This window comes from Melopsittacus undulatus, chromosome 2 (assembly GCF_012275295.1).
Source record: "Melopsittacus undulatus isolate bMelUnd1 chromosome 2, bMelUnd1.mat.Z, whole genome shotgun sequence".
NCBI classification, from domain to species: domain Eukaryota; kingdom Metazoa; phylum Chordata; class Aves; order Psittaciformes; family Psittaculidae; genus Melopsittacus; species Melopsittacus undulatus.
In genome coordinates, this window is record NC_047528.1 from 76659746 (window position 1) to 76803924 (window position 144179).

General features: G+C 39.0%; 3 protein-coding genes across 8 annotated transcripts; 2 read left to right on the top strand and 1 right to left on the bottom strand.

The window, feature by feature from the left end:
• Positions 1 to 16367: 16367 nt before the first annotated feature.
• On the bottom strand, positions 16368 to 83910 carry CTPS2 (CTP synthase 2). Of its 6 annotated transcripts, none has more exons than XM_031051026.2 (19): positions 83709 to 83910; positions 80875 to 81080; positions 78017 to 78187; positions 77636 to 77736; positions 76149 to 76265; positions 74692 to 74775; positions 70198 to 70278; positions 68867 to 69018; positions 68476 to 68608; positions 67664 to 67752; positions 66258 to 66352; positions 65388 to 65450; positions 64726 to 64769; positions 35099 to 35195; positions 33709 to 33764; positions 31943 to 32039; positions 28356 to 28500; positions 19449 to 19558; positions 16368 to 17834 (listed from the first exon to the last, which is right to left on the bottom strand). In XM_031051026.2, the coding sequence occupies exons 2-18, from the start codon at positions 81038 to 81040 to the stop codon at positions 19477 to 19479; spliced, it is 1773 nt and encodes a 590-aa protein (XP_030906886.1). In that variant the 5' UTR covers positions 81041 to 81080; positions 83709 to 83910; the 3' UTR covers positions 16368 to 17834; positions 19449 to 19476. The 6 variants fall into 6 exon arrangements, with proteins under 6 accessions (XP_030906886.1, XP_033930208.1, XP_030906889.1 ...); XM_034074317.1 differs by having other exon boundaries at positions 83503 to 83910; XM_031051029.2 differs by having other exon boundaries at positions 68590 to 68608; positions 83471 to 83910.
• Positions 83911 to 84015: 105 nt separating this feature from the next.
• On the top strand, positions 84016 to 107363 carry SYAP1 (synapse associated protein 1). The gene is made up of 9 exons (XM_005151467.3): positions 84016 to 84326; positions 93470 to 93588; positions 94494 to 94560; positions 96217 to 96290; positions 96681 to 96820; positions 98535 to 98680; positions 103368 to 103426; positions 104393 to 104540; positions 106115 to 107363. The coding sequence occupies exons 1-9, from the start codon at positions 84116 to 84118 to the stop codon at positions 106240 to 106242; spliced, it is 1092 nt and encodes a 363-aa protein (XP_005151524.1). The 5' UTR covers positions 84016 to 84115; the 3' UTR covers positions 106243 to 107363.
• An 8364-nt stretch (positions 107364 to 115727) lies between these two features.
• On the top strand, positions 115728 to 139879 carry TXLNG (taxilin gamma). The gene is made up of 10 exons (XM_034073441.1): positions 115728 to 115955; positions 124298 to 124610; positions 125331 to 125422; positions 128641 to 128811; positions 129521 to 129715; positions 131057 to 131176; positions 132255 to 132329; positions 134843 to 134935; positions 135458 to 135553; positions 136570 to 139879. Exons 1-10 carry the CDS (start codon positions 115791 to 115793, stop codon positions 136888 to 136890), a joined length of 1641 nt encoding a protein of 546 aa, XP_033929332.1. The 5' UTR covers positions 115728 to 115790; the 3' UTR covers positions 136891 to 139879.
• Positions 139880 to 144179: the final 4300 nt, after the last annotated feature.

The following is a 144179-nucleotide window of genomic DNA, read 5'->3' on the forward strand; positions in this document are numbered from 1 at the left end:
ATCTGTGCTGTTGCTTCCTTAAAATGCCCTTTGACAGTTCTTAAACCCAGCATCAGAACAGAGGGATGTCCACGATGTGAATGGCTTGTAATGCAGTGTGATAAGGTCTCAAAACCTAGACTCATCCATCCCATTTGTTTGCAAGATCATCTCCATAGCTTTTAACTCACTTAAGTAACTGTAAATGGCCCACTGCAGCTAGCTTGTTTTCTTAAAGAAAGGGCCTACTACTGTGTGACCCTCAGCCCTAGCAGCACCATGGCTAAAATACCCTAGTTGGATAGGGGTAGTATATGCCTGCAGGACAATAAATATATTTTTGCTAGCAGTTCCCATTGGGAGTCTTGGAAATCATGCAACATGGTTACTTAAACATTTGGCTTAGCTACCACAGAGAGATAACATTCAGATATAAAAAGACAGTATCAGTTTGTGGGAACTTTATTTCAAGGTTTAATGGTCCTTAGGGCAGCATAAGAGAAGCTGTCCATAAAACAAGAAAACAGGCAAGTAGCAGTGTTCCTGGCAAATGGCATAGTCATTTATTCTAATTAACTGAATTAAATTACAGGAGTCAGACAAACTGTCTTTCTACAACCAGCCGAAAAAACAATACTGAGGATTAGTCATGGCAAATTTAGTAGTGCTGGCTGTTATGAAGATGGCTAAATATTTCCTATTATAAGACCTGCTTTTGAGCTAATTATTCCCCACAAAACTTCATCTATCTGAACTGAAATTTTCCATATGCAATATCTAATTTGGCTAATTCTAGAAAATTTTAGCAAGAAGATTCGAACCGTTTCCAAGAATTAAAATAGTGAAGAGGATACTGCTTGGCCCTGTTACTTTCTGGGACACTTCTTTCCACCTTCTTAACTTTTGTGTTGGAGGAGGGGTTTGAAATGCAGTAGAAAGTGGAAGTGAAGGCATCAGTAACTGCAATTGTGCCACCCTATGGGGCCTAGACCCCATAAGGTCTAGCCAAACTCAGCTAAGCTTCACAGTCCTCAGACACTCCACAGATGCTCTGAAGAGTTTGTCAGCCATGATGCCCAGAGGTCCAGCCCTTCTTGGGGGCACTGTGCCCAGTTCCCTCACCTGGACACAACACAGACATGCTGAAGAAGTAGGAAACTCCCTTTAGCAGCATTGCTTAGCCATTCTGGACCCACCTGAGACAATCTTAAAATTTCTACCTAATTGTATCTTTGGTGGCACTCAAGCAACCCATGGGAGGGACCAGCCCTACTTTGAATAAGGAAGGGATACAAATCAAATGAAATGTGGACAGCAGGTCACAGAATCACAGAATCACAGAATCCTAAGGCTTGGAAGGGACCTCAAAAGATCATCTAGTCCAACACCCCTGCAAGAGAAGGGAAACCTAGAGTACATCACACAGGAACTTGTCCAGGTGAGCCTTGAATATCTCCAATGTAGGAGACTCCACAACCCCCCTGGGCAACCTGTTCCAGTGCTCTGTCACTCTTACAGTAAAGAAGTTCTTCCTGATGTTAACATGGAACCTCCTATGCTCCAGTTTAGACCCATTGCCCCTTGTCCTATCACTGGATATCACTGAAAAAAGCCTATCTCCATCATCCTGACACCCACCCTTTACATATTTGTAAACACTGATGAGGTCACCCCTCAGTCTCCTCCAAGCTAAAGAGACCCAGCTCCCTCAGCCTCTCCTCATAAGGGAGGTGTTCCACTCCCTTAATCATCTTTGTGGCTCTGCGCTGGACTCTTGTCCTGGGTTCAGCAGTAGCAGTCATTTTTTCTCTTTCTTGGTAGCTGGTGCAGTGTTGTGTTTCAGGCTGGGATTGGTTGCTGATAGCAAGCATGTTTTGAGTTACTGCTCGGGTGTTTGGTTTGTTCAAGGCCTTTTTCTGAGCTCATGCTCTGCCAGGGAGGAGGGGGGCCAGGAGGAAGGAAAGACAGGACACCTGACCCAGGCTAGCCAAAGAGGTATTCCATACCATAGCATGTGATACCCAGGATGTAACTGGGAGAGACCCGGAAGGGCTGGAGCTCTGGTGGGATGGAGGAGGTATCGGTCGGTGCTCGGTCGGGCAGGGTGGGGTAAGTTATGGGTCAGTGGCTGGTGAGATGTTGTATTCTCTTCACTTGTTATTTGCTTTATCATTATTATTTGTAGTAGTAATGGCAGTAGTGACTTGCGTTGTGCCTTAGCTATTAAACTGTGCTTATCTCAACCCGTGGGGACTACATTGTTTGGATTCTCCTTCCTAACTCTCCGGGAGTCAGGGGAGCAAGGGGGGGGGGGAGTTAGTGAACGAGCTGTGTGTGGACTTGGTTTAAACCACGACAACTCTTTCAAGCAATTCCCTGTCCTTCTTGAACAGAGGGGCCCAGAACTGGACACAATATTCCAGATACGGCCTCAGCAAGGCAGAGTAGAGGGGGAGGAGAACCTCTCTTGCCCTACTAACCACACCCTTTCTAATGCATCCTAGGATGCCATTTGCCTTCTTGGCCACAAGGGCACATTGCTGGCTCATGGTCATCCTCCTATCCACCAAGACCCCCAGGTCCCTCTCCCCTTCACTCCTTTCCAGCAAGTCAACCCCCAACCTGTACTGGTACATGGGGTTGTTCTTCCCCAGATGCAAGACTCCACACTTGTCCTTGTTGAATTTCATCAAGTTTCTCCCCGCCCAACTCTCCAGCCTGTCCAGGTCTCGCTGAATGGCAACACAGCCTTCTGGTGTGTCAGCCACTCCTCCCAGTTTAGTGTCATCAGCGAACTTGCTGAGGGTACACTCAGTTCTCTCATCCAGGTCGTTGATGAAAATATTAAACAGTGCTGGTCCCAGCACCGACCCCTGAGAGACTCAACTAGTCACAGATCTCCAGCTAGATTCTGCCCCATTGACCACAACTCTCTGCCTTCTTCCTTTCAACCAGTTCTTGATCCACCTCACTACCTGATCATGAAGCCCACACTTCCTTAGCTTATCTTTGAGGATGCTGTGGGAGATAGTATCAAATGCCTTACCGATATGAAGAAAACCACATCTACCACTCTACCATCATCCCTCCACCTAGTTACTTCCTCATAGAAGGCTGTAAGTTGGGTCAAACATTACTTCCCCTTGGTAAAACCATGTTGGCTGTTCTTAATGACCTTGATCTGACATCCTTGATATGTCTAGAGATGGCGAGGGATGTGATTCTCTTCCTCTACTCTGCTCTTGTGAGACCCCACCTGAAGTACTGTGTTCAGCTCTGGGGCCACCAAAACAATAAGGACCTGTTGGAGTGAGTCCAGAGAAGGCCACAAAAATCATTAGAGGGCTGGGGCACCCCTCCTACGGAGACAGGATGAGAGGGTTGGGCTTGTTCAGACTGAAGAAGAGAAGGTTTTGGTGAGATCTTATTGCATCCTTTTAGTGTTTAAAGAGCACTTATAAGAAAGACGAGGTCAGACTTTTTAGCAGGGCCTGTTGAGACAGGACAAAGGGTAACGGTTTTAAACTAAAAGGGGGAGATTTAGACTAGATACTAGGAAGAAATTTTTTAGAATAAGGGTGGTTAAACACTGGAACAAATTGCTCAGAGAGGTGGTGGATGGCTCATTCCTGGAAACATACAAGGCCAGGCTGGATGGGGCTCTGAGCATCCTGGTCTAGTGGAAGGTGTTCCTGCTCACTGCATGGAGGATGGACCAGATGACCTTTAAAGGTCCCTTCCAACCCATTCTATATGTTTAGACAAGCGCCCAGGCAGTGGCTCAAACGCCTCCACACTGCGGAGGCCCTCACACATATCGTGTCCTCTCCAAGGTGGTTTTCATGGGAAGAAAGCTCCCTGCATGCAGACAGAAACTTCATTACAGTCCAAAAGGTATCAACTCAGTGTGATGAAAAAAGCCAGGATGAGGGGAGAAAGGAGAAATGGAAGGAAGTAGAGGGTATGGCTCATCAGCAGGCAGGAGAGAATACTACTCTGATAGAAAACTGACAAATATTTCTTATAAAAGCAAAGTTTATTGATCATTTATTGATTATTCTAATCAATAAATATTTAAAAGACAGTAAAACAAAATTAACACATTCATTGTTATTAATCCTCTTGCCCTGCTTGCAGGTGTACTGACTACTTCTGGCCCACGACACAAGAGGTAACCAAGTGTTATGCAACCACTCAACAGAGCCATCAGTAACTCTGTCACCAGGATACCTAAGGGAATTCTCTCCTAACCTGTTTGAGTCCCAGTGCACTTGGGGGTAGCTGTCAAACCAGACTCTGGTATTCTGTTCTAATCACCTTTCCGGGACACCATGGAAAAAATCAAACTGAATATTTTATTATCTGATTTTATGTGGGTTTGGGCTTATGTTTTTTCATTTCTTATCTGAGAAATTCAATCTTCCAACGACTGCCTCCAAAAACTTTCTACTCACCTCCTTAGGTTTGGGCTTCTGAGGCTGATCTAACCGTGGCCAGATGTGCACTGCAGAAATTACTGTCAATCCATATGTTATCACTTCCCTGATGGAGGTGAACACTTCTCCATGCGAATCAGGAGAACAGATTGTTGGAGTTCTTAATCAGTCCTGTGTCAGCTGCTAGGATGATTTAATATTCACTAGAAGACAGTTTAACCTACCTTGCCTTGCTTTGCCCTGAGGCAAAGAGACCTCACATTTCCTCCACCTGAGGGAGCAATCACATCTGAAATCATCACAGATCTTCCAGCAGGAATCGTGTGTCTCCAACCTAAATTCATGCTGTGCAAATGCTCAGCACAAAGTTTATGTCCCATAGCATCTGTTTGCTGCCAGAATTTAGCCCACATAATGCTGGAAAAAGAGAGAAAAGTGAGGACAACCCAGATGCTGCTGTATTTCAGCAGTTGACAAACATTTGGATTAGAGGTGTTGGCAGGGTGGTATACCTACAGATGAGCAAAGTAATTTCTACTGTTTAATCATATGAGGGTTTCCTACAGTGTTTATCTGTCATGGGAGAAGGCTGGTCTATTCCTTGTATCTCATCTCCTCTCCTGTGAATTCTGAAAAGGCATGAAGAAAAACAAAGGCAATTCAAACATGTATTAGGCTACACTTCATAAAAAAAACTACATCAATTTTCATGGCTTCGACAAAAAAGGCCAGACACAGCTAAAGCATTTTAACCTGGCATGCAGATGGGCAAATCTCTCTCTGACTTTCATCTCAAAATAACTTGGCTTCAGTATTCTTAAAAAGCATATGTCATTGTATAGTACTGAATCAGACTTGTAGAGCTGTGACTGATGAAATCACCCAGCAGCCCAACCTGACATTTCTGCTATTTTGCTTCATCAGACAGAGCCACCGATATGACTGCTACTTGTCTATAGCAGTCATGGAGACAGGCAGGGTAGCCTTGTAAGTATTAAGTAATCTTTCTTCAGCTTCTCCATCCACACTAGTGGGAAAGGAGCTATGAGACAACTGAAAACACTCTTAATGCCTAGGATTCCAATTCTTTCTTTAAAAAATAGACTGAAAACCTGAAATCTTGTTTCAATCTATGCTAGCTATCAGATACCCTGATATTTTCAGGGCGATTTTTGAACTGACTCATGTTTTGTGAGAAAACAATGGCGCAAGGACCATTCCCCAGCTACTTTTAGAAAGCTGTCACTGTGGTTCCAGCCACAGCAAAAGACTAATCCCATTTCAGACAAGTATAAGGAGAAGGAGAGAAGGACAGAAACTCACTTTCCTCTCTTAATCTCAAGTCGCAGTATTTCATATTGCCAGTAGTGCAGTCATCAATTCTACCCAGGAACCCCACACATAGGTTTTTCCATGGAGAAGAAAAAAACTTGGAAGGTAAAAACCCAGGTAGGCATCTTACCTGTGATCCTCTTCTTTTGGCAGGCACATCTGGCTTTAGAGACTGCATGTGCCTCCCTTAAGAACACTGCAGCAAGAAGTTTTAAGTATTAATAACCTTTTTTTCTACTGCACTAACTTATTAGAGAGTTGCTGCCAGTTTTTTATTTGGGACATTTTTATAAACTGTGATACAAGAAAATAATCATTGATAAGAGCTGGCAATTATCCATTGCAGATGTAACAAGAAGAAAGGAAAGAAATGCTAGAACTCTGGCTACAGCACAGCCTTCATCTCTTTTTTTAATTTAGTTGCTGCAACTTATCTCTTTGTGGCCTTCTCTTTCTCTTGCTCCCTTTCATCCAAAAGGCATATACTAGACCTCAGAACTGTATTAGGCTTTTCCCCCATGAACAATTGTTAAAAAAAGAGAATAAAAATTTCTTATTCATGTAAGGATCAAACAGACAATATTCACGTTTTCATACAAAGTATCTTCCCGGTTTTATTGCAGCATGCATTATTTGTAGTCATCATTGTAGGGATAAAATGTGCAGCTGTTCCTAATAGGAACAGGATGTTTTAACAGAAAAAAACCTCATGGGGCTCATACATCTCAGCTCCCTCCAGTCCTTACAGCCTTATAATTTTGTGCCCCAGGTTGTTAAATTGCCTCCCAGTTGACAGCTTAAGAAGTCTTTCGTTGCAGCTGTCTTGAAGCTGACTCCATAAGACTGCTTTGCTGGTGACAAGATAGCCCTGTGATCTTCACCACCCCCTGGGAGGCAGCAAATGAAACCAGTATAAGTATTTGGATATTTAAGCAGCACACATTCTCTAATCCTGAACCCTGTGAATAATGAGGAAGTTTAAATGTCAAAGCTCTCACAGCCTCATACCTACAAGCACCGTGATCTATTTCACTTTGATAAGCTGCATTAGTGCTTCTCTGTCTCTCATGGCCAAAGCTAGCCTTGATCTAAAGACTCAGGAGCTCTTTTGATAACATCCCTGCCCCGATTTTCACAGTGTGCTAAACTCCAAAATGTCTGGTTCCATTTACATCAAAGAGGAGATCTGACCTCTTAATGGGTGTATCATAGTACGACTAGAGAAAGTCTAATGAAATCCATGCTGGGATGCTTCATTATCTTGCAGGCAATAAAGCCATCAAAACAAAGCCATTCATTATCTTTCCTACTAGAGAAGAAAACAAGTGATCTATATAATTTAGATTATCTCATTGTCCTCCCTGGTCAAAAATGACTGTGGCATAAAGAACACTAAAGAAAGTAATGTCTATTACTCACTTGTTTGTTTCCACAGTAAGGAAGCAGTGTCTTAGAAGTAAGAATAAGCTTGAGGGCTCAGCTGCATAAAAATTGTCTATTTTACAGCTCATTGCGCTGTTAAGTAACATTACATGGTAATTTGGGCTTTAGGATACAGTTTTACACAGGGTAGACTAGCACTTGCAGATATATTTTTAATGTCCTATTCCCCCAAATATGTTGTACATAACCAAATTCAATATTTGGATTTTTAAATCTGCACTAAATGGAAATGACTATGAGCATACTTGACAGCAGGCAGCTTTCTGGACTCCAATCCTGAAAACATAACTGTTTCTAAAGTGATTTATTAAACACTTCAGAATTGCTTGTCTCTGTTTTCTGTCTTGTCAAAAGAGATTATAAGGTCTTTATGGTAAGAACTTTGTCACATCAACATGCCATAAGGCTGTGATCATAATAAGAGATTTGGGATATTAAAAAAAATCGAGTGATAAGAATAATTTCTGTCCTGTTTCATAAGAAGAAGAGACTTCTGTGACTGCACAATTTTCTCCCAGCTCCCTTCCCTAGTCTGACAGTGAACTTCTCATGAATTTTGGGAAACTGTCAATCAAGTGCAAGAAAGAAACAGGGGTGTCAGAAGTGTTCCTCCAAACTTCGTGGAAACAGGCTAGAAATAACTAGGTAAATAGCAGTTATTACTGACAAAAAAGCACCATGGAGCCAAGCAAGTGCATCAGCTCAGTGCAGGCTGGGCTGACCTGCAGTGCTACCAAAGCAAGCTTCAGCAGGAGCTCTTCTGCCCTGGAGTTACAGGCAACTGTGCTGGGGCTTATCCCCTCATCTCTGATGGCAGCAAGGATGCTCAAACAGGGCACAACATGCCCAGAATACATATCTCTCCGTGGCTGTTGAGAACTTTTGGGAAAAATAAAAATAACACCTCAGCTGTTACAATGTTTATTAGACCCATTCTCCTTAAGCAGCAGAAGAAAATATACTAGTGAGGTATTCTCCCAGGTTATACCTTTCTATTCCTCCTTTGCTTTCCCTGTTACTTACTGCAAGACAGAACACATACATGCAACTTTCATTCTTGCTTCATTCTTGCATATAAATACCTGATTAGATAACACTGTGTTGTACTAATAAGCCATTCTATCTTTTAAAGACTTTGTTTTCAGGTCAACCTCTAAAAATGCCTAGCTATGTCCAAAGAAGTACTGTAGCCAGTCATTAGATCCTAACATCTGAAATGTGCCTGGTCTGAGATGGCTAGCTCTCAGCTTTCTAAGTTTAAAACAGACAGAATGGGGGATCTTTATGATCTTTATGGGGTAGAATCCTCACTGGTTCCACGTGGAACCACTGTATGTGTAATGATGATTACACCAGAAGTAGATCAAGGGAACTGTGGAGCAGTTTTATCCAGTATTTGGATTCAACAAGGTTAGGATTTCATATATAGGAAATGCTTTTTCAGTTTCCATGGCACTTTTATTTCAATTAAGCAAGAATGAGATTCTAGTCTCCTTGGCTGTGGGAAGTAATCTGATGTCAAAATATGGCTTAGAGGCAGCAACTGACATTACAGGGAAATTCAGAACAATGTGTCATTATGATATTGCCCATCTCTAGATAACTAAACAAAACAGCATCTAAAAGAACAGCAGAATATATTTTACTTTCAGACTGAAGCCTCCTAAATTAAACGGAAAAAAAAAACAAACCAAACCTGTTGGTAGTAAACACAATCAGACTGTGTGAAAGCAATGTTCCAGGTTACTCCTAGTAAGAAATTCCCCTACAAAGAACATGACTAGCACACATAAATTTTTAAAAGCTCACTTGCAATAAGATTTTTTTTTTATTTAGCAGAAGAAATTAAAACTAGGAAGAAAATACTGGTATTTCATTTCATGAGGGGAGGGGAAATTCTGGATCGTGTTCTGGTGGTGGATTCTTAACAAACAAATTCATTATTAAATATTTGTTCAGGCGACTGAAATGGTTATTCTATGGTAGCTCCTCCATTCTGCATTACTAAATAGACAGAATAAATAGATAGAATATCACTCTCCAAAGCTGGACTTCCATTTCCAGATTTACCATAATGCACCAATCTTTAATTGTAGGTAGGCAGTAGAAGATCCTTTACAGTAATTTAGCTTCAAAGCAATTAAGTTATTAATGCTACTCTAACATAAAATTTCTCAACCATTTTCAGCTTAGCTGAAAGGAGAGGGTCAAATGTTGTCTTTGGGCACATTAATGGGAGTTACATAGACAGATGAGTGAACTTCATTTGGTATTTGAAGTTACACATTCTAATTGAAATCCAGAAGAGCTATATGTGACTCCAAAGCTGTCACCTAAAAGGTATCTCAGCTGAGGTCATAATGTATGAAACTATAATCCTCCTTAATTTTTCACCTCACCAAATTCTTACATAATACTTTTCATCCACAATGCTTCCCAAAAGACATCCATCTGGGTAGATGCTAGATCCATTTCTGAGTTTTATCCTTAAGTTACTGAAAACCTAAAAATCTAATTAGTTTTTTAAAGGATAAAAACCAGGTAACAGAGCATCATAGACCACCCTGGAGAGAGAAATACAGCAGAAAAATACTGCTAAATTGTTATAGGATTGTTGCCACAGCAACGATAGATCACAGACCAAGGGTAAAGTGACACATGGTTTGTGGGGAGAAGCAGTATTTTTACTAGATCAAGTTATATCACTGGTAAAAACTAACTAAATTGCAGGTACACGAGTTCTCCTTCAGACGACCCAAAAGCTTGTCAAAACTCTTCTAGATAACTCTTTTTATTCCATGAAGACTATTACATTTGCCTTCAAATTTGCTTTTCCTCTAATTCACAGTCAAAGTGTTAACCGATCTGTCAAAGAGTCAGCAAAGCACAGGATATTAGTTCAGAAGAAGCAGACACCTGTTCTTTCCACCAGGTTCGTGCTGTCAATACACTGCAGTAAATATTACCAGCATATTTATAAGTCTGGACAGTAGAAACAAAAATTACATAAATTTGCACTCATGTAAATTAAGGGTCCTTGCTGTCAAAGAGCAAAGCAAGCAGACTGGGTAACCCTTTCACACGAGATGACCAACAGGTGTTGAAGGTATACCTTGGAAAAGGCAGTTTCAGAGAATTGACAGTGACACATTTGCTTTTGTATCTAGATGTTTTATTTTACACAGTCATATTTTAAGCTACGGATAGGCTCTTGGTTGAACTTACAGTTGCCTCACTGCAACATTAAATATAAAAGCACATAAATTCTGTGTGATTACTTTAACCTGCCCTAGTAAACTCTGTCAAAAGTCTCAACTAAAACAATCCCAGGACTACTTCTACACACTTCTCAATTTAACAAGCAATCATGTCTTTGTTCCCCAGTGAACACAGAGCTGCATTACCCTGAGTAAAAAGCAGATCATTTCATGTATAATCTCGTCCCTAATTCACTTAGTTATGCAAGTAGCAAATCTCCTAAATCATGCCCCTCAGGAGGTCTGACTCTCTTCTGCTCATAATACTGTGCTACCTAAATTCACATAGCCAGGAGAGATTTGTATCTTCAATCGGTTGGAGAGAAATGTTTGTTGGTCCAAAACCCCCTTTCTTAAAGCTTCTGTAAAACTGAAAGATGCTCTCAAGAGTGATACCCTTGTAAGTCTGTGTACATGAGTCTGGTAATAATGATGTTATCAGTAAGACAGTGTACACAAAAATAACTCTAAATTGGGAACCTGTTTTATACTCAAGTATAAACTAACACTGACCAAACTTTGTGCCACATTATGCTCCCAAGATTAAACACAGGGAAAGTACATTAAACAGACACAGGTCTTAGAAGTTGATGTTTTGATTGTTCGAAATTTTGGATGCCTATTCAATTTCTCAAACCTTGAGACTCAACCAAGGCATATTATTAGGCACGTATGTGAACAGGAGTTCAAGCTCTTCCAGGTTGTGTTTGCATTGGAACTGTGCTAAGAACAGTTTTCTTTCATGTTTACGAGCTTCCTTCTATCCCTTTTGTAATAAATTCAATTAAAATCCTGGGTAGGACAGATGAATGAGTAGCACATCCAGCAGAAGAAAAGAAAATAAGCATTCCTCAGCCTGAGGTTGGCACTAGTAGAAACAGAATCTGACAGTCTCTTATGAACCAACAGGGATAATAACTGGATGGACAAAGTGGTGATGCAGCAAGTTCCAGCCATTAGAGAAAAACAAGAGGTGCTGTCACTTCTTCCTGCCAAATCTGTGCTGGACAGAAATGGGGGTTGAGACTTATTTGGCCAAAAAGGGAAAGCAAGAGGAGTTTTTTAACCTATTTATTATACCACTGGTTTAGCAAATAGGAGCCCTGTGATCTAGCTCCTTTGACAGTGACTGTTTCTCTCTTTTGCTCAATAACTACTTAAAATACAAACACAGTCTAAAGACCTGGCTCAGGTGCTCTCCCTGTCTCCTTCCTTTCCCAAGCAAACTCCTGTTGCTTCAACTACAGAATCATACACTCCCAGTTTTCCAGTGCAGGACCAGTGATATTTTTTTTACAGATTGCCCTAAGTTGTGACAGCAATGAACATCAGCACCAAGAAATAACTTTATTGAGTGGGCAGCCCCCAAACAAGAGGGTGCTTGACTGCCTCTGAAACTCAGAAGGAAACTGGCCATGTCTTTTACATTCCAGGGAAGTGCTCTTGGAAACGGATTATTGTTCATCAAGGGAAGAAGGCACACTGCATGGTAACACATAACGGCAGATTCTGCTGTTGCATCTTGAGTGGAAATGGAACCAGTGAGGACATTCTGAGAGCAATTACCTGAGCACCCACACTGGGGAGACACTGGTACAGGGTTCTGACTGGGCTGAGGCAAGGAAGAATTGCTAAATTTGAGGCCTTAACTAACACACAGAGATAGTTTGAGGCTCACTGGAACGTTGTACTCTGGGGAAGCTTAGGCTAACGAGGAGCGAGTCTGCTTATTTCAGCCCTCAAAAACAAAGGAGCCAGTTAAATATAGTTGATTAGAAACAATGAGGTGATGGTAGTGACTAATTCCCCCTTCACCACCTACACATCAGGAATGTATATCTCAGCCATTTGGGCCAGGCTCTTCTTTAAGGTTGATGACAAGAAAGAAGCAATACCCATGAATGATTCATCTGATCTGCTAAGGATGACTGAAAAGCACCTGTTTTTTTTTTTCTGCTGATTATAAAAGGAGCCTGTGGTGAGTTGCTCACATACAGGCATCGACATTTTGCTATATTAACACTATGCAAGTGCTTAGAATAGCACAGACCACCTATTTTAAAACAAGAAGGGTAGTGCTGCATCTTGCATAATATCCTACCACCCAGGTAAGATACTTACCAAGCCCATAGAGGATCCAGACTAGGCCATCCATGGTGACTCAAGCACTGTGCTGTCTCATGTGGGAACACAGCCCCAGCAACTAAGAGCAAGGTGCCTGAGTGGAAGTTTGAGGAAGCTTTCAGATAAAAAAAAAAGGTAGATAGGAAGGGGAACACCACATCCACATAGGATATAAACCATTTTTGTACGTCATGGGAACACTTGATGGTTTGAGAGCCTTCTGTTGGCACACACTCATTAGATAAACATTGCAGGAAACCAGGGCAGCATGTTTCCCCAGTGGGTTCAGAACTGAATCACACCAGTATTCAGAATGGATATTCAGTCTTATTTCGTCCAAAAGGAACTGAGGTCTCAAGCACAACTGCAGTGGGAAGCAATCACAGGCAGTAAATGGAAAGTGTTTGCTTCAAAACTGCACTTTTTCTCCAAATTGCTGATTTAGACTTAGACAATGAGTAGCATGCTATGATTCTATGATTCTATGTTCCAAAGGTATTAAAAGTGATATTCAAACTAAAAGACACCTGAAGTATTTTAGTTTGTTATTTCTCAAACGGAACCTGTGAAATCATGAGTTTATTGAAGCTGCTCTTGGGTGAGGTTATGTTGCACAGAAACTCAGAGCAGGCTAACTATTCCTTTAAATATATAGAGTTCTGGATTTTGCTTTAATCTAAGACTTGAGTCAGTTCTTAGGTTATCCAAACTGCTACTGTTACTTCACAAGCAACTTCCAACTGTTAAATTATTGTTTCTTAAATTATTAACAGAGAGCCCATAGAGGTGGAAAAGATAGACTTACTTTTCCAGGAGCACTCCTAAAGCATAGAACGTTATCTACGCTTCAGGCAAATGCTGGTTATCTAGGCTCTGATCCAAATCTGTGCAAGTATGTTGCCAGGAGTCCTGTAAGGCAACCATTTTCCTCAACCTAAGATGTTACAAGTAGAGAAAGTATTTCATATACAAACAAACCATTAAAGTGCAAAGATTAAAGTACACAGTTTTTACAAGATGAAAGGCAGTTTAACAGACATTATTCTAACAAGAGGTCAGCTAGGTCAGACCAGGATGTTAGATCCTGCAATCCATGAGGAATTTTAAAGAGCAAGGAACCAGACAGTACTGAAGATTACTCACTTGTATACAAATAAAGAACAACACAACTGGTTTACTTCTGTGCTGCATGGAAAGTTAATTCACATTAAAATATATATATTGTTTGGTTTGGGTTTTTTGTTTGGTTTATTTTGCATTTGGTGGTGGGTTTTTTTAAATCAGCTTACAGATAAAATTGAGAGAATCAACCAGAGACTGGAAAATCAACATTGCTGGAATTGCTATTCCAAATGAACTTCCAGATGAGGCAACATAAACATGTTCTTTAGATATCTAATAGATGCTTATGTAAATACTCTGGATCATTTTAGGGGAATTACATAAATATGAACATTCTAAATAGCAGAAAATGTGTAGATTCTTTTCGTATCCTTATTTTAGATGAGACCTTAACTCATTTCACCCTGTCAGCACATGGTAGTTAATAGCTGAGATACAGCTGAACACCTGAAAAATCTAGACAGAGCTGAGAACCTGACACAAGGAGAAATATCTAGAAACTAAGTTTATTGACATTAAAATTATAAAGGATGCTAACTGGGAAAATGAGTGATATCCTGGAACTAAGCACTGACTATGCCAAGAGTGGGGATGGGGTGCACTGGGAAGAGGAAGAATTTGTCTGTAAATTACTACAGGAATAACAGCTACTATGCTAGCAGGGAAAAACTGAGCGGTATGTGGGATGTAATCCTGAGGCACAGAAATGTACCACAACTCTCATTCAGATGCCCAAGTGAAAGAGCCTCCTTCAGCCTGTGTGCAAGGATAAGGTGTTATTCAGTCCTAGGTACATAAAGGATTATATTGCTTGCATCCCCTGTCACGTTGCAGTGAGTTTTCCCAGGATACTGCAGGAGGCCACATGCTCTCCCAAGAATGATTCTGATCCCCTCCTTGATCCACCTTACTCCCTTTCTCAGCAAGTTTTAGTTACCTCACATATGCAAACAGTGCAGTTGGGGGAAATGAGCTTCAGCCAGTCCCTCATAGGTTTCCATAGTTCCTGTTCACTTCCATGCTGATGCAGTCTCACTGTCAGCTGCAGTCAAGATGACTCAGAAGTCCTGTATGCTGTAATTACACTCCTTGTCATCACGACACACACCCTGAGTTTGGGAAGAACCTTTCATTTGCATTGCTATAGTAACTGCAACATAGCTCCCACGAGGAGGTCAGCTCAGGTTGGCAAGTCACTTGTTGCTCTTACACTTGTTCTTTCCTTAACCTCCTCCACACCCTTTTGAGCAGCAAGCCCCTTGCTATCACTGCCTACCTGCTTTTTCTTTCCTGAAAACTTCCTCTGGCTTGGTGCTGTACTTCCTGCTCACATAGATTCTTGCTGAGAAGTCAGCCTTACTCCCAACCTGCTGCTCAAAACCTCCAGTGTATTCCTGGCAAGCAAGGCCTTAGACATCTGCAGAGGAATTTAGAACCGTGCTTGAGTCCCATGAATCCCAGGTGACAGTAAGCACTATTCAGTACCACCCTGTAACCAACAAAGTCACACTTTGTTTGATATGAATTGGCATCACTTCAGTGGCTTCAGAAAAACAGCAAGCTACTGCAGGATCTGGCTCACCTTTCCATAAGTATTCTCTGATGAGGAATAGTCTGGGTAGCCAGGCAAATCCTCCTCAGTGTCTCAGAAAAACTTAGATATAAGACTTCCTATTAGATTTAACCTAAGCAGGAATTACATTAGCACATGAAGGTTATCCCCCAAGCTGCTAAATAAACAAGGAAAGAAACCTCAGCTTCAAGGTAGGACATGTTACATATGTTGAGCAGATGCTAAAAGACTTACAGATGCTAAAAATCTTACAGTGAAACAGAAGCTTGTGCTGATGAGATGCAACACTTGACTAGAGATACACAGTAAGATACAGCTCTGTCTACAGTATCAGTTAAGTGCAGTATCTACCCCACAGTCACATCAAAGCTTGGATGCCACTCTTTTCACAAACAAGCGCAGACTGTGGTCCAACTCAACCAAGCTACCAAACTTCCTGTGAGGGAACACCTGAACATAGCTGGCATCAGCACAGGACCACTTTCTGGACAAGATAGGCATAGATTTTAAATGTCATCCTCCAATACACCCAACAGATCTTCTCAACACCCAACAGAGCTTCAGTGCCCAATACCCACACCCAATATTTCTTCAGTCACGTCTTCCCAGGCACAGTGGTTCAGCTATGCCCAGGCTAGTAAACTGTACAGGCTTACAGGACATACCCAGGAACAGGTAGATACATGATTACCCACTCTGACATAGGATCACCTCCCTGGATCTGCCGGCAACCCTCCTAATGCAGTCCAAGATTTGGCTGGAAAAAGCTCATTTGCCTTTTTCCATTTTGGAAATGGCATGCTGCTGCTTCTGTCAGCTAAGAGAGATGGATCCCTTGTGACAGTAATGGGTTTGTCTCCAAGGATACTCCTTTATATAGCAGAATTAGCAAGAGGATCAGTAAGGGCACTGGGAGATGAGAAGATGAAGGTGATGCTTCCAGCTTCACCTGACTAAATGAAAAATTCCCTCCTTGACACCACAGTTCACAGTGGGCATCATGATTCTTTAACACAGTTATCTAAACAGTTTTAAATAACACAATTTAATATATTTGAAAACACATTTGCATATTTCAGACAATCTTAGGAAATGCTTCATCTTTCACAAAAGTGTCTCTCATTGGGGAAAACATACAATGACACCAATTCTGGCAATACCTGCTATTTCTAAGGCACGCATTTGCAAACCACTTTAGAAAAACCCTTCCATAGGAATACATTTTATATTTTATTACCATTGAAGCTTCTTTTACTGAAGGGATAAACTGTGTAACCTGAGATTTTCTAAAGCAATGCAAAGTTTTTAAGCTTACTATTTTACAAAGCTGTAATAACAGCTTTTTTATTTTTGTACAGATAGTTACCTTTTGGTGAAGTAAAAATCATTTTGCCCAAAACCAACGAAACACAAAGCTCAAAATTCCAAAGTTTTCTTTGTAGGAAAAGCTGGCCCAGGTATTTGGATCCTGTCAGTTACATAGCTTGGGTCCAGCTTCTTGACAAGTCTGATGATGCTACAGGGCTAATAGGATTCAGCCTTAAACATGGTACAGCAGCTCTCGCATTCCCTTTCTGTGCCAGTGATTCAGGCTGCAGTCCTGGTATTGCAAGGGTGCCTGTAACTGTCATACAGTGCAACAACTTGTGATTTCTATATTAAAATAAATTGTTTTATTCTACTGGGGAAAGAATGCCATGACCATGGAGTGGTCACTGGATGAGAGAAAACAAGAGTGAACCGTAATTTACCTTCATACTCAGTTATTGAAATTAACTGAGTGTTACATGGCTGGAGTCCAGATAATGCTCCAGGTTTATGATTGGTTCTTCTACAATTTCCACACAAGTGTTCAAATTACATTTTAACATATAAGTGTATTTAATTTCTCTCTTACAAAATACAAATAAAAATACGTTCTACTTCTGTAATTTTGTAGATCACAATTATGTTCAGTATTGTCAGACTTCCAGGAGAAAGAGAAAATCAAACTTGAACTTTTCAAAAGTGAAATCACTTATAAAAGCAAAGTGAAAAGAGGTATAACCGACATCAGGTTTTATAATCAGAAAGAGCTGAAATACAGCAACAAATTTTTATTTGTACATACTAAAGAGCAAAAAAGTAAAAAAAAACATATAAAACAAGCTTAATAGCAAAACAATCTCGAAACAGTTCTCTATTGCTCATGGATAAAACAATTTTTCCTCAAATTTTTTTAGTGCATTCCCTCTCCTTCATAAGAACCAATGCATCTTACTGTTCTAAGGCGAATTGAAAACAATCAAATCTTCCTTCAAATCAAGAACAGTTGTGAACTAGTGAATTAATACGTATTTACCTGAGGCCACTCTGAAACATAGGACATGATCAGTAATGATTAACAGCTAAGGTGCACAACCATTTTGTCATTTTTAAAGAGAAAGAGCATTTATACAGAACAGTTTTTGCTACAAGAGAGTGAAACTGTCATCAATAAAGCAACATGACAGGTGGAAACACTATGAGGATCACAAGCAGCTTACTCTTCTACTTTCTCCTCTTCAGTATTGAACAGTTCCCAACTTTCTGTAACATAAAAGAGGGAGGGTAAGGAAGAATAAATGGAAAAAATAATGATTAAAAATATTTCTTCTGTAACAGCCTATTTCATGCCAGTTTCTCTCAAATCTGTTGACTTACTTTGAAGTAGTCCTATGGTAAATACTGCAGGTGGATGCATTTCATCTAGGTCAAACAGCTTAAGCAAAACCACAAAGGTAAATATAGACTATGTATGTATCCAGTTCTGATTAACCCTGAGATAAAAATAAATGAGCCAACTCTTGCATCCTTCTTTTATATTTAGTATTAGTTATTTAGTCCTTTCTAGAGTAATTCTGTTGAATTCAATTGGTATCCACTAGTGACATGTTCAAATAAAATCAGCTTTACTGATACCTACTTGAAAGCATTGCTCAAGTACATTCATCCAAGCACTGAAAAAGTCACATCTGCAATGGTAAACAGAATCACCATTCATAAATTCCATGGAGGAAAGCAAGGTCAAAGCTAAAGGGGCTGTCCTTTACTATGTGCTGGCCTCAAGAAACAAAGCCATGGTATGTCTGGAGGTGGGAAGAATCTGGGCAAGAGCAAATAGGAACATTGTGACTACTTATTTTTTGGTCACTCTGTGACATGCATCATTACTATATCTGCATGCACTAGGTCAGGAAAACATTTAACATTCTGCTCTTCACTCTTATGATTTCGAGATGTATTATTATCTTTAACGTGGTACATGAGAAAAAGAAATAAATTAAAAATACAGAAGAAAACCATACTGCAGCTGAAGACTCCAATTTCTCACATCTCATGCCAGTATTTTGATCAGGAGACAATCAGGCAGAAATGCATCATTCATATGCAGACTTAAACATCTGTTTGGCACAGCTGCTTAGTGACTACACCATGTGAGAGGAATGAAATCAGAGGGAAAAGTTGTGTCCTGCTTACAGAAGTGCTCAGAAACACAGAAAAGCATGAATGCACACATGTAACAGAGTACCACAGCAGGTACAATGGAGTACCACACACAGGTACAGTGAACCTGTGTAGGGAAAATAAAGACTAAGATCTGAAAGGAAATCTATAGTCACCATGTCTACAGGTGAAAAAAACCAGCCAATCCAATATTGCTTTCACAAAGCCTATGGCAAACAAAGCTATGATTTGATAAAACTGGTTTGTATCTGTCCCTCTGCAGATTAAATCCAAGTATTAACCTTGGATGTCTTCAATGTATCAATGCATCAGATGAAATTACAAGCAAATATTAATGCAGAAAGTTATGCCAACATAGTGTACTCAAAGTGATCCAAACCTGAAAACTGAAATGACAAAAAAAAACAACCCTCACATTATTTTAAAGTGTATTTTCATTGTATTGTCAAACACTAACACAGCTTAACTTTGTACAGCATCCTACATACAAGCTGTACCCAAAACACTTAGCAGACTTTAATATCACAATTGCAGAGTTAAGCAGCAGAAGAAGAAAAATGTGCTGCAGGCAAGGAAGAAAACATAAGCTCTCAGATGGGACTTGAAACAAAAGGGAGGATCAAGATAACTGTGTCTCGTGTTTTAAGTCTAGAAGAAATACATGTCACAGAACAATATGACAACGATTCAGCTTACCTCAACAGCATCATCCATTTCTGTGCTGTCATACAATCATTTCAGCTTTTTCTGAATTAGGAAACTCTTTTTCTAGAGAGCTGTCATCACTGAGGTCACTGTAGCTGTCACTGTTAAAAGCAATACACAGGTCAGAAGGATCTAAACCGAATATTTCATTTCAAACCCTCCAACCCAAACGATGCATATAACCAACACTTTCCTCAAATGCAGTCCATTTCCACAAACCTACTTTAAGTTCATGCTCAATTTTGGTATTTAGAATGCCTTCCTCTACAGCAATGGGCTTAAGTTTGGAGTCTAAGACCTGATGAGAAAAAGTATTTTATCTGAGAAACAGTATGTGCAATTTCTTTTCGCTTGGCCCCTGTGCATTCATTCTACAGTTTGCTGGTGTTTTGTGTCTATGAGCATGATTAACAACATGGAGAATATTCAGAGCAAGACTAAAAGGAATTTCTCCTTTGTGATACAGAAAATCATTGTTTGACCAAAGAAAAAGTTAAGACAACTTTATTTATTCAGAATGCTTCCATTTATACTTGAATTACCATTCTTGCTCTTCCAATCAGAATATAAATAAATTTTATTGCTCCAAGCAATGCCCTGACAGCTTTTTATCCTGAAGTTTTATCCCCTTTTGCTGTTTCATGAGAGAAATAGACTGGTTTTCACAGAACAAACTGCCATGCAATTAATTGCTTTGTAAGTGGCCAGAACAAGGAAACAGTGCAGAACAGGAATCACAGCAGTGACTGAAAGAAAGAAGTGCCAACAATCCAGTCAGCTGTGATGTCTACTGGATCTCCAGGTTTATCTTAACTCTAAGTGCACCTCTTCAGAAAAGCCTCGAGCCTCAGCCTCTCCCTACTACACTTTCTTTCTACAATCTTTTTTCCAGATACTTGAATTTCCCAAGATCAGAAGCCAGCAAAGGAAGCCTGGGGAACTGACAAGTACCTTTGAGCAGCAGTAATTCTGGTCAGTATTGCAGTACTGCAGAGCACAGGGTATTGTTAAAACAGTACAGGTGGGGATCTCAGGCCTCATTTGTGTGGGTATACCCATGTCAGCCTCAGTACTAACTCTACTCCAGACATTGCACAGACACCTTCACTCTTCAGCTAACAGGATGTCAGTTATGTCATTCTCCCCACCTCTGGGAATGATCTACTGAGACATCAAGCCCATTAATCAGCCCATGACAAACCTCAACACAGCACCATCAGTTGATCTACAGTGACTGCCTGCTGTGTAATGTTTCAAGGGGAACTATGTAACCCCACAGCTGGAAATCTTTGATCTAAACAGCAAAGTGGAACAGTGAACACACTGCACTTAGCTATATTAATGCTTGTTACTGGGCACTGATGAAGCCTGAAGTTTGTAGCGTGAATTTCGTGTTCTCTTCTTTAAAAAAAATAAATATATAAAAATAAAATAAAATCAAAGATTAGGTAAAACCTAAAAACCATTTTAATAGAGTGGGACAGCAGGTATGGCACCAACAGTCATCTCATTTAATTTCTACCTCTGACTGTTAGGGAAGCTTCCCACAGTTACATCACATCACTGTACCCTATTCCATACAAGACAACATAGAAATTCCAACTGTTCTAACAGTAAGACTTTTCCTACAGCACTCTGCCCTTTCTTGTCATGACACACATGTTGTTGATGCAGTTCTTACAAAGAGTGTGTTTTATCAGGCTAGAGAGAAATGCTCAACCTGATAATTTCACCAGCAGGCAGGCAATTACACAGTTCAAGTGAGGAAAGTGTTAACAGTATGATTAAGCATGCCAGATGCACACAGACAAACACAACAGCACCAACATTGTACTTACTTCTTTCTGAAAGTACCCATGGAAACATGGAATAAAAATTCATTATTATTAAAACAGTTTTGCATTTTCACATCACAGCAAAAGAGAAAAATTGTCCACAGAACAGAGGGTAGAACAGTGACTGCAGAGAGCTGCATAATCTTATTATACCTCTGGTTTAAGCCCAAAATCTTCACACAATTTGGGGTTTTTTAGTTGGTTTTGCTGCCCTGTGGCAGTCACAGCCTAAACACATATGCCAGAGCTCCGTACAGAACATAGTATGAGAGACAGATGCTTAAGGAAAATTGCTCAAGGACCAATGAGGTAAGTGGAGAACTTCCCAGCTTCACCTCCTAAAGACAGGCACTGATCCTCACCCAGCACTCTCATCACAGGTCCTGTCCCACCAAATGCCATAGGTTTTAGAGGCATTTGCAAATAGAAGCAGTCACACAATGCTGGATGCTTCCATCATTTCATTGACTTAACCACCTCAGCTTCTCAGGCCTGTTTCCAGTTTGGCAAAGCTGAGGGTCACTTGGGTTAGCCACTAGTACAGAGGCTAAAACATTTACTTGGCCAAGGACAATTTTGTTACTGTTACCACACTGCCCAATTCACTACAAGATTTGACTCCATATGACAGAGAAAGAATCCTGTCATCATGCTTTTGACTTTTGCAGTAGCACCTCACAGTCTCCGCGACTTTACAGCTGTCCTGTAGGGTGTAAGCCAGCTTCCTCTCTAACAGGTAGGCCACAGTGGCAAGAAAGGTAGGGGAAATACCCAGGTAAGGATCAGCTCTTGAGCTTCAAACTCAGGTAACTGTCAGTCTCACAGTTTCAGCTGCTTGAATAGTATCTCTAAGTATCCCCAGAAACTGTGGTTATCATATTAAGAGCAATTTTAGATCTGAGACAACCTGAGCTCCTTCAAAAATCATGCTGCCAGTGGACTTCAAAGCAAACAGGTACTCATGAATCTCAGCATAGCTGCACTTGTATGTTACAGCTGCAAACCAGTGCTGATGTCCAGTTTATAAGATTTACTGTATGAGCTGTATTCAGATGATGAGTCATCTGAAGAAAAACTCTGTGTGGCACTAACCACAAATGAGTCATCATCTCTCTTTGGAATAAATAAAAAGTGAATAAAAAGTACCTCCATCTAAATTACAGTTTAATATCCAAATGGATATTAAACTCAAAAACTAAATGGATATTTTGTGCTTACAGCTGGTATTATGTAACCTTACTTAAATGTGCTGATTATGAATGTGGTGGTGGGAAACCAAATAAGCCCAGCTTTTCCTTCATGACAGTCTTTTCCATGCACAGCCCTGAACTGACAAAAAAAAAAAAATCAAAAGGCTTACATTTCCTTCAGCAAGGTTTTACTCACTTTGTGTACAAATTATCTAGTCATTATCTTGGGCAGGAACCTGACACCCACTTCTTGTTAGTAACAATTCTTGTAATACTCGAATCCCAGCAAAAAGGAGCTAGTAAGCATATCTAAGGTGTCCACAGCAGGTTTGTTTTTTTTTTTTCTTTTTTTTCATGGGCTCTGGGGTATAAAGATATGGCCAAGAGAAAAACAAAACTCAGATGCAGTGTCACTGCATCTAGTCAGTCACTTCAGTCTTCAAGATGAAGAATTCTGGTCACTTTGTTCCTTACACTTAATCTACCTGTAATTAATGGAAATACATCCACTGCAAAGTGAAGAATCACCAAAACCTATACGGCATTTCACTTTGCAGTTAACTACAACATGAAATATATATCAGTACTTGGTTGGCATTTCACTTTGCAGTGAACTGCAATATCCTCTGTTCAGAAATTACATTATGGGGTTTTGTTTTGAAGTTCACTCATCCTCAGATCCATGTGTTCTCAACATGTAAGCAATAAAAAGAGCTTGCCCCTGCACAGGCTCCATTATTACCAAATTTATGCCCATTTCAGATCTCTGTGTTCTATTGACAGTATAATTAGACATCTGCTATGCATCAGTCCAAACTATGGAAGGAGGCAAGGTATTTCCATATGGTATGGCAATATGGTATTTCCATACCATCCTATTGGCATTGTATGGAAAGCAGCCGATAGCTGGAGCTACATAGAATGAAGCTGGAATGCATCACATCAGCAACTAATCTCAGCTGCAGAATCATGAGAATTAAGTCTCAAGATCAATTTTAAATCTGTTTCTCAAACAGCTGCTCAAAAGTCCCTGCTTTCAATATCCTTATTAAGAAATAGGCAACTGTAAAATTGGTACTCCTTGAATATTTTGTTTGTTTTAGCTGGAAATCCAGATCAATGTCCTTTAGAAATGAAGTATTTGACACAGTTTCAGAGGAGCTATTTTCATTCTGTTTCAACATATAATTGATAAAAAAGTCCTTTTCTAAAAATGCAAGCAATTTAAATAATTGTTATAGTAATACTATTCTGTGCAAAGGCAAGAGCCAAGCTAAGTGCATTTCTTCCTCAATGCAAATTAAAGATAAACATAATTACATTTAGTATAGGCTGTGGCTGTTTAAAATAAATGCTGCACTCACGTGACTAGACCTGGGATAATGGTTTTATTAGGATCTGGATCTACAAAAATCACAACCAAGATGACAGAATGGATCTGGGTTTTATAAAACCCCTCAGCTGAGTCTCTCACACGGGGTTCAATTCATTCACCTTTAGACATCTTCATCTTCAGCTGCTTACAATCAATAGAGAGAAACAGGCGCTTATACAATAGGTATAATGCTTCTGACCCATTTAAACATTATTTTGAGCTATCTGACTCCTTTAATGTGCATATTCACTTAGCAAGTACAGAAAGAGACTTAGGTGACTAGCTCTGAAGTGTCTTCACTGTAAACACCTAACATTAATATGACAATGTAACTGCCTTAACCTCTAAGTACTGCTGTTGCTGAAAGGAATTCCTTTAAATCTTTTTCTGTAGTTTTCTGCAAGAGCATAAAGGCCCCAGGTCTTAGCTGCCTTGACCATCCCCACTTAGGCCTCCACAGATGGGCCCAAGAGCCTTGGCTCCTAATCCTTGCCTGAGCCATGTTGCAGGCATGCCTGTACCCAGCTCTGGAGTTCTGTATTCACTTGTTGACAAGCCTTCCTGGATTGACCTCAGACCTATCTCATCGCTTTGCACTTCTGCACTGGACAGTCTGTAAGATATGGTGACTGCCACTGGTGCCAGTTCACCTTCCTTCTTTGGGGACTGTGGTTCTGACTCCTGATGGTGAGGACACTACCCCTGCCAGCACACCTTCCACCCCAGTTCCTGGTTTGCCTTATCTTGTAGAGCAGCCCCTCTCTTGCAGCTCTCTTAACAGTCTTCAAATCACAAGATATCCTTTATTTTCTCTGAAACATCTGGATTTGGACAACAATAAAAATATGATGCTGTGCCGGATGTGTTCTTGATTGGGGACAATGTACAGGTGACATAAGAGACAGCCCTGCCCATACCTTCTTTGTCCCTCATACACCAGAGAACATGTCTCACAGGCTGCTTCCTTTTCTGTTTATAGGTGCTTGCCCAAACCCCTCTACACAGTTGATTTAGGAGGCACTTCGACCATTTTAGTGCAGTAAGTACTATATGGGCAAATCTTCCCAAGTGTCTTTGTGCACCACACCTCTGGGCACTTTTGTTCCTTGCCTCTGAATGCAACTCAAAATCTTTTATTAATCATTTATTTAATTTAATCTTTCATTAATAACCTTCCCAGAACTTAACAGACTACTCTGTGATTAGATGGCATGGATTGGTGCCTATTGGCACATTAGCACGTTCACTAATGACATGCAAAAATTTCTTTTGGCAGTAGACAGCTGCCCACACTTTCTCACCTAGAAACATCTCACACTTCCTGCATTTCCTCCCATCTACTGGACATTTGTGTTTAAATTAATTATCTTTAGCTTGTTATCCTCCAAATAAACATCTGATTTCATTATTTTCAGCACAAGTGTCCGAATTCCCTATATATTTTTATGTTATTTCTTTGTTCTGAATAGTGCTTTCAGATCTTACCGAAATGATATTTGTAAATATCATTAATGCACTGTGGCCTACTCTTGTAGGCCATTAATAAAGATGTGTGTTAAGGTGAGAGAAGAAATAAAGCCTGCTGATGCTTAATTTGTGTGTGTGGGGGGGAAATGGCAATATGGTTTTATTGTACAACAGAGGTTTTGCAATCCATACAACATTGTTCCCAAGGATAAGCCAGTTTTTATTACTTTTTTAAAATCAAACCGTAAGATATTACGTGCAGAGTTCTCCTCTTTGTTCACTAGTTTTCTATTAAAACCTTTTGTCTTATCTTAAAAAGCAGTGTATTTGTGGGTACTGTACATTTTCTGAGAGTCTCTTGTGGTTCTCCTCTGTTCTTTAAAATGAAACATGTAAACTGGCAGCCTCTCATCCTCCTCAGCTCCACTTTAAATGGCGATTTCAGTATTTCCATGGAAATATTTGGAAAGGTCATGACTTAAAACCATTCACAAGGAAATGAAGTGTATGGCTTTGTCTGATGGTTAGACACTCATGCCAGAAAGCACAAGAAGCTGAAACAACGAAGGCAACTCAGATGCCTAACCACCAATTCAGGTAACTAAGTAGTAACTCATCACTGAGTTACTTTGACCTTTTGCTCAGTTCTTGACTGTCTCTGTATACACCAAAGCTTCTGGGAACTAAGTTTAAGCGAGAGGATGCATTTCAATCTCAAAGTAGGTATGCTTGTTCCTATGTGTAAGCATTGTCTCCTTAGACTGTTTACCAGACTAAGCCTCACAATTATTCATTTATTATTGTTCACGTTATTAATTTAGGGTATTCTCCTGGGAGGTGTGATGCATCTTTAAATTTACAGTTTACTTTGCTTAGAAGCTAGGCCTTCTGTCCAGGTGTCAGATGTTCTAAAACTGCATTCTAATTATGGGGCTGTTAAATGTTCTGGGGTAATGCTTTCCTGTTAAGGAACCTCATTATAAAACATGTACTTCCTTTTGTCTCAGAACTCTACCATTAACTCTCTTTTTAGTATTTTTAATAGCTTAGTTTATCTAATCTGCTCAACTTGCTGGTCTCCACAAATTCTTTCAGGTAACATCTTGGATCTAGTTAACAGCATGACTACAACTCATGTAGGCAGTGCTGGATGAGGTGTGCAGAAAATCCCCTCTTAAGGGATTTTTGCTATGACATGCCTTAGCTTTACTGCTCAATGAAATCACTAGCATTCTGGGATTTAAAGGTTTAAATTGGAAATTCTTTCCACTTAGCAGGTGGATATGTTAATATGAGTGGATGTGCTATAATTACCACTGAGATTCCCTCCTGAACAGTCCTCCCTGAAAAATACTCCTTTGTTACACTCAAAATATTTTTCTATTCCAATGCTCTTTCTGAAAACAGAGTGGTTTGCTTGGATGCTGTGTAACTAGGTAAATGGCAAAAATTGTATTTTATATATCAAGTCTGGGAGTACTACATTTTGTCTTTCCTAAATGTTTAAGTACTAGTTGGAGTTTATTGTATGAATGTGAAGAAAAAGATTGGTATATACTTTTTACTGATTAACTGAAATAAGCCTAACTGCAGCCCATTCAGTAAGTGCTGAAACTTAAAGTCAGGGTTAGAAAATATATCTGCTATAATGCTAAGGGATTTAAACTTAAATTAAAACACATACAGATTACCCATTTTAAAAAAGTAATTTTTCTTTATATCAGAGAGAAAAATAGGTATACTTATGGGAGGAAGCAATAAGAGGAAGGATATTGGGACCTGGGAAACAAGATGAACTGTGAGGCAGAGAGTGCTCACATCAGGAAGACTGAAAATCACTGAGCTTGAAGACTCACTCATGCCAAGCACCACAAAAATTTTAACTGTGTAATGCACTGGCATAAATTTTAAAAGGTAGATAATGAGCACTAATACCAACGACAGGATAAGTTAATAGGAGTATATCAATCAAGCTGCAGTTTCCAGATTGTTAAGAACTTCTGTATGTATGTACACCACTGCACAATTGGCCAGAAGTGCATTTATGAAAGGCAACTCACAGCCATAAGGATCAGAGTACCAAAATAGATTGATCTGGTCTGGCTTGGCCAGAACAAAATTTCTATTTCTCACTTAAGAAAATAACCTAATTTTAATAAAAAGGAAGCTCAAAAACCACCAAAAATACAAAAACCCAGAAAGACACTCCTACAAAACTACTAAGTTTGGTGCCTTGTGTGGAGGAAAAGGCAGCAAGTCAGCACTGGATCTGTTCTGTCTTATTAAGTCCTTGTGATTTTCTTCTTTAATTTTTGTTTTCCATTTTTGTAACTGTACCCTAGACTTCCCTCTGACCTCTTTATTATTCTTGTTGTAATGAAATTATAACTGTTATTGATATCACTGAAATAAACAAGAATGAGTTAACACTTGCTGAAAACTATTGCTACATTCAATAAACCAAAAACTTTGTGTCCAAGGGAACTGGGCCAAATAATTTTAGTCTGGCTGCACCATTCAGTTTTGATCTAGATCCAAACCCTTCTGTAAGTCTAACAGTATTCCAACCACTTTGTTTCAGGCCTGTCTCTGCTAGATAGTATTAATTATTTAGCTACTGAAAAATAAAATCAGTGTTTTCTTTTTCTGGTACTATCATCATTCAAATACAACTAGATAAGAATTTCATTTCATTACTTGATCCTCCGACAAATACCTTTCCCTGTGAAACTGCTGTTACTGAAAGTTAACACAGGAGGCCACTAATTTCACATGACTTTGTTAAAAGTTTTTTTTTTTTCTTTCTGGTTATAATGTATGGATCCGTCTTTATCCCTAATAGTCTCTGAAAATGAGTAAGTCAGGAACTGTGCTTACTGCTTAGAGTCTCTTTTTTAGCAGGGTTTACAGCAGACATGCACAGAAAAAAGTAAATCAATACATTAAAAACTCCTTTTCCTTTCACAGACTCTTAAATCGAAGGACAGGGTAGTAATGTGACTTCGAACTTCAGGCAAGTAAGAAAGATTACCTTGGAGACAATTTGCATCCACGTTGCAGGTAGGCACTGAGTGTCCCAGTTGCTGCTAGCAACAGTCCAAGGTATGGAGGTGAAGGTTTCATAGGTCTTGAGGAAAATTCTGGGTGGAACTGAACTCCTACAAAATATGGGTGATCTACAAGACAGATGTCAAAAACAATCTAAGATGTAGGAAGAAAATAGTAAAACAACTGTTATTGAAGATTTCACAGAATTCAAGAAGTCAAATCAACGTGTGAATTTAAGGGTGAGGCAGCAGGATACCTTTACTTTTTCCACAAAAAGCAACTGACAACAGACAGAAGTTTAGTAAGACAAATTAAGGAAAAAACATGCTGTGATTCGACCCTAACATGCACAATGATGTAATTAAAAGCTGAATAATAAACCTGTACTGACATGGGGGGGGGGGAGGGGGGAAGGAGAAGCAACCATGAAGTCTCCATTTATCATGTTATTTTCCTAGTAGTTTGGTTTCCAATATATATTTATGCATATATATTCAAAACATACATCCATATATATCTGAGGGAAAAAATAAAACAGTTCCTAAAGGACCAAGCACCACCATATAGCCACTATTTACACACTAAGAGATGGATATGAAAGCAACATACAGAGAAAACTGTGGGAAACAAGCTTCAAGTAATTAGGCCTGGAATCCATCTCCTGGGACATTAAGTCCAGTCTCCTGTTATTGAATGCAGTTATATCATGTAGTCTCAAACACACAGGGTCAAGGTTCTGCCATAACACCCCCTAGTTTTTGTTTTGCTCCTACTAGAAAACTCTGACAATACTCTTTCCTTTTGCTTTGAAACCTTTTCCTAATTCACAGGGCATCTTTGTTACTGCCAGTTTATATATACTGCTATTAATTCTTATGGCACTGCTCTTTCCTGCTGCTTGGCCTGTGTGATTAAGGATGACTATCACTATCATTCAACTCTGCCTGCTAAGATAAACAAGCCATGCTGCTTCATCTCTCTTAAACCTTCAGCGCTGTTTCCAAATCAAATCAATTCTTTTAACTACTGCTTCTGCTTCCCTTTTGTCTTCTTCAAAAGGGAAGGAAGGAAAAATGTTTTCACTGTCTTCCTTGATGTGCACTTGCTCCTTCTCTGAATATTGTTTTAGTGGAAATAACATTAACCACTTCTACTGCCAGGACACTGAATGAAATCAACCACAGATCTCTTCTGGTTCAACAATTCCCAAAATAATCCCATTCAAGGAATTCTTGTGCAGTACGTAATAAGTCATAAGAAAAAAGCTTTTTCTTCTATGAAGATAATATGATCTAGTATACTGCTCTTCTCTCTGCTGCTATGCCTTACAGAGAACCTGGATCCTAAATTTATTTCATAACTTCTTTCTATCTACCATGCAATTTAGCTCTTTAAAGGTGCAAAAGAAGACAATGACAAAGTACCAAATATTTCCTGTGGGAATATTTTGCTTAAAAGCTTTGCCTAAGCTATCTGGTGTACTGTTATTTCTGTTTCTGCTTCAAATCACCCTCCTCCACATGATCATTGTCATTTTTTAGTAATCAGAGTCTCCTTGCAGCCCTTTGTGAAATAATTCCAGGTTTTGGTGGTGCCTTTATTCTTTTCACAATAACATGCAATTTAAAAATCCTGCCTGGTTTATTTCACAGTGCTTTCTATGGACATTCTTTCAGACACAGCAGGCAAAATAGCTCCCCAACACCAGCATGTGTAACAAACATAATATATAGAATCATAGAATAGATAGGATTAGAAAGGACCTCAAGATCATCTAGTTCCAACCCCCCTGCCATGGGCAGGGACACCTCACACTAGCAAAACCCACCATGACAATTAGTATCTTATGAAATTGCATGTATCCTTTGCTCTCAGATTACTCCCTGTGGGGCAGTTGTTTGACATTATTTGTAGGTGTCTGTATTCAAACCCTGGTTCAAAATTACAGTGCTGTTCTTCAACATACCATGGAGTTCATAAAATGAATCTTCAGGAGCATCGTATCACAAATAGCACTCCACGGGTTCATAATGTATTCTAATGATAAATTCATGCTTTCATGCATGGAGTTTATCTTAATCAACGGCAATTAGAGAACATGTAAGAAAAATTGTACCTTCATCTTCAACTGGCTGATAGTCATTTAGCCAACAGTGACTTAAAAGCAAGGAGTTGACCAAAGAATCAAGCAAAATTAAAGGGATTGTTTCTAAGAGCTATGCTGTGTTGCATACACCAAACATATGCAGTGTAGTTCCATTTTATTTCAGAACTTTTTAGAAAAGACATCAGCTCTTCATTGGTAAAGCAGCCTGAATCTATGAGATTTCCACAGTATCAAACCCTCATCTGAATCACCTCTGTGAAAGAAAGGAACTTGCTTTTTATTTGATTTTCATACTTTTTTTTCTATAATTCTAAACAGAAAGTAACTGAGAGAGACACAAATTAATTGGAAGGCATCTTGAGAGGTCTCTAGCCTCACCTTCTGCTCAAAGCAGGTTCAAGTTTGAAGTTAAATCAGGTTGCTGATGGCTTTTTCTAGTCAAGTTTTGAAGGATACTACCAGAAAGGATGGAGATTTCACATCCTCTCTAAGTAATTTATTCCAGCAATGGTTTATACTTTGGCTGTACTGCAGGTATGTATATTTCATATACTGAAGTAAACTGAACATATATTAGTTATTGGGACCTAAGTAAGAATATTAGAGGGTGTTTAGGGAGCAGGTCAATGTCATAGTGAAGATGGCTTTTATCTTTGAAATGCCAAGGTGATCATGAAAGATCTCTGATAACTGGAAAAAGGCAGTCACCATATTCTTCTTCAAGACAAAAAGAAAGATGGAGGGAACTACAGGACAGTCAACCTTACCTCTGTTTATGGCAAGATTATGAAACAAACCCTCCTCCAGGGCATTTCCAGACACATGAAGGACAGGAAGACAACCGGGCACAACAACCTTAGGAACAATCAGTGTTTGGATTAAGGGAGAGCAGTAGCCTTCCTTTATCCGAACTTCACAATGCAATGATTTTGATATGGTTTCCTGGCATCCAATTTGGGAGCTGTGGACTATGGGTAGACTGCAAAGTGTGGTAAAAAATGGCTGGACTACTGGGTTCAAAGACTAGTGGTGAGTGGTTTGAAATCCAACAAACAGCATACTTGGAGATACTCAAAACTTGACTGATACAGCTCTCAACCTGATCCCTATTTAAAGGTAGTCCTGTGCTGAAGCAGAGGGCTACACTAGCTGACCTACATCACTCTATGATTCTACTAAGCCAAATCCCACTGAGCTAGAATTAGGATCTTTTGGAAAAGGAGCATGTCTCTCCCTGATAATGAAATACATGCACAATCCTTGACAAGAGTAAGATGCCTCCTAACAACCTCTGAATCTTCACCCACTGCAACACACAGGTGGAGTCAGCAGTACTTCCCAACATGATCTTGGCTGTTATGACAGATAAATATGATTCCTATATGCATTTAAGAACTGAAAAATTGATAGTTTACATGGTTTTAATAGATTTAGACAGTACTACAGACAAGTAAGACACTCACTCTCCAGTTCAATAATTTCCATCCTGTTCCCCTCTGTATCATGGCCAACACATTTCAAACCTTTCTCTTCAAAGCAGTGAGTCAGCTCTGGGTTCACCTGAAATATTCAAAGTAGTCGTAATTGTAATTCTATTTATTTCTAGATTTAACAAACAGTAGAGGTTATTTGTAATGTTTTCAGTATGCATACAAGAATAAAAATGATTGAGAAAAGAGCTGAGAACTTTTGCTTTCTTGTTTTAACAACTCTCAGGTATAAATTTGTAAAAGTGGGCATGCTTATTTAATAAGAGGTGAATTAGTAATTTTAAAACACACTACATAATACTAAAAAAAAATTAAAGCCAGGGTCTCTTCTGCCTGCTGTCCCCTTGATTCTGAGCAGCTTGCATCTCTCATTTTTTAAATGGCCCACTGGCATAAAGGCTGACCTCCTTTCTGAACACTGCATTTCAGTGGTTATGACACAAGCTGTGGTTCAGCTCCTCCTTCAAACTGAAGAGTTCTGCAGTGAGCTGTTTCATTTCCTTGGTGATGTTCTAACCACTCAGTTACTATTCAAACTCTGAGCACCTTTACCACAGTCACATTCTCCTCCAAGCTTTTTAAGGAAACTGAACATGGTCTGAATCAGTTCTTAGCATGCATACATCTCATAGCTCAGGCCCCTCTGTAGATACTGGTGGAGTCAGGTCCCTTCTGAACTATCTCAGAAATAACTCCAGGAGTCCAGCTCTCACCTATTTCCTTGAATGACAGTACCTTGAATATACAGAGATGTTCTCAAACAGAGCAGTGGACCTATACAAAAGGCATACAGAGTTGGATGGTAGGAAGCAAGTGATCTGTATTAGCCTCCAAGTTGTAGATGCCTTAAGTCCACCTACAATTGATGCCTGAAGTCTACCCATATATGAAAGAATGTGCACTACTTGAACATAACCTAAGCTGCTAAGTGAGCCAAGTCAGCCAAGGATCAATGCATTTAAGGATTATAAGTCTTTAGCTTTCAAATACTTCACAGAAAGTCAAGTAATCTCTGACATCACTCTCCACTACCATTTTGTTAAAACACTACAACTTCTCTACCACAGAAACAGTACACTAATTATGCCTCTCTATACATCACTTGCAAGAACACCTCTGCAATACCATACCTAGTTTCAGGTCCCTCAGTACAAGAAAGACTGACAAAATGTTGCAAGTCCTTAGAAGACCCAACCAGGATGATTAGAGGGCTGGACCACATGCAGCATAGGAAGAGAGACTGGATGAGCTGGATTTGTTCACACTGGAGAAGAGAAGGCAGAGATTGGATCTTGTTGCTGACTTCAACTATTTAACGGAATAGTATAAAGAAGACTGAACCAGACTATTCTGAGAGATGCACAGCACAAGACCAAGAAATAAAAGGCAAACTGCCAAAGGAAATGTCCTATTAGATATAAAGGAAAAAGGGGATCATAATGAAGTGGTTAAACATTGGTACAGATTGCCAAAAGATCAACATCTTCATCTTCAGAGACATTCAAACTAGATGTCACAAAATCCTAAGCAGCCTGATCTAATTTTGAAGCTGGCTCAGCTCAAAACAGGAAGCTGGACCACAAGACTGAAGAGGTTCCTTTTGATCTAAATAATACTATTTATTACTACATTTTGGGTTATGTTTCTACATTGGCTTTAAGGAGAATCATGCTTACCAAGAGAAATGTAATTTGCTTGAGCTTTAACTTCTGAGTACAACCTACACTAGCAGTGCTTACCTCATATCGATGCCTGTGCCGCTCCTCCACAAACATTTCATCACCATAAAGTTTCCCTGAATATACAACAAAGGAGAAATTAATGCTAATGTGTTGCTTTAATAGTTATTAGAACACTTTAATGTAATTTTAAAATGTCAAATTTAGAACAAAACAGGACACTCCAGTCCATGCTTTTCTGAGTAACAACTAGTTTCTTTTCATTTATGTTACCCAAGTTTTTTCAGTATTCATGTTCAACATTCCTTAACCAGAAATAGCCTGGGCAGACTAGAGTCTAAAGGTCACACTTAAACTAATTTAAATTGTAAAGCCTAAAATAAAGTAATTTGGAATGAACAAGCAACATAAAATCCCTTCAGGGTTTTACAACAGTTGTACACAATAGGTGTAGCAAAGGAAGCCTTTTAGTAGCATCTGTTCCATTTTAATAGATTATGCATGCCAACTGGCATAATACCTCCAATGACAGAGAATATTGTTTTTCTCTCTTTTCCTGATCTCATTACCCAAAGGACTCTTGCAGTTCATTGAGCCTAATCTGGAACACTCTACATTCCAGAGAAACAAGGAGTAAGTTAGAAGCATGCAGTAAACCAGAATGTAATCGTATCTCTCACTTACAGCCATGGCTCAAACTTTGCTCTCAATTTATTTTAGTGTCATTAGGACTACTGTCTCACTTAATGGTTTGTACAGGATCTAGACTGCCAAGATCTCAAAAATTGTGGAGTGATACTACTGCAATTTTACAAAAATGCAAATATGCATAAATTTTAAGGAACTGCCTTTTCAAATTGAACTATTTCCATTCAAGTTGTAAAGCATCAAAAACAGGAATAATATTTCCTGAGTAAATTACCAGAGCTTTCTATGAGTCTTTCATAAAGTGAGGACTACGGCAGTGAGGCCAGGTGACATTTAAAGCTGAGGTACACTGGCAATTCTAGAGAATGACAAGCAATATTTAGGTCTGTCAAGAGCATAATGCATAGGAGACAGGGGTACCAAAAAAGCTTCAGGAGTAGAACAAGCAGTCTTTGTTCACACATCCTATCAACTCATAAAGAAAACAAAATGTTCTGATCTTCTCTAAAAAATAATGACTTAAACTATCTGCTTTTCAGTTAACTCAACAGATTCCTCACTGTTTATCTAACTGATCTTTTCACTGAGACTTCTAGATGTCTCTCATTTTTTTCTTTACATTCCAATCCTGGGTAAATGTATATGGGAACAGGATCAGAAAGAATGAGCTCAGGAAAGCTGTCACCCAAATGCTTGCTTGAGGTTGTAGTAGTGTAACAAAATGGGCTTTGGCATTTTTGCTTTGCTATGTTACAGAGTTCCTATTCAAAAGGCAAGTTGTAAGAGCAGAAATGTAACTTACTTAAAATGGAATTCTGTGTTTTGAAAACAGTCTTCCTCTTCCCCAGTCTCATCGTTCCACCTATATCTCCAGGATTGTGTTCTGGCATGTCAATAACCTGTAGAGAAAAACTGTATAAACACTGTTTCGTCCAACACAACACAGAAAAAAAAACAATAACTGCATAACAGGTTGCACAGATATATAAATGGCAACATTATTAATTTTTCCTCCAAGCATTCCCAATTATGACTACTCTTTGGTTTCCCTAAAGCCTTGTTCTAAGTATTGGGAGTGTAATAGACTGAGAGTATTAGCTAACTGGTATGAAACTTTTTAATCATAGAATCATAGAATCAATTAGGTTGGAAAAGACCTTTAAGATCATCAAGTCCAACCATTCCCCCAGCACGGCCAAGGCCACCACTAAGCCATGTCACTGAGGGCCTTGTCTACACAGTCTATGAACACTTCCAGGGACGGACACTGCAGCCCTGCCTTGGGCAGCCTGTTCCAACACCTGAGCACCCTCTGGGGAAGGAATTGTTCCTAATCTCCAGTCCAAACCTCCTCTGGTACAGCTTGAAGCCGTTACCTCTTGTCCTATCACTTGCTACTTGGGATGTAATGTTATGATCAACAAAAGCAATTTATTATTAATTCCTTAATTTAACTTTTGGGCTAGAAAAAAATATTTTTTTTTTTACAAAAATCCAAACCCAGATACCAAAACATTAGCAATAGGATAATTCTACCAAAAGCTATTCTTTGTTTCTATAACTACATACATTTTTTTAGAACTGATAATTTCATAGATGAAAAAATCCTCCAAGTAATAAAGACAGCATCTCTGAAAAAGCAAGTCCCTGAACCACACAGTGATAGAGGCTGAAAGATTATCCTGGGTAAACATTTCTGTACACCAGTCCCTTTTCTATACTGTTCTTTATACAGAATGTTCCTTCTTACGCTAAGAAGCAGAAACAGCTGTTGTATGAAGACAGAAGAAGTCCTCTTTTTTGGGAAGTGTGGAGGAGTGAAAAGGCATGGAAAAGGAGTGGAAAGAAGGCACTCGTAACAACACTATAATCTAATGTTGTAAAAGCAGAGTACTAAAAGAGGTAACTCCAACATTTCACGTTATATAAGTCACTGCTTTATCACTGGGAGAAATGGAAAAACATTCCCCCTTAGTTTCACCTTTACTAAAGGGTTTCTCAGATTGCCTCAGAATACATAAAATACTTTGCCTTGTATGTAGAATATGCTATTTCACATAAAATATGAAGAATATACAAATACTGGGTTTGAGGACTGAAATGGATGAGTCAAATGGATGCTATGTGGGTCAAGTGGAATCCAGGATGGTGGGATTCAGAGAATAAGAGAAACTAACGTTTAATGAAAGAAGCATGTTTAGTTTCGCTTAGTTTGAAAAATCCTGATGCGTCTCACAATCATGCGAGAAGGCAGGCTTAAAGGAAGTTTGCCTCAGAGAAGTAAAACGGTTTAAAAGTGCAGAAACACATAGGCAGAAACAATGACCAATGTATTCACACACAGTCACTGAGGAATGTAATTGACAAAGATGCTAAAAATATAAATATTCATACATATGGGTAATATGGAATTGGATTTTTATCAACCTTAGTTTGTCCTCTGGGAGTAATGAAAACAATTTCTGATGATACACCTCATAAAGTGAAGTTACTCAATTTAGAAGGGATGGAGGAAAGTGCTTGGCCTTTGGCCTTGTGCCAATGCATTTCAGCTGTGCAATTATCTCTGTATAACCTTATACCTTCAAACTGTTACTTATAAGCTATATACTCATTACAAAATGTCACAAACAGGTGTTGTGATCAAACTAGTGGGATATTACAAATACCTTAATTACCTTTCAAATCATGAAGGTGAGGACTGTACAGAAAAAAAAAATAAATCACTGAAACCTTATTACTTCAAAAATACCCAGGTGTTTGAGGTGTCATCCTCCACCCCCCCCCCCCCCCAAAAAAAAAAAAGATTTTGCTATTTTAATCTTTCAGAATTTTCTGTACTAAGATATTCTATCAAAACTTTGAGCACAATGCCACAAATAAAAGGAAGCATGGGGATACAATAGGTGGGATGGCAACTTCCTGAAAGACATTGCTCAGCTCTTAAAACACCTGGCTCCAAATGAAGTGGACCAGTCTATGCAGTGTATAACAGATTTCACTAATTTATTGTGCTTAAATGTGTCCTCTAGGAAGACTCAAAATCATCAGTTAACAAATATATGGTCTCCAGATCAATTAAAGAATGTATCAGTTCAAACAGGTTACGGACACACGCTCAGCTCTTCCTTCTTTCAGCAGGCAAAGAACAAACACTGATACTCACGACTCCCACTAAAGCTCTAGATTGGAATCCTGGAATCTAGACTGGAACCTGGAATGAAGCCACACTATGAAAGTACAGCTTCATCCACTCTCCTGAGGACTTCTGCCACCCTCTCTCAGAACCCAACATGGGGCTGTAAGTCCAACAAAAATTTCACTGGAGAAATGGACTCTCAGGGAAGAGTCAGGCAATTTTCCCCAACTAATCTTTGTCTTCAAAGAGGCCCGTTTCTGTGACTCAACAGTTACATTAGCGTGGTCAGGAGCACATATTTGAAAGACAATCCAGTCCTTAAAACCTTCCCTAACATCTGCTAAGTCATAACTGAGATGTCTTTTAAGAAACATCACATGACACAACTATATTTCTACCAGTGGTAGATATTCTGCCAATATGACAGCAATATTGAGTTTTGATATCAAGCAGCTTACTGCATGTGTTCATATTTTGTTATTAATATGTTCATTATAAACCAGCTCTCCATCTTCCCCAAGATTTTTATGTTTATGATAGTAAGAACGCTTCAAATATTTTTTCATAGTCAGGTGAGGAAAGGAGCTACTTATGAGGTAATACCTCCAAGTTATTCTGACTCTGGATCTTCCTTTTTGATATGCTCTGTGACTCTGATCAACTTTAGCAACTATCACAGCACATCCCTCATTGTTTATATATTACACGACTTTCTCTGTAACAAAGTTTGTCCAAGAAGCCTTTGAAAGTGAAGTGACACCAGTGCCCTATACCCCAAGGATAGTAATAAGCATCAGAAAAGCAACTCAGTATGGAAAATAATGGAAAATTTTGCCATATTTATCAGAATTCATTTGATCAGATAAAAGATGAACCTTCAAGTGGTGGTTATTTCAAAAAACTGTGCAACTGAATAGATTCGTCAAAGAGCTTATGCCTCCTGCCACAGAATAAATCAGCTCTCACTATGCAATAGTTCTTTGAAATACTGGAAACAGCATAGAACAAGAGGTACCACAAGCAACAAAAAGGCATCAGCAGTGAGGATGCAAAAAGAGATAAGGCGTTTCTTACGCAAATCTCTGAGAACTGCCAGCACTGCAGGGATTTTACAGAGACCACATATTACACTTAGCAGACAGTCAACATGAAATAAATAAGCACTCTGACATAACACAAAACACATCCTAGATATAAACCAGCCTGATTAGTATTAAATCATTCTACTGATGAATAGTGACTTTAACTACTGATTTTCTTTCAGAAATCTATTTCTTGAGTTGCTTCATTGCTGTCAGGACACCTATAAAAATTAATGACAAAACCTCTCAAGCCCAGACACTCAATGTTGAGCAACCAAGCCCCTGAAAATACACTACCTATCATTTTAGCAATCACTGCCGGACCATTAAATTTTGTCTTTGCTTTGCCTTACAGCCTGCAATTCATTTTGAAAAATACTTCTACTATGGATACTGGGGCTGGAAGGGGGATGTTGGGGGTGTCTGTCTGGGTTTTGTCTGGGAATGATGGGTGAGGAAAGGTGGGGAGGGAGAGGAACATTATGCAATTTGAACAAGTCACTGGGAAGTCAGCTTTGGAAGCAGATTTTTAGGGGTTTTGCTTTTTCACTCTGCCCTCATCTGCCAAGGAAATGATTTGTCACTGCTGAAATAAATTGCTACACATGTTAAGTGCTGATCAAAGCATCAGAAGAAGCACTGACCCTAAAGATTAATTGAACACTGGTAATTGAACACTGGAAAGAGGCTCTAAGACACTCAGCACACAAGAGGTGTGCAGAGGGAAAGCAAACGGGAGCAGGGAATACAGTGACAGGTACTGATGAATATTAATGCATGCAGAACACAGCCATAAAAAAAAACAAAACAAAACACAAACTGACAAAGACTCAAACCAGACTAGAGGAACCCATTCTTTTATTGCCTCTTCCGTTCAGGATTTGTCAGTACTGGCTAGATACAACCTCATCTGTTTCATTCACAAGTTCATCAACAGACACACCTAGCGACCTACAAATGGAATGTTTATACTAACATTTTAGAAACAATAGTACAATCATTTTAATGAAAAGAATTGACAGATGCAATACTAAGTACGGTACTGACAGCTTCCGACTTGGCAAGTAAAGCAAAAATACATTCTTTCCCTGTTCATTCAAAACCAAGGTTTAAATCTTTTCAGTTACTGAAAGAAGGTGAAAGGATCACGTATCTGCCAGAATCCCCTATTTCCTTATTTCCCAAAGATATCCTAGTTCCAAGCAAATCCCATCATTGCCTACCTATCTAAAGCACTCAGCCCCCGAGGATGGAACCAATTGCCATAAAGCCACTTGCAGATTTCAGACTACTCAGCGCTCTATTACTCTGACTGAAGTAATGTTTGTTTTCAAAAACATTACCACCACCATATATAAGATCAAACCAGAAATCCTCTATAGCTGACTCGTGCAGCTATACAGTGATGTGAGCAATCAGCTTGAAAAATCCTGTTCTCTACTCTCTTCACTAAATGACATCACAGTATCCAAATATTCCAACAAATATCAGCTTAAATTTCTTAAACTCTTAAAATCCCATAGCCTGTTACTGTCAAACATTTTCCAGTATGGAAATCATCTTTTCCAAAGATTTGTTATTTCCTGTTTTAGAATTAAGTAACTGTCCTTCAGCATTTATTTAATTAAAGCCTAAAAAATCTCTAAGAAGGATTGTGCCTGAATAAGCAGAAATTCTGGTGCAGAATGTTTTGTCACATTTTCTTGACAAAATGTCACAAAGGGTGTAACTTCTTTTTCAAACAATGCTTGCTTACTCATAAGCAAAGTGCAGTGAACAGAAAAAGTTAATGGAGATGTTGATATGCAAAGCCTATATAGATCTTGCTTAACAAATTTTAGAATTCATTCTAGTTATTCCAACCATATGTCCCAGAGTCAGCTTAAACAATCAAAAATGTTCAAACTGTCAGTGTTAGCAAAAGGAACCAGGTCAAGCAGTGCTGGCTATAGAAATACACTGGAGAGTGCCATTCACGCAACTCCATCCAAGGAGTGCAGGATTTGTCAGACTTGAATAACTAAAGAAAAGTGGAAAGCTGTTCTCAGGCTTTGGACCAGTCCAGCTCATACTACAATTAATCACCAAATACTCAGTAATTTAATTTCAGAAAGATAAGCACATCTATAGCCAGCAGAAATCCTTCCCTTCCTACCACATACACCTACTAAAAAATCAGAACTCTGTCAATGCCTTTGAGACTTCCCCAACTGAAATTAACAGTATGTGAAATTTAGCCTTTCTAATTCACTTAAATCCACATGTGTACATCAGAAGGAGGAAAGCATGAAGGAAGTCTGTATCTCTGAGCATTCCAAAGCAGAGGGAAGAACCTAGAGAGGGAGGCAGAGCCTTGTGCTCTCTTCATCAAACACCCCAGAAATAAAGCCAAGACACAGATAACAGATAATCAAACACGGCCTGAGATTGTTTAAACAGTAGATGTTTGATGTTTTCTGACTCAGGTAATTATATCCTACAGGTAACTGCCATGGAAGGGATGCAGAAACTAAGTGGTTTAGTTTAGAAAGGGCATGGGCAGCAAGTAGAAAATCACAGATTTCCCTATTTTCATTTATATACTAGCTGGAGGTACTTTTTAATTGGAATGTCCTTTTGTGGTGGTGTAAAACTTCCCAGATAACTTTAGAGCTAAGAAAAAAATCCCTGGAAAGGTCCTGGATCAGTTTAAAGATTTCTTTTGAGTAATCTCTTTCAAATCAGAACAGCAAGCCACAGCCATTTATTTGTAATTATTTTTGTAAGCCCTCCTCCTTTTCAGGCCTGCCAAATCAGGTGCAGAGGCACATTTGCCACGAATCTATTAAATTGTGTGTGCACATCCTAAAGAATAACAGTTGTTGCAATGGAAATAAAATACATCTGTAGACTATTTCTTTTATATACTGGAGATGGAAAAGCATCCTATCAAAAGGATAGCTATTTGAATAGAGAAAAAAAAAAAGGTAATGGTACAATACTATACTTCGAAAAAGAATCTGGAAGTTTTCAAGTAAGTACTCACAAAGTAGTTTAACTTCTGTTTTAAGAAAAATTGTTTTATTGTCGGTGATTCAGTCAAATAAATCATTTTTACATTGCCTGACAACGCATGCTTGACTGAGATGAACAACTTCATGCAGTTTAATTATTTCACCAACTAGCTTTAGCTACTGTACATTTGACTAACAGATCATTAAATAGAAGTTTTAAACTGAAGGAAAAAATATACCATCACGTTTCTTGATACGGCCACAAGAAAATGCCTTATTTAGAATCTAGACTAGTTGAATGAAACCAGAATAAAGGACACTAGATCCATGAGGATTTCTGTGCTACAGATACGTCGAAAGCAGCCCAGTTTCACAATTAGGCATTATACTTCACATCATACCCAAAGATCAGTGGCAGACCATAAGCTTTAATGATTGGTTGACCATATATCTAAAGGGACACCAGAATTTAAACCCTGATTCTCTACTAGTTGAGCTAAAATAGTATCTCTGATAGGTGAGCATTTTATTAAAATCAGCTGAATAGGAGGAAAAAGAAAGTATCTTGAAATGTTCTGAAGGCACTGCAGTGCAAACACGTTAAACTTCTACAAGGTATTTTGCAGGTTGTATATCTTTGCAAAAAAAAAATCCCACTAAAGCTGTAGAGAATTGCAGAGAGCTGTGAAAGTAAATGTTACTCTACTCCCAGTGCCAGAATTTTGGGCCAATCTAATTCCTTTAACAAGCAGCTTAGCTGAGTCCATTCTACAAAACCATACAAAAAGACCAGCTTATGCCAACCACGGTAGCCTTTAATTGAAGCAATCCGTTCTGATGAGGGAGTATATTTTCTTTTCAACTCTACTTCTACGTTTCAGCTGTCACTTTGTAGAAATGAAGATAGATGAATGAAGAAATGCTGATAATGAAGGGTATCATACTAACACAATACTAATTCACAGTATAGTCATGTTTCTTCCTCCCTTATACCCCCTTGTTTTCTTTGTTTTCATTTTTACATTTTGAAACAGCATTTCATAAGAGATCACACCCAGGAACAACACTGCACAACCTAAAGTAATTGTTTCTGGAAGGTAAGCAGGATCACTTTTACTGTTTAAACAGAGATATATATCTACTACGTAGGTATCTTGGAAAACTTTATATGCAGTTTTGTATTTCCTCCTTCTTGCTTCCTCTTTGTTTAACTCCTGTTTAAATGCCACACCAGTTCCCTCACCTCTACTACCTGGTAACGTTCTGCTCCCCGTAACAAAATGGAAGTACTTATCAAACTGAAGTTGGCCACCCCACGACTTAGTGGTTCTCCTACTTAATTTACTAAATTGAGTTATTCTAGTAAAGACAATCTTGTGGACTAATAGCAGAACAGAAATACTCTAACGGGGAATTTCTAAGAAAAAACCCCTGGCACAACCACTAATTTTAACTACTTCTATTTGTCTTCCATGGTATACCAAAGAGAATAAAAGTACCTTGGCCTGTCTGGTCATTCATGCCTGTAACTTCTCCTAAATTACAAAGAACAATCTGAAGATGCTGGATATCTCATTGGGTATACAGAATGGAAACCTCATCCTCTGAAAAGCTCTCCAGCAATGAATACTAAGATTTTCTTTGTCCCATGAAGTCAAGAGCTGTAGTGGAGATTATTTCCATGAGTCATTACCATCCTTTTCACTCATACATAGTAACATTTCTCATTCCAGTTGGAGAACTGGAAGAACTAAAGCAAGTGCTGGGTATCATCCAATGTAATCAATGCACTGAGTATTAATTTTAGGATTTCTGGAAAAAACCAAACAAACAAACAAAAAAACAAATCCACAAAACACAAACCAATAAATTATACTAAAAAAAAAAGAAAAAAAAAAAGACCAGAGCATAGGGAGATAATTGCAATGATACAAATTTAACCTGTTAGATTATCTTGCAGAAAAGTGCTTTGGCATTTTCATTACTGTCTATCGAACAACAGTACATTATCTTTTATGTTTCAGAAAATCAAAAGTAATAATACATATTAATATCATAGCAGAGATTAATTATCTTAATTATCACTGTCAGTCATTTCAGGGATGCTCTGAGTCACATGCTTTACAATACATTAAATAGTTTCTTGCTTCCAGTCAGGAAAGCTTCAGCTAGCCAAAGATCATCTTGCCTGGAAGAATCTTAATTCTGATAGAAGAGTTATGACTTACAATCGAAATAATTTGTATTTCAAGCAGGAACCACAATGTCTTCCTTCTGAGCAGGCTCCTTCTTTTCCTCACTTTGTTCTGCCTCCTCCAAAAGTCTGCTAAACATCACTGTCCAAATCATAACTTAATTCTGCACTCCTTGCGATCATCCTAGCACACTATCATCTTCAACATAAAATAACAAGACTTCTCCAGAATTTGCTTTCCTTAATTGTGTTTATGTAAGTATCAGGGTCAAGTTCAAACTGTGTTTAGAAGACAAGTGGCTTGCCCAGTTCCATCCGTGCGACGCTGTTCCCCCAGCAAGACACCAGTGAGCACCACCAGGATGCTTGCATTCAAATATGGGATCCAGAGTTAACGTGACAGTGCAGACAAATGTGTGCAATTCTCGTTTGCTAATGGACCATAAAACCAGAACTGCAAATCTACATACTCATTTTAAAGATAAATATGATACACGCTTTTTAGAAATATAAACAGATAGAGATACGTGGGAGGAAGTAAGAAGAGAGGAGAAGATGTGTGTGTGCATGTGGAGAATCATCAGAGAAAAGGCCAGAGGACGATAAATGAATCTTCAGATCATTTCTTATTTAGCAACGAGATGGTGAAAGCCTACAAGAAAATATTTTACCAATATCGTTTCAGAGAAAGTAGTTAAAGAGTAATGTCATCTTTATGCTGCCACAAATCAAGTATTTCATTAGCATGACATCAAATGAACACACCCAGCATAATTCAGACATCCTCTGTGAAAAGCGGGGGTGGCAAGGCACAGATCAATTCAACAGATAATGCAGTGATGCATTCAAATGATACAAATGTTTACCATGCAACCAGCAAAAGAAACTGCCACACAGCAAAAGTTCTAGGCTGGGTCACCGACCAGCAGAGTATCGCAGCTAGTTCTCATACAAAGCAACTCAGAACAGCTACAACCTCACTAAGTAATCAGTTATTTAACGGTACCCATAAAAAAATCATTATATCTTTCACCTGCACCTCTAATAGTTTGTTTCCAATGACAGAATAAAGAGTCACAAAACATGATAAAGAATACTTAGTTAAAATCTACAGCGAACAACTGTCAAGTCCATTGCAAATGGAGTTCTGTTGTTCAGTTTCTAACTTCACAGTACAGAATCTTATCATAGAATCATACAGAATCATAGAACAGTGAGGGTTGGAAAGGACCTTAAGATCATCTAGTTACAACACCCCTGCCATGGGCAGGGACACCTCACACTAAACCATATCACCCAAGGCTCTGTCCAACCTGGCCTTGAACACCACCAGGGATGAAGCATTCACAGCTTCCCTGGGTAACCCATTCCAGTGCCTCACCACCCTAACAGGAAAGAACTTCTTCCTTATATCCTCTAAATTTCCCCTGTTTAAGTTTTAACCCATTACCCCTTGTCCTATCACTACAGTCCCTGATGAAGAGTCCCTCCCCAGCATCCCTGTAGGCCCCCTTCAGATACTGGAAGGCTGCTTTGAGGTCTCCACGCAGCCTTCTCTTCTCCAGGCTGAACAGCCCCAACTTTCTCAGCCTGTCTTCATATGGGAGGTGCTCCAGTCCCCTGATCATCCTCGTGGCCTCCTCTGGACTTGTTCCAACATTTCCATGTCATTTTTATATTGAGGACACCAGAACTGTACACACTACACCACGAGGTTATATGAGAGCAGAGTTAGAGGGTCAGGATCACCTCCTTCGACCTGCTGGTGACACTCCTTTTGATGCAGCCCAGGATACGGTTGGCTTTCTGGGCTGTGAGAGCACACTGAAGCTGGTTCATGTTCATTTTCTCATCGTCCTTCTCTGCAGGGCTTCTCTGAATCTCTTTGCCCAACCTGTAGCTTCCTCACATGAAATCAAGGATGGAAGACAAATACAGAACTAAGAATACAGAAAACCTCATCTCATAAATAAGTCTTAATTTTGGGGGAACCTTTGTACTGATAGGGAGCCAGAACATTTGTTAAAAATAAAACTCTGGATAATTGCTTTTAATTTCCATTAAAATCACATAATTTAAAACTGTCATGGGTTCAGCCGTGGCAGTCATTTTTCTCCTTCTTGTAGCTGGTGCAGTGCTGTGTTTTGACTTCTGGGCTGGGAACAGTTGCTTGATAGCGAGCATGTTTTGAGGGTTTTTTTGTTCAAGGCTTTTTCTGAGCACATGCTCCAGCCAGGTGGAGGAGGGGAGGCCAGAAGGAAGGAAAGACAGGACACCTGACCCAGGCTAGCCAATGAGGTATTCCATACCATAGCACGTGATGCGCAGGATGCATACTGGGAGAGAGAGAGCTGGAGGGGTAGAGCACTGGAGGAAAATGGAGGAGGGAGCATGCAGTGCTCGGCCAGGCAGGATGGAGTGAGTTATGGGTAGGTGGCTGGTGGGGTGTTGTATTCTTTTCGCTTGTTATTGGCTGTATCATTATTATTGTGTTATGCCTTAGCTATTAAACCGTTCTTATCTCAATCCATGGGGGCTACATTCCTTGGATTCTCCTTCCTAACTCTCCGGGAGTTGGGGGACTTGGTTTAAGCCACGACAAGAACATAATGAACAGACCACTTACATCTCATTAAGTGCACCCTTCCAAACCAATTATGCAACCAATTTGAATTCCTTGTGTTCTTCTTGCCCACATACTCTTAGGCACACATTCAATTTCCATTCTCACTCCTGGATGTCTTTAGGGTTCTTACAAAAAGAGTGGAAGTCCTCAGCTACACCACAGACCTTTTCTTTAAAGGTTGTCCTGGTTTCAGCTGGGATAGTTAATTTTAATTTCTAGTAGTTGGTACAGTGGTGTATTACAGCTTTAGTCTGAGAACAATGCTGATAATACACCAATGTTTTAGTTCTTGCTCAGTAGCACTTACCCTGACCAAGGACTTTTTAGTTTCTCATGCTCTGACAGTGAGGAGGGTCACAAGAAGCCAGGATGGAGTAGAGACAGGACACATGACCCAAACTAGCCAAAAGGGTACCCTACATCACAGCACATCATGCCCAGTATAGAAACTGGGGGAAGCTGGCCAGGAACCACTGATCACTGTTCTGGGATGGGCTGTATATTGGTCAGTGGGTAGTGAGCAATTGCACTGTGCCTTTCTCAGGAGTGAGGTTTATTCTTTCCTCTCTCAGTCTCTTTATTTCATATTGCCATTATTATCATTGTATTATATTTTACTTTATTTCAATTATTAAACTGTTCTTAACCCACAGATTTTTCCATTTTTTCCAGTTCTCCTTCCCACCCCACTGGGGAGTGTGTAAGTGGCTGCATGGTACTTAGTTGCCAGCTTAGGTTAAACCATAACACAGGCATCAAGCCATTTTGGAAAGGCAAGTGTTTCATTACCTCCACTTGATATGAGAAAAACAAAGCAGATAAAGCAATTTGTTTAATTTAGCAAAACCACAACCTCTGTGACACCTAATCTTGTTCCTACACTTTAGAAACAAGGTAGCTAATGACACTGAAACTCATACATTCCTAGGTGAGCATCTAACAAAGCCAGCATCTTAGTGTAACTTAGTCACTTATCCAGGCAGGAGAAACTTCTATGGAGATGACATTCATAATATTGGAGGTGATTTCATATAGTTCTCAATATATGAACTGTAGCATACAGGTAATCTATTTCATTCTTTCACATGTTGTGGGGTTGAGGGGGTTTTTGTTTTGTATTTTGTGGGTTTATGTTTTTTTTTATATATACACCATTTCTGGAAGGTTGTTTGCATGGGTGGCTTTCTGGAGGAAAGCAGGTTACTTTGTCATAGAAGCTGGATAGTTTGCCAACAAGCACCATTTGCCCCTGGTGGGTTAATGCTGGCTTCTCCCACACATATGCTTCATTTGAACTGTGATAGCCCCTAGGAGGCTCATTCCACCACTTTCCCAGGGACTGAAGTAAAACTGGATGCTCCTTTCAGCCCTTCTTGTAGACAGGGGTGGCATTAGGCTTCTTCCAGTTTTCTGGAACATTCCCCAGTCTCTAAAACATAAAAGATATTATGGAGAACAACCTCACAATAACATCAGCCAGCTCTCTTGGGAACTTCGTGTGGGTATTGTCAGGGCCCATCTAGTTGTAGGTGTCAAGCTTCTGCAACAGTTCACATACCAACTCTTCCTTCATTGAGGGTGGGTCTGTGTTTGCACCAACTTGGATTTTTGTCCCCCAGCCCTGGGGCCCAGCAGAGCTTGTAAAGACAGAGCTGAATAAAGTATTGAGAATCTTTGCCTTTTCAGCACTGCTGGTGACTAATTCACCTTTTCCACTTAACAGTGGGCCAGTATTTTCCTCCTGTTTCTGCTTGTTCTTCAAGTACCTGAAGAACCTTTTCTTGTAGTTTTTGACATCTCTGCCGAATTTCAATTTAAGCTGAGCTTTAGCTTTTCTAACTGCAACTGGGTATACCCTGGCAATGCCCTGATAGTTCTCTTGCACACCTGTCTCCTGGTTTTGAGCAGACTCAGAAGCTTGCAATTGAGCCAAGGGGTTACTCACTCCACCTGCTTCCCTTAGCTTTAAAGTGGATGAACTAATTTTGTGCTTCCAGGATAGTGATCTTGAGTATCTCCCAGTACTCACTAGCTCCTTCATGCTCCACAGAAGTTTCTCATGGAGTCCCCCCAAGCTGACCTCTGAGTGAGCTGATGTTTGCTCTTCTAAAATCCAAAGCCTTTATCTTAGCACTAACCTTCAGTGCACTCAGGCAGATCCCAAACTCCACAATATTCTGATCACTGCAGTCAAGGTTATCACTAACTGAGATATTACAAAGCAGGTTTTCTTGCTTTATGAGTAGCAAGTCCAGAAGTGCCTCATTCCTGGTTGGCATATCTAACATTTGTCTGAGGGAAGCAGTCCTGTACGTATTCCAGGAACTCGATGGATGACATGGGCTGCTGTGTTGTTCTTCCAACAAATGCCTGGGTAGTTGGAGTTACTCATAAGAACCAGTTTCCACTGACCCAAAGCTTGCTAAGGTGACCCAAAGCTTGCTTTGTTGGCCTTATCATCTTGCTTTGGAGGTTGGTAGAAGATGTCTACTGTAAGATCCCCCTCCCCCCTGAGAAGACCCCTCTGACATTGACCAAGAGGTATTCTAGGGCCTTTGGTGCAGATGGAGCTGTAGCATGATACCATGTGTTTTTCTTAAATAAAGGTGGTACCATAAAAATCACTGGAAAACACCAAATTCACTGCCTACCTGTGATATAAACCATAAGGATGCTTAGCTCACAAATACACTTCAACAGTTCAATCTGTGCTTACAAGGAAAGCAGGGTTCTTCCCCTGTAATTCATTATCTCAAATAAAGGTCCTCCCAAAGCTACTTGTCACTTAAACTTCAAGTTTTTCTGAGCTTGCAAGGGCATGGTGGAATGAATAAGAAACTATATAAATTCACTGACGAATTATTTGACAATTTTTCAGTTGTTTGCTTAAGTACTGGCTCTCTAACACCCCCCCAAGAAGACAGAGACAGTTGAACGTGTTTTGTCACTGAGGTTTCAGCTCAGAAAACACAGGTAAAAAGTAGTTAAGTTGGGTAAAAAGGTGCTAATATAAATATATTCGCTACATAATGATGCTAATAATACTGAATTTCAAAATGGTAGTTTATTCAAAAATACATATCTTCCCCCCCATCCATATGAATTCTATTACAGAATTTATATTTTGATACCATTATTTAACAATTCCCCATTCACAGTAAGAGATTCAGCAAGACAACAGAAACCTTGCAAGAACTCTAATGATCTTGACTTAAAATGGATTATTCTCAGAAAATTCAAAATATTTTCCTGCCACAAGATAAAAAAGTTCTGCACAAAGATAAGCTGTGCTGTTTGCAGACACAGCACGTCTGCTGTGATTCATCAAAATTAATTTTTCAGTTTACAGATTAAGCAATACTGAGGCTTTAGTGCTTTTCCCAGGCTCTTGGGCAACTGCTGGGCTTCCTGCTCATCAGTGAAGACCAATGTTAACAGTTTCATGGCAAGTTACATCTCTCATCTCTATGTAAGCTCTCTGTAATTAGTCAAGCCAAATGATAATCTTAATGGAAGCCACAGCTAATTAGATCTGTATTACCTTTTAGGCCACGATGCGATAATTACGAAGTCTTTTTATATATACATTTTCATTACTTCCAAGAGTATAGTTTTGAGCGTGTTCCTTTGGAAATAATTTAGCAAGTATCTATTATATCTACAAATCAACACATCAAAGTGCTAGCAGATGAGGGCTTTGTATGCCAAATGTAAAGCTGTTACTTTGTAACATCATTTGTTATGTTTCACGTTGATAATTAAACGTATCCCAGAATATTACTAATAATCTTACAGGCACACTTACAGACTTCTGAGAATGAGCAACTACTTGAGCTCAACCAGTGCATATAGGCATCTTTGAATCAAAACAGAGAACTTCAAGGTTCTTATCACTACTCTATTTATTTTTCTGCCTCTGCATTTTGTGCTGCTGAGTCTGATCAGGCCAGCAAGGCTGATCTAGGTGTTCCTATAGAGTGCTTAAGGTGAAGAAATTTAACAGAGAGATTCAGAAGCTGCTATCAAAGAAGCCTTGCAAAATGACCTTCAATTCTTCCTCCCTTAAGAGCACCTTTCATGGATGCTGATGCTGCTTTTTCCCCAAACTTACCTGTTCCTAGAGGAAACCAAGTGGTCATTAACTAGCACAAACACTTTTACTCAGTATTATGGAACTGTCTCAATGATTTCCTTCTGCCCCAGCAGCAAGGCCAGCCCAGCTGCAGCAGGGTCACAATGACTTAGAGGGTTGTTGCAGCACAGTTCTAATAAAAGGGGCCTAAGCATTGAAACAGTCCTGAGGGCCCACTGTCCCTACCCAGTGTACAAAGACATCCACACAAGACTGCATGCCGGTCCACGTGGTCAGAAATTCAGAATACTCATTCTCCCAGCTCCTGCTGTTTAAGGTAAAAGGCAAAATTGTTTTAGACAGAGAAGCCAGAACTCAAGATACCCCATCTTCTCCACATGCACACAAAGAGAACCAAGAGTAACCTATCACATCGCTGTATCATCTCAAGTTGTAGTCATGCTTTAAAAGAAAGCATCACTAACCTGCATTATATTAAGCCATTTTTCTATCAAATCATATTAAATAAATTAATTGTAAGAATACATAATGGATTAGGCTCTTACAGGACTGAGACAACCACATGTGTCATTTCTGACTCAATAGCAGGATTATTACATTGACAGACAGTAGTCCTGGACTTGCATGACAACACGTTATAGTTACTTCTAGGCAGGAAAAAAACTGAGCAAAGGAATTTCTTACTAGTATGCTCACACTTAGGGATTTAGGCATCTCAGTGTTGAGCAACATGTACATTCTGTGTCCATGGGGTTTATTACACGCACCTCTAGACCTCTTCTTAACAGTCCATCAGGTTTGCATTGTTGAGAGCAGCAACAACGCTTTGAGAACAAACTACAGAACTACATTCTATTTCTCCTCATTGATTTCATGTTCAGAAAATGAAAGGATAAAACCTCTCTTGAAACACATTCTCCCTCAAAACTGTCTCGTATGACACAAGATGTCTATATCACATGGCGTTTCAGTGACATAAGTTTGCCTGCCAAATGTGTACATGACAGCAAAAGCTGACACATATAGCTACGATGAATAACGTATCACCAATTTAAAGATGACTACAAACAATGAATCACATTAAATCATTCATCCCTGTAGCAGCCACACCCAGTCCTGTTTAGAGAGGCACCTTCAACCTCTCATTAAGGTATATGTCACAAGGGAGGACCTGGAAGAAACTTTTGTGAGGATAAGCCATATACTTCAAGTTTAATTTGTGAGATGAGACAAGCCTTTTATACATCACCACTCGAGGTTTTACAAACAATGGCATTTTTAACATAAATAATGCATCACTTATGACACATAAAGGATTGTACAACCCACCTTCAACTTCCATCTAACAGTTACATAGCGCAGAGCAATGCCAGGTTCTATAATGGCTGTAGTGTGGTTTGCTGAACTTCTCAGCCATAATTATTTGATCTTTCTCAGAAAATTTGTTAACTGGATATTCTTTCTCTCCACCTGCCCTTTGTCTCCTCCTAGCCCAACAGTTAGAACCCATGGTACTGGCAACATTGAAAAGCTGAAGTCTGAAGATGCCTGCAGTTGCAGGACCAATTCTCTGCAGAACTCACCAAAGCCCTTATACCCAAAATGAACGCATATGGTGGTAGCAGAAGATGTATGCATCTCCACGGCTTCCCTTTCATTATTTGCTAATTACTACAGTATAAGTATTTAAAAAAAATTATTCCTACTGATCTAATATTGTACATGTCCCATATTTAACTTCAGTGCGAGCATTAGTATTTTACAACAGGAGTAGATACATGTATGTTCTTTATGCTAGCATTAGTACTATACAAATGCTGCTCTGCTTCCTTGTAACAAATCAAAATTATTTGACACCCACATAAGATTCCTTTGCAAATCAGATTCCAGTCCAATTTACTTAAATTGTCCCATCAGCTTTCTCCACTTCCACCCCAGAAAGTAACCAAAGCTAACAAAGGGCCTTGATCTAGTGGCTGATGTCTGGAAGCTAGAAATGATGCACAAGCAGCATACAAGTAGAAGCATGTACATAATAAGCACAAAATCACCTCCTGCCCTTTCTTTCCAAATGCACAACATTTACAAATATATATTCTCAATTACAGCAAACGTCATCTTGACAGTAGACATTTCTATACTGCAGTCAGGCTGTAACATAAACCTCACAGTGATTCACAGAAACATAGAATCATAGAACGGTTTGTGTTGGAAGGGACCATAAAGACCATCTAATTCCAACCCCCCTGCCATAGGCAAGGACACCTTCTACTAGACCAGGTTCATCAAAGCCTCACCCACCTGGCCTTGAACACTTCCAGGGATGGGGCAGCCACAGCTTTTCTGGGCAACCTGTTCCTGTGTCTCACAACCCTCACAGTAAAGAATTTCTTCCTGCTATCTAATCTAAATCTACCTAAATTCCTCAACTAACTTTGAATTAGTTGTGCTCACATACAAGTAATAGAGTACTGCTACTACAAAATACACTGGAGAAGGTGGAAAAATACTGGAGGGTTAGGGTGTTAACCTATCACCAAAGGATTAAACAGGATGACAGAGATAGTTGCTGCTCCCAGGTGACAGCCACACCCCTGTGGAATGTGCCTTGTCCCTTCCAACAGTATCAGTCAATGGCATAGAGATCCAGTTACAGAACAACCTAGTTTAGCCCAGCACATTAAGGTAAACAAGGGGCACAGATTGACATACCATTTAGCCATCAATGGTGGCAGGAAGGATGTGACAAGCAAATCCATCATTAAATGTGCATGAAGACCATGTGACCAGGATGCTATAAGGTCCACCCCCCTACCACTAGCAGTGGTGCCCAAACTTCAGTCATTTCTGCAGCTTGTATTGTCTTACTCTCCAATGTGATCAGAACTGCTTGCTCCAAATACACCAGCAAAACAGTTTACTAGGGTAATACTCAGCAATAACCAATCTGCGTGACTATTGCAGATACCATCACTGAAACAACACACAATCATCACAGGGACATGTGTGTGATGTGCAGCCTTAAACAGACACAACATCATCAACTTAGTTCTTTTTTTGCTAATGGCATTGTATCTAAGCTGCAATAAAAATGTCAGTTCTAAAAGAATACGGTGCTTACTAATATGATTGTTCTAGCCCAGGGCAAACCCAATTGAATTACATCATAAACTGCAGAAACAACATATATTTGTACATCCAAGAAAGAGCAGCAAACCACTGTAACCAAATCTGGACTGCTGCTTCTACACTGCGAGTAAGCTTGCACAGACAAAGCTTGGTACCAAGTGCTGTTCTTGAGCTTTGATAAATGCTGCTACCTGCTAGTTACACATCATCTAATAGTGGCAACAGCAAGGTATTAGCTTCCCCTACTTATGTTCAATTTCTTGGCTAGTGATCAGAATTCCTTACACCTTGATAATCATCCTGCCATTGCTGGGTTGTGCTGGACAAACTATACCTATTACAGAAGAGCGCTTATGTCCTAAAAACGGTCTTCTGGCAAAGACAGTGTGCTGAGGCCTGTCAAACTGAGTTCTGTGGCTGATTCCAATACAGAGTTCAGAGATGCCACACAAATTACTGGAGGAAGGCACTGTGGTCTAAATGAGAGAGGACAAAGAGTCAGGAGATGAAACTACAAATCCCAACTCTGTCCGTTTCTCATTCAGATAGCCTCTTAAGAGATTACAGTGCTTTGTGAATAAAGCTAATCTGAAGAGACTGGATTCATCCCCACATTTGGTGTGCGACTCTTAGGCAGGTCACCTAAATTTCCATACATTGGTCTCTCACTTCCATGGGAAAATGTTTCAGTAAAACTGGTTATGCTATTTTGCAATTAGGTGGTCTTTAACAAAACCTTAACAAATTTTAAGGCTAATGGACTGAATTCCTTGAGTTGTGATCCCTTGAAATGCAATTCTTCCATACTACTAAGCATCTTACTACTACATCTTGAAGACAGGGATGTGCTTTTGGCACAAGTAAAGATAAGTCATTGGAACACTTAAGAAGTTTTGCAAATATCATAATGTCAACAACACACATCAGCACACCAGCATTCTGACACTGCTTCCAAAAGGAATAAGGGAGTAAACATAGTGAGTCTATCACATGCAGGACCTCTAGGCAAGGAGAATTAGCAGATGTGAAGACAAAGCCTTAGCAGATCACCTAGTCATACACTGCTACTAAAATTTCACCATCTACCAAAGGTGGAAAACAGGATGTAAGGAGAAAGAAACAGATGTTTGGTTTTCATGTTGTTTGTGAAAAGAAGAGGAAGAAAAAGGAATTTAAGATTATCTCATTGTCATGAATGAACTTAGAGTTCATGGCCCAGGTTTGGTGCATGGTTCTTACCCTAACCCATACCATCTATTCTAGACCAGGACACCCAGGCTTGCTTGCACTGCTATCACTATATACCTTGGCAGTATCAGAGATGCCACTAGTGATAACAGCAATAACTCCTAGTTTTATGTCTACATATAAATGATTCGCTTAGCAAAGCTTGCCTAGTCTTCTCAGAAAACCTAGTACTTAACTGTCATGGAACCCTGGACCCATATACCTGCAGTTCCAAAAACTTTCCAACCCATCCATCTCCTACAGATCCCCAAAGCTCTTAGCTTAGGGTTATAAGTGATGACCAGGGTAAAAGATCTACTAAGTGAGCCTGGAGCTAAGCATCAAAACCAGACACCAGCAGACATCAGGCAGATTAGAAACCACTTGCAGAAACCACAGCCAGAACCAACAGCTCAGCAGTTGCAAAACCAGCAGTGTTGGGCCATGAAGCATTGACCACGGGCTGAATATCACTCAAAAAAACTCCACAGACAACCAACAGAACACGACTTCAGAACCTGAAGAACACAATACTCAGTTGGGAAGATGACTGCAAGAAGGAACAGTTTTTCAGGATCTTAGATTCACCTTTCCATTTAGAATGCTTCAGCATTTTTCCATTCACATGACGGACTGTTTTGATTCTTAACAGTAGTAACCAAAATTTTATCCCAGAGAAAATTCATACTCTCCTGTGCTAGGTAGCAGCACAAAATTTGGAGAAGTGGCTGTGGCATTGGTGATTGTCAACTCACACAAAGAGCAAGTAGCTTCTTCATGTTTACTTAATTGGATCTTTTTAAAACCTATATTTACAACTTTCTAAAAGTCCATTACAATAACAAATGCTATACATATCCCCATAGCAGCCTTTTTCAGGCTTCTTTGTGTGTGGTACACAAAATGTAAAATACACAAGTCTAAGAGAGGAAACCTCTCCCTCCAGGATGGCCTATGAACAGCCAAGTAAATCTATGTCAAATGCAGCAGTGGATACTCATGACAACCCATTCCAGAGATTAAAAAAAAAAAATATCACTCATTTCTACTGCTAAAGTATCCTATTCCTTTGACTATTGAAAAGACAATAGAACTAGCGCACTGACTCAACAACAAATGCTAGTTTCATAATTAGGGTGGAGCATGCAAGCAACTATAAAGGTTGCCCCAACCTGAGACTCTCAGTTCTGCTGAATACACTTGAAAGCTCTGGATTTTGAGTCAGGTAAGAACAACCTAAACATATTTGGTATTTCACATCTTTGAACCTAACTTTTGTTGTTGTATTGTTTTGGGTTTTGGTTTTTCTTTTTTCCCTTGGGAAAGTTGATCCAGTACAGGGGATGGAAAAATTCAAAAAAAAAAAAACGAAAGCAAAACCAAAAAACACAAAACCATTTCTTTTCATTTAGGTTAAATATTAATCATTTCACATGTTTAGTAACAACAAAGAGGATTTCAGATACATTTCAAAATTCTGATGCACAGGATTGTTACTGTCTGCTTTGTTTGCAGTTCTTCAAGACAACATCTGAGAAACATGGAACATTTACTCAATGATAACCTTCTGAAGTATTTTACCCAGTATGCTTTAATGGAGGGTAGCACCAGCGCACTGTCCATTGCTGGGCTGAAGAATCTACTTCAGAATCAATTTGCACAGTACCTGAAGGTAAGTTTCACTCTAATATGATATTACTATGTTCATATATATTTTTATATAACATATTATTATATTCACTGTGCTTCCTATGAAATGGATAGGAAAAAGGAAATACAGGCAATGACACTGCAAGGCAGATTATGTGCCTAAATAGTTTCACTTACTCTATAAATAATTCTTAAGGCTTGGCTTATAAAAAACTCCACTCACATTAATGAACAGCAGCTCCAAACAGATACCTGCATAGGGAGTTTATAACAAAGCTCTATGAATAAAACGCAAAAATCTAAGAAGATGTTTTGTTTGGATTTTTTTTTATGTAAGACAAATCGCACACAGAATATTGCATCTGAGTCTTATATTTTTTGCTTCAGTCTAAGTAATAAGTCTGAATCTAGAAAATATCTAGAAAAATATATAAACCAAGTACATCAGTAGGACACATTTAAAACAAGAGACATGAGCTAATTTTTATCTAGATAAAGTTCTCACTACCACCAAGTAAAAGACGGTTTGCCCTTCCAGAAAGAAGCCAAGTAAAGAAGAGAGATGCTACCAAGCTAGAGAGAGAGAAATACCCATTTTCTGGGGAGTGGAAAAATGGGAGAATAATTAAGAAAAAGAAAAATAAATTACAAAAATTTCTAGGTTCTGATTTTATATATATTCTCTGCCAGACCTTTCCTGAACTGCATTACAACCCAATTTAGATTCTTTTCCTAGACAAATTGTTAAATACTGTGTTTTGGATAGCTGACAGAAGCAATTTTTGCTGAAGGGCTGAAAAAAATTGCACCTCAATAGAAAAACCCAGTACTTTGAGAACTACAGTAATTCAATTTAGTAATTTCATTAATATAAAGTGGCTAATTAAAACAAACAAAACCCCACCAAACTAATAAAACACATAGGATTTTTTTCTCTTAAAAACTGTCAGAAATTGTCAAAATTTAATAGGGAATATGATGACAAATTCAGAAATATAATGGTTTTTATATTAGCTGTGGACAATTTAGCACCATACCCATTTTCTCAGATACATAGAAATGGAAGAGCTCAAAAAAGCAATGCTGCTGCTTTCTGTCTCGGTATCAGATATTTTCAAGCACCTACTCTGTTTGCAGAAATACATGGCACCACAATAAATCAACATAAAAGCAGGAGAGAACATTACAGAATATGCACAGGCATGAAGTATGAAGAAACAAAAATGTATTTAAATTCAGATTAGAAATCAAAACTGATTTTATATTATTTAACTAGCCTGATCAAGGATGTTACCAGAACACTCACTGCATTAGGACGTGAGATGTGCTCTTACCACACATGATAAATAAAAGGATCTAATAAGCTGAACTAGATTTAATACATTAGCAAGAATTTTTCAACAGTGAATACAGTATTCCTTGTAAAGAGGGCAAAAGGGAAGGGAAAGACACTCTCAGGTCCCGATCTAAATACATTACTACTTTTATTAAACAATGTATGCAGGGCCCAAATGAATATCTAACAAAGCAATAGTAGTATGCATAATAGCTTTTATTGGTGACTTTGTACATGCTGCAGCTATTCTACCTACTCTGTTTCCTAAATTCCAAATTTATACATAAGACTGAAGTAACCCAAGTACTACTTGGTATTTCTAAATGGTTACCATATCTTTGTTAACATTTTTGGCAGGGGATAGCAGGCAATGTATTTCTAGTTTAACAAGTAAAACTGGTAAGTTTAACACCTTCAAGTAACACTGACTGTTATTGATTACATCACTTCTTGGCAACATTCCTTACAGGCAAATAGTTGTAGCAACCTAGTTATTTCATTCTCTCTCTCTCTTTTCTTTTTTTAATAAAACAGGATTCATTCTCACTTGATAACATAATTAAATCATTGGACAAAAATAATGATGGAAGCATCAGCTTTGATGAGTTTGTGATGCTTATAAAAAGGATAACTGGTACAGGACATTAAGGCATCTGCAAGAATGAACACCACTGCTTTGAGGGAGAAGAGCCTGGCACATGTGTACATTACAGGTACACCTAAAACCACAGACTGGTTAAGATTTTAAGACATACAGAATAAAGATCTGATGTATAACAAATTATGTCTTGTACTGTGTCTCCTGCACGCCTACTAGCCACCCTTTCCAGCTAAGCTGCCTCACAGTTACTTCAGAATTACCTGCTTCTATTTCACACTACTTTTGCAGAAGTGTTTAACAAATCCAAATCCTGTTTTACCTAAACTATTGTTTGGACCTATAGAGCAATTCAAATCAAATGGTTTCTAAAACACACAAAAGAAAAGATGAGTCATTCTATTTGAGGAGTGTCCACTAGTGTATACTATCCAGTACTCCTCCCAGTTCAGTTTCATTACTCACATAAAACAACACTTGCATATGGCCAACAGTTAAAATTTTTAAAACATAAAGTACTTACTTTCAATAACAAAATAAGAATGTGAAGTATGATGACTGTAACATTATGTGTTCATTTTAAATTATATTTACATAACTATGTAGTTTGTGTTATGACTCTTGTAAATGAGAATACATTAAGTATACACACACACACACAGAGGAACTGACTGCTGTTGCAATTAAAATAGTCATTAATTTGGTGCAGTTTTAAACTTTTCATTGCATAAGTACCTGTGACATATTTCCACACACATCTCATGGCCATTACTACTTAACAGGAAATTAGTGAGCAAGAAGATAGATAAGAATAATGAAACTTTTTTAAGACAAGTAATTTAGTGGATTAGGCACTAATTCTACTGGAGAACTTGGATTTTTTAACTTAATTTTAACACCAACATTATTCATTATCCTCATAAATAAGTGAGATCTTAAGAGTTACTTAAGGACTTAAAGGCTCAACTTACTTGCAAAGCCTATCATGCACGTTCAAGATCCCATACTATAGTGGTTCTTACCCCTGAATTTCCCATCCATGAAATGAGGAATAACTAACTCCGCATCAGTGATGCATGAATAGAAGCCTCAAAAATTCTGATATTTAAACATGATATGAATGTTCTAATAGGCTCCTGGGCTGTTCTTTTACACAACCCCCTCAGCTGTTAAAAAGTGTTACGTTTCTTGCAAGAAAAGCAAATAATATTTATTATCTTTTTCTGATTTACGAAAAAATTATTCTAAATGAACAACAAGCTCCGATTTCAAAACTAAATATACCCCACACACATTTGCCTAATAAGCTACAGTAGCTACTTTAGGTATATAAGTAAAATCACAGAATTTAAAGGTGCTTTTGCAGGAGTGGTATATACACTCCTTTCATCTCTTAGGCGATCTCAGAAATTTAATTCAGTCAGGTTACTGACATCCCGAATAGGAAAAGTGGACATAAAGGAACGAACATGTTACAACAGTGTCATCTACTGGCAAAATCTATTTCTGCACAATTTCTTGAGTTTATAGAAAATGCATTTTTTACCCACTGCAATTTTTGAAGTTTCATGATCATAGAATCATAGAACAGTTAGGGTTGGAAAGGACCTTAAGATCATCTAGTTTCAACCCTCCTTGCCATGGGCAGGGACACCTCACATTAAACCATCTCACCCAAGGCTTTGTCCAACCTGGCCTTGAACACCATCAGGGATGGAGCATACACAACTTCCCTGGGCAACCCATTCCAGTGCCTCACCACCCTAACAGGAAAGAATTTCTTCCTTATATCCAGTCTAAACCTCTGCTGTTTAAGTTTTAACCCGTTACCCCTTGTTCTATCACTACAGTCCCTAATGAAGAGTCCCTCCACAGCATCCCTGTAGGCCCCCTTCAGACACTGGAAGGCTGCTATGAGGTCTCCACGCAGCCTTTTCTTCTCCAGGCTGAACAGCCCCAACTTTCTCAGCCTGTCTTTATACAGGAGGTGCTCCAGTCCCCTGATCATCCTTGAGGCCCTCTTCTGGACTTGTTCCAACAGTTCCACATCCTTTTTATGTTGAGGACACCAGAACTGCATACAATACTCCAAGGGAGGTCTCACAAGAGCAGAGTAGAGAGGGAGGATCACCTCCTTCGACCTGCTGGTCACGCTTTTGATGCAGCCCAGAATATGGTTGGTTGATGCTATACAAGACGCATAGGTCATGAAGAATAACTGTTACAATTAAAATTTGGAGGTTTTTTAATCGAGGAAAAATAGAAGAAGTGTATTGGAATTATTTCTAGAGTTATCTTTTTATTTTCCTAGAACAGTTAGACGCAGTTACAATAAAATTGACAAAGAACATACTTAAAAGGCTCATCCCCAAAAAAAAAAAACCTAAGCTTAATAGTTGAGGAAGACAAGGAAAATGGAACAAAATAAAATTCCTTTGCTATTCAGTGAATCCAGTTCATTAGCAGTTTAGAGACAATACAGTTTCCCTTTAAAGTATTAATTTTAAAATTATGATTTGCAACAGAAAATTCATACTAAGCATTACTCTCAAGCAAATGCATTACTTTTCTGAACAGCTATTTTCCTGCAAAGAACAATAACCATTTACCTATCATTATTTTGCAGATGGCTAGGAAGTAAAGCAGAAAGCTTAAGAATATATATAATGGGAACATGACCCACAAATAATCAACCAAGATGAGATCAAGAATTTCATGGGCTGTGATGAGTGCTCATGCACCTCCCTCATTTTTTCTACTGAAATCAAATGTCTGTTAAATAGGAATTCAAGCCAAAACCTTAAGGTGGTATTTTGGTAGTGTAAATTGTATGGTCTGACAATACAGGTAACTGCCATATTACCTTTTTTTTTAATTTTCCCCTTCCGAGTTCATATTTCTAGTTTAAGCCTAAATAAAATCTAGTATCAACTTCTAATCTGTCAAATGCAGCTTATTAAAATCCTAGGTCTCATTTCCTTTAAGTTTTTATCACACAAATATTCAGCTTCAGGATTTTTTTATTCCCTACAGTATTTTAAAGATGCAATTTTGGCTGGTTTACACTACTAAGTCATTAGCTTCCATTTTTGTATGCAGAGACTACTATTTCTTCCAAGGTGTCTGACACCTTAACTTTACAATACTTAGCCATTTACATGCCAATATAATTGATATCGATATTCCCCCAAACAAGCAATACAGGGTTATACAGCATTCCCCTCCTATATACAGCTACTCATGGGTGCTTTTACACAACCCAGGTTGAGCAACACTGTTGAAATGATAGTCAGTAGAAACACATGAGCAGCTGCAATGAAACAGATAATCAGCATTGCAGGCAACTCTCTATATTCAGTTATGTGTTTGTTACTCAAAACAAATCATAATTGCCTTACCAAATAAAACATTCTCAAAACTTTTAAATAATGCAGACAATGCTCCTCTGTAGTACAATAACTTGTGTTATTTAAACTGCCAGTAATGTTTTTCATTATTTCAGACACCTGTTTTTTCTCTGGAAGCCTAATTTTGAGTGGTATGGTTACTTTACGTTCCCAATTTTTTATTTCTAATGAAAAAGGTTAAAATTTCCACAGACACAGACATTAAGGAAGCAAAGTAGACCAAGATATTTTATACATACTTTAGAAAAAACTATCAGCTTTGGTTAAGTACAGTTCAGAGTATTTGAATGCTTAGCAAATTAAGAGATGCAAATGTAGCTGTGTATTTTACAGCTGTCTCTGAGTTCCCCTGACAAACTACATACCTGAACTTTTGTCTTTTTTCCTTTTTCTTAAAAATAAAACCAAATAGAACTACTACTACTACTACCAGTGCCTTTCTGTTCCCACTTGAGTTTCCAACAGAGCAAGAACCAAAAGAAAAGTACGTAACTTTGGTCCCAAGTTAGCCCTCAGCTGAACAACATAGCAGAATTGCAAGATATTATCAGTGCTAATACAGTGAACTAACTTTCCTAAATAATGAAACACCTACACCACTTAGGTAGCTCACAAGCTTCACTAATCAGCTTCTCTTCTGATTGTTTTTATTGTTTCATTATTATATAGAATATCTAAATTGGTTTTAGCACAACATGGACTCTTTTAAGACAGATTATTAGCAGTTATAATTATTGACAGAGCAAATTTCCCCTTTGGAATGATTTACATCCCTTCCTCGTCCAGAACTGAGATGTCAAAGATCAGATTAAAATGCTGAAATATAACTGGTAATAACCAATTTCAGAACCTTAATGCAGCTCAGAACAAAAGAATATCCATTATACATACTGCAAGCATACTGGTTCGATTGTAAACACTGCATTAACTTCCCATGACACATTCACTCACTCCATTATTTTCTTAATTTTATGTCCAAATAATGTTCTCTTTAACATATAGACCTTACTTACCCTTGAATGCCAATCACAAATCATTCAATTAATTATTTATGGAATAAAAATTTAGTCCTAGATATATTGTACTAATACACACTACAATTTCTGTAATAGAAGAAACTGACAGTAGGGCTGCAGCAGACAATCACCCATGTTCCTGACTTCAGCTAAGTGTAGAGCCCTGCATCAGAGCCAGCTACTGTGAACAACCCTAAAATAACGTAGAGAAACTACCAGTTCCAAAGGGGGACTCAATCCCCAATTATCTAGCTGTAGCCCCAAAAGGTACCTGAGGTGACTACCTGAAATGCAATCATGAGAAGTGTCCTGGGTTCAGCAGTAGCACTCATTTTTCTCTTTTTTAGTAGCTGGTGCAGTGCTGTGGTTTTGACTTTCAGCCTGGGAACAGCGCTGATAACACCAATGTTTTTAGTTGTTGCTAAGTCATGTTTACTCTGACCAAGGACTTTGTGAGTCTCATGCTGTGCCAGGGAGGAGGGGAAGCCAGAAGGAAGCAGAGACAGGACATCTGACCCAAACTGACCAAAGAGGTACTCCATACCACAATTTTAAACTACTACAAGAAATTAAATGAAACTAGCTCTAAATAGCTCCTCCAGTCAAGAACTTTCTGAGTCTCTTGCTCTGCCAGGGAGGAGGAGAGGCTGTGAGGAAGCAGAGACAGGACCAGAGAAGGAGGAAACAGAGACAGACCTGACCCAAACTAGCCAAAGGTGTATTCCATACCACAGCACATCATGCCCAGTATATAAACTGAGGGCAGTTATCTGGAAGGCCCAGATCGCTGCTCAGGTCAGGCTGGGTATCATTTGTGGGTAGTGAGTGGCTGTATTCTCTCCCCTTGTTATTTCTCTTACAATTACTGATTGTAGCAGTAGTGGTTTGTGTTATACCTTAGTATAACTGCTCTTATCTCAACCCATGGGAGTTACACTGTTTTGATTTTCCTCCCCATTCCTCCAGGAGCAGGAGGAGGAAGAAGGGGGGGAGCGAGCAAGTGACTGAGCGGTTCCGAGTTACCAGCAGGGCTTAAACCACAACACTCTAAAACATGACATGCATAACATATAAACAACCTTGAAAAAACAGGTCAAGTGCTTTTAAAAGCTCCTACTTGCATGTTTCAGACTAAGCAGCTGTGGGGGAAAAAATATATATATAATTTAACCTACAAATCCCAACAAAACTCTTTTGAAGGAAGCTGACACAGGAACAGTAGGTCTCTGTAAGTTATCACTAGAACAGATGTTTACAACTGACACTAAAGAAGCTACTTTACTTTTCACTTGTGTTTCTGTTCTTTTTCATTTTTTTAAAAACCCTATCTTACTGAACACTTTTAAGTTTTACTGCTATGATCTTGTGATACCATAATCTCCTGACCTAGGAGATACATGGAAAAAAAAAAGATTCTACCACTGGCATAAAATTCAGCTCTGTGATATCTACAATACTGATTTTTTTTTTTCAAAAGAAGGACTGTGAGATTCATAAGGGAGAAGGAGTGGTTATTTATACTGTTTATACAAAGGAAACAAAATAATTTTTCAATAGCTTTTCATACAATCCTTATCTTTCTATACAAATTTCTACTTTGATAATAGCTTTGTGCTACACTTTCCAGCTTCTCTTTATATTTTATCCTCTAGTAAGCCAACTTAATAACTATTGTCTACTACCAGCATCAGTCTACAGGCAAGAAAACTATTAGAAAAATTACAAGACATAAAGCTAAGATAAACCACACACCAAGGAGGTGAAAGCAAGGCACTATTAAAAAAAAATACCTTTTTAAACAATACTGAATAGGGATAACAGACGCCTTTTCATGTGCTACTGTGTAACGATATAGATAGATCTTACACAGAGCTAACACCCTTTTTAATAAAAGATACATGTTCACAAAACTAATCCAGAAAAAAAAATCAGTACTTACAACAGGGTTTTTTGTGTCTGGGTCAAATTCTGTAGAATTAGCATCTGAAACACATTCAAAACACAGTACATTTCCATTGTTATACATGCGTTACAAATGCATCTTAACAGTTCTGTGGCATTTCATTGTCTACATTTAAACTACAATCTTATATGTTTAAACATACACTGCACCACTTTCAAGCAATCACAGGAAGCATATGACCTTAGTCATACACACTGCCTTTCCTACTTCCCATAACTTTTTCCTCCCAGCTGTCCGTCACAGAAGTTATTTGGTGAGCTAAATCTCTTCATACTTCTACTGCAATAGCTATGGTTTGACTACTCAAAGTAATGAAAGCAAGTGAGAAAACCACTTCTCAGTTTTACTCTTCACCACCTGAACACTCCAGAAAGACACTACAGAGGTAAACTATAAGCACACTTTCTTATACTTGCTAGATCAATAAGCAGGTTTCAAGCAATCTGTGTGAGAAGAGCTCCTATCACCTTGTACAGAAAGTTGGCACAGGGTGCTGAGCTGAAAATGATCATGTTGAAGAGCTAAGTACCCAATGATGATAGGATCTATACAATAGTTCTAATAATAAATACACACTTCACATACAGAATAAAATTTCTTCTAAGCAAATCATATTCACACTAGCATACTAAGCTCACCTTCCCAATTCAAACAGTTTCTCGCAAATTCCACAACTGCTAATTGCATTCCCAGGCAAACTCCTAGAAGAGGAAACAAAACCCCCAGAATTTAACAGGACAAAGAGCAGGACTGAAAGTATTTGCTAGTCTGTCTTAAAGTTGACCACTTAGAAATCTTGGTAACCAGTGTATATACCCAGACTTAATAACAAGCTAAAACAAAATGACTGCCCAATGCAAAAAACTCTTTAAATTTGGCACACCGATAAATAAATGTGACAAAATTAAGTGCTTTAAGACTTTTCAAAGAATTTTTTTCCTCCCATCTATTTTATCAGTAATTACTGTAAAGACACAGAGAAGCTGAAAGGCTGGGTATATCCAGATACAAATTTTGCTTTGGCAACTAGTCCAAGTAATCACTTAAAAAATGTAAGAAATACAGAGTAGGGGCCAAAGCTTCAGAGGCACTTATACAAACAGCACTTAGCTTATAGGCTAGATGGCATCTTTAGACTTACACCATAATAAAATATATCGTAAAGCAAGAAAAATTATTTAATACCTATGTTTTCTGCACGCTGATTAATATGTATAATGACACTGATTTAATTACAAGACACGAAGACTCTCCACATAAATGTGAAAATAGCAGATAAAACCTCTGAAGCAGGCACAGTCTTTTTCTTCCTTCCTTTACATAGTAAATGTAGTACATGACTATAACCCTGGGCATTATCTACAAGGCAAATATTCACTACAGCACACATACTGCCTAAAACAGGATCCTTCCACAGGGTGTGTGTTGTTGTTTCGGTTTTTAATCAAATCAATTAGCTTGCTATACACTCCCAAAACACAACAATTTCTGACTCTTAATGATCTTACCAAGAAAGGGTTTTTTCTTTGTTCTTGCCCAGGAAATAGCCTGGAGTTTGCCTTCTGTTCCCCTAATTCCAAACCCTCCTGGGACCAGAATGCCACTGGAATGACACCAATATATAAAGCAAACAACATGCAGAATCAAGCCAGCAAAGGAAGTCCATACAAACTGAAGACTTTTGAAATTGTACCGAAACAAGCATGATGCACAAAAGGCATGTTTCATATGACCACTCAGAATACACAGAATTTAACTCTCATTTTGGAGGTTTGCCTCATCTACCCACCCCAATTCTCATCTGACCAGCCTCAGGCTTCCCAGGGAAACTCCCACTGCTTAAATACCAATTGTTTAAATAAACTTGCTACAGTTTTACTACTCTATCTTGACATCAGAACTTAAGGTCTACTAAATAATACTGAAGAAATTAAATGCACTTTGACAACAAACAATGGAAACTGAAATCCTGGCAATGATTCTTAATAGATGTCCTGCCCCTCTACTCTGCTTTCATGAAACCTCACTTGGAGTACTGTGTGCAGTTCTGGTGTCCTCAACATACAAAGGACATGGAACTGTTGGAACAAGTCCAGAGGAGGGCCACGAGGATGATCAGGGACTGCAGTAACTCCCATATGAAGATAGCCTGAGAGAGTTGGGGCTGTTCAGTCTGCAGAAGAGAAGGCTGTGTGGAGAACTCATAGCAGCCTTCCAGTATCTGAAGGGGGGCTATAGGGATGCTGGGGATAGACTATTCATTAGGGACTGTAGTGACAGAACAAGAAGTAATGGGTTAAAACTTAAACAGGGGAAGTTTAGATTGGATATAAGGAACAAGTTCTTTATTGTGAGGGTAGTAAGGCACTGGAATTGGTTGCCCAGGGAAGTTGTGAATGTTCCATCCCTGGCAGTGGTCAAGGCCAGGTTGGACAGAGCCTTGGGTGATATGGCTTAGTGTGAGGTGTCCCTGCCCATGGGAGGGGGGTTGGAACTAGATGATCTTAAGGTCCTTTCCAACCCTAACTAGTCTATGACTCTATGTTTGAAGACTGTTAGCAGCATTTACTAAGATTTTATCTAACTACCTTTCACTATGATGCATGCTGACAAAGACAAATCTGTGGCAATTGACCTGCAATGTAAAGAAAATAAAACAAAAACAAAACAAACAAAAAAAACCCCAAAACCCAAACAAACAACTGCAACTTCTCTAAAGAGATTAAAAGCAGATACTAAGGTTGATACCATAATTTGCTATGTCTGACGCTTGTCACTAACCATGCGTATCTATCACTTTATGTAAGTAACCTAAGTTTGGATGCACTGAAACTTATTTACTGAAGCATTTTTCATCACATGAAATAATTATCATTGTTTGCATTTGGGATACAGAACACCCAATACTACTTACTCTGCCTTGCACAGTTTGTGCCATGCCTGGTGATATTTCACCGAGTTCTCTGCTTCTGTAGAACGTTCAAGTTCTGTTGAATCTATGTACTAATAAAAAAAACATGCAATAAAACAGGTTTTTCTTCCACTGAAAGCAACTTTTTAATGGTATTAAGACAACCTAATAGTTTCAAGTGAATTTTCAGGCTTGCCATCCCTGGAACAAACTCAGCAATGGAAAATGATAATTCTACCAGCAAGAAAGGTGGTAAGGTTTTCCCACATGTAGTTCAACTTTCTGTTTTTATTAATAAGAGGCAAACTACATCCCTAAATAGTTTTGTGTTTGAGGAATTACTAAGTTTATGGCTCAATTCTGATATCAGAATCCTGCTAAAAATAAAATGGATAGCTCTCAGAATATTAAACAAAATAAAGAGCAACAGCTTCTGGCACTGGATTTTAAAAACAAACTAAACTGCTTTCAGTTTACCTGTTTTCTTCTGCCTTTAAGCTAATCTTACTAACATGATAAGCAGTCTCATGAGCAAAACCTACCTCTGATGTAAATAGAAATGTGTAGGTAAAGCCTGCTTTTTCATAAGAACCACTTTCGGGTACTGCATTATTCCTTTCAAGTATGTTTACATCCAAATAAAATTACTAAATTTGTACACACTTCTTGAAAAGATAAGATGTTTGGCCAGTTAGTATTAATTTGCATGATGCAACTTCTAATTTCCACATGAATTAAAACTGTCTCCCATGATGTATAGTATAGTAGAGTATATTCAAAGTATTCCCGGAAGCAAAAGCCAAAAATATCCTCACCATTAAATCCAGTTTGTGATTAATTGCCAGTGCGGAGTGCTCCAGAGCCTTGAAAACAGATGCATAGCAATCACTTAGTTTTGTGTACTTGCCAACGAGAGCTATGGAACATACCTTCAGCAACCTTTCATATCTGACAAAAACAAGTTTTTTTTGGCTATTAGACTGATTTTCACACAGAAGACATTTTAACAATGTTTGCTTTTCCTTTAACTTCACAAATCATCAACTAAAAATCTCCAAACTGACAGTTTTTAAACCCAGACCATTTGCAGCTGTTGATCAGCAACATGCTACTGTCCCCCATCGAGTTTGGCAACTTCACAGGACCTACAATCCTAACTGGCATTAAAATACTTCTAGAAAAAGAAGCAGGAATTAGGATGGATACCTGTCAGCCATTTTCTTCCATCTCATTAGAAGATCACTTGGATGGTCATCAATAGGCAAATTTAACCTCTGTTTAAAATACTTAATGATGCCTTGCTCCTCCAGCAGGATTGGTACTCGGTAAGTGGAAGATACATCATGGACAAATATGACCTAACAAAAAAAGGGTAACGTAAGAGACTTAGCTAATAATTTTTTCATAGGAAATATAACATTCTATATTTTTGTATACTACATGCTGAGCTTCTACCCTAACAGACAGAAATTTAGAAACAAAACACTGCCATGAACTTCAGGGAAGTTCAGGGGCACACTGGACTCTTAGTCCAGTCACATAACTGCAGTTGGAATCTAACTGTGTACTTGATTACACACAGCCTGATACTGACAGGAAAGCACATAGCGTTGTTGTTTGATTGAACTTCCACCTGTCTGTCTCTGGGTGGAGAGGAACCACAAAGGCATTTCTGAAGGATTTCCAGAAGCTAGCTCAAGGATGCTGTCTTCTACAGATAGTAAGGTGAAAGGAAGAGCAGTGGCAGGAGTAGTAGCCCACTGCCCTCCATGTGCTCATCTGGATAAAAAAGTTTTTCTTACATACCTGCAGAAAGACAGGCCAATATGGACACATATTTGAAACAAAGCATTAACTGCTGCCATCTGTTATCCCTTTCATATTATCCATTACATTGAAGAGTAAAACACTCTCACTCGCAGAAATGTTAAGGAGCATTTATCAGAATTAGTATTTGAATAGCAATTAATCACAAACTAGTAAAGTAAAAATCACACATTAATTATAAAAATATACAGAACTACACAGAGATGTTCCAAGCATGTTAAAGGGTATGAACAGCCTATTAAATATTATCGCAGTAAGATACTTCATGTGTCTGACAGAAGCAGCCCCCCAGCTTTACCCACACTTTGCTCATCCATTATTGTAACCACCTGAGATGATTTAAGGACAATAACCAACCATAGCTTCAGAAGTGCACAGTTTTCACAACTATGTATAGAAATTAGCCATTCACTCAAAATCTATTCCTTCTATTAACTTTTCACTTAACATCCACTCAAATTGTTAATGACTATTTGACATACAATCTAAAAGATAAACTCCCAATACTTTTAAAGTATTATAGAGTACATAACTGCAAGATAAAAATTGTAACCAAATACATATTAATCATAGAATCATAGAATGGTTAGGGTTGGAAAGGACCTTAAGATCATCTAGAATGAATGTGAAGTTGAATACAAATGCACAGAAATACTTGGATGCTTTCTCACATATTTAAATAATGATGAATAAAATATTAAAGTACTGACCTGCTCAGGCTCCACATGGCAAAACATGGAAATCTTTTCCTTCACTGCCATTTCTATAGGTTTTGCACTTCGACAAACAATCTGTCATAACAGAAGAAAAAGATTTGAGCATTTACTAGGCAAACCAACAGAATACCCAATACTGCTCTTGGAGAAAGTAACTCCTTCGGAAGCACAAAACAAATTTTTGTGCCTTTTTTTCCTCTTCTTCTCTTTTGGAGTTTCACAACATATCATAGCTCACCAATATCTGCTAGCAAGGCAGAAGTAAATCAGTCACCTGCATATACTGACCCACTTTCATTAATCTTTGGTATTCCCTGTAGTACTTCTTCCTCATGTTCTCCCTTTGTGTATTAGTGTTATAATACTCTCTGCCTAAAGTCTGGCAGCTCTGCAAGTACAAATAACATGATGAAACAAAAAAAACAGATAAATTTTAAGCAATAATACTTAGCTTACATGCATGTTTTCCATTATTTCAGTACTTCAGCACCTTTTTGTAGTTTTGAATTTGTACATCATGAAGAAAAGAAGGCTGAAGATGAGAAAAATATTTCATAACTTTTTTTTTTTGAGGGTAGGGTGTTCCTGGCGTTACTATTCTGCTAAAGAATTTTAGAAAATACTGGCAATTTTTACCAACAAGCAAACGTGATTTGGTGTTTGTTGGAAGGTGTTATTTTGCATTATGTAACTTCAGGCAAATGCAGAACTGCTCTATCAGTGTGCTTATTGATTACTCAGTCTACTACATAAAGCTATTTTAAATCCTAGAAGTGTAACAGAGAGTAGGATGATCCTGATTCGTTCATTATTTTCCCCATCTTTCCAGCCAATGCAACTACTTAGTGCATTAAGCCCTTTTTTGTTCAGAAATTTTGATCACCTTGCCAGAATGCAGCTTAGTTACACTAATACTGACAAAGTTTAATTAATTTCCCCTACCCTTGCAAGAAATTCCAGAAACAGAAAACCAATGGCAAGTATAAGGGAAAACCAGTGCACATTTTAATAACCATAAAATAATTATGAAACAATTTGTACATTCTATTCAATTAAGCACAACTTAAAAACTGGATGCTGTTTGAAGATATAATTCTTCAAACAGCAGTAATATATAATTGATAATATGAGCATATAATTAAATCCACTTTGAAATCTATCATCCATCTTGCTGAGACAAATTTAAAGTTAACGCAGTCACAGAGAATTGGTTACAGTGGCAGAGACAGATCTCAAAGAAACAAAGATGCATGACAATCCAGTTGAATAGGGCAGCACTGATAAGTGTATAATCAGTCTTCAAAACACTGCTACAGTATCCATTGTATCTGCAGATACAGCAGTTTTCATTAAGCTCTTAGAACACCCCACAGAGAACAGAAAGGCTCCTGCACATGCACAGCTAAGGCTGGCCCAGCATGCCACCTCAAGAAAACCTGGCCCCAGACAGGGAGGGAGCAGGTATTAAGAACACGTCTAGCCAAGTTTAGCTCAGGCAGCCTGGCAGAACAGCTTATGAAAGAAGTCCTCCTGCCTGCTGTTCTAAGAACTTCCCCATGTGCTGACTTGGCCTTGGGCCTCTGCCCAAGACAGCAACCATTTAAAGATTTTCTTGAAGCAGTGCCCAAGCAACTTTATAGCAGCATCAAAAAGCTGTGCTCAGAGTTTAATCTCTCAGTGCTTTAGTGGTCACCAGCAGCCTCAGGCAAGGACTGTAGATGAGATAAAGTGACTAGATCAGCCTGTTTTTCTTTTATTACACACAATTAGCAGGCTTTTAAAAATTAATTTGAAGGGCAGGGATGGAGTCAGGCACTGGCAATTATCTTAAAGGCTTTAAAAATCACAGGCAACTTTCCATATGCAATTAGCACCTGAAGAGAGATTTTGAAATTTAGGGCCTGAAGCTTGGAACGCAGAGCAGCATTGCACTACACAAGCTGATTGTTGTGACATGGCAACTGTAATCTGAAGCTACACAAGACATCCTTTCACATATCCTACTTATAAAGCCTATGTAAGCCTAGGATATACTGTATGTACACATATCCTACTTATATTGTAGTTATAATAAGCATGCTTTTTTCATAAACCTGAAATGCAAGAATTAAAAAATAAAAAAAAATCAGAAAGTACAACACAAAATGTAATTGTGTGACTATTCTCTTAAGAATAAGTTTTCTTCTTTGAAGATATAAATATATAGAACCAGTGACCATTCTCACTCCTTCATTTCTGAGAAGGTGTCGTGGGTTCAGCAGTAGCAGTCATTTTTCTCCTTTTTAGTAGATGGTGCAGTGCTGTGGTTTTGACTTTCAGCCTGGGAACAGCGCTGATAACACCAATGGTTTTAGTTGCTGGTCAGAATGTTTACTCTGACCAAGGACTTTATGAGTCTCATGCTCTGCCAGGGAGGAGGGGAAGCCAGGAGGAAACAGAGACAGGACACCTGACCCAAACTAACCAAAGAAGTATTCCATACCACAGGACGTCATGCCCAGGATGTAAAACTGGGGACAGTTACCCGGAAAGACCAGATAACTGCTCCGTTGGGATGGGTATCACCCGGCAGTTGGTGAGCAGCTGTATTCTCTTCCTTTGTTATTTCCCTTATCATTACTATTATTGGTGGTAGCAGTATTGGTTTTGTGCTATACTTTAGTTACTGGACTGTTCTTATCTAACCCATGGGAGTTACATTCTTTCAATTCTCTTCCCCATCCCTCCGGAGCCAGGAGAGGAAGGGGGGGGAGTGAGCAAGGGCAGCATGGTTGAGTTGCCAGCTGGGCTTAAACCGTAACAGAAGGGCTAGGAAGCTTTTTCTCCCAGTGGACTTTATGGGAACGGAAAAGGCTCACCAACTTCCAGAATCGAGTAAGGAAAATATTATTTGATGTAACAAACAGCCTCACACAAAAGAGCCAAATTGTCCTTTTCTGTTTCTCAAGCAGACCTAGAAATAGAGCAGGTCTTCAGCTGTACCAGCTGCAGCTCAGGAAGACAGGAACTAAGTTTGAACTGAGGTTTTACTGGCATTTAAGGCTGTGCTGTCCTGGCTTCACTGCTATCAGCACTTGACCAAGCAGATAAACGTCAGTGTCAGACACGCATCACAACAGGGAGCTGCATTCTAATTGTGTTTCCTCTCTGCTCCCAAGGAAAAGTACCAGGGAGGCAAAAACTGCATCCAGTGAATAACCACAAACTCATTAACTAAAGCACTGGAGAGAAAGAATGAAGGAGCTGGTCTTTTGATCACTTGCCAGCTAGCCAGGAGGTGTAACTTGCTGGCTTTAGGGCCACTATAGTATGTGGTGCAAGAAGGGATTGAGAGCAGCCTTGCCAAGAGGCATTTGGGGGTACTGGTGGATGAGAAGCTCAACATGATATGGCAGTGTGCGCTTGCAGCCCAGAAAGCTGGAATATGTTGGGCTGCACTAAAAGAAGTTTGAGAAGCATGTCAAGGGAGTGATTCTACCCCTCTACTCTACTCTGGTGAGACCTCACCCAGAATACTGTCTATTTCTGGAGCCCTGAGCGCAGGAATGCAGACATTGAGCTATTACAGTGAGTCCAGAGGAGGCAACAAAAATCATCACAGGGCTGGAGCACCTCTCCTGTGAGGAAAGGCTGAGCTGTGCTTGTTAGGCCTGAAGAACAAAAGGCTCTGTAGAAACTTTATTGTGACCTTCCAGTACTTACAGGATTTATGAAAAAAAATAGGATCAACTTTTTAGTAGGGCCAGTTGTGACAGAGTAAGACGTAAAGGTTTTAAACTAAAAGGGGCAGATTCAGACTAGATACAAGGAAGAATTTTTTTATAGTGGACACGGTAAAACACTGCAACAGGTTGCCCAGAGAGGTGGCAGATGCCCCATCCCTGAAAACATTCAAATTAAGGTCAGGGGGGACTCTGAGCAACCTGATTTAGCTGAAGATATCCCTGCTCATTGCAGTGGGTTGGACAAGATGACTTTAAAGGTCCTTCTTAACTCAAATTATTCTACAATTCTATGACAGAAATTGAGGAACCTTACTTTAGAGATTCACCCATATGTTTACATTTCCAAACAGGAATATTTTTTGAAAGGCTGTACTTCAAAGGTAGGATTGCTTCTTCTTACTTACACATAAGAAAATATTTGTGAGAGAACATCAGAGGCCAGAGGCATTCTAGATCTTCCCACAAACTAAACTGAGGCTTTATATTCTTTTTAGCAGTGCAGAATGATTTCCCTGCAAAGAACTTCAGAAGAACAGAGCTACAGTCCCAAGATAACACAAGGATTTAGTTGAATTAAGTTAACTTAAAGTGAATTAGGGTAATTTGATTTCCTGTGGCTTTAGTGAAGCAGTGAAGCATGTATTTTTTATTTCTTCTAAAGTTCTTGTCTTTCATGGGACACTATGGCTTATACTTTGAAGACAGGTTACACAAGGACACTTCTAGATGACCTGTAAATAAAAATCTGCATTTATTGACTCACCAGATCTGGAGACAAACCTAGACCTCTCAGTGCTCGAACACTGTTCTGTGTTGGTTTTGTCTTCTGTTCACCAGTGGCATTAGGCTGGAAAGACATATTTTGAAAGCTCAGATGGCAAAGCAGTTACAGGTGAAAAGAGAAAAGCCATAGCAAATAATAATACTTTAAGGAAGTAAACATATCCAAACAGAGCCACAACATGGCAGAAACAGAAATGACATCACTGTTATATAAGAAACTCTGCGAAGAAACCACAACGCCCTAGTTCAGGTCACGTTTATTTTGGGGGTTTCTGTTTGGTTTTGGTTGGGTTTTGGATTTAGGTTGGGTTTGGGTTCTTTTTCAGAGAAATAGTTTCAGTGCAAGTGACTCAGGTGGTAGAAGACAAATATTCCAAAAGTTGGACTTTGCCAATAAACAGAGAACGTCCAGCACAGCACATGGCCTTCAGTAACTGTTCTTGGAAATTACCTCTATCTTACCAATAGCTGACCAATCCTCCAATCCAAAGCTGTGGTGGCTAATAATTCTCTCTGTATCCATACTAGGTGCAATCATATCAACATTACCAGTATTTGCTTACCAAAATCTCCCCAGTGAATACTTATCTCTTAAAATAATAAGAAAACATATCTGTGAAGTAAAATTTAGAATAGAAATATACTTTTAGCCCTGCACAAGAAGTTGCAGTGGCCTTGACCAAAAGACCATTGTACACAAGGAGTTAGTGATTCACACCTGAGTTCCCCTCCAGAGGCCCACTGCGCTGCGCAAAATCCTTGGCTGCAGGACAAACTCAGCCAGCTCTTGTAACAGAGGAGCCAGAAGAGAGCACCTACTCAAGATCTGCAATTCCATTGCCTGTGTGGCCTTCCCTTTATCTAGGAATGCAGTAAGAAGTTCTCCAGAAAGGATTTCTGTCGAACATCCTTTCTGTTTACAATAAAGATGATACAGTTGTTTCCTTGTAATGAAATTATCTATTAGTCCAAATGACCGAAAGGAGAGAATCAGTTCTTCAGATGTAGTCTGCCCAGAACACTGCACATCAGGCTACAAAGCCTGGGGCTCCTACCTCCTAAAGGGACAAAGTCATTTACACCATTCTTTCCATATAGTGTTAGCTCTAACAAATAGAATTTTAAGTGATACCTTAGAGAGTTTGAGTGCCTTTCTTACTGGGTTCACAATGTACCATCACCTTCTCATGTGAAGTATAACTATATTTAGCATTCTAGATAAATCAGTGTTGATAACACGGGTTTTCAGTAACTCAGAAAACTAAAACTGATTCTCACATCAATAAAGTAAATATGAAAGCCTTTATTTACTCCAGTGTGACTGGGTTTCATATTTGCATCTCTAAAACCCTCAACCATGAAAGGGTTAATGGAAAAAGTAAACAAATATGAAGTCCAATACACATTAAAATCTATTTTATCAATTTAATAACTTACCTGTGGTACTAAACTAACATGGATATTACAGAAGTTCTCTTTTTTTGCTTTGAACTGAAACTGTCGAAATGCTTCAATGAATGGCATTCCTTCAATATCTCCAATAGTTCCACCAAGCTGAAAAAGAAAGCTTAGATATGTCAGTATCATAAAGCAAAAACAAACCAACCAAAAGTCTACCTCTACCAAGTTTTCTGAAATATTTACCTATTTAAAAAAAAAAAAAAAGACAATCGAAACTCGCAGGCACACTCTGCAAAGAGCCTAGATCTATTCTGCATATTTGTTTCCTGTGGAAAACAGAACAATTTTCAAGTTTTTTTATATTCACTTTACATCAAATACATAAGCTTCCCCTGGGAAGATGAGAGGTGCTACTGAATAATACATGCTTTGACGATGTTTTGGAAGTGGTAAACAAGTAATCAATAGTGAAGGATAAAAGCTTCCAAATAAGGCAGAAGCAAACCAACATCCCTCTCTACAGGAGTCACATGTATTGCACCCTAGGGTCTTAGCAATCTCTAGCAGTTCTACCTGTCCAGTGAGCCAGGTCAACAGTGTGGGCCAACGATGCGCAGATGCTGAGAGTATGAACCACAACTATTTCAAACTAAAGACTTGGTTTCTTGACAGCTACTTAGAATATGTGCTTTTAAAGAGTTTACACACATTAAGGAGAAACCTAACGATGGCTGTTGGGTTTTACTTCAGGTTTTGGTTTTGATTTTTTGTTGGGTTTTTTTTTTCCCTAACAGGCTTTGCAATGATTGTGCTTACATGTGCTACTTTGGATGGCATACAACTAACTAGGCGAGAGACACAAAAAAAACGTTTATTTTCCTGTCAGATTAATGAACAGTTGTGATCAACAAAATACAGGCATTTAGCAATATTATCATAACTTTCCAACATCGATAAATGCCATATGGAGAACATGAAGTAATACTTGACATTATACAAGACTTTCAATATTACCAAACTGACATCCAATACAAAGACCCTGTTATAAAGACAAAAATTAGATGTCTTTCAAAGACACAAAGAGCTAAGGTAGACTAATCACTGAATAAAGCAGCGTTTAGCACCTGTCTTATGAAGTAGTTGTATTTCATGATTGTTCTGTGCCATCAAGTGGCCTTTGAAAGAATTGCACATTTGTTTTCACCTAGTACCAGAAAAACTTCAGACTACATTTGTACATGACACACATACTCAGTCTAACTCCTTCACAGTTTTGCAAAGGGAAAACTCTTAAGCAGCTTAGTTTCAGCAGTGTCCTAGATGAGATTTAGTCAAGTAAACAGAAAATGTAGGGATAAAGACCACACCTGTCATATTCAGAACAAACCAAAGAAAGTATAATGTGCCTTTGCATTGCTGCTCTTCATAAAACTTCAGTCTGACCTTCTTACAGTAAGTGGCAAGGAGAAAGCAAGCTAGTTGTGTTCATTGTGAATATATATCCTAAAAGATTCTATACTTGCCTCAATTACACAAACTTGTGGTTCTTTTCTGTCATCATCCACTGGAACTTTTGCCTGATTCATTACCCATTCCTGAACTGCATCAGTGATGTGTGGAACAACTACAAGAAAAAAAACAAACCAAGCAAGCATATCTTGAGACCTACATATCAGGTTTTGCATGCAAAAGGGTGAAAACAAGCAAAAAATCAAAAGTAAACTACTAGTTCTTTTTTCTATTTCTCTCTTCCTTGAGCCCAGAAGCCAAACATTACAGGAAGATGCCCAAAACTCTTGGAAAAGAGAAAGGAATAAAGTGATGCAGCAAGGAATACCTTATTCTAGCTAATCACTTCAGGGAAGACTGAACAGACAAGTATCCCACAGAATTAAGAATATCACCTTGAACAGTTCTCCCCAGGTAATCACCATGTCTTTCTTTATTAATGACATGCTGATAAATTTTTCCAGTGGTGATATTGTTGTCTTTATAGAGATTGATGTCCAAAAATCTCTCATAATTTCCCAAATCTAAATCAACTTCTCCACCATCATTCAATACAAAAACTTCACCTGAAAAAAGAAAGAGAAAACCAACAGAAAAACAGTAAAATAATGAGGAATTATTAAACGCACAGCAGGAACACCACAAATTTATCTTAAAATGTATGAAATATTTTTTAAAATTACATATTACAACAACATATCAATAAAGCACATGCTGCAACTCAATCTGCATTGTCATTCTGTGTGACCTGGATATTAAGTCTTTACTTTTACAGTCTACCCCTCAGACACATATAGTTAGCAAATAAGTTTAAATTATAGTGCCAAAATATTTAGATGACTTAAAAACATTTAAGTAGCATTTCAACAGCATACTACAACCCTTGACTGGAAGAAAACAATCTCCAGGAAGCATAAATCAGCAACAAATAAAACAACAATTTACACACAGGAGCCAAACACTGCTTTTATAAGCATGAATTATTATCCATGCTCAAACTGTTTCACTGTAAATTCTTGCTGGTTGGATCTATTTTAATGATTATGGCTTGGACCAGGAATAAAGTTAGGCTAAATATAAATGCTTCTTCAAGCATGACCACTGTTTCTTATTCAGTTCATCCTGTGCATTTAGATCACTATGTCCACACCAAGTGTTCCGATTCTGAAAAATCTAACAAAAATATCATTTGGGTTCAGATTTTTTGTAGACCTCTAAAGAGTCTCTAAATTCTGAATCTAATCAACTTCTGAAGGAACTAAAGTTGCAAGATCTTGACATAAGGCTGGAAAGCTCTTCAGAAAAAAACATAAAATATTTTGCCATGACTCAATAAACCAATGGTTAAATAAATTATGGAGCCAGTGCACAAGGAGAAAAGAATCCTCCTGAAAAGGTAGTCTGGACTACAGAAATATATATCCTGCCAAGACACAACACTCCAATGAACAGTTTAACAAAAGCCACAAGGATGATAAGGGGACTGGAGTAACTCCCATATGAAGATAGCTTGAGAGAGTTGGGGCTGTTCATCCTGCAGAAGAGAAGGCTACATGGAGACCTCATAGCAGCCTTCCAGTATCTGAAGGGGGCCTACAGGGACGCTGGTGAGGGACTATTCATTAGGGACTGTAGTGATAGAACAAGGGGTAACAGGTTAAAACTTAAACAGGGGAAGTTTAAATTGGATATAAGGAAGAAATTCTTTACTGTAAGGGTGGTGAGGTGCTGGAATAGGTTGCCCAGGGAGATTGTGAATGCTCCATCCCTGGCAGTGTTCAAGGCCAGGTTGGATGAAGCCCTGGGTGATATGGTTTAGTGTGAGGTGTCCCTGCCCATGGCAGGGGGGTTGGAACTAAATGATCTTAAGGTCCTTTCCAACCCTAACTATTCTATAATTCCATGCTTCTGTGCTTACAAAAGGGTGGAAGACTTATGCCTGATCCTGGGAGGCACTGACTACATTCTCCATACCAAGTTATCATTTAAGCCAATAGACACAGAGTAGAACCAAGATTTCTCATAAGCAGGACTTGGAAGAACTAAAAAATATACTACTAAAAGAACTCTTATGTTAACTAGAAATCACTAAATTAAAATCCTATGACTCAATCATATTTCTGCCAAAATGTTAACAAAAGAGGCTTGCCATTTTGGCATGTGTGAATTTCTGCTTACTACCCAGAATGTTGGTGTTTCTTCACAAACATTAAGAAACTCTTAAGTGAACAGAATAGGGGGAAATATCATGTGGGAATTACTTGCCCTAATGTCCCCTCTCCCCTGTACCTGATGTGGGGGAGGGCTATATTCTCATAAATTCAAGACATCACGGGAGTCTTACTTCCAAAGGTACAGGCAACTGCCTAAGTAGCACCAGATATGCTTCTGGAAGTGCACAACCACTGAATTAGTTAAATTTTGGTTTTTTTTGGGAGAGGTCTGATGTGCTATGTTCTTCCACTTAAAAAGCAATGTGGTCTTTTTTTAGTTAAGGAGATATGTATGTTTACCTTCAGTTCCAAAACTTTTGGACTAGACTAAAAGTAGGCAGAAAAAAAATCTAACAAATAAAAAGAATTAGAAACGTCTATTGGCTGAAGGTACTTTGGAACTTTGAAAAACATCGTTTTTTTATAAATGTCTAAGTAACAAGCCAGATAGCTGAAGGAACAGTCAACACTACAAATATTGACAGACTGACCTGCTGCTCATCAGCAATGTAGTCAATACAATCAGGGTAGCTTAGAGAACTAACCAAATTAATGGTACCATTAGTTGGGTCTATAAGCTTCACTGATGGTTTTGACTAGCTCCTTATGGACTTAGATGAGAACTTTATCTAACTTTCATGAAGACATTTACACTAGAAGGCAATGACACCTGACACTCAGATAACAGAATTCATAAGTAACTGCTAACTACTTCAGTTTCAAATAAGTTTTACACCACTATTCTATTTTCTTTAGCAAGTTGAACTGAAAATAACTGAAGAAGGCCTACAGCTAGGATTTTCCTAACAAAATGGGATTTTATAGAAATTAAGCATCTACTTCCAAAAGTATCTTCAACAGATAATCTCTACTTAGAGCAGACAACGCCCTTGAGAACATAGAGCAACGAAGGAATTTGCATTGCAAAATAGATTATAAAATCACTAACTACTACTGTTGTTTTTTTAAAGACAACACAAACACCACCCTACTAAGAATACAAATATTTATGCAAAATAGAACAGCGCTGCTCTCCATACCATGTTCATATGGTGAAAAGGTTCCAGCATCTATGTTTATGTAAGGATCAATCTTGATTGCAGTGACACGTAGACCACATGATTTCAATATGGTGCCAATGCTGCTTGCAATGATCCCTTTGCCAATGCCTGAGATGACACCACCAGTTACCAGGATGTACTTCATCGGAAAATCAGCACAAGCACACAGATCTCAAGCTGAAAATCTAAAATGACAAAGACATACATCTGATGAATGCAAATTCACGTTAGAAAAGAACACAGTCTCAGTATGCAAAGAATCTAGGTTGAAATGACCTTTGAAAACAGACAACAAAAATTACCATCTTGGAATCCAGGAGCAGGATTCATCTTTCCCAGCTTACAGACCAATCCATAAGCATAAATCCACTCCACAGGCAATGGAAAACCAGATACCATTTTGATACCCTGCCCAATGGACGTGCCAGAGAAACACAGTTCATCTGCCATATCCCTCTCTCGTGACACAAAAAGCCAGCTAAGTTTTAGAACCACATGTCAGGCAAGACAAATCTCACCCTGATTTTTTTATCTAAAGCAGTTGATAACTTTATGTTTTGAGAATTTAGCTCATTGCTAAATTAGCCAGAACACTCACGTGCTCGATCCAGTAGCTTTACCTTTAAAAAGTTACTGTAGCTTCAAAAATTTATTAAAATTGGGCTATACCATCCACCCCATTTTCCAGGAGCCTTCAATCCTCCAACTCATAGTGTATCAACTGTTTCACTCGAAGTCTTACAGTATGCTATAGATCAACAGAACATGAGACCAAGAAAGAAAAATTGAACCAGAAAGTCTGTATTTATAATACACTAGAGGCCTTCATTCACAAGCCTATTCATTTTCCCTCTCCACACAATTACTGTGAGAGAAAAAACAGAAAAAGAATCACTTAGCATCTGTGGACTATGATGTAGAGGAACAGTTAATGCTGTTCTAGGAAAAAAAAAAAACAACATTTTATTCATTTTAAGTTTCACATTTAGAGAAAAGCCTATGACACTCATCATGCATTCAGAATGGCAACCCTGGATAAAGCAGCTCTGAGACCTATAGCACAGCCAACTTGTCAGAGCCTCTGTTTCCCTGCCTAGACCATGAAATAAATTATTCTTCACAGGAGGGAACTATGAATACCCAACAAACCTCACATCCTAAAAAAAAAAAACCCCACAACAGTTAATGCCAATTACAGGTGGTGAAGCCTCAATCAGATATAATATCATGATTCCCATCACTCTGTAATAGTACCAGCATTGGCAACAACAGCTATTCAGGTACACAAACTTCCTCTCTTGAAAATTTGGTTCTTTGTAAGAGACCTAAAATGAAATAAGGGATTCAAATATCGTACTACATAAGTCATATGACTGGGAGGAGAATAATGTAGTAGACTCTAATACACCTATGCCACCTTGCACTGTGTAGGAGTATGAATGGTAAAGTATCCAGAACTATTAAGAAAAAGATGCAGAAACCACCCCTAAAATTCTGATAATTACTACCCTAATTAGAAATTCTTCTTTTGTTGCTATAATCTGCTGCTCACACCAACTCCTGTTGATGTTGTCCCTGCTGGTCACCTCCTTCATCTGGCTTTCAGACAAGCCTAGATTTTTCCACCCCATCAGAAACAGGATGATGTATCTCACTCATAGTCGCATTCATATTACATTCAGGCAGCTGTGGAAGCTAACCAGTGGAATAATTTTTGCATAGTGGCAGCATGGCTCACCACAGAGCAAAAATTCTAGAGTTAAGAAACTCTTTCCTTACTCAAGCACCAAATTCATCCAGAGCAACATGCAAAAACACGTGACCTAACAGAACTCAGTATAAATCAACACAGTATGGTTTTCAGCTGCTGGCAGTAAGCAGATGCTAATGAATGAACATCGTAAGCTTTCCTCTTACTGTACTGAAGAGAAGTAAGGCCTGGATCCTCAGAGAGACTCCTCTTAGAGTTCAAGAATTTAACAATGCCTGTCATCAGTGTCATCATACTTGATAACAGGAACTACTAAATTATTGTTTCCTTGTTAACATGGACAAAAGAAAGACCATAGGCATTAACTGAGAAGAAAAGGTTCATCACGAATTAACTTTCCCCTGGTATTTTAGTATTCAATTTATTTTAGTAGCCTAGAATTTTAACAGGAGAAATTATTTTGACAACAGGTATAAACTTCAAGCACATGCTGCTTCAAAACTCATAAGCCCTATTACCTTGCTTAAGAGGAACCACAGTGAACAGCAAGAACAGCGACTTTCCAACAGCTTAAGGAAACACATAGCTTATTTGCAATAGAGACAAAAGACTCCAGATGGTTCGCGAAGCTACTTGCAAAAGGAGAGTTAGGGGAGGAAAAGCAAAAAAGCGAATAGTGGGAAATGACATTTTGTTGGGAACGGGAAATCAGCACAACCAGGAAGGCATACGATTTACTCTGCTCAGCCCTATCAACAGAAACTTGCTGCCTTCAGCGGCAATTTGGGAGCGCTCCACCCGAAATCTGCTGCGCCACAACGAAAAGCCGGCTGCAGCCGGGCCCGGCAAAGAGTTTGTCCTCACCCTGCCCTGTGTCAGCGTCGGGTGCCCGTTACCTCAGGGCCAGGTGCGGGGCGAGAAAGGCCCTCAGAGGGCGGCCGCTGAGCAGAGACCGGGCCGGATGGCAGGACGGCGGCGCAGAGGATCGCGGCAGGGCGGGGGAAGAGAGTGGCAATCTCCTTCCAGGGTACCATATGTCACCGGACTGCGACTTGCTGCCCCGCGACACCTTTGCGGTCTTAAAGGCGGATGGCTGACCCACCAAGATGAGCTGCGCCCGCTGCGTGGTAACCACCGCAGGATCACTGTCAGGGTCTGCCGAACTCAAACGAACCCCTGGAGGAGAAGCAGCACCTCCCCACGGCGAACAGCGAAACCCCACGACAGCGGCCCTTACCGCCGTCCGGCCCCGCGCCGCAGAGTAACCCCGTCAAAGCGGGGGAAGGCATCCGCGAGCAGTGGAGCAGGGGAGGAGGGGGGCAGTGCGGCGCTCCGCCCACTTCGAGTGCCGGCTCCACCACCCCGCCTACTCCCCCCCCCACCCCACGCGCCGGCGGAAGTGGCGCATGCGGAAGAAGTTAGCCTCCTGCGCTTCCGCATTCGAAACTGGTCGCCCCTTGGAGCTTCGAGTGCCCGTTAACGGGCCGGTGCGGCTGACGCTCCTCAGCCATGTTGCGGGGCCTGGGCAGTTGGTTGGGGCTGGAGCGGGCAGGCGAGGAGAAGCTGCTACCAGCTGAGAAGAGGAGTAGCTCCGCGGAGGAGGAGGAAGAAGAAGTAGAGGAGGAGGAGAAGGTGGTGGTGGTCGATAAGGAGGCAGCCGTGCAGAACTCGGAACAGCCGGACTCGGAGGCGCTCCTCAGCCAGGCTAAGGGGCTAGGCAGTGAGTGTCCCATCCTCGTACGCTGGGGAGCGCAGGGGGGAGGCGGCTCAGCACCGCTGGCTCCGGGACAAGCCCGCGCCCCGCGAGGGGGAGGGAGTCCCCGGGACTGCAGCGGTGAGAAGTGGAGCTCCTTCTCCTCACACACGTGTCGCTGCCGGGGGGGCTTTATCCAAAGAGAAAGCTTGAGTGAAAGAATAGTCCCACTTGTTGGGAGAGCGGTGTCGCGCCCAGGCGTCTTCATGCGGGAGATGCTGCTGTGGGTTTAGTTTTAAGAAAGCCATGTATTCTCAACAGTAAGGTCCTGCAGTGTGGTGAGAGTAGTATTGCAATTGGAGGATGGAAGGTAGGCCGGATTTATGTATGCTTACAAGTTAGAAGAGAATTTACTAGTACTACTGGCATTTACACCAAAGCTTAAGCACTACTGGCATTTACACCAAAGCTTAAGCTGAGCTAAACAATTACAGATAGGTTTTCAGATGAGTTAAGCATGTTTATTCTCAATTCGACAAACGAAAAGAAAAATTGCTTTTCATCTAAATGGCAGCAACTCCAGTGTAGCTTGTACAGTGATGCAAAGCAGAGAACACAAGTATATGAAGGGACCTAGAGACATTGGGTTTTATTTTTTAAATATCCTTGAAGCATATCTTTTAAGGTATAAAAAATAATTCAGGTCAGGTAGTATGGAAAGCTATCTTTGTGGAAAGTTTTAAAAGTCATTGTTTGATATCCTTTTTTTTTTCTTTTTACATATATTTGTTGTTCAGCTCCTTTAAAATCACGTCTGATAAGTGCAGTCTGTGGCATGCATAACTACTGTGTATTTTACAACATGGAGTTTTTCATGCAGCTTTGTAGTCTCTATCACAGTTATGAAACAATACAATGTGATTGATGAAGCTGGAAATTTGGAAGTGATACAGTTCTAATTTCATCATTTTTCTGTATTTGAAGGATTTGTTTTAGTACTTACTGGCAATGAGAAATATTTTATTGCACACAATTCTGTGCACTGGTAAGGAATGTTGCCTCACTGCAAAGCAAAACACATTAAACAAACAAACAAAACAAAACCCTTCAGTGTTTAAAATATGACCCAAGTAAATGACTGCAAATGTTCCTTTCAGTTATCATTTTTTTCAGAATTGTTACTAAATTAACATTTCCTATTGGGAGAAGTCACACACATACAATGTACCTCACAAATTGGTGTGAGATTTCTGTGATATTTTTCTTTTTATAGGAAAGGAATGGGTTTTGATTTTATTGAATTTGTCTGTAATGAGGCAAGGCTATAGTTTGCTATAGGTAAGAATTCTGCTTTACTATGGTAGATTTTTAGATAAAATTAATCCAAAGTACAGATTCATGGTCCTTGCTAGAGTGTCTTTTTTTTTTTTTTTTACTGGTACTCTGAAATGCTAGATCAGGCTCATCTGAAAGGTTAGTCTGATATGATTCTTCACTGTGCTTTGCCTTGGGCTGTCCAAGCTGCAGCATTTTATGTGTGTAGTTTGGTCAAATACTTGTCTTGGTATTGTAAAGCAATCCTAATCTGGTAGTCAGTGTTCAGGATGGAGAAAAGGCTTTGCATTTCAGAGGAAAAGTAAGTATTGACTGTTACACATAGAAAGGTCCAGACCATAATTTGCTCTGGAAGTGAGAATTTGGTTTAGTGATTCATTATCTGTGACACTAGAGAAGATTGTGGTGAAAAGGCTTTTTCATAAAGATTTGCACGTCATTGTTTTAACACAATAACTCCAGAAATATCTGCGTGACTAACAACCAGTGCAGCTGTGTGGAGAGGTTCCCCCAGCACATAAAGAATTCTACTGGTAAAACTGAAGCCTTATGTACCATTTCCTCTCCTCCCCCCATTATTGCATCCTCACAAAGGTTAGGAGATTTTGTCAGTGTGAACTAGTACTAGATATATTGCTAGATACATGTTCTTAATATGGGCATAGAATTGTAAGAGGGAGGGAAAGTTTCTTGGTCACTTGAAAGTGGAAGTGTTGCTTACTGCTAATTCTATTTTTCTAAGGTGAAGTACCAACTCTTACTGAGGTTTTTAAGTACTTCAGAAGAAAATTTGCCCTTAATGGAAATAAAAAGCATTTTGTTTTTCCGACTGGTTCCAGGACTGGCCAAAACTACTTTGCCGAACAATATCAAAACACTGATGGAGAGCAAGTGCTTCAGCACCTTTTGCACCTAAAACAATTGCATATGAGAGTTTACAGGGATGCCAAAAACAAGCAAGGTAGGAAGCTGGTAGGAAGGAAACAAATCAGTAGACTGCTGCTTCCTCTGCTGTTGTAAGGAGAATAGCATGCATCTATATAGAACGTGTCTATATCTAAAGTGCAGAAGATAGACGGATATTTTTACAACATGAAGCATGTGATGGGTTGTAAAGCCTGATAATGGGTATGAAAGATCATGGAATCATAGAATAGTTAGGGTTGGAAAGGACCTTAAGATCATCTAGTTCCAACCCCCCTGCCATGGGCAGGGACACACTAAACCATATCACCCAAGGCTTCATCCAACCTGGCCTTGAACACTGCCAGGGATGGAGCATTCACAATCTCCCTGGGCAACCTATTCCAGCACCTCACCACCCTTACAGTAAAGAACTTCTTCCTTATATCCAATTTAAACTTCCCCTGTTTAAATTTGAACCCGTTACCCCTTGTCCTATCACTACAGTCGCTAATGAATAGTCCCTCACCAGCATCCCTGTAGGCCCCCTTCAGATATTGGAAGGCTGCTATGAGGTCTCCATGCAGCCTTCTCTTCTCCAGGCTGAACAGCCCCAACCTTCTCAGCCTGTCTTCATACAGGAGGTGCTCCAGTCCTCTGATCATCCTCGTGGCCCTCCTCTGGACTTGTTCCAACAGCTCCATGTCCTTTTTATGTTGAGGACACCAGAACTGCACACAGTACTCCAAGTGAGGTCTCACAAGAGCAGAGTAGAGGGGCAGGATCACCTCCTTTGACCTGCTGGTCATGCTCCTTTTGATGCAGCCCAGGATACAGTTGGCTTTCTGGGCTGTGAGCGCACACTGCTGGCTCATGTTCATTTTCTCATTGACTAACACCCCCAAGTCCTTCTCTGCAGGGCTGCCCTGAATTTCGTTTTTGCCCAGCCTGTAGCTGTGCCTGGGATTGTTCCGACCCATGTGTAGGACCTTACACTTGGCATGGTTAAACTTCATGAGGTTGGCATCAGCCCACCTCACAAGTGTGTCAAGGTCCCTCTGGATGGCATTCCTTCCCTTCAGTGTATCAACCAAACCACACAGCTTGGTGTCATCGGCAAACTTGCTAAGGGCACACTCGATCCCATTGTCCATGTCAGTGACAAAGATATTAAACAAGACCAGTCCCAACACCAATCCCTGAGGGACACCACTCGTTACTCCTCTCCAGCCAGACATTGAACCGTTGACCATCTTTGAGTGTGACCATCCAGCCAGTTCTTTATCCACTGAGTGGTCCACCTATCAAATTGATGTCTCTCCAATTTAGAGACAGGGATGTCATGTGGGACAGTGTCGAATGCTTTGCACAAATCCAGGTAGATGACGTCAACGGCTCCACCCCTGTCCATCACTTTTGTAGCCCTGTCGTAGAAGGCCACCAAATTGTTTCAGGCAGGATTTCCCCTAGTGAAGTCATGCTGCTGTCACCAAGCACCTTGTTGTTTTTCATGTGCCCTAGCATGCCTCCCAGGAGAATCCGCTCCAAGATTTTGCCAGGCACAGAGGTGAGACTGTCTGGTCTGTAATTCTCTGTGTCATCCATTTCCCCCTTCTTGAAAATGGAGGTTATATTTCCCTTTTTCCAGTCGTTGGGAACTTCACCTGACTGCCATGATTTTTCAAATATGATGGCCAGTGGCTTTGCAACTTCATTCACCAGCTCCTTCAGGATCCGCAAATGGATTTTATCAGGTCCCATGGACTTGTGTACATTCAGGTTCTTAAGATGGTCTCGAACCAGATCCTCTCGTACAGTGGGCCCAAGGTCTAGGTTTTCACAGTCCCTACATCCACCTTCCAGGACTTGGGTGGTGTGGTCAGAGCCTTTGCCAGTGAAGACCGTGGCAAAGAAGCCATTCAGAACCTCAGCCTTCTCCAAATCCTGTGTAGCCAGTTCTCCCGAAAGCTTCCGGAGGGGGCCTACATTGTCCCTACTCTTGTTTTCTAGCCACTACATACCTATAAAATCCATTCCTGTTATCTTTAACATCCCTAACCAAGTTTAGTTCCAATTGGGCCTTAGCTTTCCTAACTTGGTCCCTAACTACCCGGGCAACATCCCTGTATTCCTCCCAGGCCACCTGTCCTTGCTTCCACCTTTTATAAGCCTCTTTTTTCCTGTGAATTTTCCTCAGCCGCTCCTTATCCATCCAAGGAGGTCTCCTGGCCCTCCTGCTGCACTTCCTTCTAGTCGGGATGCAACACTCCTGAGCTTGTAGCAGGTGATCCTTGAATATTAACCAAGAGTCTTGGGCCCCCCTGCCCTCTAGGGCTATATCCCATGGAACCTTGCTAAGCAGGTTCCTGAAGAGTCCAGAGTCTGCTCTCTTGAAGTCCAGGGCAGTGAGCTTACTGCACGCTCTTCTCACTGTCCTGAGGACCTCGAATTCGACCATCTCGTGATCACTGCATCCAAGACTTCCCTGGAGAGTCACATTTCCAACGAGCCCTTCCCTGTTGGTGAGCACGAGGTCAAGCAGGGCACCTCTCCTTGTCACCTCCTCTATTGCTTACAGAAGGAAGTTGTCTTCCACACAATCAAGAAAGCTCCTGGATTGCTTGTGGAGGGCCATACCGTCACTCCAACAGATGTCAGGGTAGTTGAAGTTCCCCATGAGAACAAGGGCCTGCAAGTTTGAGGCTTTTCCTATTTGTCTGTAGAGTTCTTCATCCACAGGTTCCTCTTGATCAGGCGGTCTGTAACATATCCCCACAGTAATGTGTCCCATCACCGCTTTCCCCTTAACCCTGACCCACAAACTTTCTGTTAACTGATCACCTGTCCCCAGACAGAGTTCCATACTCTCCAGCCTATCCCTAACATAAAGGACAACTCCCCCTCCCCTCCTACCGGGCCTGTCTTTTCTAAAAAGCCTGTAACCTTCAATTCCAACACTCCAGCCAAAGGAGGCATCCCACCATGTTTCTGTGATGTCTATTATATCATAGCCCCGTAGATGTGCCCACATCTCTAAATCCTCCTGTTTATTCCCCATGCTATGGGCATTTGTATAGAGGCATCTGATCTGAGCTCCAAATGAAGCTGGCTCATTGGCTGGAGCAGCTAGGATATCACTACATTGCTCAGAGTATTTATTATAGGTGCTGGCAACTGACTGGGTGTGTTGGGATGGAATGATGCCCCCCTCCCCCAGCATATCTAATTTAAAGCATCCTTGACAAGTCTGGCAAGCCTCCCAGCAAAGCCACTCTTCCCTTTCTTTATCACAGCAGTTCTACAAGCCCCCAGTAGACCTGGCCTACAAATTTGGGCCCCATGTTCAAGACACCCAAACCTTTGACTATGACACCACCCTTTTAACCATTTATTAACCTGTCCAATCCTCCTTGTCTTTGGAAGGTCCTCCCCTGTGTCTTGGAGAATTGTCAAAAGGACTGTCTGAGCTCCAGAACCCCTGACCACCTCTCCCAGAGCTCTGTAGTCCTTCTTTATACTCCTCAGGCTACTACTATCTATATCCCTAGCACCCACATGTATCACTAGAAGTGGGTAATAGTCCGTGGGACTTACTAGAGCAGGCAGCCTCTCCGCAACATCCCTGATCCGTGCCCCAGGTAGGCAACACACCTCCCTTGCGACCGGGTCAGGGCAACAGATGAGCGCTTCTGTCCCTTTCAAGGCAGAGTCCCCTACTACTACAACCCGCCGCTTTTTCCTGGCGGCACCAGTAGAGATCTTCTGTACCAGTGCACTAGCTGGCTGTTTGTGATGGAAGTGCATTTCCTCATTAGACCCCTGCAGGACAGCAAAGCGGTTCTGGGTGGGTACAGCAGATTTAGGAGGAAGCCCCTTGCTTTTAATTGCTCTCTTCCTCCTTTGGTTGTTTTTTTTTTTGTTACTAATTCCCAGCTTCCCTGATCAACAGCCTCCTTCTTTCCTCCATGAGTTAGAGGGGAATCTTGAGGCCCCTGTGCTGTTTGAGCCTGGAGCAAGCAGTCCTGCTTCCTCTCAGCTTCCCTGACATCTTGCAGCTTACTGACAACATCCCGTAGATCAGCCCCTGCTGCAGGATGACCTCCACCAGGGAGCAGTGAGCGCAGCCCTGCCCATTCTGCACCTTTCCCTCACAAGACCAGTGCAGGCACTCTCTACACTCCAAGCTCTGCACCGCAACCTCCCCGCTTACTGGCTCTGTCTGGGTGCCTACGCTGGCCACCACCAGGGCAGCCAGGGCAGAGCTCCCAGACCGGACCCTGGTCATACAGCGAGTGCTCAACATCCCGCTCTCCTGCCCGTGCGAACTGCCGCGCAAACTGCCTCGACCCGCTCTGTTTGCCGCGCTCCTGGTCGCCGCGCTCCCTCGCTACTCACAGTTGGTGCCAGTCCTGGCTCCACCCCGGGTAAGTCAGCTCCTCATGTGAGCTGAGCTGCTGGTTCCTGGGCAAGTCCTGTCGAGGACTTGAGGCTCCCTCCTTGGTGGCTCTTGTCGCTCTGAGGTGAGGCTCCTGGACGCTGATCTCCCCCCGCTCCACTCCGGTGTTGCAGGTGTCCTCTCTCAAGCTACTCACCTCAGCAACTCAAGATGCTAGGAAGTACTTAAAGGAAGTTTGGTTGCCACCTTTCTGTGCCTTATAACTAGAAATTACATATAAAAATAACTTGCTTAAGGGCTGGCTAGACCTCTGCATATTTCAGTATTTATATCAGAGGTGATATCATCATGAGAGAGTATTTTATATGCCAGAAAGAACAGTCAGGTTTACAAAAGGTGACATGAATGCTCTGAAGTAATTCATTCTACCTGTGGCTAACAGCTGCATTTTAAAATAACTCTTTTTTTTTTGCATTTCAGAATTATTTCTTACATTTCTAACTCATAAGGAAAGTGGAATCTTTGTGAGGTCTTGAGAAGGAAGTTGGTAGGTTTTGTTCGAAACAGAAATACTGGGGGTTTTCTAAAGTCTCCTGTATAAAGGTCAAAGTAAAATTTCAGGAATAACTAAAACATTCTTACCATCTCACATGCTTTTCATTTTTATCAATGCCGCAAATATTTTTGATAGTTACTATGCAGTTTAGATCTACTATTACTTCTTCTAACCATAGAATTTGAATAGAATAGACTGTTTCTGTTGTAATGGACCTAGATGGTTCCTTTCATCTAGCTCTCTTCCACATATAGTCCAACTACCTGACTAATTCAGGGCTTACCAAAAGTTAAAGTGTGCTATTAAGGGCATTGTCCAGATGCCTCTTAAGCACTTGACAGGCTTGGGGCATTGACCACCTCCCTAGGAAGTCTGTTCCAGGGTTTCTTCACCCTCAGCAAAGAAATGCTTCCTGATGTCCAGTCTAAACCTCCCTGGTGCAGCTTTGAGCCATTCTCAAGTGTCCAACCCCTGGATACCAGGGAGAAGAGATCAGCAGATCTTTCTGCTTCCAATCCTCAGGAAGCTATAGGGAGCAATCAGAGGTCACCTCTCAGCCTCCTTTTCTCAAAACTAGACAACCCCAGAGTCTTCAGACATTCCTCACAGGACATTCCTTCGAGCTCTTACACTAGCTTTCTTGCCCTCCTCTGAACACATTCAGGGATCTTCATATCCTTCTTAAGTTGTGGGGCCCAGAACTGCACCCAGTAATCGAGGTGAGACTACACATCTTGAGTACATCAGGATGAATACATCAGGACAGTCAGCTCTCTTGGCCAGCTACTTATACTGTGTGAAGCTCCCCAGATGCAGTTTGCCCTCATGGCTGCCAGGGCACACTGTTGACTCAGATTAAGCCAGCTGTCAACCAGCACTCCCAGGTCCTTTTCTGCAGGGGTCCTTTCCAGGCTCTCCCCATTTATGCTTGTGTCTGGTATTACTCTGTTCCAGGTGCAGAATCCAGCATTTCAGCTTGTTAAAATTCATGCTGTTGATGATTACCCAATGCTCCAATCTATATCTAGATCCATCTGCAATTACTATATTTACAGTGGCACTTACCAATATTTTATCATTGTATACACTGTAACTGTGATATAAGTCATAATACAACTGTTCGAATGTAATAAAGTGCTTGTGACAGCATCATTGCCTGAGGAAATAATACCAATGTAATTTTAAAATCCATTGTCAATAAGCTGGTATTTAATGTTTCTGAAGGTTTGTAGTATACGCCTTGCTGCTTGTAACTATCTATGCCACATTATTCTCTCCCTGCCACCTTTCTTTACTTCAGCACTGCTAATACAAAGAATGCTGGTTAGTCTTTGGAAATACTTGTTACTGTTGTTCTGGTGCTGAATGTATTCAGAAGTAAGCCAACAGGGCGATAGTGCCTCTCAAGGAGACTAAAAAGAAGACAATGTGAAATAGAAAAAGGGTAAACAACAGGAATAAATTTCTATCTTAAGACTTTTGAAGGAATCTCAAATTTTACTTGACTGAAATGTTTCATGCATCTGATGTCTTACTCCAGGAGACTTTATTGTGTATGTTGATTTTCTTAAAAAAGGCCAAAATCACCACCCTGTTTTAATACTGTTGTTAAAGTTACTTTCCTGCTTAATGTCTCTGAAGTACTTGTAAGAAATTAGAAAAGACACTTTCTTTTGCTTCAGAACGTTCATTGGAAAGCAGTATTTCAAGGACTATTTGGTAAACAAGATTCATGTGTAAAAGTTTGATTTACAAAAAGTTGTGATCAAACATGCAGTTTGATCATCATCACTAAAGAATATGAACTAAGAGAGGATAAATAGGATTTTAGGAGTTCTTTGGAGGTCAGAAGTGGTATTAAATGATTTGAAAGCAGCTTTCAAGTAAGTGTCAAAATGATTAGAGAAAGGAAAATCTAGTAAGAGAACTGGATGTAAAATGATCTTTTTTGTCACATCTTTCCCTTTCTTATTTTGAAAGGTTACCTCTTCAATTTTGCCACTGCCGCTACAAAAAAGATATCTGAATCCGTTGCTGAAACAGCACAGACAATAAAGAAGTCTGTAGAAGAAGGAAAAATCGATAGTATCATTGATAAGGTATTTTATTTCTAGACATTTGATCTAAGATATATTTTCTTACTGTTGTTATAACATGGCACATCTGGCATGTGATAATATTTCTTTAAGGCATCTCTCACTGATATTAATCTTAAACTGAAATGCTGTGTTGTTGAAGGAAAAAAAATAATTATAGCAATTTATCAGGCTTAGAGATTTGTGTGCTTTTTGGCAACTTGTTAAGCCACAGCCCTCACTGTATAAAATTTTGCATTTTGTGAATTGTTTAAGTATTCATTTCTAGCTTCATTGTTTCTTTGCCTCTGCTTTCAACTACAGAACATTTGCACTGTTACTAGATTTTGGCATGCTGACTTCTGAGATAATTCTTCCATTTTTAATTCCAAATTCAATACAGGGTGTTTCTGAACATAAATTTTTGATGAAAACTTCTCAACAGAATTGGAGAAATTACGTCAGCCAAGCAGACATTCTTTAAATAATACTTAACAATTTTACAAATCTGATTTATTGCAGTGAATATATTTCTTGAGCAACTCCTAAATTTTATTGTAAGGCAAAGAGTATCTTTAAACAGTCTGTGTTGTCTGTATTTGATACGGTAAGGCATAGTATGCTAATGTTCAAATTATCAGCTAGAATTTTCCAACCTTATTTTTTTGGTCCCCTGAACTTGATAAAAATCTAAATATAATTTTGAAAGCATACGCAATAGTTTAAACTTTTAAAGGCAAAATCAAACGTTTCTGTAAAGGGGGGAATGTATGATTTATGCAGAACACTTTTAATTAGTTTATAAAAAGGGCCACCAGGGATATAAGAACATGATCCTGCAGTGTATTTGAAAGCACTTTTTGAGTGAACATGAAACAAAAGGAGTGTTTGTTTTTTTTTTAATTGTGGTTCCATAATTTTTATTTCAGACAATTATTGGAGATTTTCAGAAGGAACAGAAAAAATTTGTCCAAGAGCAGCAAACAAAAAAATCAGGTAATGTATGATTTTTTGCATAAACATTGCATAAGCTAAAATTTGCTGGAAGCTGGATAATTAAGCTATATCTAAACCTAATCTATCAAAACTCTGTTTAATGAAACACACTAAGGCAGAACTTAAAGTATGTTATGGAATAGGAAGATGACATTTTTAAGTGAGGTTAGTGTTACATTATCTAGTTGGTTTAGATTTCCTTTTTTAACCAAATTCAGCTTTCTGAAATTAACTCAAAGATCACTGTGCTAGCAAAGCTGATTTCTTATTGTTGTTTTGAATCTTAAGCCTGTGTGTTTATTGAAAACAGGCATGCTGATTATTTCTCTTTTGAGCTTTAGCAATCATCACATTTTCATAATGAAATTAAAAACATGGGTTAGGGTTTGCACTATTGTATTTAATTGTTTTGCTGTAGGTGTTGCTCTGCTTACAATAAAGGCGTAATTGCTTTTTTACATTCCCATAAATCATTTGCTTTATAATTATCTGTGATCTAAACCCTTTAAGTTATCCACCCATGTACTATTAACTGCAGTGGATCTATTTGAAACTTTAAAATAGGCACACTTATTTTTTTGTTGCATTTCATCATTGGCTTTTATCTCCTTTAACATGCTATATGGATGCAGCGATTTCTTGCAGTTTGAGTAATGAGTGGCTCTACTGTTAATCTTGAAAATGAGCTGGTTTTAAATGGATTGTTCTAAAATTTTTGCATACTGTCCACAATTAATATTTTAGCTGTATTTCTTCCTGCAGGCTTGTTTATGTGATTGCACTTGTCTGTATTTCTGTCTTTTTGTCTCTGTTAGTAAACTTTGTCATCTGTTAATATATTTCTGAAAGTTTTATGAAAATAAATAGCTAGATTGGCAAAAGAAGGACTAATAGATGGCTTACTGAAAGAAGCATTAACGTCAGATGGGACTCCATGTGCGTGAAAGATCTTGCTGATGTCAGATGGATAGCCAAATAAGCCCTACTAGTTAAAGTGCATAAGAATTAACTGTTACAGATGCGTCATAATGTCTCTGTAGGCTGAATTTGCATTGACAGTGAAGAGATTAGTAGATTTCTGTAGATCTACAATAGTTTCTTTTCCTCTGTATATAGCCTATAGAACTATTTTGGAAGTATCTGTGTAAACATATAAATCAGCTGACCTCAAGTATGCTTATTCAGTGTATAATGTGTTGTAATATATAACAAATTTAGAACTTATTTTCTCCACCATTAAGGAATTGGTGTCTTCTGGATGTTAGAAAATTAATACAATAGCAAATTACTTTTAAAACTTAGTTTAGACAAAGTTAACACGTTTAAAGTGAATCTAGATATTTCTGTTTGCAGGCAGATTAACCAGTTTTACAGCACTACTTCAGTAACTAAGAGGTACCAAGTTAGGTGATGCACATTGCAAAGAAAATCACACAGTTTTGCAATAACAGAAATTGGCAATTATTTATATATTTAGTTAGTTAGCTGGTTTACCTCTGATAAGCAAAAATTCATTCCTAGAGTTTCTCTCATGTCCCATGTGCTTAGTTTTGGAAAATGAAATTATGGCTTATTTTTTGTTATGTTATATGTTACTTTAAGGCGAGTTTTGTTCAAGTAATACATATGCAATTATTTTCTTTCTTTCAATAACAGAAGCAGCAGTACCTCCCTGGGTAGACAGCAATGAAGAAGAGACAATTCAGCAACAAATACTGGCCTTATCAGCAGTGAGTATTTAATTTCCTGTAAAATTTAAAGTTTTCCTAATGGAGAGGTTAAAACTTCCTCCCTTTTAATTTTATTTATTTATTTATTTATTTATTTATTTATTTATTTATTTATTGGCTGCCATTAGATTATGTACTTTCAATGTCCTTTTTTAATGGGTCTGTCACTGCACTGATCATGCAAGCCTGAACAGTTCTTTCAGGATCAACCTGAGCCAAAGAAGATCCCCAGTATTACTGGGGTCAGTAATAAAACCCATAACAAAAACTTCATAGCTTTGTGGTATGATAAAATTATGTGGGAACTGGAATTTCGTTGCTGGTCTTGTGTGTGAAATAAGATATTCTTTTTCTGATATCAGTTAATGACCATATATATATTCTTCAAAGGATAAACGAAATTTTCTGCGGGATCCTCCGGCAGGTGTGCAGTTTAATTTTGACTTTGATCAAATGTACCCTGTTGCAATGGTGATGTTACAAGAAGATGAACTTCTCAATAGGATGAGGTTTGATCTCGTTCCCAAACAGTAAGTAATTTCTGCTGGTTACTACCATAGAAAGATGCAAGCGTTGTGGTTGGAGGGGACATTAAAGATCATCTAGTTCCAACCCCCCTGGCATAGGCAAGGACACCTTCCACTAGACTAAGTTGCTCAAAGCCTCATCCAGCCTGGCCTTGGACACTTCCAGGGATGGAGCTTCTCTGTGCAGTCCCTCACCACCCTCACAGTAAAGATCTTCTTCCTAATATCTAATCTAGATTGACCTATGTTCAGTTTAAAGTCATTCCTCCTTATCCTATCGCTACATGCCCTTGTAAAAAGTCCCTCCAGGTTTGTTGTTCTTACTTTACTCTTTAGTTACTGGAAGGCTGCTCTAAGGTCTCCCTGGTGTCTTCTCCAGCTGAACAACCCAGCTGTCTCAGCCTGTCTTCAGAGAGGTGCTCCAGCCCTTACGACTATGTATCTTTGTGCTTCTGATGTGTCTGTATTATTCATAAATTACTCCTTGTTATTTTCACTTCCTTCAATTCTTTATGTACTTCCTCTGTATTTTAGATCTAATTTAAAATGCATGAAATATTGCACATGCATTGCAAGTTTAGTAGTTGGAGGAAAGAACAAAAGTAGATCCATTAGGCATTCAAACTAATAAGGACCTGTTGACTTACAAATAGGAGAAGCCTTAATTTTTTTCTGTATTCAGTGTGCTAAATTAACTGAAAATCTTTTTCCCAAAACCATGGTAAATGCAGCAACAAAAGTGCTTAGATCTGTTGGTGTAACTGACACCCCAAAAAGGTTATTAGAGAGAGTCAGAGGGCCCCTGGAGAAATGGTAAAAGAATTCATCACAAAACAGTAACAACGCAAGTAAGAAAAACTGTTTTTGAATAGGCAATGCGAAAAGCTGTGTGTTGCAACTGCTGTCCTTCTAGCGAACCTAACTAAAAGATCCATAAGCCTTTGTCCCAGCAGTTATGGCCTGTTCCACTATGTCTTTTTGATCCCAGCTTTTTTCAAGTGCTGTTCTCCTTCCTGGTCCAGTTCCAAATGCTGCTGCTGAAGTTTGTTTCACAGGTCAACATTCTTGTTAAGTAAGAGTTTCTGACATTAGTCTCCTTGTCAAAGAATGGAAACAGGAAAGAAAACATCATCTTCATGAAGTTTTCTGTCTTAAGTCTCCTCCTTTGGTATAAAGCTTCCCAGCTTCTCATTTTATTTACCCCCTTCCCTGCTGTTATTTGCTACTGTCAGTCCTAAATATTCTAGTTCTTCAACATATCTGTCTCTGATGCTGTGTCTTCAGCCTCTGGTCATGCTGTCCTTGCCTACATTGCTTAACAGGGTTTTTTTGTCTGTTCATAGTTTCAATAGTCACTGTTTGCCTGAATTGGCAGGAAGGTAACTTCACTCCCCACATACTTTGACAAGAGGGATACTATGCTATTCTGTTTTTCCAGATTATGTATTGCAGCATGCTGTTAAGCTTTTCTAAAGTCATAACATTATTATGTTTAAATCAATTGTAACTGTCTTGTAAGAGATCAAGAACTTCTACAGTGATAGATTTTCTCTTTTTTTAAACCATGTCAATATTACAAACTTCTTTTTAAAGTTTTTACTTAAATGGCACCTATGTCTACTTTGTCTCTCTGCAAATTTAATTTTATTTCATTGCTAGATGTTAAAAGGATCCATATTTCCAAATGTAGTAACAAAAATTTGTTTATTCTCTCTAGCGTAAAGGAGGAGGTGTTCTGGAGAAATTATTTCTACAGGGTGTCTCTAATCAAACAGTCTGCACAACTCACTGCACTTGCAGCTCAACAGCAAGCAGCAGGAAAAGAAGAGAACAAAGGCAGGGAAGAGGATAGTCCACTGAAAGGTATGGAAAGGATTTGTTTTAGGACAGCTCGTTCAGTTAGCATCAGGCATACTGACGGTGTGCATCAGGTGACATTGAATTTTTATTCTGGGTTTCTTACTAAACTGAGGCTTCCCTTGTCATACTCAGTGTGTTTGTCCAGACTGGAGAAGAGGAGGCTCCTAGTGGTTTTAAACCATTTTGCAATTTCAGCCAACTTTGTCAGAAGAGTGGAAATCTCAAGAGATAAAATTTTGTACATGGCTTGTAGCAGCTCAAGACCCCTCGTGGTCTCTGGTGTGTTTTTTTTTTACTTGTCAAAAAGTAGAAGGAGGTAACTTGAGTTCACCTAGTAAGACAACAGGTACTAGACAACCTAGCCACCTGGCAATTGGTTTGCTCTTAGCTTTTGCTTAGACCTCAGGCCAAACAGAAATTAATGAGTGATACAGGGATAGAATTAGTGTGGTGGTGGAGGCAGAGATGATTGCAGGATGTAGAAAGTTCCACAGTGTATTATAGAAGTGGAGGAAGATAGAGACCAGGAGGCTACTTGGGATTCAACCTTGAGATGGAAAATCCACTTCAATGTGTCTTCAGTTATATTTATCAGTTTATACAGATGATTTTTACTGACCCTCTTAAGAACCACTTGGCATCTTATCTGCATGTAAACAAATTCTGCAAGCAAGAGTATATGCAGCTTAAAGAGTAGAAAGCAGTTCTTGGCAAAGACACAAAAAGAAACTAGTAGCTTATTAAATCTTGGCTTAAGCTAGGTATGCTCACCACCCCTGGTTACACACCTGAAGGATCTTGGCAAGTTGGGTAGGCATTAGGCAGAAGGAGAAAGTCTTTGCTGCATCTTGGAACAGATTCTCATATCCCCTACATCAAAAATTTGTCATCATCCATGAAATAGTTAATGCTTAAGTCCTGTTGACACTGCTGGTGTGACTTGACAGCAAACTGATCACTATTCATTTCATTTTTGTCCCCCTTTCAAATATGTCTTTTCATATTGGTGTTTTTCTTCTTGAGGCAAGATCCCTATCTAGAACGAAAAAAGTAATATTCCAAGCAATGGTGGCAGGACAGATTACTCCAAAATCTACTGCAGACTAAGAAGCACCAGTGCTGACTTCTTTTATCCAAGACAATTGTCTGCTGTCCCAATAGGCTTTATACAGTCAAACATGGCAACATGTCCCCATGTTGAGCAGCATGCTGTCAATCACAGAAACACTACTCATGCTATTTCAGCCTTTGTAAGCTTAAAAAAACATGACCTCATGATCACATTACATGGAACACAGTGATCTAGGTGAATGTCTGGCAAGTGACCACATGCCCATGTGCACTTGAGAGGATGCTAGCCTTTGAAGAGAGTAATTGTTGCCAGCACACAGCAGCGTGCTGTTGGGAGCAGGCTTCCCTCCCTGAGAAAGTTGAGAAAGACAGCATACAGACAGCCCAAAATGACTTAGGCATTTAGTATAATGATGTAATTCTTCTGCTTATTGTACTTCAAAAGACTGCTTTAAGCAAAGCAGTACAGGACTTGTGTTCGGGGTTTTTCTTCTGTACCTTTAAAATATGTGCAGGTTTTTAAAAAAGTGAGAATTACATGATAGTGATTTTTCTTACTTGTTCTCATAGTTTTGTAAGTATGTTCTTTTTCTCACCATAGAAACAGAAGAGTGATAGAGAAAATCTGATACATGTGGAGAAACAACTAATCAGTTATGGAAGCTGAGACTTAATTTTTATCCCTCATGTAAAAGAGCTACCCTTAAATGTCCTACACTAACTCTTTAATCATAACAGAAAGCTTTTGTCTTTACTTCTCAGTGCAGACTGTATTTGGGCTCATTTTCTACTTCCCTGGTCATGTCACTTGTACACTCCCACCATATTCAGCTCCCATTCTTGCCATTTTCTGTAAGCAAATTGTGTTCATTCTTACCCTATACAGGTGGTATCAATTCAACAAATTGCTAGAATTGTCATAATTTCATAAACTTTTGCACCTAAATGGCATCTAAATGCATTTATCAAATTTTCTTTCGTTCTTGTATTTCTTTGCTTGTTTGGGTTTTTTTTTAATCTTTTTTTATTATTATTTCCTCTGGGTTTTTTAATTACACCAACTGATAGGATTATATTATAGACTATTAAAAGTAGTGACTGTTGTCTCCTTTGGTTTCTGTAGTGCCTCACGATAGGTTTTTGAGTGTCGTTTCCTTTCATTTAGTCCTTTGTATAGAGGAAAAGGTTGAATTTGGAAAGATTAGAAACACAAATTCTGCCAGAAGATACTTTCTTGACTGCTGTTTATAATACTGAAGCCCGTTTGTTATTAGTTTGCTTCCCCTTTCCACTGAGCTTTTTATTTTATTTCTGTTTCTGCATATCATTGCTTCAATAAACCAATTTTGGAAAAGAAAAGCAAGCTGCCACTGTTGTGGCTGACTGGCAGATCAAATCATAGTTACTCTATCATTAGTCACAGTGCTGAGGGATTCCTTTATGTAAGCTAAATATGTAATTAAATGGGCAGTCTTAAACTGTAAGTTCCTAAAGCAGCATAATCTTTTTTCTCTCTTTTTTTTTGTTTGGTTTATTTGTGAGGGGTTGGTTTGTTTGACTTTTTTTGTTTGTTTGTCTTTGAACAGCACAGTGCTCACATTTGCTAAACTAGCTGCTTTACTTGAAGTGGCTCAACTCTACAGAAGAGATGGCAACTGACCCTATTGAACAACAAAACTGTTGTCTTTGAGTCAGCTAAACCTTTGGAAATTGCCAGTCAAAGATAAAGTTGCTGGATAATAGTAAAATTACCATTGTGACTGAACACAAATCATACCTTCATCTAAATAAAAAAAAAACAGCATGACCTTTTGACCTCTTGCAGATGATATAAATTTCAGAAGACCAGTACAGGATATGCAGCTAGACTTACTGTAATGGCAGAGAGACATTTACCAGACTGTAGTAAATGCGCATTTTGTTTGATATGAAAATTGCATAGACTTGGGAAGCTCTGAATCATCAGTGTTATTTTTGATTTAAAGAACCTTTTTGAAGGTTCAGTTTCCTAACTGGAGGTTAACAAGTAATTGCCTGTTGGTAACTCTTCATAATGTTACGAGTTCCTTCTTAAAGCTGACTGTCTATAAAACAGAATTAATTGCCTTCTATTTTTATCTGTCGCCTCCTTACCTGCTGTTTTCACGAAGTAAAATTAGTATGGTTGATGTGAAAGGAAAGAAGAAGGGACATATGGATCTTAGTGTAGAGACTATGTAAGATCTATAACAAAATGTGAAGTTTTAGTCTTTCTCCAGTATTAGTAACTATTTATTTGGCAGTGGAGTTACATCAGGGGCAGAGAGCACATCAGCAGTGGAGGAGATGATGCCAGGCGGGTAGATCCAGCACAGGACTAATGGTATGTTAGTCATATCAGCTTGGTCCATGGCCCAGCGCAGAGCTGCGGTGCCACCTTTGCATGAGAACAGCAGATGGAGATTGAAGCACCTCTCTTGCATGGTGCTTTGAGCATTTGGTGCTGAACAGCAAAGAGTACCATGTTCTACAGCCTCCTTGAACTAGGAGTGCTGGAGTCTCTTTGTGGAGCTGGGTGCAGTAACAGGTCCTCTGAAGACTGGGAAGACAAAGAGAAGGAAGAGAGGATAAAACAACAGTGGGCATTAAATAGATGAGCTGTATAAGCAATGACAGCTACCAATTAAGGAGTTATTTTCATTAGAACTGAGCTTAATTCTAAAAATAAAACCTAAACAAAAATAATGCCCCCTTCAGAAATTGCTGAGTAAGCAGGAAGGGTCCACCTGGGCACATTGCAGTAAGCAGAGCTGCAAGCTCAGAGCAGCGTTGCATGTTTAAACAAATAGAACTGCTAAGCAAGCATTCCATCACTACCACAAACTTCCCTGTATGCTAATTGTTCTTGCAGCCACCTGGCTCTTTATTGTGACTCCTCGACCCTGCTAGTTGCATGAAGAAAAAGCTTGGGTGTTCCTTTACCTGCCAAGAAAAAGATCTGTCTTTGCTTGTAAAGAATCATTGTCTTCCTAGCACCATGCTATTATATACAGAATGCACAGTGAATTTTCTTAGAAAACGGGGATCCACTTCTAGGTTTTGTGGGGCTTTTTTGGTGACTTCTTTGACTGGGTGAAAGAAGGTGAGGCTGAGGAACGCTCTTCTTGTGTGCATTTAGGGGTCTGCATACAGGTGTAGTCTGGTATACCAAAGAGCTAACTAGTGCTCATGTCAGTGGTAGTACCCAGCCAGGTCTACATGTTTGTAACTTTGAAGATCTTGTGACATGTGATGCAATCTTTAAGTGTTCTAACTGAAAGAAGGCATTCTTTGAGATTCACAGCTGTTCTATTTACCTAGTTCTCTAGGTGGTTTTGAGGGGCAGGGGGTTTCTGTGATTTAACTTTAGAGTCATAATGAGGAGAAACGGTTTGCTAAATTTGCCTTAATTAAGAATAGAAAATGTTTTCTCCTCCATTTTGTTGTTGCAAATGTTTTATCTATGGCTGAATTCAGCATTTAACCACAAGGATTCCTTAAAAAAGAAAAATATTGTCTTGTACATTTAATAGGTATGCAGATTAAATTAGATCTTTAAATATTTAAATGTAATCTACCTTATTTTTTTCCCCCTTACTAGAAACAGTACGGCCAAAAACACCACCTGTTGCAATAAAACCTCAAATAAAATCTCAAGAGGTAAAGATGCTGTTATATTTTCTCTGCTATTTAGTATGTGAAACTGTTACTTATAGGTAACGGAGTTTGAGCAAGTTGTGCTATGAAGCCACAGTAATATAATATCTGACAGTCCTAACCTGCTGCTGTTCTGCTGTGATACTAATTTCTAGTGCATACACTTTAAACTCCTTTTCTAAAGAGGAAACAGTAGTTTATCTAAGCAATACTTTCAGTAGTATCCTGCACATTATAATAAGACATGTTTTCACTCTGTAGAGTGATATTTCCAAAATATTTTGAGTAGATTTGCACTGTATTTAGACATGAGGAATGCCTTCATAAAAATACAGTCATGATCCATGTTCTGTCCAACTCTTCAGCAGTTGTCAGGCTTAAGTATAGGAAATCTAAACTATACAATGTAATAGCAACATTACTTCATTGTAATGGCAAGAAGAGTTTTCCTTGATACTTTAAAAACCTTTAAACTACATACATAATGACCCTTGTTCATTTCTGAATTGTAAAATCAGTGCCAGCAAACACTCTTGGCAGAAGCAGAGCTGTGAGTTCATTTGCAAGTAATATGCAGTGAACTAAATTAATCTAGAAAGATGTACAAAGAACAATTCTCTCAATCTTACTTGTGTTTAGAGAACTGTACTAAATTGTAGTCAAAATTTAGTTGTAGGTACTGTTTTATTATTGTTCCTGAAGATTACAGAAACAGAATTAAAGTTAGTAGAATGCAGAAGGGACCTAGGATGAAAAGCAGATAATTTTCAGTACAACTATCTAACATCTCTCTTTGTACAAAAATACTTTTGCAACTATTTTTCTTTGTGGGCTACTTTTTTTTTAAGTAATGCAGTTGGTTTGCTTCTTTTGCTAACTATCTAAAAGACAGTCACATAAATGGAAGTATGCATTGGTAGCATTTCCCCCCCTTTTTGCATAAGCTTATACAAAAGTGTTTTACTGCAGGACGATGAAGAGATTTCCACAAGTCCAGGTGTATCAGAATTTGTAAGTGATGCCTTTGATGCCTGTAATCTGAATCAGGAAGACCTGAAAAAAGAAATGGAACAACTGGTGCTAGACAAAAAGAAAGAAGAAACTTCAGTAGTAGAAGGTAAAGCTATTATTACGTTCTGTTTCTTAAATGCAGAAATTCTGAGATAGGTTGATGTAATAAATAATTTAATTCAATTTAGGAAAGTAGATTTTTTTACCCCGTTTCAAAGTGAGTGAAATGACCTGCAATGTATTGCAGAAATTAATGCTAATTCTCACCACAGTTGAACCATGTCTTATACAAAATGCTAGTTGTGAGGAATTTATATCCAAGGAACCTTCTTAAAGTGGCTCTTTTATGAAATTGACAGTAGAATGTCTTTTTTTCTGTCTACCTCCTCCTTTCCCTGACTTCTCTTTCATAGCTCTTCATGTGTACAAATTTTTCTTTCTTTAATTGACATCCTGGAGGTAAAGTACAGTATTCGAAAGTCAGGCAATGTTTTCTTCTTGTTACACCAGCTAAAAAGGCAGTATTTGCACCAGACTGTGAGCTTTCAGATGCCTCTGCTGTAAAATGTTTTTCACACATTTGGAAAAGTTAAAATTTAAGAAATAGCTTTGAGAATGATGAGAAGAAATGGGCCTTTTACTTAAAGTAATTCAGAAGAACTAATATCAGTATAAAAATCATAAAACCAATCTGTGATAATGTGGCTCTGTCCATACGCAATGAACAGCTTACTGTGAAGACATGTATGTGTGGATGCTTATCATAATATAATTTTCAGGATTCATCATAAAATATGGTTTTCATGTTGCTGAATCCTTGTTTTCTGAAGTTGTGAGGGTTTTTTCCAATATGTAGCCAAGCTTGAAGAATCCTAATAAGTAGTATCAGTTCTTTGCATCTAGCTTTTTGATGGAAGTGTTTCAAGAAGTCATTAATGTGCAGCATGTTGGAAAAATCTTAGCTGGCCATAGCGACTTGGACTATGGAATTGAATTACGTACCTTCATATCTAGGCTGAAGTACTAACCAACATGTAACACATCAAACACCCATCTCCTCCCCCATACTCTTGCATATGATAGGTAGAGCTAATTAAAACAGATTAACAACACAGGAATGCTTTCTGACTCATTTTTTTGCCCTGAAGTATGAAATATGATTACCCTTAACACTGATTAAATGAGCCTGCCTAGCTACAAATGTCAGCAAAAAGAATACCTGCTGCCTTTTCTAAATTATCCATAGTATTTGATCTTGGGTTTGAGGTTTTGGTTTTGTTTTGTTTAACTCCATAAGAGTATATCCAACAAATTTATGAACTTCATTAAGGTTTTGCTGGGGATTTAAAAGTACAAAAGGAGATTTGGTTGGCATTAAACTGAAAGACTGTAGGAAATGAGATTGCCAAGGGACGCCTGTTTCAACTAAGCCACCTATTTGCTTTTTGTATCTTATAGTACACATGTAGGAATACAGACTTGGTATAGTAATTAATTCCTCTTTGTGGTCAGTAAGGTGGTGAAATGTCTGGTCTTGAAGTTTCTCTAGGTTTTAAGGAGAATTGTTCATAAAGCTTAGGGAATATGAAAGACATTGAGTGCAAATTCATCTACTTTTATGTAAATAAGCTACATGCTATATTATCAAGTTAATTCTTACACATTATATATCTTTTCTAGAAGAAACTGCTGACTGGGAAAAGGAATTGCAACAAGAGCTTCAGGAGTATGAGGTGGTAACAGAATCAGAAAAGCGTGATGAAAACTGGGATAAAGAAATAGAAGAAATGCTGCAAGAAGAAAATTGAGCGTTTTCACAAAATCACCACAACGCTAAGCTTTTTCTGAGGACTGATGTGGATTTCTGCTTTCATATTTTGCTTATGAAATATCTTCAAAAGACATAAAGGAATCTAAAATTGTTATAATTCCATATGGGAATACAACCAGTATTTCTGTTCTTTATGAGCAGTTTCTGAACTACATTCTTCAAAAGAAAAAAAAAAAAGAGACAGACATAGCAGGTTATATGTCATAATTAAAAGCGATAACATTACATGAAGTGGCAGTTTAGTTTGTGGCCATCTTAGGTGGTCAAGAAGCTCTGCAAAGAGATTTCTAAACCTAAGAATCTCAAACTTTTTGTCTGCAGCCTTCAGTTTTGGATGTAAAAATGGATGTTGTAAGTAACTTAGACCTTGATAATAACTCTTTCCTTAACTGTGCACTCTGATCCCTGTATAATCTGTAAATGTGTACTATTTTTAAGGTACTTGTAGCTTGTAGTTTTCATGTGTATTTAACTTCCTTAGTGTATGTAGCCAAAGAGTTTATAGAAAATCCTATTGAATAACTTCTGATACTTTGTTAAACAAAATACTAAATCAGACTCCAAAAGAAGTACTGATTAATTATGAACCAGATATGATTAACTGGCAAACATTTAAGCATTTAAATAAGAACAAATTTTTTTAACTGCTTGAATTAAGCTGTTGTTTTTGTTAAATAGGAATATTAAGATGCTGCCTTTCCCCACAGAGAGATACGGTTTAATGCATTCTTTCTTCACAAGATTGTTATGTTTCCATTTAATTTTGCTGTCTGAGTGAGAACAAATTGTTTCTCTTTAAGTGCTGAAACATTTCTGTAAAAAATGTGACTGGTTTGGGCATCTTTATTAAATACTGTAGATATATATAAAATTGGCTCATTTTCTTGGACAAGGGCAGAGCGAGAGACAAACATACTTGAGATTTGGACAGGTTTCAAAAATACGCTTTTGTCACCATGTATAAGACATCGTATTTAAATAGAAAAGTTTTCTTTAAAAGACTTCTTGATTCTTCTTAGACATCTGGATGTTTCCTGTAGCTTTACCATGAAGTCAGTATCTTTGTGTATAAATTAAAATATTATGTTCTATTTGTCATCTGTTTCATAAACTTATGTGACAAAATATTAATGCAATTCCAAATATGAAGGAAAAGTGAATAAAATTAAGTATGTAGGAGCCGTTAAGCCCAACTGAACTATATAGGTATGTTACATACAGTAAACTCCATCTTAATGAAAAATTGTACAGGAATCTTTTAGTAAAGAGGCTGAAATTATTCAGCCTCAGCTGTAACTATACAGTCAATATTCATCCCATGGGAACTGAAAAGCACTAAGTATGTTTAACTGCTGTTGCTGTAAAAAACAACTATTTAAAATTGTCTTTCTTGGTAACTTGAATGGAAAGCCCTCCTGTATTTCTCATTATGGAGATTAATTTATTTAAACCTGCATCCATTTTGCTTCTCCAATTAGCTTCTTTATTACCATTCACTTTCTCAACTACAAATTATCTTGAGCACAAGTTGTGTTTTTTACAGTGTTTTTCACTTTTAGTTAACAGATGCAAGTCATGCTAAATAAGTACTTTAGGAGCTTTTAATATTTGGGATTATTAAAGGCTGCAAAAGTTGAATCTGTTACACTCATAAAAATCAGACTATTCAAAGCTTAATGTTTACACTTGACAAATACAACAGCTTACATATTTAAACTGGAGACGTTAGGATCTGTCTATGTACAGTTTGACACAACACGTTCTAAAAAGATGGGGAGTTCTATTCTTATAGTGGCCAGTCTTCTCTGGATGACTAAAAGCTCAAAATAATTGCTCCAAATGTCTGCTTCCTTAAAAACCAGCCTGATAACTGCTAGTAAATTCAGATACATGACAGGATTATCTACATGGGGTCTGTATATCAAGCTTTGCCTTTCTTTTCAGGTGAGCATAGCATATATATGGTTATAGATCTCAAACTCCATCTCTCATAAATGTTGGCTTTGCCTACATGTAAAACCTTTGTTTTCCAAGTCTTGTGAAAAGCAAGTATGCAAACAAAGAAAGAAAAAAAAAACAGAAAAACAAAAAAACCCACAACCAACCAACCACAGAAAAAGCAAACAACCCCCTATTTAAATTTGCCTTTAAAAAGACAATAACATAGCAAAGCTGAGTCTAACTTGAGCTCCAATGTTTAAAGTCTTACCAAAATTGTATTAATACTTTCAAATCTGCGTATCTGGTTTTAACCTGGAAAGCTAAAGTAAGGGCTACGTACTCCTGCAGTTTTCATGGCTGGCCCATGCCTTCCATTTAGGTTAGTGCTAAGAGTGCCTTGCAGTTTTTACTGTGCATGGTAAGAGGAAAAGTGTCTGCATTACAATTGTCACATGAGATGAACCCAGGTAGACCTCTTCATGTTCATGGTGAATTTTGTAGGCATTTGTAGCCCAAATGTGTCATAATATTATATCTCATAAGCATGTATGCTGGTGTTTTCTTAACAACATCATTCCAAGCACTGGGATGGTGCAGCTCCTAAAAATCAATGACAAAGCCAAACGAAACCAAGAACAGGTGTTAAATAATACCAACCTGTGAAGACAATTTAACTGAAAATGCAGTTGTTTAAAACACTGAGGAAATGCAAACAAACAAAAAGATTGTTGACAAGTCTTCTTAGAAGAAGCTAAACTTGCAGATTTTGAAATTAACACTTGAGAAATAGGGAAAAGATTGCCCAGGAATCATTAGGTTAGCTTGCAGTAGTACTAACAACTTTCTTCTGAAACACCATCTCCAGTTAATCTGTGCACTGAAGCATCCTCTTCAACTATTTTAGTTTACTAGTCCAGTTGGTATTAGTTCAGATGTGAATAGAATTTTTTTATTCACTAATTTGTTTGGAGGAGGAAAAAGAAGATCATAAAACCATGCAATAAAAAAAGTGTAGTAAAATGTTCCCCTACATTTTGTAGAAGGTGTCCCTGCCTGTGGCAGGGGGAGGGAGCTAGGTAATCTTTAAGATCCTGTCCAACCCAAACCATTCTATGATTTTTGCTTGTTCATTTACAGCTGTGCTCTAAAAAAAAAAGTTAACCAAAGCTTTCAATTTCCTGAATTATTTCAGTAAATCTTGAGTTTATTCTATCACTTCAGTTGGGTCAAAAAGCTGGTTTTTTTTTCTCCTCACTGTTGGTTTATCTTGGTGTTTATTTTCTGGGGTAATGCCTGTAGTACTGAAGCACAGAATGTCAATTTTAACCTCATGCATTTGAGGTTTTAAAAGAATAACCCTTTGTACAGGAGTGTATCACCTGACTATGAGATGCATCCTTGAACTGTTGGCCACTTACGTATTATTGACTTTTACTTTGCAATAGGCCTTACATAAAAGGGAACAAAGCGTGCCTGGTTACTTAACAGCATGCTGCCAAGCAACAGCAGCCCCACCAGGTCCTCAGTCCATGTGCTGTACCTAGAGTCTGGTTGGATGACTGCCGTGCTGAGAACCACACAGATAATGGCCTACCTTTTGATTCAGCCAAGGTTCAGAAGATGTATTGTCTGGCCTGATACTAATCAGCTCAGTAAGTGCTGAATTATACATCTATAACAACAGCAGTACAGCAGCCTAGCCTTAAAATCGTGTTATCCACTAGTAGATTTTTGTTCCAAACTACTCAATTTTCAATGTTTTTTTCTGTTGCTTTAAATGTTAGGGGGTTGAGTTGTTTTGAGTTTTTTTTCAGATCAGTGTTCCAGTTTTTTTAAATAAAATGGTAAGTAACAGTGAATTAATTTCTTGCTAGATTTTCTTTGTATTATACTTATTTCAGAAAACAATTCCTACAAGAATAGCAGAAGACATGTATGGCTTCATTTTCTTCCTAGCACAGCCCAGTCTTGGTTCTCTATATATACATATGAAGACCATGCACATATATAAATAGAAACCTACATCTATTAGTGTGTCTAAATATATTAAAAAAAAAAACATAATGTACTTTTCCTTTTCAGCTGTAACTTTTAACTAGATACCGTCATGAGAGGAGGAGCAACCAAAATAATAATCTTTAGTTTGTCACTGTATAATTTTTAATGAGACTGTGCTCTGTAGGAATTATCTGGAAGAATGAATCACTTGCTTTATTTCTTAAAATTCCTGGGTTTCATTCTGGCACAGGTTGGGAATGTTTTCCTCTGCTAATTCAGGGATTCATGAAGCTATTACAAACCTCTCCAGATATATTTGGGGAGGTATGCTTAATCCAAAACTTACACAGGCAGAAAGGTTATTTTAGCTCTGTGATTCTGACAAAGTAGGGGAAGATAGAAGTGCAATTAGTTAAGGGCTATATATAAAACTACAAAAGTAAAAGATTTGTTGCACAATTTGATATACAGTGCTCTATCAAAAAACCTGTTTAGTGTGTGGCTGTTTACTTGCACACATGCACAATACCTTATTTTCCACTTCTCTTATTTATTTGTTCTCTTAGCTGTGGCTTCCATACTCAAATGTGAAGGTTTCAGGAGCAGGCACAGCTCCTGCTTTTCTGCGTTTCCTACCCTTCCAAAGGAGAAATGGGCTAATTTACCTCACAGTCAAATAATGGCCAGAGAATAGACTGATTACATCCAGTTTCTTGTCTCACTTCAGAAACATTTTAATGCTGGCCGTATGCCCTTTCATGACTTTGATGTCTGCAATTTAAACATCAAACAGCTCTTTTGCTGTATCATCACCTCCTTGCATTCTGTATCATGTAACAAGACTTTCAAGCCCATTGTGTGTTGTATGGATAAAAAGTGCTGCTGTAAAAGTATGACGAGGGTGGAGAGGAGCCTCCTCAAATATTTAATATGGATGTGGTGTCAAAGAATTAGTAGGCATGTGAATGAAAGAGCAGAAACCATTGCCTATGCTGGCCAAAATACTGTTACGTAGGCTATTTCTGGTGGAGGAACATTGTTACCAGCCACACTTCAAGTCTCTCTGGCTACAGATGTAGGAGTGGACTGATGTGCCTGAGCATATGTTGAAATCTGCCTATAAACAGTAAGAGCCCTAAAAATGTTTCCTCTGAGCCCCCTAGCAATCTCTTCATTGGCTTCTTCCCAATGGAGATGGTGTGCAACTCAGCTTCGGAGGCTGAGCATCAAGGGATATTCTAAGGAACAGTCTGCATCCCCTTGGCCCAGATGCCAGAGCATGATCACTGGCAGATTTAATTCACAATAGCAAGCACAGCCTCTGGTTTGGGTGTCCTGCCTCCAGTCCTGGCTGGTGTAAACCAGCACACAAGCAGGGTGAGGGTAGGCAGTGCCAGGTTCATTGGAGTCCCAGACTGACCACCTGTCTTCTCACAGTGGGCCACAGCTTGCTTCAGACCCTGGTGGCTGGCATCTTATCCAAATTCTTTTTCAAAGCACAAACCTGTAACTGGCTATAATTCTTAACCATACAAATGTCCACTTCCTTTTTTAATCCAGTTCATTACTTCATTGGTGGTGAGGGGTAATTAATTTCTTAATATAGGAAGGGGGAAAATCTTTTTATCGGTTTCGAATATGCCACTTTGTAATTCAGCTGAACTTTGTGTGATATGGAAAACAAAACAACCCAACTTTACTTTCTTTCCATCATGTCCCACACATTCCTGAACAAAGGAAGTAATTTCAGACTTTTCATTCCTGTCATATTTTAATGATGGCATTTTCCCATATACCCAGTAATTTCTGACAGCTTTCTCAGAGCCCTTTTACCTTTGGAGTTCATTTTATGGGAGGGAAGTGTGATGTGCAACACCACATAGGAGAACACACCACCCAGCTGACACATGCTGTTTTTATTTTCTCTATTACTCCTCATCCCATTCCATGTGTACACCAATACCTTGTTTGTTTTTATTTCTAGCTGCATGTTCAGCCAGTACATGTTTGCCGTATTGTCCACATTGGGCCCCAGGCAATTTGCCCAGTAGTCATCACTGATCCTGTGAAGTAGAAGAGTGGCGATTTGGGTTAGGGTTTTGGTTTGTTTGTATTTTTCTGTCTGCCTTCATTTTCAGTTAGTCATCCTGTGAAAAGTAACACTGAAAGAATTATGGTTCCTCTCAGTACCGGGGGGAGTGTTCCAACAACAATTCTGGTAGTCCAGAGTTTCTTGAAAACTCCTATGAAAGCCATTATCATAGTAATCATGAGAAAAGGACAAAATTAAATTTGATGCTGCACTTCAATGGTTTCCTGACTGCACTGCATGTTGTAACAATGCTGTAAGAAAAGAAATACTGTAATTATTTCACAGTTTCTCAATTGTCTTTGTTTAGAGTTTTAAACATCTTGTTCTAGTTGTCACCCTACTGATATGTTTCTAAGAAATAACAAAGCAATTCATTTTTCACCAAGCTGCCTAGGAGTGCCCGCTCCAGTGAGGGCAGTGAGGTAGTTGAGATCGTTCACGAAGTTAAGACTGCTCTTAAGTATGGTAATAACCACATAACTTGGATGTAGTTCATAAAGCTAGGTTACCCTGAAAATGACTAAAGATTCTTACCAAAGGATGCTTAGTTATATTCTAAATAATAACCCCCCCTCCCCCCACCATTTTTTTCTAAGATATTAGCTTCTTGCCTGTCAAAACATAAGAGTGCTACTTCTGATACCCAATAATTAAGTGGCTTCTCAGCAACAGCTATTTGGGTGGAACATACGCTTGACTGCTCCCAGTACATAGCCCATGACTGTTCCTTGCACGAGCAATTTCCAGCAAGGTCATGAGCAGGGCACAACTACAAATAAGTCCTCAGCCTCCTGCCAGTACATGTATTTACTTGCAGGAGTGGAATATGAATTTTCAGTACTGTTGACATGCACCTTGCTGGCAAGTGCATGTCAACATTTCTGAGAGAAATTCTGAGAGAATTCTGAGCATTTCTGAGAGAAAAGAGTTCACAAAATAACTCTAAAAGACACAGGAAGAAAACCATAAATGCAATCTAAAATACTAAAAGTTTGGGTTTTTTTCATTCATTTTCACATTTGTGGTGTTCAGAGGACAGCAGCACAGCGAGCAATAGGTGCACCAGGGATCTGTGACTGAGTTTGGAAGCCTACTTCTCTCGCTAAGACTGTATCAGCTACCCCCAAAACCCCCTACTTCTGTAAAAACTGGCTTAGTAGGAAACAGTGTCTTTCTTCATAAAATAATCAATCTGTGTCACAGAATCAGCAGAAAAAACCCTGCCAGCTCAAGTGTGAAAATAATTACTATTGGAAATAAATTCTCTAACATCTGGTAGTTTTTGATTAAATCTTTGTTTCCCTTGACAGAATGGCCGTGTGCCTGCTTCTACTGCACGATGTGTGTTAACTTCTCTGGCACCCAAATTCACTAAAATAGGCCTTACAATTAATTTTATTACAGTAAAGGCTTACAGCCAGCAAGAACTCCTTGGGTCTTTATTCTATTTTCTCTTGAAGTAGCTCATACTTGTAATTAATTTTCTTTCTATTCCAGAAAGTGTCTATGAGGGGGAGGGGAAGGAGAATGCAAGAGTTAATTTATGTTTTACTACACATACAAATGTTGCAATAATGCTTTCAAGATATTAAAAGCAATCTTAAAGCCCTATTTATGGATTGCATGAGCCATCCTGGGATCAACCGGAGCATATTTGCATGGATCTCTTGATACTCTCAAACAGAAGGGATGTGTGGGCAAAATCCTAAAGCATCAAAATTCTGCTTGGGGGAGAAGAGGGACCCTTCTTTCTTTTTCCAAGAACTGTACCAATATTATGTATGTTTGTAAAAGAACAAGTGTTATTCTAGGGGAGAAAACCTCCATCTAAAGATTGGGATAATACCCGAAAATATAAAATTATTTTTAATCTTGAAACTATGAATTGAATAGGTCTGGGAAGCATAAATTTAGACTGTAAGGCCAAAACAATTCAAGCAGGTACTGCCTCACAGAAGCTACTTAACACAAATATCCACTCCACCTATTCTCTGAAGCAGTAAGTGCTTAAGGTTTAGAGTGGTACTTTTATTCAGTAACTCTCTAAAAGAACATCAAGGTTCCCCTTGTATTATAGAAGTTTTCTTTCCTTGGCACATGGGAAAATCTGTATTTCCATGATGTGTGCAGACCAGCAAGACCCACATGCACTCAGGAAACCAGTAGTGGGTTCAAAGGGTTGCATGCGTGCCTCAGCAACTTCATTCTTCCCTCCAACATGTGATGTCAACCTACCTTCCACAGAAGCAATCCTTAACCCCACAGCAGCCATTCCACTTGCTGGAGCCTTGTGGAGGGGGGAAGGCCTGGCTGAGGTTTGGGCTGCAGCAGCACATGGCTACATTCACCAGAAAGACTTCTGCCTCGCTCCAGGTGGCTCCCCAATCTGTGCTGGCCTAAGGAATCATAGAATCATTGAATCCCTGGTTGGAAGGGATGTCACAGATGTCATCTGGTCCAGCCTTTCTAGCAAAGCATGACCTAGAGTAGGTATCCCAGCATCCTGTTTAGCCAGATCTCACAAGTGTCCAATGCTGGGGAATTCATCACTTCCCTGTGGAGATTATTCCAATGGCTGACAGATCTCACTGTGAAAAAATTTCCTTGTGTCCAAATGGAATCTCTCCATGAGCAACTTGTGCCCATTACTCCTTGTTTTCAGTATATGACTCCTTGTAAGAAGGGAGTCTCCATCTTCTTTAAATACTGGAACATGGTGATATGGTTTTCCCCAGGCCTTCTTTTCTCAAGGCTAAACAAACCCAGCTCTCTCAGCCTTTCCCCATAAGCCAGGCTTCCCAGCCCTTTGTTCATCTTTGTGACCCTTTTCTGGATCCTCTCCACATCATTTTTGTATGGCGGGGATGAAAACAGAACATAGTATTCCAGGTGTGGTCTGACAAGCGCGCTGTCCACAGTCCCGGCCTCGGCCACACCTGCACAAAGCAATTCCTGGCTAAACCTCTCTTCCCAGCCCAGTTTTCCCTCAGGAGCAGCATCCCCGCGGCCGCCGCCTCACCCACAGGCGGCCCGCGGACCCACCCCACGCCCGGCTCCCCGTCACGGCGGCGCCGCTGAGCTGTCCGCGTCTCCCAAGCCACGGCAAAGGCACCAATGGCCACGAGGAAGGCGGAGCGGACAAAACGTCCCCCGCTGACACCACGGCGTGCCCGCCGCCCAGCCCCCCAGCCCGCGACGGCGGGACTCCACCTCCCGGCGCCCCCCGCGGCAGGCCAGACTACAGCTCCCGGCATGCCCTAGGAACGGGGGAGCCGCGCAGTGCACGCCGGAAAGCGCAGTCCGCTGCTCCCGCGGGACCCCCACGTGCTCCCGCCGGCTCCCGGGGGAGCAGTGGGCAGGGAGGGGGGTGACCTCTCACGTGAGGCGGGGGCCGCGCGGCGATTGGCTGCCGCAGGGAGAAAGGGCGGGCAGGCAGGGAGAGCTTCCGGTGTGCCTCGGCTCTCGGCAGCTTGTTTGGATGCTGCCGTCACATCATGGCGACGCGCGGAGCGGAGGCAGCGCGCGGAGGAGGCAGCAGTAGCGGTAGCAGCGGCACCAGTGGCAGCGGCAGCAGCTCGCAGGGACGCAGCCGGCGCCAGAGCCACAGCGGAGAGGAGGAGGGGGTGACGGTGACGGTAGCAGCGAGCGGCGGCCCGGAGGTGAGGCATCGCGCAGCCGGGTATGGTGGGAGGGCGCTCCCGCTCCCCACCCGGCGGCTTGTGGTGCCTCGCTCCCCGACTCCCCCGTCCCCACGCGGCCTCGACGCCCTGCAACCGCTTGGGGCTGGAGCAGGCCGTGCCCCCGCCGCTTCCACGGCTTTCGGAGGCCTGGCACTTTTCTTCTACTCTTCCCACGGGACTGGTCCCGCGTCGCCGCAGCCGCGCGTGTGTGTCTGAGGGTCGGCATTCTCTTGAGCCGCGATCGCATTTCCCCGGGCGGGGGATGGCTCCAGCCGCTCTCCGTGTCCCCGCTCCCGGGCCTTTGACGGGGGGGGGGGGGGGGGGGGGTGGCGGGCGGCACGTGGCGGGGCTCGGTTTGGGGTGGGGGAGACTGTTTGGGGTCTGGGAGGCATTTGCCCGTCTGCCGTTGTCCCACCATGGTGGTCCCGCTGGCTAGAGGTGCCAGGCGCCGTGCGGACAGTTGGCGCTCACCGGTGCGGGCCATGTGGTTGAGGTGCTAGGCACACTTGCCAGAGCAGAGGCTCTGCCTGCCGGCCGCGCCGGGTATACGTGTGTGGGGCGGGGGGGGGGGGTGCTTTCTTATCTTTCGAAATCAGTGAAAAATGGTTATTTCTCTCATTTACTTTACCGACACGCCACCAAAAACGACGGTGTTCTCGGTGACTTCACAATAATGCTTTGTTGCGGGTCCATGTAGTAAAAACCTAAAATATGTGTGCAGCGATCAGCAAAGACTTAAAATGTGCTGTAGTTGAGCCGTGACATCACCACCACGCTGCCTGATGTGACAGAACTGCCACGGTAATCTCGTGCCACCTCGGTATCTCACCCTGTGTCCTTACATAAATCCAAGTGTTTTTTCTTTTTTTTTTGTGGGACCTTTCTTCTGTGCTACAGAGGATAAAAACGTCCCATAAAGAATAACTTGGTGGTGGTGGTTGTTTATTTTGGCTCTTGGGGAGAGATTTAAGAGGCTCTGGAGCTAGTTTTTCCTCAAGGAAAAACCATCTCTTGTGCTATGTGTTTTTTTTGAAGCTCCTTACTGGAAAGTGGCTTGTAAGTAACTAGCATCTGCGATGAAAGCAGACACTGATGATTAAAACCAAAATACAAATAAAATCCAAAACATACAAACAAACTAGCATTTCCATGCTAGTTCATATACCCGCAGTCAAGTGGAATTGAGCATTTTAAAAGGGTGAAATGTGACAGGGAATATTAAGCAAATTTTACTTTGATTTTTTTTTTTTCCCCATGAATTAAAAAACCTTAAGCAGACTCTTGCAGCATCCCTCCCCCTGCCTTGGTACAGGGGAGCTTCTTTATGACCTGTTTGCATTGTGAATTCGGAACTTGTCTATCCTGCTTTTTCCAGAAATGTAATGTGGATGACTAGAAAACTATTAGGTTTATAGTGAAGAGGAAGTGAATCCTCATTGGTGGAAGTGATTCATGCTATATTAAACATTTTCTTAATTGGCACCTGTCTCAGCCCCTTGCATTAAAAAAGGACTGGTGAAATGTGCAGCACTTTGCCCTGTAAGTGCCCTGAAAGTTTCTGTTTAAGCTTTGGATTCTTCCAATGTTTTTTGTTTTTTTTCCCCCTAGAATTACAGGAATTATTTTTAATGTCTTAAGAGAAAGCAGGAAAGAAATGGTTTTAATTACTTTTTTTCAGAGCACAGAGGAAAAAGAATGATACAAAAGAAAACTTTTTTCTTTTTTTCCTTTTTCTTTCATTTGAGGTTGCTCAAGGTAAATAAAGCTATTTTTAAAAGCAGGAATCTCTTCTGCATCATGAGGTTGATGAAAGAGCAAAAAGCATGGAAGGGGTAACAGAAAAATAAGGACCAGAAGCAGAGGTCATGTAAGAATGTATTTGAAACAATATTAGAGACTTACTCTGAGATGTAAGGCCAGCAGTGTTAATAGTGATCTGTTAACATTGAACCTGTGTTGACTTTTATAAAGATAAAATACAGATTTCCACAGGAGGTATTTCTTAATCATCTTCCTGCTGTGTTGGGACTTACTTCCAAGTCATGCAATGCTTTGAAACTAATGATGAGCAGTACTGCAGTTGCCTCAGTCCGGTATTTTGAAAGGAGGTAAATGAGCACATAGAACATAATTTTTAATGTAATGACAGAAATAGGTGAAATGTTTGTTTGAAGTGCTTTTCCGATCTCACAATTAAGATTGTAGTTTGGTATGGAAGGCACCTTGGCCACCACATTTCTATAAAAGTATAATTAGACAGCATGATCATCCAGGTCAGTGAACACAATATAGGGAAATATTTATTGCATGGAGAAATAACCTTAATAAGCTAGTCTTATGGTCACAAGAACCTGAATTATTGCATCTAGACCAGTGGATGAAAGTGCACCTGCTGCAAAATTCAAACCCAAATTCTGTGACATTCCAAAATGCTAGTTTTTATGGAGAAGACATGACTAATATTGCTACCAAGAATGACTGTTCTTTTAGCACAATAGTTATGTTAAATGAACTCTTCTTGCATATGTGTATTGAGGAAAAGTATATCACACAAATGTTTTCAAAATAAGTTTTCCCATGGGTAGCAGGTAACAGTGAATTACTGGGATGCAGGAAGCATAACATTTGCTATAAACCATAAACATTCATGAGAAATTGCATACTTCTTGCTGTTGCAGGTGTTTTTTTATTCTGTTTGTTTGAATGCATTTAATTAGGTTAAGGGTTATAAGGCTTTTATGCCCGATTACATGTGTGGTAGGTTTGAGGATGTAGTCAGCTGAGTGATGTTATTTAAATGAACTTTTCTTGAGCCTGATGTTGATCAATGATTACATATTTGCTTATATATTTAGGTTGTTTTACAGTTGTAAAGATTCGTTTTCTGTACATAGATTTGTTCTAAAGATTCCAGGATATTATTTGAAAGTATTAGCAGTTCTGAAGGCTAAGGTTGTAAAAGTCTTCTCATAGTGCAGACCGTCTGCTACTTTGGGCAATGTAAGAGATGTTTTGACAGATTAATACCAGTACTTTTTTTTTCTTTTTGTTAGGGTAACTTTCTAGCATATAGGAGAAAAAAGATGTGGGTGTAGCTACTGCGTATGGTTTTATTTGCAATAAGAGATAGAGTTTTCGGGAAGAGACTGTGTGTATGCACAGAAGTATATAGGTACTTGAGTACATGTAGTAGCAATGATAAGTACAGTATATGTCAGGTAGCACTGTGACTGTGTTACAGGCTCTTGTAGGTAAGAGAACAAAAAAGCAAGCCTTACTAACACTTTCTGGCATGGTAAGGAAAGTTCTGCCCAAGTGTCTGTTTTGTCCTTACGTGCAGTGCACATTACTGAAGTAGAACTGTTTGAAGTAAAGTTAGCTTAGACTCTTGTGATCAGAGCCAGTTACATAAATAGGATACCTCTCTTGTATTCTCATCTTTTAGGTACTGAGGGTTTTCTTGATGTGCAATTTTTTTAATCTAGGTACAAGTTGAAAGAACATAGCAAAAGTCTGAATGAAAACTTGGGGATGAGTAGGGGTGATGTTACCAGTAATTTTCCTGCAGGGCATCCTAAAGTTGTTTGACTTATGACTCTGTCTTAAATAGCTTGAAGATGATACACTAATTCAGAAGTGTCAGCATCTTTTAATAGCTGGTTTAAGAGCTAGGTAGATGACAAGTGTCTTGTTTTGTAATGGTAGAGTTTTGAATTTTTGTGAACAATTCTGTGATCTAAAAAGTCACATGTTACCTGTGCAACATACTTTGCCTCTCACGGGACATCTTTCTAGGTATGTAACCATCTTAATTCTGGCCCATCAGATTATAGGCCTCCTATCATTAAAGTTGGTTGGAAGCAGCAGGTTGGAAGCCCGCTGGAAGCTGAGGAAGCATGGTAGCAACTAGAAAATGTAGTGGTGATTTCAGTAGAAGATCTTTGGCGGGGTGGTTTTGTTTCTATTCAGTCAGTACTGAATCAGCATTATTATACAATGTGCTGTTGGAAGTGCTGTGTTCTGGCTGGAATGTTGAACTGAGAAGTTCACTAATCTGATGAGCACCCATTTGAAAAGAGAGGTAATAGTTGGGGTTGTTCTAACCATTGTCTTAGTAAGGGGAGGTGAGGGGGGGGCAATTTCAGTGATAGAGAATGGTTTAGTACTTAGCATTTTCAGTGTGACATTTATTATTGCTGTACTCCAGCTTGAAGCTTTATACAGATCAAATCTGGACTACCTATAGTAAAGTGTTTAAGAATAATATTAAGTGTTGGAAGGCTGTTCAGACTTCTGGTTATGTGTTAATATCTAAAGTGACAGCTAATGGGGAAAATTCTTGGTTAGTCATAATTGGGAAGTCATCTAGCTGTTAATGTTTGTGGCTCTGGTCAGGCAATAGCAGACTTACCTGTTTAAAACCACTTTCTAATCTAAGTTACTAAAATTCTAATGTATTTATGTTGTGTCACTACTGTTAATTTTGCTAGAACTTACAGACCACAACTTGATAGAATTTAACTAGGTTTTTTAAGTTGTTTCTGGTATGTTAATCAGAGTTGTTATAGCTGCTGATAGAACCATTTCTTTAAGTACAGTATTCTAGCCTATGGTCACCAATTTTTTTTTAATTGTATTTAAGCTGAAAATATTTGATATTGTTACAAAATCTCTCTACTGCCCCAGTGAGCTTTGGTTTTGCAGCAAGCATGTTTGCTTGTCACTAAGCCTAGATTTCTTCAATTTTCACTGGAAAACCAAAAGGAGGTTGTCAAGTTTAGTAGTTTTTTCTAACTATGGCTATTATTTTCAAAGATATTTGAGTTGTAAAAGATGCTTGTACATAAATCTTTTTCTTCAATTCAGTATTCTGGTAGGTTATTTCTGCCTCTTCTGTTAGAATTCAGAGAATGAGCATGAAGCTCTGAAAATCCTCGTGGGTTTTTTGACAAAGGATGGAGAATACTCGGTTAAGAGGTTCTTATTGTCATTACAGAATTGAACTGACACCTAATTTGACTGCTACAAAAGCCCTGCTGAATTAATGAGGTGGTGGTGTTCACTCTGTGAAACTTCCAGGTGCTGTGGAATATGCATGCTAATTGCCAGCTCTGAATTGACAAGAGTTGAAGTTACTATGATGGTTTGCTAGCAGAAGTGGGCATTTTGTGTCTTCCTTGTCACGTTTATGCCCCCACCAGTAGTTGTTCAGGTTTTTTTGTTTGTTGTTGGGGTGGGGGTTTTGTGGTTTGGGGGGGGGGAGGGTATGTTGTTGGTTTTGTTGGTTTTTTGTTGTTTTTTTTTTTCCCCAGAAATGGCAACATTTTCTCAGATGAAAACCAGTGAAAAATTCTGTGTTGTTTAAATTTGAAGCAGTGCTTCTCATGAACATCCTCTTGCTTGACAGTGTTCTAGTACCTTAGTAGTCAGTATTAACTGTTTAACTGGTGCTTTTTGTTTAGTTCCTTGTGCTCTGGCTGTGATTAGATTGACTTTTTATAGTGACTCTCGTTCTCTGGCTTCTTTCCAACCATCGTGCTAGCACTCCTAGTTGGCAGGATTGCCTATCACTATGCAGTGAGCGGGACTGAGGTACCAGTCTGGCTAGGAACTGTTAGAGCAAGCTTCATGAATGTAGTGGCTAGCACAACAGAGGCGGGTATGAAAAAGGGGAATGGAGTGATAACAAGAGAGCTGCTGCTGTTCAATGTGGAACCACAAATGGACCCAGTCAGCCTTCTCAGCTGCCTGTCGAAGTTCCTGCCAATTTTGTGCTCTGCTTTCAAAAGTTTATGGGAGTCTGTTTATGGTTTTCAGAAGTTCTGGAAATACTGTATCAAACCAGAAATTTTTGAGTTTAGAGCAGACTTTTTGCCAGGCTTCTTAGGCACAAGTATCTGAACTCATTAGTTCATGTCCTATGTAATATAAAAGTGCATGTTCTATGTTCATGTCCTATGTAGTTCATGTCCTATGTAATACAAAAAATGCAAGCTTCAGCTGTTGTGTTGGTACTGCAATTCTGCTCTGGTATCCCGCTGTGATCTGATACCTCTGATCTTTCCTGTCTTGTCAGTCTAATGTGACATTGTATCTTTGGCTTCTGTATGAATCATGATTTTTGAAGATCTGTGCCATGTCTTTAAACATTGGTATCTATGAAAAGGATAAGCAAGCTCTGTTGATTTCACATTTCTTGTCCTTTTTTAAGAAAAATCTTGTTTGTTTAGCTGACCCTAAACTTGGGAGGAGTAAGCCTTTCCTATGCCAATGGAAGCCCCACAGTTTAAGACTAAGACAGGAAAAAATATGCATCTTGCAGCTGTAAAAAGTCAACTGTTAAATCTTTGGCTTGGTTATTTTTTACAGCAGTTGTATTACTGCATTACCTTTGCAGGCATTTATCAAGTATTTTTGTCTTGCATTACTGGAGAATAAAATTGGTAGTGCGTTTTTTGGTTGGTTTGGGTTTTTTTTTCCCGTAAACCACATGCATCACTTCCACACTTGTAAAAAGCTGTGAAAGTGAATCTTCCTTTATAAGTCAAGTTGTGCCTAAATGTGTATGCAGATTATTTGCAGTTAAAAAACTTACTGTCATTCATGAAAGATACTGTATGAATTTCATCATTCTGAAGAATGAATCTGCCTTGAGATAAGGTCTAAAACAAGGGACTTTTATTTACGTGTAAAGAAAAGCTAAGCTGTTGTATATTTTTTTACAATATTACACACTTTTGTTTAATGACTTTAAAATAACTCTTCGAAGCACACTGAACAAATTTGGAGTTGAAATATATCTCACAATATATTATTAGTGTTGGCTGCATTCTTTTGATGTTGGCTAATTCCTTCTGAAGAGGAAAGGAGTACATCTGCAGAATACAAAACCCAGTACAAACTCCAGGTTTAAGATTTAGAACATTTTTAATATTAAAAATATAAGATAATATAAAATAAATTTGTGCTTAAATAAGGACGTTTTGCATATAAATAGGTCCTCTTTTTATAATTTCTTGTGACTTCTTACTTTCCATTCACTGAAACAAATCAATTGGAATGATCACTTTGGCAGTGAAGTGAGTTCAGCTCTGCTTATTATACTTTCACTCATTGATGCATGTTTTATAGTAGCATTGCAAATGGACAGCAGAAAATACCACCCCCAAGTACTGTCTGGAGTCCCAGCCTCTATACTGTAACAAAACAAAAAAAAAAACCAAACAACCACACACCCTTGAATTTCTCTGGTCAGCCTTAAATGTATCTAGAAATTGAGAATGTTGACCTGGTGGTTGAGAGAGGAGTCTGGTAGCTGCTCAGTAGTATATAGAGTGATATTATCATGTGTTCTTTTCCAAAATACTGGACATATCACTGCAGTTCTAAAACAACTGGTGATGTTTAACTTTTTGGTTAAATGATTAAGCCTTTGGGTGTTTAGGGAATCTTTGGAGAGAAAGTTGTTTAATTGAGCAGAAATAATGTATTGCTAAAAAACATAAGCTTTAGGACTCCAGATCTGAAGCCAGTTAATATTTACTTTTTTTATGACTTCATAGATGTAAATTTTAGTATTTAAAAAATGGATGTGATCCCAGCTGTATTTATAATTCTTGTTAAAACAACAGATATTCTCCAGCCATGAGCTGACGCTCCTATTTGGCATTCTGACTGAGGTAGTTTGAACTCTTACCCTAGGTGTGTTGTCAGTGTATTTATGTGTATTTCTTTAGATTTCCCAGTAGGTTAATTTCTTCCCTGCCTCTCCCTCTTTCTTGCAGTATATCTCGGGTTATTTTAGAACTGATATCTTCCGCTTTTCTGGAACCAATATGTAATAGTGTTGTCCTCCTGTCTCAATTTATGTACCTTATTTTTCAGATAACAATACATAAAGCTAGTTAAACTCTTGCTGAGTTTTAGGTTTGGTATACTTAGTGTTGATTTGTGAGATTTTAAGAACTATGATGGGAGAAGTGTTTGCATTAAAGATTGTGTACTTAGATGATAGCCAGTTAGTTTTGGAGCTTTAATAACAAATTTCCATGGGAACTTTTTATTTCTAGAGTATAAACATTTTTGCAATTACAAGGTATCAAATTTATTTTGTAAAAGAGTACTTAGTGTTTTGGACTGTTGTATGCTGTTTTCTTTGTCACTCTTTAGGCTCATTCTGTCTACTTATATACCTGCCTTAACAACAGTGAATATCAACTTGAATAAGGATGGGATTTTACTAGTCCGTGCAAAAGAAAGATGAAAGTTTTCATTTTAAGTATAGGTGATTGATTGTTTCCTTCTTTCTTTCCCTTCTGAAGTTGGTTGTTGGTGCAATGGAAGAAGTTGTTTCTCAGGAGATGGGAATGAATAACCAGGATCAGCTGGTAAAGAGCAAGTGTGATGAACTGTCTGACACACCACTGCAGCATGGACAGTCCAACTGTTGTGGCCTGGAAAACACAGGTTCATTGGAAGAAGCTGAGTGTATCACAAAGAACAGAAAGCACCCGGGCTCCACATGCTGTTCTCAAGAGTCTCGTGAGGAAACTCCTGGGAAAGAGGAAACCCGTACTGATCCACCTGATGGCCAGCAAGATCCAGAGAGTGAAAAACACAAGGAGAAAACTTTGGGTATGTTCTCTTCAGCATTTAGATTTTTAAATGGCTTTAATATTTTCACAAAATAGCTATGCATTTGCTCTGTCTTTGTCTCAGGTTTACTCTGTAGCCAAAACTTGTCATCTTTAACAAGATATTCTGAGAAAATGTGCACTTCTGCTTAGGAAAAGACAATTCTTAATGCATATGTAAGAATCCTTCAGCTGGTAATGCTATTTTAAAAGGAACTTCAATAACAACAATAATAATAATGTGGTAATTACTAATCAGCTTTTTTAACTGTCCGGTTGTTGGATTAACTTTTAAATTTGGGATTGTTGTGTTCTATGCTACCAAAGTGCTGCTGATATTTAAATTCAAGAACCTTATTAAAACCACTTGTGTGAATATCCTTTATTAGCAAAAGCTTAACCTTTTAAATTTTGTTCTTTTAGATTTTTCTTTTTATCTGTGTTATTAAAAATATATATAAAATTTTTTTGTGGTTTTAAGGTTAAAGTAACTTTCACTTTTTGTAGCTTTATCCAGCTTATGTCATGTCACGTAGTCAAGACAAATTCTTACTGTGATGGCTTCCCATTTCTCGTGTTAGGATTATGCAGCTGTCAAAACAGAGCAACTTAATTCGTGCTAATTTCTCATGGATTTGTATTTTATTTTTCTAAAGATAGGCTCTTTTCTGGTCCTTTTTTTTTTCTTTTCTCAATATGGTGGTTTTCATCCAATTCATAGGAAAAGAAGTATTGTTATTAATGCAAGCCTTGAACACACTTTCTACACCAGAGGAAAAGCTGGCAGCTTTGTGCAAGAAGTATGCTGATCTGGTAAGTAATTTGTAAAGATAGCAAGAGTTATTCATGTGTTAATATTAACAATGGAATGCAAAAACTTCTGATATAGGACAGTAACAATTTTGAATATTTCACAGTGTTGGTAGGGGAAAAAAAAAGCAAGCTTAGGCTTATTATGGGGTATTACTTCAGCTAAACTTGCGTATAGTCATTTTGCTTCTACATAACTGCCTAAATCAAAAAAAAAATAAGTTATGATAACTTTTTGGTAACTTGGCATTGAAGCATAACATTAGGATTAACAGAGAAGTTTAGAGTTTCTTTAGGGAGTAATTATTTTCTTAGTTTTTGTCTGTCAATAATGCTTTTGTGCTAGCTTTTTATAATTTATACCCTTTAGGATAAAGGGAAAGAACATATTGGGATAATGAGATTTGGAAAAAGTTTTACATAACTCTTATGTGATTTTGGGGGGCAGGGGAAGTTAGGTTTAGGTTTAATTTTGCTTTGTGCTTTCTGATTATGCAAAAGAATGGATAGAAAAGTAGCATTTCTTCATTAACAAACCAAAAAGTCAAAGTTAGCAGTGATTGATCATAAAGTGCATTCCTACCCCTAGTAGGAGAAATGGTAATTTATTTTCTAGATTTAATGATCATAAAACTGGGGACACACACATGACTCATGAGTTCACTTTTTAGAATGTCCCTGCAGACAAAAATACTTGACCTGTTCATCTTGAGACAGGAACAGACAAGAATGGAAAGACTGGAAATACTGTATGCATGCTTTCCCACCGTATTTGCAGTTACAAAAATGAATGTAAAACAAAATAACTGAGAAGTCTGACAAAAGCATGAGATTTTTTCCTTCTGTAGATGTCAGCTGTATTGTATACAGAGATGGTTTTGAAAATGACATAATGGCTGCACCACATGGAGCATAGCTCTTCTGCAAATTTATTTTTTTTTCCTTTGAGATTAAGGTTGTCTCCAGAGCTTTGAGGATGAGCTTGCAGGTAGTCTTTTTATTCACAAAGGCAATGCTAATTACTTAAGAATAGACTTAGATTAGTTCTGTTTGGGAAATCCTAAATCCTCCTTGGAGATCTGTTATATTTTAGCTTTTTCTCTTCTCTCTCACATGCATGTTCTTGTTCACATGAGTTAATTTCCGTCAAAACCAGCAGCTTCTATAAGAAGTCACTTTTGTTTAAAAGAGATACAATAATACTTTCATAGTGCAACTCAGGGATGAGAAGCCCACCTAAAACTGAGCTCTGATATTCTGAGAGGAAAATGTAGTAAATCAGTTCTTATGAGCATTTGCCTGTGCATGTGATGCCTTTTTTATTAGAGTGAGCAACTCCCATGTCAAATCACAGTGATGATGATGGCCTGCATGAGGGGCTAGGTTTGCATGAATTCCTTCTGTGGAAAAAAAAAAATGATCTGCACCATCTTAATTTTGAGCCTTCTTGTTGAAGGCAGTCAGGAGAGAAACATGTTCACGTTATTTTTTCCTCTCCCAGGACAGGATCTGTAGTCCATAGGTAGCGTAAGCATTCACAGTCCATAGTTAGTCACCTTCCTGGAAAACCAGTTGCTTTCCCCAGGATGCTCAGGACTGTTGGGACTTTGGGTGGGTGGTTGTCCAGATGTAGCAATAGCTGTTTTAGCTGAATGAGTCTTAGAGGTACTCTGTTTCCCTCAGAAAGTTTAGGTTGTGTTTCTTTTAAGATGCATTCTTTTCTTCATTATAGTGGTGATGAACCACTGGCACAGGTGTCAGCTTTAATGCCAGCAGAGGTTTGAACTGTTTATGACAGTGCACCTACAATGCTTTTTTTCTTTTTTTAAAGATTCCTCATCTTTAAAGCTCACTGTCAGGTTTTTCAGTGGTGTCTCATGAAAAGGACTGTACAATAAAGGTAGGAATGCCTCTCTCCTGGCAAAAGATCTTCCACAATTTTTTTTTCCTAATTTGGAATCTATCAGGAGATCAATTTGTGATGCAGGAAGGTTTGCATCCATGGTGATAGGTCTCACGCTGGCATACTTTTACAAGTCTGAAGTTTCTTAGGTATGCAAACAGCACAGCCACTTGAAGTGTTTTTTCTGGCCACCCAAGAAAAGGGCTTTTTATGTTTGAATATCAAAATATTCCCTTTATATTTCTTTTCTCCAAACTAGATTAAATATGCGTTTCATTTACTGTTGTCATGGAGGTGCTTAATTGTATTTATTCTTTCTTCTATGCTTCCGCAGTATTTTGAGCTCTTTCAAAAAACCAGTGCTGTATTATTATTCTGTCATGGTGCTGTTCCTTGTCAGCCTTTTTTTCCTGCAGTGTCCCAAGGCTGAGGCACTGTCTAATAAGGAACAGTGTTAAACTTAATATTGTTACCTTCTTTACAACAGAACAGACTAAATAATATGGTTTCTTGGGGAGCCCAAAGATCCTGTGTAATGGAACTTACTTTCAACTAGATATTAATGCAAGAAACTTCTATTCACTGGATGTTCATAGAATATATTTTGAAGTCAGCACCATGTACATAGTTTCACACTGTCATTTACAGTCTAAAGAGCCTAAAGAGGTACAACAAAACATTTGCATCAGATGGTTAAGACTGCAGAACTCTTTAAGTCATCAAAGTCTGAGCTGTGCAGCTTTAATAGTACTTGATTGTCAGGGCTACTAGTTGTATCTGTTCCATTCTGAAATACCTTAGCATTTTATAAACTTGTATCAATTACTGCTGTCTTTGGTAGGAGCTCCTGCTGACAATTTAGAACTGTGCACACATTTCTGTGGATTTTTGTTCCTGATACTAGGGAGAGACCTGTTGGATAAACAGCTGTGTATACCTTGCAAATAAGAGTGGAAAACATTGTGACCTGTTGAAAACCCAGTTTCAGTTGGTTTTTAATTATATCTGCCACATCCTTCTTACTCAGAGTAGTTCTAACCCTGTGGCTGAATGCAGGTTAATGGCCTGGCAGCAGGCCCATGGTCCCTTATCCTCAAAGGCTAAGTTGGAATTCGTATATTTCCATCTTCTGTCCTTACACATTTAGAATTGTCTGTAAGATGATGGAAGCTTCTTTTTTTAAGTGTCAACTTGGGGGTCTTAATGAAATTATTTTGCTTTCTTTCATCTGAAATGTGTAAAAGTTTGTTCAGTCTGCTCATCTAGAAGAATATAGTTTCACCTATGTTTATTTAAAAAATATACTCTCTAATGTTAGTTGGAGGAGAGTCGAAATGTTCAAAAGCAGATGAAGATACTTCAGAAGAAGCAAGCACAAGTTGTGAAGGAGAAAGTCCACTTGCAGAGTGAGCATAGCAAGGCCATTTTGGCACGTAGCAAACTGGAATCTCTCTGCCGGGAGCTTCAGCGTCATAACAAGACTTTGAAGGTTAGTTCATATAAATTACAGTGCCAGTGGTGGTGGAAATCTGACTTTATTGGCTACTGCCTTGAATCAAGGCTGCTGCTTTTTACTTATCACTTTGCTTGTTATCTGTACTTCCAGAAGAAGAGTGTCATGTGGCATAAGTGTCCCTGATTTTAAGGTTAAAAATATAGGTATAGTTCAACTTGCTTTTTTTTTTCCCTCATATTACTTGCAGTGTATAATTTTTGGCATATTTGGTTCTGGGAGCAGTGCTGATGACTGCTGGGGGAAAAAAATAGCACAACTGAAATATAATGGCAGCATGAAATGGCATGGTATCAAAGAAGGCTTAATTCTGTCAGAATATAATAGATGGGAGTATAATGGAAGAGAGCCAAGATATTCTTATCTGTGGTCACTGTAGGAAATCAGTGCTGTTTTTAACATCTGGGTAGTTCTTACACTTGCAAAGGTATTCATGTAACATCTTGTAATACCAGCCTCTGTGTAATGTTCAGAGTGTTAAAGAAAAGATTCTTTAGAAGTTCTGGAGTTTCTCTATGTATGCACATCATATGGGTAGTCAGCGCAACATACTACGGCTTATATTAACTCTAGTACTCTAGAACTTGAAACTGTACAGAAGTGTAATACTACCATTGTTTCTGACTCAAAAATATTAAAAAGGTCCATCTTTTAGCTTTAACACATTAATATTCTCTCACAAAAGGAAGAAAACATGCAGCAAGCACGTGAGGAAGAAGAAAGACGGAAAGAAGCAACTGCACACTTCCAGATTACACTGAATGAAATTCAGGCTCAACTGGAACAGCATGGTATACATAATGCCAAGCTCCGCCAGGAAAATATTGAACTGGGGGAAAAACTGAAGAAACTCATTGAGCAGTATGCACTGCGAGAAGAGGTGCTTACATTATGCTTCTAATGGGATACTGTTAGTTCCTTGACTGTAAAGATGAGATAATTATAGGGGACAAAACCCCATAATATTTTACAGCGATCACATATATAAATTATTCCTTTTACTTCACTACTGTGAAAAATTAAGTAGCTGTTGAGCCTACTCTCTGCCTTTTCTGTCTGGTTTTACATATCTAAATTCAAGATACCTTGAAAAAAACCTTTCATGGTGAAAGTGGTCAAACAGAAATAAGTAGTCTAGAGACTGGGAAATCTCTGTCTTTAGAGTTATTCAGAACTCAGCTGGGCCAGATGTGAGCAACCTTATCAGACACTGAAGCTGACTGGTGTTTGAGTGAACTAAAGCTTCCAAAGCTTATTTAAAACATAAATACGTGTTTGAAGTTCTTCTAAATTATAAATTTACCAGCATAAGAGTTATTCTGTCTTATTTTGATTCATTATAGTTGGGGGTTTTGGAGGCGCTCCTTTGTGTATGTAGCTGCTCTTGTTGGCACAGAATCAAAGTAAGCTATCATGCTTTAAGAATATATTTGGACCAGTGACATGGAAATGACTGTTATAGGACTAACCGAGCCAGCTTTAATTGGCACCGGCATGTAAGCTAGCCAGTCTAAGCTACAGTACTGGAAAACAGGCAGTTCTTCTCAAAGAGAGAACTGACCTTTCAGGGAGTTCTACAGCTAAGATTAGCTTGCTAGTTTTTAATTGGCAGAGGAGGTTTGGAATATAGTTATTCAGTTGTAGTTCTTTGTCCTGGGGATGGGGAGTTTGGTTGGATTTAAACCCGGAACAGTTAGAAAGCTTTCTGTAGACTAGTTCCCACCTTCATGAGATAATGTGGGGAAGAGGTAGAAAGATACCTCATGCTACTTACAGATGTATGTAAGACTGCAAAATTCAGTGATTTGTGGAATTTCATCAGCTAAATAAACTGTTGTCGCAAACTTTGCTCATTTTGAGCTTTTTTAACAATGAGGACCAGAGCTTCTAGAAGTAACAACTACAGTAAGGATTAGAGATAATACACCACCTTTAGAAGAAAGGATATAGACTACTTCTTACAGGACTTTTGAATGTTTGGTGTGAAGTGACTTACAGCATTGTGCCAGTTTAATACAATATGCATCTGGATTCTGTGAAAGACAAAAAAAGGGTAGTTACAATGCATGGACATAGAGGAGAAAAGGTGTGTAAAACAGTCTTTGCCTCTGTTTCTCTTGCATGAAACTTCTCCACAATATGCATTTCCCCATACATGTACATTTACCTTAGTTGACCCGTGCACTGTTTATATTTGACTGATATGATTTCCTTTCTTTAGCATATTGATAAAGTGTTCAAACATAAAGAACTGCAGCAGCAACTTGTCGATGCCAAACTTCAGCAAACTACCCAACTTATTAAAGAAGCAGAGGAAAAACATCAGCGAGAAAGGGAGTTTGTAAGTGAATCCTCTGTAAAGATAAATGACAACCCACCAAGCCATATTTTTTGTGTTTTGAAACAGATTCAGCAAATTGAGGGGCCTGTCTATTGAAAGTTAGGATAGATTTGAACAGCGAGACTGAGATTTAAGTTTTGTGTATGTGTGATGCCTTCAGTATTGATGTCCATATTTACAGTCAAGTAATGTTATTGTTTGCATTTTCTCAGCAAATGGGCTGGATATTATTTAGATTTTTCTTTGACTGGGGAATGTCTTGAGCTGAAACACCAAAGGTACTCTTGTGGTCAGGAGTTGTAACTTCTGGTTTTATGCTATTAGAAATAACAAGTGCAGAACAAAGCATATGTGTTTTTCTCTGTCTCAAACTATGGCTGATGCTTTATTTATGTGTTCATAATCAGCTTGCAGTCTTCCAAGAAGTTTGATTCAAATTAAAAATAATACTTTGGTGAAGTTGTGGTTTGATTTGAGTTTGGTGGTTTTTTATTGGTTTTGTTGTTTTTTTTCCCAGTGTTCCTTATGCATCTGTAACTTCTAGACAAAACCTTGCTTTTCCTGTATTATCTTAAAATGATCATCCAGTGTAGGGTTGTTCTGTGTTTTTAAAACATAATTTTGGAATCATATGCTGATGAAAATCTTTTCAAAGATGAACCTACAAAATGATGTCAAGTTGAAGCAAAATTGGTTTGAACTACTTAGACTGTAAAGGCAATATTATTGACTGGAGAAGTGGAGGTAGAAAATGAGTTAGGTTACAGAACAGTTATAAATTGCATACAGTTTGTTAATGAACTACTCATAAATTTATTAGCTCAAACTTGCTGCAGAAATAGAAATGTTGACTCATTCTACCAATTAGAAAAATATCTCAATAAAAATTTCTATATGCCAGCACATTTTAAATTGTGTATGTGAAAGTATAGTAGTAAAAAAGCCCAAATGAGAAAACAAGGTTGAATGGCCATTAGGCGATGTTAATTTTTGTTTCTTTTTCATCATAAATAAAGCTATTAATGGGAGTTCCTTCTTCATTATAAGGCTTTTTGCATTGTTGTTGTTTGTTTTCTAGTTGCTAAAAGAAGCTACTGAGTCCAGACACAAATGTGAACAGATGAAGCAGCAGGAAGCTCAGCTGAAGCAGCAGGTATTTTTTTGTTTGTTTTTGCTTTCTATGGAGTGGTCTAAAAAGAAAACACCAAAATATTTGTGATTGTAGTGAACATAATGCAACATATAGAAAAACTGCATGTTATCATTCATGCAGATATATATCATTCAGATGTTATACACTACTTGTGAAAATTATTTGGTGTTTTTTAAATTGTCGTTAATTTCCAGTAGTTAACTCTTCAGTAGTGAAGTGTGAAATGTAAGTTGTACTTGCTGTTTAATGCTTCTGGAGAGTACTGTAACTGAGAGGTGCTAAACATTTAATTTCTGGAATTAGTATACTTTTTAACTAATAGTGATAGTATTACAAAGACCAGAATATATGGAAATTTAACAATTTATTAATTGTGGTGGCTACTTCACCATTCCTTGGCTTCTCTGAAACTGTTATTTTTTCTTCTACAATTTTATTTTGCTGGAATGAATCAATTTTGGTTTTCATGTGTTTATATATATATGTAAGTATATATATGCATAAAATGCACATACACATATGTGTATATATATGTTTATATGCAAACATATACATGTATATAGAAAATTATATACCTACATATGTGTGTATATGTATCTGTGTGTATAGACAGATACACAGAGAGAGAGAGAGATAGATATATATGTATCTGTTCAAAACCAGGGAGGCCCTTGTGACTATAAGAGAGTTGGGTGAGGATTTTTACCCTGGCAGGTTTTAGGATTTATTCCTTACTGTTTCCATCTTGTCCTGTTGTAGAGGACCGGGAGCAAGCAATGTTACATTTATGCCTGTAGTTGCGCACATTTAGTAACCTGAGTGTCTCTGTCCAGAAAAACTGCTATCTTCAGGTTGTATTCTTACTATAAATGCTACAGCAAAATCTTCTCTGTGATTGGAGAAATAACCTCCAGTTTTTGCACTTTGGTTCTGGATGACCTGCAGTCGTCCAAATGCAAGCTCAGTGTGTAAGGCAGAGGGAAATAGTTGGTTCAGCACATACATATATAGCATCTGAGAAGCAGTAGCTATTCCTTTTATTATATACCTCTTAATGCTTCAGTTTTGTGAGGCTTTGTATTAAGTCTCCTTGCAAGCTCTGTTTCACTCCTTTTTCCATGCTTACTGTACCTAATTCTTTTCCAGGCTCTCCAACAGTTCTATTTCAAGTGTATGTGTATTTGTGCAGTTAAATGTAATCAGATGTACACTTCTCCGCTGAACTTCAATACATTAATATCCAAATTATCCCAAGTAGCTTTTTGCCATACTTAGTCTTTTATTATTTTTTTTGGTAGTTGATTACTCTTTATTCAAAACGCCACTGCCTTTTTGTTATGCATTTTAATGGTAACAATGTGTATAGTTTGTAGTTTCTTGGGGCTGACAGATTCTTCTGTAGAATAAGATGAGCTCAAAGGTTCAGTTACAGTAACGGCAGAGTCATCATGTACCATTGACAAGCCAAGCTAATTCCTGTTATGAAGTTGCCTCTAATACTAGAGCAAAATAAAATATTTGTATTCTGAATGGTATTGTCCTTTAATCCTCAATGCAAGAGTTGAGAGAGCTGATTATTCTTCAGTTGGACTAGGAAGATCATAGAATCATAGAATAGTTAGGATTGGAAAGGACCTCAAGATCATCTAGTTCCAACCCCCCTGCCATGGGCAGGGACACCTCACACTAAACCATATCACTCAAGGCTTCATCCAACCTGGTCTTGAACACTGCCGGGGATGGAGCATTCACTACCTCCCTGGGCAACCCATTCCAGATGGTCATGTATTCTTAGAATATCAAATCACACACTGGTATTATAGGCTGTTTTAGTAAGAACCATAAGGTTTGGGGATTTGTTTTTTTTTAAAAACAGGTTATGTTAATGAATATATTTTTCAGTTCCTTCTTGATTTTTTCGCCTTGTGATATAGGGCAAGAAAATTTTCTGTCTTTGTAGATTAATATTCTTCACTTGTTAAAATGTAATCCATTTCACTATTAAATGAATTCCTTGTCAGTATTCTCTACCCATTCTTTTTGCTCAGTGGGCAGATTTCATAATTGTGAATGTGTATTTGATTTCTGGAATAAATTGTATTTATTTTGTCTCAGCCTTGGTTGTTACCTTTGGCTGGTTATGGGGAAGTTTTCTGTGTATGGTTTCACTAACCACGTACTGAATTTCCTGTATCTGTTCAGATTTATTTTTTCAGCAGGGAAGTAAAAATGAGATAGTGATGAACTGTGATGTCTTCAAACATTTTATATTAGGCATAGTACCCTTTCTACTTAATATATTGCTGTTCTATAATAATAGAATTCTCCTTTTTATTCAGCTTCAATAGCAGGTTTTCAGACAAGTTCTGCATGCTTCTCAAATGGAAATCATAGGGTAGTATAAAAAAAGATTTTAATTCTCTAATATCTTGAGTTTAATTTTGCCTTGCACTACATTTTTGTATTTGTATACAGCTGTTTGGATTAATGTTCCTGCCTCTTTTTTTCAACAGCTTTCTCTTTACATGGATAAGTTTGAAGAATTCCAGACCACCATGGCAAAAAGTAATGAACTCTTTACAACCTTCAGGCAAGAAATGGAGAAGGTACTTACAGGATTACCTGGTTTCATAAAAAATAATATAAACATGCATGCTGTTACTGGGATGCATTTTCTGAAAATACATGAAACATTTTGACAGTTAATTTATATCATAAGGTAGGGCTTAAGAATTTGTCGTATTATGGAAGAGAAATGGTTTTGGAGGTTTTTTAATGGTTTTTAATACACTTACTAAATACCTAAATCCTAATTTGAGTATTTTATTAAAGGCATAAAATACTTCTCAGTCTTCTTGGCTGTGCTTTTTTAAAACTTCTTTTCCTGGAGCCTTTTATTAGTTGTACTTGAAAGTTGCTAGTCTGCTTCTTCTAAGGATCAATCTTGTTTTCTTTGAATGCAGAATTTGTATGTGTGGGGTTGATTTTTTGAGTAGAAAGACTTCCCTGTAAAATAACTTGTTCAAACTGAACTTGGAAAGTAACAATAAGAAGTTATATTACTCATGTAAACCTTCCTACATTGCAACACAAGGCACAAAATTAAGTCTTCTATTTGTCTCTTGCAGATGACAAAGAAGATTAAGAAACTGGAAAAGGAAACCATAGTGTGGCGTACAAAATGGGAAAACAACAACAAGGCTCTGCTGCAAATGGCTGAAGAGGTAACTACCATTTAAGCAGCAGTATGGCTAAACCAGAATCTGTGTCCTAGAGAACTTTATACAATTTCTCAGTTTTAAAGAACTGAATATACTGCACAGTAGCTGCCTCTTGGTTTGTCTGCTGTGTGGTTTCTGTTCTGTAAATGGTACTGGGGGTCTTAGACATGAAAAACCAAAAGCTGATTTATAAATCTAAACTCGTGACAAAATCAGCCTTTTCTTGCTTACTGTTTAATTTGTGGGATAATGTGTATAAAATCATGCAAGCTGAATTAATTTCCTATATTTTAATATGCTGAGCAAAGTTCAGTCAGTGCTGTGATAGAAATAAATTTTAAATATCCAAGACAGACATGAAGGAAATAACACATGTGTAAGGAATCTGTTACTTTTCTACACTGCTTCTGCTTTTGACGTCATGAGACACCATTACCTACCTAATTGTAGTCTAGTAAAGAGAAGCTAAAACAGTTTTCACAGAAACCATAGGCATACAGTTCTGTCTCCACTGTCTAAGGTCTAGTTTAAGTATATGAGGTATGATCTTGCTAGGCCGTGCTAAGTCCTATGTGTTTGCTATGGCACTGCTTATCTTTCTCTGTTCTTTTAAGGAGCTAGTTAAGAGAGCCAGGACTATGGTACCTGCTGACCTGGATTTTGGATTGTAGATTTCCCCCATTTATGCCCTTCTGCTCCCTATAATTGCCATTATTTTGGTTGTAAATGCCTTGTATCAGGATTCTTACTGATACTCAGCCCTCACAATTATCAGTATGCTGTTATATAGGTATCAATTGCTTGTTGCTAAAGGTGGGTGTTGTCACTCCAACTTAGACAAGCCAGCTGTAGCAGTCAAGCATTCTAAGGAAATTTGCTCTGGAATTTGACCTACTGGATTAATTAGAACTTAATATTCAGGATTAAATAGTAGTCAGTCTTTTAATTTAAGGAAAAAAAATAAGAACAACAAAACAAAATCAGTGTGATCACAGAGCTTTTTGTCTTTTATCCTTCAGAAAACAGTAAGAGATAAAGAATACAAGGGCTTTCAAATAAAACTGGAGCGCTTGGAAAAGCTATGCAGAGCTCTTCAGACAGAGAGGAATGAGCTGAATGAGAAGGTGGAAGTCCTGAAGGAGCAGGTTTCTCTCAGAGAAGCAGATGTGGATCTAGCTGTGCAGGTGTTGCAGTCCTGCACGCTCAATTCCCACGAGGAGCTGGGAACTCCCACCGACACAGAACCAGGAATCCAACCTGATGTGGAATCACTTGTGGCAAATAATTCTGCAAAGACTGTCTCAACAAGTCCTGTTCCTGGCACTGAATCTGTAGACTAAAATGAAGTGTAAACACTGTATTGAGAGATATATTTTGTGTATAACTTTCTCCGTTGGTGGTAACTATTTGGTTTTGTGGTGAAAATTTTCTTACTTTTTCTACCATATCTGTATTTTCTTAGAACTACTGGACTTACGTGGTACAGGAAGCTGCATAGCAGCTTTAAATAGCTTAAACTATAAATTTTCCACAACTGTGTTGCACATCTGCCTCATTTTTTTAAAAGAAAATATTTTTCCATAGAAAGATGCATGTGCATTTCCTCCCCACAACACAAATCACTGTCATGGAAGACTGTGTACAGATATAACATCGTTCTGGGGAAAGTAGTGACAGCAGGTCACTTTTTGGTTTAAATAATAGCGTTCTGGTTTTGTTCATTGATTTGCCACTCAATATACTAAAGAATACTGATTTTTATTTTTTTTTCCCAATAAATTTATCTGCATTAGGATGTCTAATGGCCAGTAAAAAAATGTCAGCTTTCACCTGTAGTATGTTTTCATATATATGAATGAAAAACTAAAGGTCCAGGACATAGTAAAAGATGTTTAAAGGCTTTTACGTAATTTGTGGTATGAAAGAACAGCTTTGAAATACGTCAATTTGCAGCTGGTGAAACAGGGTGTACAACTATGTGCAGACTTCTCAGGGTTGTGTTGTAAAGGCTGGTTTGGGCTATTTGCTTTATCTGTGAACGTATTAAATATAAATAGGTGGAAAAAATGCACAGCAATGTTACTGAGTGAGATTTTGCCATTGTGTAGCCTATTCCATGGGTGTTAGTTCATGTTCTTCCCTCTTAGCTGCAGTGTGTCCATCACATGGTTATCCTGACTTGAGGAATCCATTGCTGTCTAGACAAAACTCCGGATTATCTGAAAGGCTGGAAAATAGACATTTACTGCTGGAGGCACGGAAGACACGAGTCTGTATCAGATAGGCTTTCTCTGACAGCCTTGTATGCAATGTATTTAAGTTAAGCGTGTACTGGTTATAATTGAACAGGTACATTCAAATACTTTTCTTGAAGTACAACATGGAATTTCTTGTATGCTCAACCTCAAAGCTGTACCAGTTGGCAGAGTGCCTTCCCAGTTAGGTTATCTGGTAGAAATGCTACTTCAAGTTCTTACTCTTAACATACCACAAGAGAAGCTCCCTTGTTAACCATGAAAAATTTCATAGAAAAATTGATAGCCACATTTTGACTTTTGTTCCTGAAAGAAACTAGGACCAACATTTAACTTCTGGCAAGGCAATGTGTGAAATAACTGCAAGCTACCCGTAACTTTAGTTCCCGTGTATTTACTTTTTAGTTTCGGTTGCTGTCATTTTAGGAAATATGAACATGTGTAGCCTTTTCTGGTACTTAAAGTTCTTTGCACTTACTTGGGAGAGGTTTTCTGAATCCAGCACATCTCTCAATGAGCTTCCCACCCTCATTGCCCATGACCATTTAGTGGCTAAATTACTTGAATGTTGAGGCTGCACTGAGCTCCTGATCCTTTTGCTGTAGTAATGTACATTGAGATATTGTAGCTGTCTCTGAGAGAGTAAGGTTATGTAAGGCCTAATAGATGTGTTTTAGCTCATACCACTACGAGGAACTGTGCAAAACTGACACTTCTTAAATGGTGGAGCAAATGGGAAGCTGGCCATCTTTCTTCTAGATTTGTGCAAGGTTTGTGTTTGTGGTCTAAGCACAATGCAGGAATGAAAAGAAGGTAGCAGTGAGCAGTCAGTCACATTAGACTAGGAGCTTTGAAATGTTAATCATGCTAACCATATGGCATAAAAAAAGACTGGAAAGAAGTATTTCAGACTTGCTTTTTGAATTACTTGCTTTACAGAATCAGACTGTTTAAAAAAAATAGTTGTGAGAACTGGTTTTCAGCTAACACTAAGCCTGAAGTAATTTTCCTGAGGAAAAGTGAAAAACTTTGTATCTGATGCATCATACCCTTGGCAAGGTAGGACATACAGTTTTCTATTTTTACAATCTATTATTTGAACATTTGTATCTTTAACAATTCTTTCTATAGTGCTTGTTCTATATGGAGGCAAGAGTGATTTTTTTTTGCACCCTGCTGCAAGAATATTTTTAAAGGGCTTTTAGAGACACGACAGATAATATAGAACAGCAATACAAATATATTTGTTATTGACTTAATATGTGAATGAAGCAGAACACCCCAAGTGATGAAAGGCTTTTAAAATGGGGATACCCTTTTCTCTTTACTACCCTTAACATACCCATATCATATCAACTTATCTGGCCAAAGTGAGCTATATGTCGCTTCCTGAAACCAGTCAATAGTTCCATGCATTGCTTTGAGAATGTTGTTAAAAAAATAAATAAAAATTAAAAAACACAAATTCATCTAAGGATAAGCTCAGCACTCTAACTGATCTGCCATACAGCACTGCCAGTCTGCAGCGAAATGGGCTCCAGTAGGGTTTTTAAGTAAACTGGTATGAATGCCTTTCTCCCACTACCATAAACTGTTTAACCTGGGGTGTTAAACTGATGTGACCAGAAGTAAGTATGTCTAATTGTCAAAACTCTGGGGCCCAAATGACAGTTTCACCACAATTAAGCTGCAGAAAGCTAAATGGGATGTGATTCAAGACCCAAATGTGTGTATACGTACACAAGTAAGTTAGGGCTGTATCTCTAATGTTTTGTCCTTACTTTCATTACACCTGGTTACGTTACAGTTCAATTCTCAGGTGTTGCAGAAAATCTACCTCTTTGGACTGTAGATGGAAATAACTGTGAAAAAAGTGATGCAGAAATCTAGTTTGTGCTAAACACACTGCTTTATTTTTACAACCCATGTCTGCTTTCATGAGGAAAAATGATAAATGAACAGGCAGTCTTTGTTTTGCTTTTCAAGAACATTTTGTAGAGATTTTTCACTAATGTGAATCTGAAATTTTATCTACTCAACTCTGTATAGATTAAGTAAATAAGTATGCTTAATATATTGGACTCTGAGTTTTTCTTTAACATCATATTCATGTCTTCTGATGGGATCTACTGAGCTCATTGTATTTGTTTGCAAAAAGAAGTCTAAAATTAAAAGATGTTAAATTTGAGTTGAAGCGTATTGTTCAAGTGCAGTGCCTTGAGAAGGTGCTGCCCCAGGGTTGTGTTGGTGAGTGGTGTGCTTCCAGTGGGAACTGCACAAGCTGAGTACAGGAAGCAAGATGGGGGCAGCTCAGGCCGTGGTGTTCTGCTGGGCCTGTGGCAGCTTACTTTGATTTCTGTCTTCTGTCCCCAAAAATTTACTTACTATGGTTCAACTGCTGCAGTAAGAGAAATACGGGGTTCTGTGTTAAAACTCAGGTTCTCTAGTAATGTCATCAGGTGCTCCCCATTCTGTCATGTGGTGTGGGGTCCTGAAGGCACAGTTCCCTCCTAGTTTCCCAATAATGCTAAGTGCTCTGTTTGCCACTTTTGGCATATTCCCTAACATTTGGCAACTTCCCCTAACTTATGAGAGCATTTTTGGGGGTTCAGTTTTCCTTTACATATACTTTTCTTCTAGGTAGCACATAAGATTGTTTTACAATACACTGTGATGTTCCCTGTGACTCTTTGAAGATGGGGGGGTGGGGGAGGAAGAGGGTTTGTTTAAATTTCTCAGCTTTTATAAAATGGGTATCTTCAAACAAGTGAACAGTGTAGGTTCTACACCTGTGCTATGCCTAGAGCTGTGTCAAGTACTGAAAATCCAAACTGGTCTCCACTGCAGTCCTTGCTGTACTTGTTTGCTGCTCCAAATATTCCCTCGCATCCGAGACTTATTTCCACAAAAGCCACTGCTTCTGCTCCTGTATAGAATTGTAGAATCATAGACTGGTTTGGAAGGGACCTTAAAGACCACCCAGTTCCAACCCCCCTGCCATGGGCAGGGACACCTTCCACTAGACCAGGTTGCTCCAAACCCTGTCCAGCCTGGGCTTGAACATTGCCAGGGATGGGGCAGCCACAACTTCTCTATGCCCATCTCTACTATTTCTGTCCTTTGTTATGGTACATACTGATGAAGAATTCCAGTCTACTGTTAGTGCCATGGATCTCCCCAGTCTTCCTAAATTCCTAATGAAAACTGGTCAGATTAGAAAGCTTTCCCTGGAGATAAATTTGGTTATATATCACAGTTAATAGCTGGGAAATTTGCCTTTCTATTAGGTGCTAAGTCTCTTCTGTTCATGTACACACACACCTACACATTTGAGCTGTACTTAACTCTTCTTGTGACGAGTAGCTCAGACGTGAGAAACTCTTTCACCACTTGCATTTCCAGCCTTTCAGTCCAGCTGCTGGGGTATCATCTCCCTAGCAGGTAGGCAAGTGTGTTCTTTAACAAGGTAATTGTGTTTGTGCCTTTAGTTAGTTATTCCTCACAGGTACTTTTTACTTCTTTCTGATTTTTTTCTTTTTTTTTTTACATTTAAATTTTGATTACCCACCTTTTTGCACTTCTTCAGGCATGTCTTCTTGAAAGAAGGGTCTATTTTCCTCTATAAGTCTAACTCAGACTCATCTAACTATGCTACCTGTTATTGACCTTGCTGACTGGCACCCCATTTTGCCCTGAACTCAAGTGATTTAAGAATATTGTGCTACCTGTAAAGACTTAATTTTTATTTCCTTTTAAACTGTTATCTTCTAGTTTAGAGGTTGCAGGTTATTTTGGATTTCTTGCTCAAACAAGGATCTGGGGTGTGTGTGTTGTGTGGACTGTGGTAGTTGAGTTTTGAAGCAGGTTCCCTGCATAATTCAGGACTTTGCCAAGAATACTGCTCCTAAAGCTCTAATTTATGGAAATAATTTCTTACACCATCTAAAAATCTAAACACCCTGTTTGCTCAAGCTGATGAGTTCAAGTCCTCATTCAAGTCGTTTTTAACTTTAATTACAGCCGTGTAACAGGTATTACATACTGATGTAGTTCACTGTCACTTCCACGGGGTTTTTGCCTTGGTCTCAAGAGTCAAAATAACTACCTCAGTTCTACCAAGTCCAAGATATGTTACTGCTATTTAAGCTGGGTGATTTGGTGGGTTGGTTGGTTGGGGGTTTTTTTCCTAACACCAGTATCCTTATAAAGCCATTTAATCTTGATCATGTTGCCTGTCTTATAAATCCTGCTCATCAGAGCTTTTGCTGGCTTTGATTGTGCTTCTACTCTTTCCTGCCAGGAGGTTACTGCCTTCTCCTTAAGCCTTTCATCTGGCATATGTCTTTTATGCAGGCTTGGATTTCGAAGCAGAGAATCATTGCCTTTTAATAAAGGGGAAGAGTAGTTACACAGCTCCCAAACATAAGGTCAGCACTTGTTACCCATATTGGGCCATTCCTGGACTGAGGGAAGCTCGGGGTTTGAAATTCAGATGATGTTGAGAGAATGAAGAAGAATCTGCCACAATGGGCTTTTTAGTGTCTGGAAAGCCAAAGGTCAAAGCAGGAGTTGACTAAGCACTTGTTCTCTGTAGAGAGTTTACACAGCCAACAAAGTGCGCTTTGTTCTGCTCTTTCAGTTGCTGAAGTGAAAAGGTACAGTGTGCACACCAATAATAAAGTACAGTATGAGTAAGGGCATAACCACATGGCTGTGTATCAAAAATTGCCAGGAATCAAACAGTTCGCACTGTTAAGAGTCTTGCATGCTGCAATAAATAGGAAATGCAGTCCTTCACTCACAATTAAAAAAAACCCTGATATTGCTTGTCTCACTAAAAACAATTGGAATGAGTTCAGAGCAGGCCGTGAAGATGACAGGAGGGCTGGAGCACCTCTCCTGTGGAGATAGGCCGAGAGAGTTGGGCTTGTTCAGCCTAGAGAAGACTCCAGGGAAACATTAAAGCAGCTTCCAGTACTCAAAGGGGCCTATAAGAAATCTGGGGAGGGACTTTTCACAGGGGTGTGTAATGACAGGACAAGGGTAAAGGTTTTAAACTGAAAGAGGGGAGATGGTATTAGAAGTTTTTTGCTATGAGGGTGGTGAGGTGCTGACACAGGCTGCCCAGAGAAGCTCTGGCTGCCCCATCCCTGGCACTGTTAAAGGCTGGGTTGGACAGGGCTTGGAGTAAACTGGTCAAGCGGGAGGTGTCCCTGCCCATGGCAGGGGGGTTGGAACTGGATGATCTTTTAAGGTTCCTTCAACCCAAACCAGTCTGTGGTTCTGTGAGAAGAAAATGAAGGAATATTACTCTCTCAACTTTGTTGTTGTACAGGTATTAGTCTTCTAAAATATTTCCACGTCAGTAAGGAACTTAACCACTTGCAGCTCCTCAGAGACATTTCTAGTTTTCAAGTATACATTCACAGGTTCTTAGAGAAGAAAATAGTGGGAAAAAGAAATTGTCATGCACGCCAGCAATGTGCCTTGAATTCATAGTGATGAACCAGCAGACTGCAGCACTGGGATCATGCTGCTCTCCAGCTACCCACACCTCTTCTAAAATGCTCAAGTGGTCTGAAGAGATAGCACAGCTGAAGACTTTATCATTCAACTTCAAAAAACACAGGTTCTGTTGAAATAAAATAGGTTTAAAATGTGGTTTGTAATTCCACTGTAATTCATATTAGAGTTCAGTACAAAGAAAAAGGAATTTAGAGTTCCTTGATGCAGGTTGAAAAACAGAGAGAAGATACCCTTTACACTCAAAAATTGTATCAGATACATATGGGTTGAGTGCAAATGGGGAAGTCACCCTAAATTGTCAATTTCTCACTTTAAATTACCTTCCCTGTTATGCCTGCATTTCTGGAATCAGCTAATACAGAAGAGGTAGGTCTCAAAACTGCATACAGCTCCCTTTCAAAAAAGTTCTGTAGGTGGAAAACCTGCTGGTTTTTCCTCTCCCCAGCATATACCAACCTGCAGGAATATCTTAATTAAGTATGCTCCGTAAGTACTAAGTACACCCAAAGTTATCATTGTTTAATGCAGTAAATAAATAACTTGCTGTAGCCATCATCCAGATTATTTACTTTAAATTCCATTGTATTTACTACTAGCAGCAGTATATAAGTGGTATCTACTACCTATGGAGGTCACCCAATATTCATAGAATCAGAGAATTGGAAAATAGTGAGGGGTGGAAAGGACCTTAAGCTCATCTAGTTCCAACACCCCCTGCCATGGGCAGGGACACCTCACACTAAACCATGCCACACAAGGCTCTGTCCAACCAGGCCTTGAACAATGCCAGGGATGAAGCATTCACAACTTCCCTGGGCAACCCATTCCAGTGCCTCACCACCCTCACA

Coding starts and splice junctions, on each gene's coding strand:
- CTPS2 (XM_031051026.2), bottom strand. CDS start 81,040: ATGAAGTACATCCTGGTAACTGGTGGTGTCATCTCAGGCATTGGCAAA. Junction 74,776..76,148: donor ATGTTAGTTTAGTACCACAG/GTAAGTTATTAA, acceptor ATGTCTTTCCAG/CCTAATGCCACTGGTGAACA. Junction 66,353..67,663: donor CACAAACTGTGCAAGGCAGA/GTAAGTAGTATT, acceptor GTGTCATTCCAG/TGGCATTCTGGTCCCAGGAG.
- SYAP1 (XM_005151467.3), top strand. CDS start 84,116: ATGTTGCGGGGCCTGGGCAGTTGGTTGGGGCTGGAGCGGGCAGGCGAG. Junction 94,561..96,216: donor GCAGCAAACAAAAAAATCAG/GTAATGTATGAT, acceptor TTTCAATAACAG/AAGCAGCAGTACCTCCCTGG. Junction 104,541..106,114: donor AGAAACTTCAGTAGTAGAAG/GTAAAGCTATTA, acceptor TATCTTTTCTAG/AAGAAACTGCTGACTGGGAA.
- TXLNG (XM_034073441.1), top strand. CDS start 115,791: ATGGCGACGCGCGGAGCGGAGGCAGCGCGCGGAGGAGGCAGCAGTAGC. Junction 128,812..129,520: donor GTCATAACAAGACTTTGAAG/GTTAGTTCATAT, acceptor CTCTCACAAAAG/GAAGAAAACATGCAGCAAGC. Junction 132,330..134,842: donor AAGCTCAGCTGAAGCAGCAG/GTATTTTTTTGT, acceptor TTTTTTCAACAG/CTTTCTCTTTACATGGATAA.